The sequence below is a fragment of the Zingiber officinale genome, chromosome 6A (assembly GCF_018446385.1).
Source record: "Zingiber officinale cultivar Zhangliang chromosome 6A, Zo_v1.1, whole genome shotgun sequence".
In the NCBI taxonomy this organism is placed as follows: domain Eukaryota; kingdom Viridiplantae; phylum Streptophyta; class Magnoliopsida; order Zingiberales; family Zingiberaceae; genus Zingiber; species Zingiber officinale.
Window position 1 is genome coordinate 125,951,574 of NC_055997.1, and position 128,123 is coordinate 126,079,696.

Genomic DNA, 128,123 nt, shown 5'->3' on the forward strand with positions numbered 1-128,123 from the left:
TTATTTCTTGGTTCGGCACCTCCTCACCTCACGCCACTTTTCTTTTCCTCACCTCACCGCCGCCCCCTCTCCCTCTCCTTCTCCCTCGGCGCCCTAGCCCAAGGTCCATAGGTTCATCTTCCGGCGACGACTCCAACACGAAAAAGGTTCTTCTCCGCAAGAGGAACGCGAAGACGCGAGCGGGTCGTCGAGAAGATCATCTCCACCGGAATTCTAGCGAATAGAATCGTAAGAAATTACGAACAGGAGGTAAGAAACCCCTCACCTGCAGTATAATAGCTACCGTTTGATTTTCTGTGCATCGGTTTAGTTATATGCGTATGTTTTCGACACATAGGGTGTATTTAACCCTCCTCGCAGGTTTAGGGATTTAGTGAGTACCTTTAGATGAGTCGGACACGTCTTTTCTCCTTCAGTTGGAGGTTTAGATGTTGTTGGGTGTCTAAAGGTAGTCTCCCTAATGGAGAGGGGAGTTAAAGAACACAAGGTGTTCGATTAAATAACTAGCTTAGAAAAGAATGCAACTTAGGCATTTTTATTAGCACAGTTGAATGCATTAGAAGCATCTAAATTAGTAGATTAGTTTATTCTAGCTTATATGGGACTACGGTCCAATGGGTAGGCTCCCACAGTCGCCTCTAGGTTCAGACAACCTAGCTCTAGGTTCAGATAACCTAGAAACAGCAACTTAGAACAGTTTAGCTATACTCAGTATTTTACTTTTCAGTTGGCACTGTACTGGATTAGATATCCATTGGGCTGGGCTCCCATAGTCGGTCCCTAGGTTTAGATAACCTAGTAGCTCTACTAAATTCGGGACTTGCAACCCCGGGTCTAGTTAGAGATGTGCGCATAGCACGTACAGTTGCCGGGCCCATCAGCAGCATGTTTAGTATTTTCACTTACTATATGTATATGGTTTTCAACCTTTCACAATTAGTTCGTGAATTCGGTACAGTTCTAGCAGTAGCTCAGTATTAGCGTAGCTCAGTTCTTAGTATCAGCTTAGTTTTTCCCTGTGAATATGCATGATGACTTTATGTTCAGCTTTAGATATGCCATAATTGTATGCTTATATGCCATGCCATGTTTAGGTCATTCAGTATATCCAGCATATGTTTTAAACAGCATGATTTAAAATCATATTTGCATCGTTGCATGTTTTTGTGAGGTAGATGGTTTCTTACTAAGCTTTAAGCTTACAGATTCTATTTTTTTCCTTATACTGCAGATAAAGGTAAAGGAAAGATGGACTAGTGGAGGCTGGAGGTCAATGCACTGATGAGGATGTGTGTGGATGGAACCTGGAAGAAGATCTTAGGGAACCTTAGCAAGCTTTATTTCAAACATTAGAACTTTTCAGTGTTTCTTTTTATCATCTTGCACTTTAGTATGTTAATCGTTACGAATTAGTTAACCATGCACCTTATTATGCTTAGAACACCTCTTTTATGTTGTTAGAATGTTAGTTGTTGTCATTAGAGTGTTTCTTCGTCATCTTAGTACTTGTAATGTGGTTGAGGCACGAAACAGTGCTGAAATCAGACATTTGGCACGAAATCAGTAACTCGAATCGATCAGCTGATCGATTGGGCAATCTGCTCCGCGAACAGTAGGCCTCTGGATCGATCAGCCGATCGATCCAGCCATTTCAGTCGCGAACAGAGAGCTCTGGGATCGATCACTGGATCGATTGACCAGCCTGGATCGATCAGCCGATCGATCCAAATTATCGTCCCGGGCACAGTAGCATGCTGGATCGATCCAACTTATGTCCCACATACAGTAGCCGGCTGGATCGATCACTGGATCGATCTGACTATTCCAATCGATCCGTGGATCGATTGGGAGGTCTGGTATCAGCGGGGAAGTCTTCCTTGGCCATGGGGAAGGTAAGACATGTTATGAGTAGTTAGTTACCTTCCTTAGCATGTATAGAACCAAGAAATGTCAGTGTTTTAGTAAAATTTTAATTAGCACAGCTTCCGCATCTAGTTCTGGTGACGGTCAGGGAATAGTTTAGCACAGTATAACTGTAGCGATCGGCCTTACAGCCTAGTAGTAGAAGGCGGGTCGTTACAGAGTGGTATCAGAGTAGTGTTCCATACTTCCTACACACACATCAGCATTGAACCTGCAGCTTCCAAGTAAGAATACCTCTACTCTCTTTATTGTTCTTGCTTTCTAGTTACAGTTCATGTTTATATGCCTACTGCTTGTTAGTATGTGATAGTTTTAAACATGATATCAGTAGTTATATAACTGTGATTACATTAGTTATGTTATGTTCTCTATGTCTTTAGAAATGGCACGAGGATGCTCAGCTAGAAGGGCACTAGCTACTGAGCCCCAGCAAGAGGCAGGCAGTTCAGTGCCTCCTCCAGACCTTACAGCATTAGTGGCTCAGTCTAGCTGAACAGCAACAGAAATAGCCACCTTAAAGGCTAACCAGAATACCCCCACAGTCACCCCGAATTTGACGACTCAGAGTCTTAGAGGTTCCACCACCTCAGCCTACAGCCCCAGCAGGTGAGCCAAGAAAGGAAGCCTATCCGATCCAATGGCGGCGTGAGTCAAGCCCGAGAACTTCGGGCACTAGTGAACCATGGGATGCACAAGCTGGTTCAAAACACTGGAGAGCTCTGGACTGGCCTAACACGAGAAGGTGAAGTGTGCCTCCTTACGACAGGAGACGCACGCATGTGGTGGGAAAGAATCAGAACGAAGCGCCCAGTGAACCAGATGTTATGGGCTGACTTCGAGAAAGAATTCTTCGAGGCGTTCTTTCACGTACGGGTTACAAACCACCACTACGACGAGTTCACTGAGTTTCGTCAGGGCAACCTTTCAGTTGAGGAAGCCGTGAAGAAATTCAACAGGTTGGCTCGTCTATGCCCAGAGTTAGTCAGCTCAGAGAAGGAACGAATCCGGTTGATGCTCAAGATGCTGAGGCCAGAGATAGCAGTGAACGTGGCTGGTGGCGTACATAGGCCACAAACCACAGAGGAGTTAGTGAGCAGTGCCTTGACCACAGAGCATTACCAGAATAGCATAAAGCAGCAGAAGCAAGTCTCTGTTGGAGGATCGGTGGCCGGCTAGAAGGGAGGTTGAATGGACGGCGCCCCCAATAATTCGCTTCCTACGTATTCGTTAGTGCGCAAGCGGAAATACAAATACTAATTACGAATACGAAAGCTAAAGACAAAGAAAAGAACAAGCAAACCAATACACGTCGATGTAACGTGGTTCGGAGATGATGCTCCTACTCCACGGCTGTCCGTAAGGTGGACGATCCCTATCCGTCGGTGGATTAGCCCCCGGCAACCTCCGGCTATCTCAAGTCGCTCCTTGTGGGTGGAGAAACCTCACCACAAACACACCAAGACCTCTTAGATTACACAAGCACTTGAGAACTCTTGTGACTACTAATTAGGCTTTAACCAAGTCTAATTTCGTCGCCTTGGCCGGCCATACCAAGCTCTTTCTTATAGAGCTTGGGGAAATCAGCCTTGCTGATTTGCCCGTTACCAGTCGACTGGTCCATGCACCAGTCGACTGGTGCCAGCCCAACGGCTATCTCATCGGCTCTGCTACAGTGCATCAGTCGACTGCTACATGCTCACCACCAGTCGACTGGTCCCAGTACCAGTCGACTGGTACAACCCTAAACTTAGGGTTTCCCATCCCGAGTACATTTCACTCGCACTCGGACCCTCACGACTCACTTGACTCTTCTTTGCAGCCTTGACCTCTTGCCTTCAAGCCTACTTCCTTTGGCTCTCGTCCCTCGGATGCATCCAAGCCCGCGGCTTGTCTCCAATGCCATCCTTCGCGTATGCCTCGAAGTCACTTCCCTCGGCCCTTGTCCTTTCTGCCTTGTCCACGATCCCTCATATGCATTCAAGCCCGCGGCTTGTCCTCAATGCCATCCTTCATCGGACCCGAAGCCGTCAACCTGAGTCACATGTGTCACCTGCAGTCCTGCACAACTCAAGTACACATATCAAATAACGAGGGTAAACCTAACTTAAACCCTTTGCCCAAACACCAAAACACATGGTCCCGCGGACCATTGGGATTGCTCCAACAATCTCCCCCTTTTTGGTGTTTGGCAATACGTTTAAGTTAGGGAAAACATATAGCAAATAAACATGCTAAAACAAATGGACTTACGATGCCAAGGCTACACACTTGGACTTACACCGCCGAATGGACTTACGTTGCCAAGGCTACACACTTAGCAACCGCCGAATGGACTTACGTTGCCAAGGCTACACACTTGGCAACCGCCGAATGGACTTACGTTGCCAAGGCTACACACTTGGCAACCGCCGAATGGACTTACGTTGCCAAGGCTACACACTTGGCAACCGCCGAATGGACTTACGTTGCCAAGGCTACACACTTGGTCAACCGTCGAAACAAGTATTGGGACCTATCACAAGGCTCCCCCTACACCTACGCTCCCCATTGAGCTAGGATTTTACCACGGGCTTTTTAAGAACCTATCCCAAGACTCCCCCTGCACCTAAACTCCCCAATGAGCTAGGATTTTACCACGGGCTTTTTAAGAACCTATCCCAAGGCTCCCCCTATACAAAGGCACTTAAGGTTTTCCCAATTTAAACCTTAATTCTCCCCCTTTGCCTAACATCCAAAAATTTCTCCAACAATATCCCAATTGTTGAAAACTTATCATCTAACTGACCCTAAACTCATGTATTAATCCCCCTTGGATCCCATACATCTAGGTGAGTTGACATGGTCACAAACCAATGCTGAAAACAGTTTCAGACTGGTATCAGTCGACTGCCCCAAGTGCCAGTCGACTGCCCCCCTTCGACAGAACCTTACAGAAACATTCTGTGGTCGAAAAACACTGTTACCAGTCGACTGGTACCCTTTTTCTGAAAAAATCAGCCTTTTCAGGCCAACTTCAGAAATGCACCAGTAATTCCTTAGACCTCCAAAAATTCCCAAATTTTGTGGAGAGGTCTATTGTACCAGTGTCTACTTGGGAAAAATACATTACAAAATGTATCTATCACCAATCCCAAGATTGACACAAAATCCAAAACTAGCTAAATGGTTCAATTGAACCTTGACCTAAAGTCCTAGTTTTGCCTTCCTCTTGATGTATTTGCCCATACCAACCCACAATGCATCCCTAGCATTGGTTTATATGGCATCTATACATCCAAAACCAATTATCATGCTATATGACCCCAAATGTCATATTTCTTGCATGAAACACAATCCATGTGTGCCAAATCCCTAGGTTTGAGACTCAAATCCATCTCCAAACCATTTGGCACACTCCATGGCTCCTCTAGACTCCCAAGTAGAACCCACCTGAGATCCATTGGCCATGGGTCCCAAATTGACTCTTGGAGCTCCCCCTAGAGCTCTTTACCTTAGTCACCTCCCTAGGTGACTCATCTATTGTGGCTACACCACAATGATGTCCCTTAGAAGATCTCCTTATCTTCTTGATCTTGGACACATCATCCTTGCCATAATCATATGAAACCCTAGCATATTTCTTCTCATTGGCTTTAGATGACTCTCCCTTGCCCTCATCATGTGCCACCCTAGCACATGGTCTCCTTTTGGCCTTGGAGACACTAGATTGGTATCCCAAACCCGATCTATCATTTTTCGGTTTTTGACTACCCAACACCATATTTAATCCCTTAGATCCAATAGTGAATCTCTTAAGGAATTTCTCCAAATTATCAAGGTTTGACTTCAAAGCTTGATTTTCCCTCTCTAGGTTCCTAACCCTAGAGTCAACATGTCCACCTTGGACCTTCCTAGACCTACCCTTTCTAGGCATGTGTCTCCCCTTCTTGGGATTAATGTCTTGGTTCTCCATTACCTTCTTCTTCTTAGGTAATGAGAATTTAACTTGCCTAGGTCTATCATGCATAGGCCTCTTAGGGTTATGATCGATATTTACCCTATTCCTATCATGATATCTAAAACCAAAATTTTGCATGGGTAAATAATAAGAATTATTTCTAACATGCATGGAGGAGTTTAAATTTGAATTAAACTTCAAGTTAGGATATACCTCCCTTACCCTTGAAGCTCCCCCTTGACACTTGCTTCTCTCCTTCTTCTCCCATTTCTTTAGATGCGCTAGCTTCTTAATTTCTCCCTTTTGGGGGCATTTGGTGTGGTAGTGGCCCTTCTCTCCACACGTGAAGCATATGATGTGCAATCTCCTCCTTTGGGCTTCTTCACTCCTACAACCCTTGTTAGTGTTTAAATTAACTTGAATGGGTTTAGGAGATACCTCTTTCTTACCCATAGGACATCTACTTTTGTAGTGTCCCCTTTCATTGCACCCGAAGCACACAATGTGAGCTTTTGATTTTGCTTCGGTAGAGGTGCTCACTAGGTTGACCTCCAAGACCTCTTCTTCATCCTCTTCACTTGTCTTGGACTCTTCTTCAACCCTTGAGGATGTTAACGATGCTTCTTCATCCTCCTTCTCCTCCTCGGAAGTTGAGCATGAGTTAACTTCCGGTTGCTCCTCCTCCTCTTCTTGAGCCATTAAAACCATCTCCTTGGGCTCCACATCCGATTGGTCCTTCTTCTCCTCTTGGACCACTCCATCACTTTCTTCGGATTTTTCTTCTTCTTCTTGTGTAGGCAAAAATTCCTCCCATGGAAATTTCTTCACTTTGCTCCACAATTCATGGGCGTTCTCATATTTACCTACACCACTTATCACATTAGGAGGCAATAAATCAATTAAAATTACTATTACCTTTGAGTTTGCCTCCGATCGTGAGGTTTGCTCCTCCGTCCAATGTCGTGTTCGGAGCTTCTTTCCTTTCTTGTCTCTTGGGACTTCAAATGGTTCCTCGACGACCATCATTGTGTCCCAATCCGTCTCGAGGAAGACTTCCATCTTCATCATCCAAAATGAGATGTCCCCAAGGCTTTCTCCTTCAAACTTTGGAGGGACAATAAACCCGGCCATCTTGTGCTTCCTTGGCGGCTAGTCCAACGGAGAGCGTCCTCGCTCTGATACCAATTGTTGGAGGATCGGTGGCCGGCTAGAAGGGGGGTTGAATGGACGGTGCCCCCAATAATTCGCTTCCTACGTATTCGTTAGTGCGCAAGCGGAAATACAAATACTAATTACGAATACGAAAGCTAAAGACAAAGAAAAGAACAAGCAAACCAATACACGTCGATGTAACGTGGTTCGGAGATGATGCTCCTACTCCACGGCTGTCCGTAAGGTGGACGATCCCTATCCGTCGGTGGATTAGCCCCCGGCAACCTCCGGCTATCTCAAGTCGCTCCTTGTGGGTGGAGAAACCTCACCACAAACACACCAAGACCTCTTGGATTACACAAGCACTTGAGAACTCTTGTGACTACTAATTAGGCTTTAACCAAGTCTAATTTAGTCGTCTGACCATACCAAGCTCTTTCTTATAGAGCTTGGGAAATCGACCTTTGCCGATTACCGATCGGTCCATGCACCACCGACCGTGGTGCCAACACTCCAGCGGCTATCTATCGATCGGTCCCATGACCACCGATCGATCCCAACCATTTCGGCATGTACATGCTCAACCACCGATCGTCCCAAGATGCCGACTGGTACAACCCTAAACTTAGGGTTTCCCATCCCGAGTACATTTCACTCGCACTCGGACCCTCATGACTCACTTGACTCTTCTTTGCAGCCTTGACCTCTTGCCTTCAAGCCTACTTCCTTTGGCTCTCGTCCCTCGGATGCATCCAAGCCCGCGGCTTGTCTCGAATGCCATCCTTCGCGTATGCCTCGAAGTCACTTCCCTCGGCCCTTGTCCTTGCTGCCTTGTCCACGATCCCTCAGATGCATTCAAGCCCGCGGCTTGTCCTCAATGCCATCCTTCATCGGACCCGAAGCCGTCAACCTGAGTCACATGTGTCACCTGCAGTCCTGCACAACTCAAGTACACATATCAAATAACGAGGGTAAACCTAACTTAAACCCTTTGCCCAAACACCAAAACACATGGTCCCGCGGACCATTGGGATTACTCCAACAGTCTCCTCAGAGTCCAAAGGCCAAGGAAACTCTCACACTCAAAAACAGCAAGGCCACAGCTCTAACTGGAAAGGGAACTCCAACAGCAAGCGCAAATCAGGGAGTGAACCAAAAGGAGGACCATCTGGCAAGCGACCCAGCTATCCAAAGTGTGCTACTTGTGGGAAATTCCACCCAGGGGTTTGTCGCAAGGGCACACGAGGATGCTTTGAATGTGGACAAGAAGGGCACATGGCCAAGCAGTGCCCGAACAAGACCGGTCTTCCTCAGCCACAGCAGATTCAGTATGCAGGCCAGCCAGCTCAGTTATATCAGATGCAGGCCGCTCTAGAAGGTCCACTTATCAGCCAGGGCAGATTAGAAGCCCCTCCAGCTATGGCGAATGCGAGGATCTACTCACTCACCAAAGAGGACGTAGCCAATGCCTCGACAGTTGTCACAGGTCAGATTAGCATTTTTCAGTATAGTGCTACTGTTCTATTTGATACTGGGGCAACTCATTCATATATAGCCAGGATGTTCTATGAAAAATTAGAGATACCCTCAGAGGTACTTAGTGGTCAGTTTTTGATGGCATTACCTTCAGGAGAGATCATGGCATCCACGCACTGGCTCAGAGCAGACAGAGAGCTCTTTTGTGATCTGATAGTGCTAGAGATGACCGACTATGACGTGATCTTTGGAATGGACTTTCTGATCAGATACGGTGCTACCATCGAGTGCCGTAAACAGAAGGTCATCTTCCAACCTAAAGCGGTAGTGCAATTTGAATACAGCGGGGAACCAAAGAGAAGGGCCAAGAGGTTTCTCTCAGCTATGAAAGCACAGAAGCTACTGGATTCAGGATGTACAGGATTCCTAGCACACGTAGTCAACGCCAGTCAGGACAAGAACCAACAGCTAGAAGAGGTTCGAGTCGTATGTGACTACCCAGCAGTCTTCCCTGAAGAGTTACCAGGCTTAGCACCAGACAGGGAGATTGACTTTGAGATAGAGCTCATCCTGGTACGAATCCTATCTCTAAAGCGCCTTATCGCATGGCTCTAGCAGAACTGAAGGAACTTCAGGAGCAACTACAGGAGCTGCTTGACAAGGGTTTCATACGCTCGAGTCACTCACCGTGGGGAGTGCCTGTATTGTTCGTGAAGAAGAAGGATGGAAGCATGCGATCGCATAGACTACGGATCAGACCAAGTCACGATCAAGAATGGTATCCCTTCCCGAATTGATGATCCGCTCGATCGCCTAAAGGGAGCAAAGAATGTTCTCTAAGATAGATCTCGGATCAGGTTATCATCAGGTGAAGGTTAAAGAAGGGATATACCCAAGACAAGATTCAGAACCAGATACGGACACTACGAGTTCGTAGTCATGCCCTTTCGTGTGACGCTCCACCTACATTCATGGATCTCATGAACAGAGTATTGTGGAGTATTTAGATAAGTTTGTTATTGTGTTTATCGATGACATTCTTATCTATTCAGAACTCGGGAAGAACATTGAGTACCGAAACTAGTATTGCACCCTTCAAGAGACCACTATACGCCAAGTTCACGAAATTTGAATTTTGGTTAGATCGGTGTCCTTCCCGGGTCACATCATCTCAAAGGATGGTATCATGGTAGATCCCAAAGAAGATAGAAGCGGTGAGTAATTGGAAGAGACCTAAGAACGCCAAAGAAATCAGGAGCTTTCGGGATTAGCAGGATATTACGGAAAGTTTGTAGAGGACTTCTCCAGATAGCCTCCCCACATGCTCTTACCGGAAAGAATGTAAAGTATCAAGGTGAGGATCAGGAGAATAGCCAATGAAATGAAAAGGAGATTGACCAGTGCTCCCATTTTGGCTCTACTAGACAACACCAGCTTTGACATCTATAGTGATGCCTCTAAGGTGGGAGCAGTGCTGATGCAAACGGCAAGGTGATCGCCTATGCCTCCAGACAACTCAAGGATTATGAGAAGAATTACCCTACTCATGACCTTGAGCTTGCGGCGATGGTGTTCACTCTAAAATTTGGAGACATTATTTGTATGGAGCTCAGTGTATACAGATCATCGAGTCTGAAGTACTTCTTCACTCGAAGGATCTGAACATGCACAGATGGCTTGAGCTGGTCAAAGATTACGATATAGACATCCTCTACCACCCGGGAAAGCCAATAAGGTAGCCGACGACTTAGCGGAAAATCCGCTACCTTATTATCTCTGACCATGTCACCGCCCCTACGAAGGAGATCGAGATTTCGATCTCGAACTCATCGTTGGACAGCTCTCTACTATGACCTTAGAGTCTACCTTGCTTGGTGATATTCGGCTCGAGCAGGGACCACAATTTCGTAAAATCAAGCAAGGGCTAGCAAAATCGTAAAGTAGAGAATTGAGTGTCCGAAATGGCGGGGTGTTGTATTTTGGTGATGGACTACGTGTTCCAGGGAGGAGCTAACGAGGATGATTTTAGATGAGGCTCATAGGACTCCCTATGCGATGCATCCAGGTTCCACCAAAATGTATCAAGACCTGAAGAAACGTTTTTGGTGGCCCGGGATGAAGCGAGACATCGCCAGATATGTTAGCATCTGCCTCACCTGTCAGAGGGTCAAGGCAGAACATCAGCGACCAGGAGGAGTTCTGCAGCCTACACAGATTCCAGAATAGAAGTGGGAGGATATCTCTATGGATTTTATAGTGGGACTGCCCAGAACCACAAATGGTTTTGACGCCATCTGGGTAATAGTCGACAGGTTGACTAAATCAGCTCACTTCTTAGCTATCAAGATATCCTACTCCATGGAGAAGCTAGCTCGGTTGTATCTTCAGGAGATCGTCAGGCTACATGGAGTCCCACGAACCATCATTTCAGACAGAGACAGCAGATTCACATCACACTTCTGGGAGTGTGTACAGTCAGCATTGGGCACTAAGTTAAAGTTCAGTACAGCATTCCATTCTCAGACAGATGGCCAGACGGAGCGAGTAAATCAGGTACTCGAAGATATGCTCCGAGTCTGTGCCCTAGAGTTCAAGGGAAGTTGGTGCAAATATCTGAGCTTAGCAGAATTTGCATACAACAACAGCTATCAGGCCACTATCGGCATGGCACCTTATGAGGCTCTCTATGGGCGGAGGTGTAGATCTCTAATCTGCTGGTATGAGAGTGGTGAACAGAAGGAACTAGAGCTTCAGACAGATCTAGTTGCAGATACAACAGCAGCTATACAGCTAGAGACAGCTCAGAGCCGCCAGAAGAGCTATGCTGATACGCGGCGCAGACCTTTAGAATTTTCAATTGGGGATTCAGTATTCCTCAGAGTAGCTCCCATGAAGGGAGTAATGCATTTTGGAAAGAAGGGCAAGCTAAGTCCCAGATATGTGGGACCATACCTTATCAGCAGAAGAGTGGGCAAAGTAGCATATGAGCTAGAGCTACCTCAGGAAATGTCAGCTGTCCACAATGTATTTCATGTCTCTATGCTGAAGAAGCATACCCCAGATGCCACCCAGGTGATTGAGCCCCAGTAAGTACAGATCCGCGAAGACCTCAGCTATGATAGTCGGCCTATTCAGATAATAGACCGAGCAGTTAAGAAATTGCGGAACAAGGAAGTACCATTAGTCAAAGTTATTTGGCACAGGACAGAAGCCAGCATGAGACAGAAGTACCCAGAATTATTCTAAGTTTGAGGACGAACTTTTTATAAGTATGGGGGATTGTAACGCCCGAAAATTCTCGAAACTGCATTATAAATATTCTATGATTTTTCTGGAATTTTTAGATATTTTTCCGGAATTTTTTGAGTAGCGGAAATAGCAAAAATAATTAGAAAACGGAAACGACCTAAGCGGGGATTGAACCCGAGACCTATGGCTTGGGGATAATACTAGTAACCAGTTGAACCCAGCAAGGCCGTGCTGAAAGGAAAGGGAACCAATAAAATTTATATTGGTATTGGGCGAATTAACTCCTTAATCTAAATAGGAAACTTAAGTTGGCTTGGTTTATTTCTTGGTTCGGCACCTCCTCACCTCACGCCACTTTTCTTTTCCTCACCTCACCACCGCCCCCTCTCCCTCTCCTTCTCCCTCGGCGCCCTAGCCCAAGGTCCATAGGTTCATCTTCCGGCAACGACTCCAACACGAAAAAGGTTCTTCTCCGCAAGAGGAACGCGAAGACGCGAGCGGGTCGTCGAGAAGATCATCTCCACTGGAATTCTAGCGAATAGAATCGTAAGAAATTACGAACAGGAGGTAAGAAACCCCTCACCTGCAGTATAATAGCTACCGTTTGATTTTCTGTGCATCGGTTTAGTTATATGCGTATGTTTTCGACACATAGGGTGTATTTAACCCTCCTCGCAGGTTTACGGATTTAGTGAGTACCTTTAGATGGGCCGGACACGTCTTTTCTCCTTCAGTTGGAGGTTTAGATGTTGTTGGGTGCCTAAAGGTAGTCTCCCTAATGGAGAGGGGAGTTAAAGCACACAAGGTGTTCGATTAAATAACTAGCTTAGAAAAGAATGCAACTTAGGCATTTTTATTAGCACAGTTGAATGCATTAGAAGCATCTAAATTAGTAGATCAGTTTATTCTAGCTTATATGGGACTACGGTCCAATGGGTAGGCTCCCACAGTCGCCTCTAGGTTTAGACAACCTAATTCTAGGTTCAGATAACCTAGAAACAACAAAATAAGCAGTTTAGCTATACTCAGTATTTTACTTTTCAGTTGGCACTGTACTGGATTAGATATCCATTGGGCTGGGCTCCCATAGTCGGTCCCTAGGTTTAGATAACCTAGTAGCTCTACTAAATTCGGGACTTGCAACCCCGGGTCTAGTTAGAGATGTGCGCATAGCACGTACAGTTGCCGGGCCCATCAGCAGCATGTTTAGTATTTTCACTTACTATATGTATATGGTTTTCAACCTTTCACAATTAGTTCGTGAATTCGGTACAGTTCTAGCAGTAGGTCAGTATTAGCGTAGCTCAGTTCTTAGTATCAGCTTAGTTTTTCCCTGTGAATATGCATGATGACTTTATGTTCAGCTTTAGATATGCCATGATTGTATGCTTATATGCCATGCCATGTTTAGGTCATTCAGTATATCCAGCATATGTTTTAAACAGCATGATTTAAAATTATATTTGCATCGTTGCATGTTTTTGTGAGGTAGATGGTTTCTTACTAAGCTTTAAGCTTACATATTCTATTTTTTTCCTTATACTGCAAATAAAGGTAAAGGAAAGATGGACTAGCGGAGGCTGGAGATCAATGCACTGATGAGGATGTGTGTGGATGGAACCTGGAAGAAGATCTTAGGGAACCATAGCAAGCTTTATTTCAAACATTAGAACTTTTCAGTGTTTCTTTTTATCATCTTGCACTTTAGTATGTTAATCGTTACGAATTAGTTAACCATGCACCTTATTATGCTTAGAACACCTCTTTTATGTTGTTAGAATGTTAGTTGTTGTCATTAGAGTGTTTATTCGTCATTTTAGTACTTGTAATGTGGTTGAGGCACGAAACAGTGATGAAATCAGACATTTGGCACGAAATCAGTAACTCGAATCGATCAGCTGATCGATTCGAGGGTTTCCAATCGATCAGCTGATCGATTGGGCAATCTGCTCCGCGAACAGTAGGCCTCTGGATCGATCAGCCGATCGATCCAGCCATTTCAGTCGCGAACAGAGAGCTCTGGGATCGATCACTGGATCGATTGACCAGCCTGGATCGATCAGCCGATCGATCCAAATTATCGTCCCGGGCACAGTAGCATGTTGGATCGATCACTGGATCGATCCAACTTATGTCCCGCATACAGTAGCCGGCTGGATCGATCACTGGATCGATCCGACTATTCCAATCGATCCGTGGATCAATTGGGAGGTCTGGTATCAGCGGGGAAGTGTCTAAGTCCAGTTCCTTGGCCATGGGGAAGGTAAGACATGTTATGAGTAGTTAGTTACCTTCCTTATCATGTATAGAACCAAGAAATGTCAGTGTTTTAGTAAAATTTTAATTAGCACAGCTTCCGCATCTAGTTCTGGTGACGGTCAGGGAATAGTTTAGCACAGTATAACTGTAGCGATCGGCCTTACAGCCTAGTAGTAGAAGGCAGGTCGTTACAAATGGTCCTACTCAATACACTTGGAGTGTATCAGTGTAATTTATTAGTTAAGATAAACTTGTTAGTTAGAGCCCTAGAGCCAATCATTTGATGATTGTATTATGGACTTGTTGTATCATATTCTTATATAAATAAAGGCATTTGTTTTTGGTTATTATACTTACTTGTATTGGTGCCAAATAAACTAAGTATAATAGTGTCCTTGAGTAGAAGGTTCTCACCTATATCAATCGGTTAGTTGAATCGATAGTGAGATGATATAGGGAACACTGCTCTTAATCATTCCTAGTCGAGTATTAACATTCAGGGACAATGTTAATGCAATAAGACTAGCATATAGGTCAACTCGATGACTTGATCTCACAAGTCATGGATATAGAGATATCAAGTTGACACATGAGTATACATTGGAGAATGTATACTGAATGACCCACCATGAGAAAGTATCATGGATCGTTATATGAGTGTTATATACTTTCTCATGTGGCTATTAGTATGACTAATAGTCCTTAGACCTGAAGTCACCATGGATCCCTACATAAGGAGTTATGTACTTTGGTTTCGTCAAACGTCACCCGTAACTGGGTGGACTATAAAGGCGATTACTGGGTATGTAACGAATTATGCAGAGGGATATGAGTGATGTAGATGGGATCTATCCCTCCTATATGACGGGAGCGACATCGATATTCTTGATAGAGTGAGACTACGAAGTGCATGGCCATGCCCAAATGAGTCAATATGAGATATTGAGCTCATTTGATTTAGTGAATCTACTTGGAGTTCAAGATTTAGATTGGTCAGAGGATGACACGGTCTATGTCTCACATTGATCAATCTAGATGTCTATGATAGAATGACACTTGTCATATATTGTGAGGAGTCACAATTAGTAGTCACAAGGTGATGTTGGATCTCAACATTCTTGTAACTTGGGTAGTAATGATGTGTTGCTAGATACCGCTCATTACTTATGCTCCTAAATGGGTTTAGGGGCATTGCCAACGTTACAAGAACCTATAGGGTCACACACTAAGGACAATTAGATGGAGATTACGTTCATATGATGAACCAAGAGGATTAGATTCATGTGATGAATCAAATTGGATTAAGAGTAATCCTAATTGGGCTAATTGAGTTAGACTCAAGTTGATTCATGTGTTCAATGAGTCTAATTTAGATTATGACTCATTGAATCAATTTAATTAAATGAATTAGATTCATTATATTAAATTGGCTTGAATTAAATGGTTGAATTAGATCAACCATGAGAGAGATTAAGTCAAGTTTGACTTGACTTGAGAGGAAGAGGAAGAGTCAAGTTTGACTTGACTTTATGCCACATCATTTGTGACTTGACATTAAGTGGCCAATGATGATGTGCCACATCATCATGTTTGGCACATGTGTGTGCCATTTCATGGAGGTTACAAATTCCCTCTTTAGTGGTCACTTAATGCAAAAGGGGGTTACACTTCTTGAGGTGGCCGGCCACTTTTGTTGTGAATGAAAAATTTATTTTTCATTCAAGGCTCATTAACATCATCTTCTTCCTCCTAGAGCTCTCTCTTCTTGCTCTCCCTCTTCTCCTTGGCCTAACCACCTAGGTGCTAGCACACCTATTATTTGGTCTTCTCCACCTAATTAGTTCGTGTGGATACGCATAGAGAGTTGTCTACTTTGACAACTTGAGATCAGACATCTCCTTGGACAAGCGGGACTCGCGAAGGGCACACATCAAGGGTAAAAGGTTTTCTCCTTGTAAATCTAGTTTAGAACTAAGTCTAAGAAACTCGTACTCGTAGTTTTTCGAAGGTTTTATTCTTCGCACGGATCCGGTGGGGGGGTTTCGGGGTTTCCGTGACGCGAAAAAGCGGTTTTCGCGGCCCGAAAGACCCAACAAAACTAATACTTAATTACACTACGACTACTTCAACGGTTTGTTCCTTTCCATCTTAGTCGCGAGCAACTGTTTATAATTTATAAAGAACCGACAACATGATCTTCTGTGTGTGACACCACACACCAATTTTGTTTACTATATAAATTAATTGAACAAATTACATTTAACAAATAAATGTATATATTGACCACTGTGATTCTTTATTTCTAAATAAATATTTATACAAAAGCTAGGCTTTTAGTATACACTCTAACACCATCAACCCCCCTTCCAGCCGACCGCAACGGTCCTACACTGCTGCCCATGACAACCCCGCTGTATGGATTTACTGGCAATGAGGTTATGTCGGTCGGGCAAACTAGGTTGGCCATCTCGCTAAGAGAGGAGCCGCTTTGAAGGACGCGAACCACTAACTTCATCGTGGTCGATGCCCCTTCTGCCTACAACGTGATACTGGGACGACCGGCTCTCAACGAGTTCCGAGCGGTCGTCTCAACTTTTTGTTAGAAGATCAAATTTCCCATAGAGGACAAGGTGGGAGAAGTCTGTGGAGATCAGTTGGTCGCCCCGCAATGTTATGTGGAGATGATTCGAGCTGAATCAAAGTCCGCTTGGAAGGCACCGCGCCTCGAGGTAAACACCATAACCAAAAAGCCTCTCGCCATAGTTTATGAAGAAAAGCAGGAGGTGCAGATCCAGGATGGTCGATCGGAGGCCTGTTATAGTGTATACTAAAAGCCTAGCTTTTGTATAAACATTTATTTAGAAATAAAGAATTACAATGGTCAAATACCTACATTTATTTGTTAAGTGTAGTTGGTCAATTAATTTATATTGTAAACAACATGGTGTGTGGTGTCACACACAGAAGATCATGTTGACGGTTCTTTATAAATTATAAACAGTTGCTCACGACTAAGATGGAAAGGAACAAACCATCGGAATAATCGTAGTGTAATTAAGTATTAGTTTATCTTGATTAATAAATTACACTAGTACACTCTAAGTGTATTGAGTAGGACCATTTAAGTAAGTTCTTTTTGTACTGACTTAGTAAAAGAACTAGACCTTAGTTATTATGGAAGTGTGTGCTCTTAATCCTAATATAATAACAAGCACATATATTTAATATTTATTTCTTTGATTTATCAAAGGGTGAGGTTTAGCTCGATAAATCAATATGCCCGATAAGTTGGGAAATAATATTACTTATAGTGTGTGTTGTTGATTATAGAAGGAATCTGTCTCTTAGTTATCTAGGTTGAGAATGTCCCCAAGAGGAGCTCATAAAGATTGTCATGTTAAACCCTGCAGGTGGATTTAGTCCGACATGACAATGAAGTTGAGTGGTACTACTCTTGGAGCTAGATATAAATTAAGTGAGTTGTCAGTAACTTACTTAATTAGTGGACATTCGTTATCTTAAACACAGGGAGACTAACACACTCATGATAAGAAGGAGCCCATAAAGTAATTTGGGATTGGTGCGGTAGTGCGATAATAACTCTCTAGTGGAATGAGTTATTATCGATGAACTTGAGTTGTGTGTTCAGAGCGAACACGGGATACTCAAGCTCATCGGAAGGCCAAAACCAATTTCTCCTCTAGGTCCCTATCGTAGTCTCATTATAGCCTCAAGTCCATCCAAATATAAGCCCATATTGGTGTCCAAGAAGGGGGCCGGTCCAATGCTTGGTGACCAAGCAAAGGCGCCGACCACATCCTCTTCTATAGGGACCGGCCCTATTGCTTGGTGATCAAGCTAGTAGGGGTCGGCCACAATAATTCAAATAAGGAGCGTTGTTTTGAATTTTTAAAATCTTCTCTTTGTAGAAAAGTATAAGTTTTAAAAGAGAGATTTTAATTTTTTAAAACTTTCCTTATTTGAATTATGCCACATGTTTTAATAGAGAGTTTTAAAAGTTTTAAAACTTTCCTTTTTTAACCATCCTCATGGTTTAGAAAAAAAAAGGGTAGATAAGTTTTAAAATTTAAATTTTCTATCATCATGTTAAAAAAGGAAATTTTATAAAAGAAGTTTTAAATTTTAAAACATGGTTTTAATTTTTAGAACTTTCCTTTTTTAACTCCTACTTTAGGAAAGAGAGCTTGTAAAATTTTATAAGAGTTTTTCTTCTTGTAAAATTTTATAAAAAATAATATTCCTTTCCTCTTATGGGGGTCGACCACCCTTGCTTGGTGCCCAAGCAAGGTGGCCGACCATATTAAAAAAATAAAATCATCATCAATTAATTTTGGTGATTGATTCAATCAAGAGGAAAGAAAAGGAAAAATTAAAAGGGAAAAGGAAAATTAGAGAAAGATTTTAATTTTTGTAAAAATTCTTCCCTTATTTGCCTTAGGCAACTAATATAAAAGAAGGGTGAGGGGGCTTCATGAGACACAACTCTTATTCTCTTGCTTGGAGGATCTCTTGGTGGTCGACCCTCTCTCTTCTCCTTTTCCCTTTGCTCTCTTCTCCTTGGTGGTGGTGGTGGCCGGATTTTAGAGGAAGAGGAAGAAAGCTTTTGGGCGGTGTTCATCTTGGAGGATTGTCACCCACACGACGTCCAAGACGAGGCGAGGAATACGACAGAAGATCTCGAGGCCATTAGCATACAAAAAGAAGGTATAATTAGCAATTGTTTTCCGCATCATGCTAGTTATTTCTTTTTGTAAAAATTCCAAACACAAGAGGCATTAGATCTAGTTTTTCGAATAAGTTTTTTCGAGTTTGTGTTTTCTTCTTTTTTGAATTTGTGATTCGATTGTTCTTTTTGGTTAACCTAGAGTTATTTAAGGAAATTAAATATTAGCTTTCCTTAAAAGGCTTTGTCTAGGCGATGGTGGTTGCTCCCATATCCAAGAAGGTCATGTGTCTCGCCATGTAGTCCTGGAAGCCAATTTTGGAAATTAATATTTAATGAAATTAATAACATAGGTGGATTTGAATCAATAGTGTTAAGTTCCGCTTGCAATTCAAATCTAAACCATTAAGAACAAATAAGTTAAATTTGGAATCAATGATGTTAAGTTCCGTCTGTGATTCCTAATTTAATTTCTAAAGAACACAATAGGTAATTTAAGGAAAGGTTCGACACTGGCACAAAAATTTTTTGTATAGTGGAATCGGTATGTTTTCCTTGAACTAACCAATAATTGGTATCAGAGCTAGGGTTTGCCTCTGTGTGTTTAGAAGTCAAATAGGTTATGCACATGTCATACATAATTTAGGCATGATAATAGTAGGATGTGTTAACTTTTTGGTTGCTGGCTCCAACTATTATTGCTTATAGATGTTGTGTATGATTGGACCCTTGGACATGTCAAGGCATTATTGTGTGTGTGCATGATTGTATGTAACTAATACAACAGGAGCTGTATTAGCCATTATGATTTTAGAATTTTATTTTTGATCTAGATTTCAAGTACATTCCCTCGTGGAATATAGGATCGACACATGTAAAATTCTATTTTTATCGCGGATCGGATGCTTGTGAGGCGTGGTACTTTTGAAGCACCAGAGGCGCAGCGGAATAAGAAGCAAGATGGATGCGACGTCTCGACCCGATGGCGGTGGCTAAAGGTGGCAGCAGGTAGGGTTGGAGCACACGGAGGATAGTGATGGAAAAGGCCATAATAGTTGAAAAAATAATTTTCATATTTATTGCTTTTATTTACTGTGATGTGTATGTATGCATGTGATGTATGCTAGGATAGTTTAAAATTCCTCACTTTAAATAACTAAGTGGGAGAGGGATTTATTTTAATAAATTCCACGGTCTCTATTACTGGTTTGTAAGTGATGCAAATAAACTTGCGCGTTGGCTCTGAGTGCCTTCCTCCATATCGGATGAGTTTGTTTGCGGATCATTAGATCAAACTTCCATTTAGGATGACTATAGGAAATTAATTAAGAGCGTGTGATCTTCCCCATCGGAAAGGGCACAATCTTATTAATGGACTTAGTGTCAAGTAATGGTATACACTTAGGCACGTCTAATAGTATCCTCCCCATCGGAGTCACTGCTATTATTTGTGTGATCAAAGGAAAACCAACTATTAATTTGTCAAAAAGATAAGTTGACAAGAAAATAAAATTAAAATCCCCTCTTACAAATGTCGAGTTTTTGTATACGTCCACACTATCGTGGCATACAAAATTCACGGTGTATGAGGTAATTTTATTTGTCAGGATGACAAGAAAATAAAATTACTGGGAAAAACTCCTCTTATAAATGTTTGGTTTTGTATACGTCCACACTGTCGTGGCATACAAAATTCACGGTGTTTGAGGTAATTTTATTTGTCATAAAGATTTATTGACAAGATAATTAATGGGTAAAACCCTCCTATTACAAATGTTCAAATTTATATACGTCCACACTATCGTGGCATGCAAAATTCTCGGTGTTTGAGGTGTTGGTGAATTTAAATAATATTGTTTGAGGAATCAATGTTATTTTAAATTCAAAGTTTTGACCAAAATATTTGATCAAAGATAGACGAATTATTAATTTTATTTGTCATGAAGTTAAGATGACAAGATAATAAAATTAATGGACAAAATCTCCTTTTTGAATTTGTATACGTCCACACTATCATGGCATACAAAATTCACGGGGATTTTAAAGTGTTGGTCTTGACCAAATATTTTTGTGATTCTTAGGATTTTAAATGTTTGTTAATCCCCTAGTTGTTATACTATAGAAAAGACTTAGTAGTCCCAATTATAATTATAGGACTTGGACATTAAGGTAGACTGTCCTATTAGAACTGAGAACAATATAGGTGTATTTAATTCATTAGTTATTTAAACATGTTTAGTGGTGTTATCTACCAGTACCTAGAGTGTAGATACAGATGTCACTAATCATGTTTGCAATTCATTGCAGGGTTCCAGGAAACCCAACAGCTATATGAAAAGGAAAACACCGTCTACATGGGCACTACTGCAAAAGTAGCAACTGTTGCAGTGGGAGATGTTTATCCTCTGATAAGAATAAAATATGGATTTTCAGAAATTGTCTTTACGTACTAAGTTTAGAAAGAACCTGATTTCGGTTTTTAAACTATTAAAGAATAGATATTCTGTCTATTTTGATAACAAACTTGTTATCAAGAAAAATAGGGAAGTTATCTGTTCTGGTACATTGGTTGACAATTTATATTCCAATAACTCCCACGATGCAATAAATGAAAATTAATAACACATTTTCTAACTTTAATAAGAGAAAGTAACCTTTGGAAATGAATCAATCATATTTTTGGCATCTAAGGCTAGGTTATATTAACTTTAGTAGGATTCAAAGGATAATAACCAATGAACTCTTGGGTTTATTGGTAGTGTAAATCTTTCCAACCTGCGAGTTTTACTTGGAAGGAAAAATAACCAAGAAGCTTTTAAGTCTAAGGGGTATGGAGCCAAAGATATGTTGGAATTGGTTCATTCTGATTTGTGTAGACTTTTGACTATCCAGGCAAGAGGTTGTTTCAAATATTTCATCTCTTTTATAGACGACTATTCGAGATAAGGATACATTTACTTGACGCGTCACAAGTCTAAGTGCTTTGATTAGTTCATAGAGTACTAGACTGTTGTGGAGTAACGTCAAAGTAAAAGTATCAAGACACTACGGTGAAATCGTAGTAACGAGTACCTCTTAAGAGAGTTTAGGAGTCACTTATCAGAAGTCGAGATTTAATCCCAACTAACTGCACCTGGTACACCCCAACAGAATGATGTAGTAGAAAGAAGGTATAAGACTCTTATGGAATAATTAGATCGATGATGAGTTATTCAGAAAATTACCAAATTCATTTTAAGGATATACACTGGAAATGGAAGTGAACATAGTACCTTCTAAGTCAGAACTCTCTACTCCCATAGAATTGTAGAATGGCCGTAAGCCTAGTCTGAAACATATTCGGATTTGGGTGATCTAGAACATGAGAGACACTGATAAGTTGGACATGAGTTCACTTGTTTGTGAGTTATCCTAGAAAAACGAAAAGAGGTTTATAGTCCTTAAAATCGGAAGGTTATTGTTGGCACCAATGCCCGATTTTAGAAAAGGACTATACTATGAACCACAAGCCCATGAGTAAAAATTGTTCTTAAGGAAATTAAAGGACACGTCTAATCTAGTACCAACTGTACAAGATGAAATATCACAAGAAACTGCAACACGTATCACAAATGATACACAATTGCAGAAATTGTCTCGTCGTAGTGGGAGGGTTGTTAGGCAACCTAAAAGATTCATGTTTTGGGAGAATCTTTGGACTTGATCTCTGGTGAACATGAACCTGATCCCCGGACATATGACGAAGCACTCCAAGATAAAGATGTAGCATCTTTGCAAAGTGTAATAAATATAGAATTAGAATATATGTATTCTAATAGAGTCTGGGAGCTTATAAAATCACCAAATGATGTAAAAGTCATTGGGTGAAAATAAGTCTACAATAGGAAAAGAGGGATAGACAAGAAGGTAGAAACTTTCAAAGTAAGGCTTGTTGAAAAAGGAAACTTTTTCACCGGTAGTCATGCTTAAGTCTATCCAGATTCTTTTATCTATTACTTCTCATATGGACTATGAGATTTAGCAAGTGGATGTCAAGACAGCTTTCCTTAATGAAAGTCTTGAAGAAAACATCTATATATAGCAACCAGAAGGGTTCATTGCAAAGAGCAAAGAGCAAAGAGCATCTTGTGTGTAAGCTCAATCAGTCTATGGACTGAAGTAAAGCTTCAAGGTCTTGGAACATTCGGTTTAATAAAGTAATCCAGCCCTATGGATTTATTTAATAACTGAATGAGTCTTGTGTATACAAGAAGTGTGATGGAAACGTGGTGGTATTTCTTGTACTATACATAGATAACATTTTTGGTAGTTGGAAATAATATCAAAGTGTTGTCAGAAGTAAGGGTATGGTTGTCCAAACAATTCGATATGAAGGACTTGGGAGAATGCATATATTCTTGGGATCAAAGTAATAAGGGATCGTAAGAAAAGAATATTTTACTTATCCTAAGCTTTATATATCGAAACAATTCTTGCTCATTTTAAGCATGCAAAACTCCAAGAAAGGTTTCTTACCTTTTCAGCATGGAGTAGCTTTATCTAAAGAGATGTCTCCGAAGACATCAAAGGAGGAAATGAAGGCAGTTCCTTATGCTTCGGCTGTCGGAAGCCTAATGTATTCTATGCACGAGATCAGAAATCTGTTAGCAGATATCAAAGTAACCCTGGACAAGGACATTGGACTGCTGTAAAGCATATATTGAGGTACCTTAGAGGCACTAGAGATTATATGCTAGCTTACAAGGCAGATAATTTGGTCCCTGTGGGTTGCACGGATTTTGACTTCTAATCGGATAGGGACAATAGTAAGTCGACCTCTGGGTTTTGTGTTTACTTTAGGAGGTGAAGTCATAACTATGGAAGAGTGATAAGGAAAGGTGTTTTTTCGGACTCCACCATAGAAGCTGAGTAAGTGGCAGCCTCTGAGACAGTCATAGAAGCTGTATGGCTCAGATACTTCATGATGAACTTAGACATGTTTTCTGGGTTGCCCAAAAAATTATTACAATTTATTGTAATAATAGTGGTGCAGTAGCAAACTCGAAGAAACCATAAGTCCATAAGTCAAGTAAACACAATAGAGTGCAAGTACCACCCAATACGAGAAATCATATAAACAAGGAGAAGTTGTTGCCGCCTAGATTGCATCAGGTGATGACCTGTAGATCCTTTCACTAATGTCCTTAAGGCAAGTGCTTTTGATGGGCATGTTGAAGGGTTGGGAATCAGATGTATGGCAACATTTATGGCAGCATACTCTTTTAGTATAAGTGAGAGATTGTTAGAGTGTATACTAAAAGCCTAGCTTTTGTATAAACATTTATTTAGAAATAAAGAATCACAATGGTCAAATACCTACATTTATTTGTTAAGTGTAGTTGTTCAATTAATTTATATTGTAAACAACATGGTGTGTGGTGTCACACACAGAAGATCATGTTAACGGTTCTTTATAAATTATAAACAGTTGCTCACGACTAAGATGGAAAGGAACAAACCATCGGAATAGCACTACAAGAATTTTTGCATTCAACAACACCCAATAGACAACGCTTTTTAATAAAAACGTTGTCGTTCTTTGTTTTACAACGCTTTTAGTGAAAAGCGTTGTCTATGGTATTTACTTTTTACTAAAGACAACGGTTTTTAATGAAGTGTTGTCTTTAGTGTTGTTGTTTATGGTCAAAGACAACATTTTTTTAAAAAACGTTTTTTAAAGTGTTGTGTATGTTTCCCCTAAACTCACTTAAAATAAATTCGCAGCCCTCGCTTTGCTAAACTCTAAACCCTCAACGCGCGCGCGCCTTCTCCTCACCACTCCTCTCCACGAGTTCTCCTCTCCACTCCTCTCCACGAGTGCCTTCTCCTCTCCTTCTCCTCTCCACGAGTGCCTTCTCCTCTCCTTCTCCTCTCCACGAGCGCCTTCTCCTCTCCTTGCCGCGTGATCTCCTCTGAACCCTAATCTCGACCCAAACTCCTCACGCAAAACTCCTCACGCCGGCCCAACTCCTCCAAGTCGAGATCCCTAATCTCGCATTTCCCCATCTCCTCAATCAAAGTCAGCTTACCCTTCCTAATCTTCTCACGGCTCCTCAACTCCTCTGAACCCTTCGATCTTAGTTCCTTCCTCGCAGAGCAGATTCGAGAGTAGGAGGAACGGAAGAAAGAAAGGTAAAATTTCTTCCATCCCTCTAGAATAAGATTTTGTTTATTTTTGATTATTTTCTGAACTAGCCATTTTGCCGGATTCATACTGCATCAATTTTCCCCCTCCCCTGATTCCTATGATCTGTTTCTCCATTGACTGATGCTTTAATTTCTAATTCAGTACCCACCTCTGCATGGGATATATATATATATATATATATATATATATATATATATATATATATATATATATATATATATATATATATATATATATAAAACTAGAGTGTCATTGAGCTTTCAGTAAGATCGCAGATTGTAACGTTGTTGGTCTGTATTCAGAAAGTTATATGCATTAACTTTTCTGTCCGTGATATTCTTCAGGTTTGCTAACAGTATGCGAAGTGCTTGCTTATCAGAGCATGTGTTGATCTTTTTTAGCAGAGCATTTTTATGTTTACCTGGTAAAAAGGTGAAGCAGCATCACATGAATGAAGGCACAGTCCTAGACTTGATTTTGAAACCTGTGCATGACACTTCACTGGTTTTGCAGTTATATATATGTAGCTGGAGCAAGAGGGGGAATTAGTTCAAGCCATTTTTTTCCCCCTGGAAGGAGAGCCCGGGTGATGCATTAAAGCAGATCAAAAGTTCGTCCGAGTTAATTTTATTACTCTTACTCACTTGCAAAAGGTCCACTGAAAACTTTAGCTTAGATGCCAGATACAAGCTGAACGGTGAGTGTTTTTGTTACTTTCTGAGAATTGTCTGTATCTTATCTCGAAAGCAGGGGCTGCTGAACACTACTTTCTACCACCATTTCCAAAGAACATTAAGCATCGTGGCCTTGATGATTCAAGCTGCAAATCAATTTTTAAGTTTAATTATGAAGATCTCATCGTAATCGGCTTCTTTGGATCTTAATATTCTCGTTCAGCCCATCAAGTGTACACATCCTATGTTTCAATTTGTAGACATTATGATTTCATTGACTCATGCCCATCAAGTGTTTGATTAAATGTCTCTTCCATTATATAGATTTTAGTTGATACATTTTCTTTAGTTTAATTCCATGTAATGCTTGTTAGTTTAGTGATTTATGTTCCTATGATGTTTGTTCTTTATTTGAAACTTAGTTTACTTATAAAAGTACATCATATAGGACCATCCAGAATTGAATTAGTGGAGATTTTTCTAAATATTTGTATCAAGGGTCTACACTCTAGTACCATAAGAGCTAATGGACTACTTGATACCGGTAAAATAATTATGGATTTTGTTTCCATAGTTAATATGCGGTTAAATATACTTAGTGATGTTAAATGCAGCATTTTTTTTATCAATTAATATTGAGAGTGAAATTTTAACACGGATTTCTCTGATTGCTATTGCAAATGCATAACATCCATTTTTAACTTATAAAATTTTAAAGGAAATTTGTTTGATTATACATAATTGAATGAAAGTCCTATGCTTCTTTGGTAGTATGTATTGAAGTTGGTTAGCTGTATGATATTAGAGAAAAGGCATTTTTAATCCACGATATAATTCTATGATTATTTATACCTCTGGCCTGTTCATCAAGTCCTTGAGAATCTCAGGTGTTCTGATATCACTAGCAATTAATACATAAATATTTTCATTAATTAGAATATCTTTTAAGGTAGATGCAGATTAGATGAGCCGATTTAATCGATATCGGTTGATAAGTAATGGTTCTATTTTTTTAGGATGAAATCCGATGGGATTAGATATTGGTAGCCTAGCCAGGTGAAGATCTGATGATTGTTGAATCAAATTTTTGTAGCAAATTAAAATTGCAATTAAGGTTAATTAATCTATATCAATGCAATTTTGGTTGCTGCATAGGAATCAATGCAATTTTGGCCCTTCATACATTGGATCGTAATCGGTATAATCCTATGTATTTGCCTAGTTAATTTCCATTGGAATCTTAGTGTTATTGAACCTTACAAGGATGCTATTTACTTGTTGGATTCCCTAAGTTGCCGCATTCGCGATGATGATTCAAAATACGTAATGGAAATGTGAGTTCAGATTTCTTTTAGTAAATATTTATTATAATAAAAATCTTATTTAACAAATATTCTTAACGTATGAAGGGCCTTAAAATTGTTTAATTCAACCAAGGGAAGGAAAGGTAGGAAAAATGTTAAGTGGGAAGTAGTTAAGGTATGTGTACTTTTGTTTAACATATATTGTAATGTGTATAATTTTCATTAACAATTTGACTCTAATTACTATATATAGGCTCCTCAATCTCCTCTCCTGCAAAATAATGTGGTTTTTTTGTAATGCGATTTATGAGAGAAATTATTGAAGAAGTTGAGACTATTGAGAGAGATTCGCTGCAATCAATAGTAACATTATTTAGCTTATCTCAAATTATTTGACATAAACTATTTAAAATTGTAAAGTGATCAGTGTTGATTATTTTTTCCATTAACATAAATTGTGTATGCTCACAGTTCACAAAAATAGGGTACTCTCGTGAACAAATTGATGAGGTTCGGTCCGAGTTGGCGGAGTGCATACAAGATCATATTTATGAATAGGTATGGAATGATAGTTGCCATAATTCTATTTAGATTTAAGTTCATGGAATGGTGGTTTTTTTTGGTAATGGAATCATAGTTAATGCCAATTTTTTTGATGCAGTGCATAGTTACCAGATCGACCTTGAGCAGTTGACCCCAAAGAAAAGTTGTCACTGAAGTTTAAAAACTTGTGAAAATTTTTAGTGAATGATGATGTTTTGGAAAAATTGTCACTTAGGTGAAAGGATGTTTTCTGGATTAATATGCAAGTACAAAGCACTGTATTATATGTTATTCTGTAAAGTTCTGTCAGTGTAAATTATCTAGTTTCTTTATCTAGCTTTTGTTCCACTATTGGGTTTGTTTTTCTAATAATTACTCGTGCAGAAAAATACTGTGAAAGAAGCTATCGATCTTATAATCAGGTAAAGTAGAAAAAGTTAACTACTTCATTATGATTTCTTCTTAGTTTTTGTATATTTGATTTGTCTTCTTTGAACCAGCTTCAAGTCAAAAGCCGGATCCTCTAGATAGCTGTTAAAAATAAGGTATTATTTGGTTTGTCAGTGATCTTAATATTTGGTAATATTTGGTCTTTGATGCTCACGACAGAGTTCCAACGCTGCATGATTACCTTGTTCAAGCAGATTGCTCGCTGCCTCAGTAGCTCGCATTTTCAGGTTTGTTTCATCATTGATATTCCTTCTTTTTAGTGTTCTATATTAAAAGGAAATACTAACTGTCGATGAGATTGTTATCCTCTTGCTTGAACATGAACCAAAGTATATAAATTTGACCTTTTGATCTGAAAGTATAAAAAGTTAATTGGATACTAGTTTTTTATTTTTTTTTTGCAGTTGCATTTGTTGTATTTTCATATGTTTCTCAGTGAACTTCTAAACAATTCTTTTTTCATTAATTTATTAAGGCTTATTATAAGTTTCAGTTCCTTAGTTAACTTTCTCTATTATTGAAACAAAGTTGAGTTATGGAATTCTTACATGAAATAAAAAATATCAAACTTGGCAGTATGTAATGAAGTTATGCTCAATAAAAGAATTAGTTTATATTGGTTTGGTAAATCATGTTAAAATTTTTAAAGAAGTCATCCCTTAATGCAGTTACTTGTGATTTTTCTTGTTGATAGATGTAATTTATATTTTTAGCCCATTGTACATCCAGTCAAAATGTCTCAAAATCTCAAAATCGTTCAATCATATCATTTTGCTACATTTTAGACAAAATAATAATGTGTGATGTCATTCTCTATCTCTCCCTCTCTGGCTTTGGAATGTTTATGATTTAGCTAATAAACCGTTAGACTATGGTTTTTCCCTGATGCTCACAGATTGCAACAGCATGTGCTCTCACAGCCTTTAAGTTGCGTCATCCAATAAAGATGTACCTTGATCGTAGCACGGATATGGTAATGGTAGGAGGAAGGCATCCAATGAAAATAACCTATTCTGTGGGTTTTAAATCCGATGGAAAGATTACGGCCTTGTACTTGAATTTGTTGGTAAATGCAGGCATATCAGAGGATTATAGTCCACTTATTTCACATGCCATTATAACTTGTCTAAAAAAATACAACTGGGGTGCTCTCGCTTTTGATATTAAACTATGCAAGATGAATCTTACAAGTAAATCATCGATGCGAGCACCAGGGCAGGTACAGGGATCTTACATTGCTGAAGCTATTATTGACCGTGTAGCATCTTTCCTGTCCTTGGATGTCGATGTTGTGAGAAAAAGAAATTTGCATACATATGAAAGCCTGAAGTTTTTTTATGGAAGTAGCAGTGGAGAAGCTCCGGAATATACTTTACCTGCTATAGTTGATGAGTTGTTTACATCTGCAAGCTACTTCAATCGTCTTGAAATGGTATTGCATTTCAATAGTTGCAACAAATGGAAAAAACGAGGGATTTCTTGGGTACCAATTGTATATGAAGTGGAACCAATGCCAACACCAGGGAAAGTATCCATTCTAAATGATGGTTCAATTGTTGTTGAAGTCGGAGGAATTGAAATAGGCTAGGGACTGTGGACAAAGGTGAAGCAAATGGCTGCATTCGGTCTTGAACAGCTATGGGATGAAGAGAAAAAATATCTTTTGGATAGGGTTAGAATCATTCAAGCAGATACTCTGAGTTTGGTTCAGGGAGGTTTAACTGCTGGAAGCACCAAATCTGAAGCAAGCTGCGAAGCAGTTCGTCTAGCATGCTCTATTCTAGTCAGCAGATTAAAGCCTCTTAAGCAAAGTTTGGAAGAGCAAATGGGATCAATTTCATGGGACACCCTTATTACCCAGGTGTGTAATTACGTCATTAATCAAATGTACTACTGTTTATTTATTGGCAAGAAGCTAAGCTTATTTCTGTAGTCTGTATGTGTTAGCTAGCTTATGCAAGTGAAGGACAGGATAGCTTATATGCATTCACTTTTAGGGATTTCCTGGGCTTTTTTATATTTTGGAAATCAAAGCAGTTACTTCCTTTCATCCATTATGAACTAGTTACCTTACAATATACAGGCAAATTTGCAATATGTGAACTTATCAGCGAGTACATTTTGGGTTGCTGACGATACTTCATCATATCTAAATTATGGGGCTGCTATAAGCGAGGTAACCTCCTTTGTAGATCATTCATATGATTGGCTTGTAATCACATTGCTAGTCTGTTTTCTTGATTTTGAAAATTGTGTGCATTCTAGGTAGAAATTGATGTTCTCACTGGAGCTACTACGATATTGAGAGCAGACCTTACATATGACTGCGGACAGAGCTTGAGTCCTGCCGTGGATCTAGGACAGGTTTTTTTTTTTTTCATCTGTCCTATTGATTTTATAATCCTAAATCACAATCAGCCGTATGTTCATATACTTATATCTGAGTGTTTCTGCAGGTTGAAGGGTCTTTTGTTCAAGGAATTGGATTTTTTGTCCTATTGATTTTGTTCAATATATAAAGAAAACTTGTCAGTTACGATATAAACACACTTACGGTATGAATTACATGTATATATAACATTGACATATTATTTAGTACGAGATTTACATGTATGAAAGTTTTCATACAAAATTTCTTGATTGCCTACAACCCCAGGTGTGATGATGACAAGTTGAAGAAGATGGCTCTAAGAGTGATAGCTGAAAGCCTTTCAGAAGAAGAGATTGCTGGACTTAAAGAAGCAATTCCATGCGATGGACACCAACAACAGTGGTTAGTCAATGATGAGGTTTTGTAAAACTTGTGTGTTTGAAAAATTATTGTCATGAAGTTAAGGATAACTTGTATGATACAAATTTAATTTGTGGATCAATATGTATACATTTTGTTTGTATAATATAAAGTTTTATTTATTTGTTAAATAGTCTTATTATAAAAATGATTGTGGTTGTGGATATTCAATTATATGTAAATTTTGAGTATTTTTTATAATTTTTGCTATTTAATTAAGAAAAACACTATTTTTTATAAATTTAAAAAGACAACGTTTTTAAGTAATAAAAGACAACGCTTAAAAAACAATGTCTTTGAGACCAACCACAACGCTTTTAAAGCGTTGTCTTTGATATGTGCATTTTTACAACAGCATCTATAACAACGCTTTTTAAAAACGAAAAGACAACGCTTAAAAAGCGTTGTCTTTGTGACCAACCACAACGCTTTTAAAGCGTTGTCTTTGATATGACTTTCTACAACACCATCTACAACATCACTTTTTAAGTACATACGACAACGCCAAAAAAGCGTTGTTGTTTAGCTTTTTTCTTGTAGTGTAGTCGTAGTGTAATTAAGTATTAGTTTATCTTTAATAAATTACACTGGTACACTCTAAGTGTATTGAGTAGGACCATTTAGGTAAGTTCTTTTTGTACTGACTTAGTAAAAGAACTAGACCTTAGTTATTATGGAAGTATGTGCTCTTAATTCTAATATAATAACTGTTAGAGTGTATACTATAAACCTAGCTTTTGGTATAAACATTTATCTAAAAATAAGAATCATATTGGTCAAATGTCTACATTTATGATAAATGTAGTTGTTCAATTAATTTATATTGTAGATAACATGGTGTGTAGTGTCACACACAGAGGATCATGTTTCAGCACCTTATAAATTATAAACAGTAGCTCACGACCAAGATGGAAAGGAACAAACCATTGGAAGGTCGTAGTATAATTAGATATTAGTTTATCTTAACTATATAATTACACTAGTACACTTAGAGTGTATTGAGTAGGAACATTAGAGGTCGTTTCTTTTTATACTGACTTTATAAATAAATAAAGACCTCAGTTATTATGGAAGTGTGTGCTCTTAATCCTAATATAATAACAAGCGCATATATTTGATATTTATTTCTTTAATTTATCAATGGGTGAGATTTAGTTCGATAAATCAATAAGCCTGATAAGTTTGGAAATGATATCACTTATAATGTGTGTTGTTGATTATAGAAGGAAACTGTGTCCTAGTGATCTAGGTTGATAATGTCCCCAAGAGGAACTTATAAGGATTGTCATGTTAAACCCTGCAGGTGGACTTAGTCCGACATGACGATAAGGTTGAGTGGTACTACTCTTGGACTAAGATATTAATTAAGTGAGTTGTCAGTAACTCATTTAATTAGTGGACATTCGACATCTTAAACACAGGGAGACTAACACACTCATAATAAGAAGGAGCCCAAAATATAATTTGGGATTGGTGCGGTAGTTCAATAATAGTTCTTTGGTGGAATTAAGTTGTGTGTTCAGGGCGAACACGGGAAGCTTATTTTCATCGGGAGACCAAAATCAATTCCTCCTCTCGGTCCCTATCGTAGCCTCTTGTATATAGAGATTTATACCCACCTGTACCCACCTTTCTACTCACCTAAAGGTGGTCGGCCAAGCTAGCTTGGAGCCCAAGCTAGGGTTGGCCAAAGCTATTGGTGGAGCCAATTATAGGTGGCCGGCCAAAGCTTGGGTCCCAAGCTTAGGTGGCCGGCCACTAGAATATTAAAAAAGTTTTTTATTAAAATTATTTCTTATGTGGATATCATGTTTTTAAAAGAGAGTTTAAAATTTAAATCTTTCCTTTTATAGCTTTCTACAAAAGATTAAGAAAAGATTTGAAATCTTTCCTTATTTATAGATTGAAAGGAGATTTTAATTTTGAGAAAACTTTCCTTTTTAACCATGATCATAATTTAAAAGAGAGTTTTAAAAATTAAATATTCTCTTAGTTTCTACAAAAGATTAAGAAAAGATTTTATATCTTTCCTTATTTGTAGATTGAAAGGAGATTTTAATTTTTAGAGATAACTTTCCTTTTTGGAAATTATCCACATGTTTAAAAGAAAGATTTTAATTTATAAAATTCCCTTTTTATAATCCACCATGAAGGGAAAAATTATTGGAGAAATTTTTATAAATTTTCGAAAACAAATTAGGAAGTTTTAATTTTTGTTTTAATTAAAACTCTCCTTGTTTTGGGGAAATAAGTGGTCGGCCATATAATAATGAAAAGGAAAATTGTTTTTAATTAAATAAAATTTTCCTTTTCATGGTAAAAGAATTAAGGAAGTTTTTAATTAAATTTCCTTATTTGCCAAGACCAAGGATTATAAAAGAGGGGGTAGAGGTGCCTTCATTGTGAACGACTCTATTATTTTTCTCCTCTCTTTTTCTCCTTGGGTGTGGCCGGCCCCTCCTCTTTCTCTCTTCTCCATCTTGTGGCCGAACCTCATCTCTTCCTTGGAGTCCTTGTGGTGGCCGGATCTTGCTTGGAGAAGAAGGAGAGAAAAGGAGGCGATATTTCTAGCATCCCTTGGAGCTTGGTGGTGGTCGAACCTCTTCATCTTTGGAGGAGCTCTTGGTGGCCGAAGCCTAGAAGGAAGAAGAAGGTGTTTGGTGGTTCTCATCTCGGAAGATCGTTGCCCACACAATGTCCGAGGTTAGAAAAGGAATACGGTAGAAGATTAAGAGGTTATTTTTGCTTACAAAGAAAGGTATAACTAGTAATTGTTTTCCGCATCATACTAGTTTTCTTTGTATAGTTATTTATGGAAATACCAAATACAAGAGACATATGATTCTAGAGTTTTTGAAATAGTTTTTTCGAGTTTGTGTTTTCTTCTTTTTTGAATTTGTGATTCGATTGTTCTTTTTGGTTAACCTAGAGTTATTTAAGGAAATAAATATTAGCTTTCCTTAAAAGGCTTTGCCTAGGCGGTGGTGGTTGCTCCCATATCCAAGAAGGCCATGTGCCTCGCCATGCAGTCCTGGAAGCCAATTTTGGAAATTAATATTTATGGAATTAATAACTTAGGTAGATTTGAATCAATAGTGTTAAGTTCCGCTTGCAATTCGAATCTAAACCATTAAGAACAGATAAGTTAAATTTGGAATCAATGATGTTAAGTTCCGTCTGCGATTCCTAATTTAACTTCTAAAGAACACAATAGGTTATTTAAGGAAAGGTTCGACACTTGTACAAAAAAATTTTGTACAGTGGAACCGGTACGATTTTCTTAGGACTAACCAACAATCAAGTACATATATTTAATATTTATTTCTTTGATTTATAAAAGGGTGAGGTTTAGCTCGATAAATCAATATGTCCGATAAGTTGGGAAATAATATTACTTATAATGTGTGTTGTTGATTATAGAAGGAATATTTCTCTTAGTTATCTAGGTTGAGAATGTCCCCAAGAGGAGCTCATAAAGATTATCATGTTAAACCCTGCAGGTGGACTTAGTCCGACATGACAATGAAGTTGAGTGGTACTACTCTTGGAGCTAGATATAAATTAAGTGAGTTGTCAGTAACTTACTTAATTAGTGGACATTCGTTATCTTAAATACAGGGAGACTAACACACTCATGATAAGAAGGAGCCCATAATGTAATTTGGGATTGATGCGGTAGTGCGTACTCTATAGTGGAATGAGTTATTATCGATGAACTTGAGTTGTGTGTTCGGGACGAACACGGGATACTCAAGCTCATTGGAAGGCCAAAACTAATTTCTCCTCTAGGTCCCTATTGTAGCCTCATTATAGCCTTAAGTATAAGCCCATATTAGTGTCCAAGAAGGGGGTCGATCCAATGCTTAGTGACCAAGCAAGGGGCGCCAGCCACATCCTCTTCTATAGGGGTCGACCCTATTGCTTGGTGATCAAGCTAGTAGGGGCCGGCCACAATAATTCAAATAAGGAGCGTTGTTTTGAATTTTTAAAATATTCTCTTTGTAGAAAAGTATAAGTTTTAAAAGAGAGATTTTATTTTTTTAAAACTTTCCTTATTTGAATTATGCCACATGTTTTAATAGAGAGTTTTAAAAATTTTAAAACTTTCCTTTTTTAACCATCCTCATGGTTTAGAAAAAAAAGGGTAGATAAGTTTTAAAATTTAAATTTTCTATCATCATGTTAAAAAAGAAAATTTTATAAGAGAAGTTTTAAATTTTAAAACATAGTTTTTATTTTTAGAACTTTCCTTTTTTAACTCCTACTTTAGGAAAGAGAGCTTGTAAAATTTTATAAGAGTTTTTCTTCTTGTAAAATTTTATAAAAAATAATATTCCTTTCCTCTTATGGGGGTCGACTACTCTTGCTTGGTGCCCAAGCAAGGTGGTCGGCCATATTAAAAAAATAAAATCATCATCAATTAATTTTGGTGATTGATTCAATCAAGAGGAAAGAAAAGGAAAATTTAAAAGGAAAAAGGAAAATTAGAGAAAGATTTTAATTTTTGTAAAAATTCTTCCCTTATTTGCCTTGGGCAACTAATATAAAAGAAGGGTGAGGGGGCTTCATGAGATACAACTCTTATTCTCTTGCTTGGAGGATCTCTTGGTGGTCGGCCCTCTCTCTTCTCCTTTTCCCTTTGCTCTCTTCTCCTTGGTGGTGGTGGTGGTCGGATTTTAGAGGAAGAGGAAGAAAGCTTTTGGGTGGTGTTCATCTTGGAGGATCATCGCCCACACGACGTCCAAGACGAGGCGAGGAATACGGCAGAAGATCTCGAGGTCATTAGCATACAAAAAGAAGGTATAATTAGCAATTATTTTCCGCATCATGCTAGTTATTTCTTTTTATAAGAATTCCAAACACAAGAGGCATTAGATCTAGTTTTTCGAATAAGTTTTTTGAGTTTATGTTTTCTTCTTTTTCGAATTTGTGATTCGATTGTTCTTTTTGGTTAACCTAGAGTTATTTAAGGAAATTAAATATTAGCTTTCCTTAAAAGGTTTTGTCTAGGCGGTGGTGGTTGCTCCCATATCCAAGAAGGTCATGTGCCTCGCCATGTAGTCCTGGAAGCCAATTTTGGAAATTAATATTTAATGGAATTAATAACATAGGTGGATTTGAATCAATAGTGTTAAGTTCCGCTTACGATTCAAATCTAAACCATTAAGAACAGATAAGTTAAATTTGGAATCAATGATGTTAAGTTCCGTCTGCGATTCCTAATTTAACTTCTAAAGAACACAATAGGTTATTTAAGGAAAGGTTCGACACTTGCACAAAAAAATTTTGTACAGTGGAACCGCTACGTTTTCCTAGGACTAACCAACAAGGCCACCGCTTTCATTGCATCAGACCTGGAAGCGGGCCCGAAGGAGGATCTGATCAAGTGCCTGCAGCGCAACCACGACGTCTTCGCGTGGTCAGCGCACAAGCTACCAAGCATCTCGCCGATCGTCGCGCAGCACGAGCTCCATGTCCGGCCGGACGCTCGGCCCGTCAAGTAGAGGAAGCGGGACTTCAGTGCGGAGCAAAACATCATAATCCGGGCGGAAGTTGAAAAACTCCTGGAGGCCGACCACGTACGGGAGGTGTAGTTCCCAAGCTGGCTCGCGAATGTGGTGTTGGTCTCTAAGCCGGGCAATAAGTGGAGGGTCTGCATCGACTTCCAGGATCTGAATAAGGTGTGCCCAAAAGACTTTTACCCTCTGCCCCGAATTGACCAGATGGTAGACTCGACCGCTGGATGCGAGTTGATAAGCATGTTGGATGCCTATCAGGGTTACCACCAAGTGCCGCTCGCCCAGGAAGACCAGGAGAAAGTGAGCTTCATTACGGCGGACGACACCTATTGCTACAACGTAATGTCGTTCAGACTGAAGAACGTCGATGCCACATACCAGGGACTCATGAACAAGGTGTTCCAAAAGCAAATCAGGCGAAATTTGGAGGTATATGTTGATGACATACTTATTAAATCAATCCGAGCGGCCAACCTTTGTGCAGATATAGAGGAAACCTTTCAGACGCTGAGGACATACGGAGTCAAGCTCAATCCCCAGAAGTGTCTGTTCGAAGAAAAGAGCGGTCGCTTTCTGGGGTACATTGTTACCGAGCGGGGCATAGAGGTGAATCCCAGCAAAGTGAAAGCGCTGCAAGACATGCCGCCTCCCCGAAACTTGAGAGAGGTGCAACACCTTACCGGTCGGATAACGGCTTTATTGCAGGTTCACTAGAAGTCCGCGCCATCCTGAAGGCCATCTGAAGATAGCAGCGAGAGCCACGTCCCCAACATCTGTCAACTCGACCCTCGGACAAGATCAATGTCGTTGTCAATGATCAGTGCAGAGGACACTCAACCTATGCTGACTGGAGATCCTAAGAACTAGGTTCAAAAGAACAACTAATCTACATTGGCTAGACATAGTGTGAGGATAGCCCAATGAAACAGTGACTAGACCAGGGTAGGTCGATAGACTTTTAATAATCAAGAAGAATAGATGACAACTCTTGAGGGATCACCCATGTGAGAAAGAAGTGGGTTACTTCGAAGAGAATTGGAGGCACAATTCTTAGAGCTTCTCACAGAACCAGACATGTTCATGGCCAAGAACAAACACACTCATAAGAACTGAGTTGTACCAAGGAGAGTCTTGGGTGAGATTTGTCATTGTTTGCACAGACGACAGTATAGTTCAAGAGCATGGTGTCTACTATCAGCCAGTAAGCAACCAAATCTTCACAAGAGAAGGTTCAAAGGATAAAACCTACATATCATATACTTGACTCAACTGTTGAATGTTATCACATACCATATCTCCATCCATATAGGGGATTGTTGAATATGTGTGAATGGAGAAGAGGTGGAAAAGGATAGAAGCTCCATTGTGAATGAGAATTTAGTCCCATATTGGGAGTTTCATGGTATGTTGGTTGGTTTATATTGATTCACATGCATTGAGGATGTGAACAAATGCATGGGGAAAGACTCTTTCTCATGCGTGAGTGTGCAAGGGGGTGCAAATCAAGGGTCCGGATTGCACTAAATCATATTGACTTGTGTGCGGGCACGACCTGCGTGCGTCAAATGTCGGACCGGTAGAGGCAAAATTTGCCCAAGTGGAACAACCAACATTTTGCCACATAAACCTTTTGCTACATTTTGTCACATAAACCTTTTGCTGCTGTAACGGATGCATTAAATTCGAGATTAATGTAGAATCAAAAAGATCAAGTGATAATGAGTGAAACGGTGGGTGTTTCACTGCTCGGTGAGTAATGGTCATTAATCAACCATTAACGTTATCGTTGATCTGAACTCCTATATAAGGAGATTGTGATCACAGGCAGAGGACACACAACAACACAAGCAAAAACTCTCCACGTTCATTCCCTCCTCCTCTATCGTGTAACTCTTGCCCGGCAGAGTGCTTGTGATAGCAATCGGGTGCCACTCAGTTCGCCGTGACCACCAATGCTTAGTGGGAATCACGGTCAACCGTTGTATCTTGGAAAATAGACGACCCTAGTGAGCCTCGAAGTATAGCCAGAGGTGGGCGAATTTGTTTCAAGGAAACTGCAACTCTGGTAAGCTCGGCCCTTTTTCCTCGCTCGGGAGGTTGTTCGCCCGTTCGGGCTCCTCTGCTCCTTCAGTCGCTCGGCATATCTGCTTCTCCCAATCGCCACTTGCCCGGTCCGCCTCTCCGCTCGCCCGCTCGGCAACTTTGCCCAGCCGACTCAACTTAACCAACCGACACTTCTCGCTCGGGTTGCATTTCTGCTTCGCCCGACCAACATCAGCTCGCTCGACTTATCTACTTCACGCTTCACCCGATCGGTCACTTCGCTCGGCCATCCACTCGCTTGTAAGCTCGCTCGGATAAACTGCCTGACCAACCTGCAACTCGATTGACCTTAATCTCGCTCGGGCTTCTCGGGCATACACCCTCTCGAACAAACTCTTTGTTCGGTAGAGCTATCACTCGGTCACCTACACTACCTGATCTACCACTCGGCCTCTACGGGCGCTCGGCAACACAGATCTCAACTGATATGCTAGCTCGGAGACTCAGTTTGATCTATCATTCTTCGGCACATTACAAAAACTAGCTCCTGCTGACAGCTTGAGATTATCCGCTCAGGTCATCTCAACTGTAAGTTGAATTTAATTCAATGTAGTTTAAATTCAGCTAATACCCCGTAAATCTCCGACAGTAGATTGTTAGTTCCAACAGAAGTTTGGATGAAAATTTCATCGTGGGCTGCTCAAGTTGTTTACTTTCGGTGGAGGAGAAGTGCAAGAGAAGTTATTACTTTTGTTGGTATTAATCTTAGAACTAATTATGATATGATTAATAAGGAAATTTTTATATCATAATATTATTAATAAAAAGTAAAGTTTATGATTGTTATATTTACTTTAGATTCATGCTAAATGAATAAGTATAATAATATAATATTTTAAGGTAGTAGGTTATAGTCTATAATATATCAACTGGTTAAATTGATAATGGGAGGTTGTAGATATATATAGAACATTATTCTTAATTATTCCTAATCAAGTGTTAATATATAAGAACAATATTAATGTGTTGAGCATTTAGGTAAATTGATAACTTAATTTCACAAGTCATGTATATAAGATATCAAGTTGACACATGGATATATATTAGAGAATATATACTGAATTTACTCGCTATGAGAATGTTTTATGGATCGTTATATAAGTGTTATAAATATTCACATAGTGACTATTAGTATGAATAGTCCTTAGACTTGAAGTCATTACGGTTCCCTACCTAAGGAGTTGTGTACTTTGGTATTGACAAACGTCACTTGTAACAAGATGGACTATAAAGTCGATCACTGGTATGCAATAAGTTATGCAGAGGGATGTGAGTGATGTAGAAAAAATTTATCTTTTCCATATGACGAATATGATATCTATGAGTCATTTGATTAAATAGGACTACTAAAATGCATGATCTCATTTTTCAAATAAGTCAATATGAGATATTAAACTTATTTGATTAAGTGAGTCTACTTGGAGGTCAAGAAACATAAATATTGACAAGAGAATGACACGATTTATGTATCATGGATCAATCTAAATATCAAGGATCGATATAGAAGGACCAAGTTATATAAGAAAGTAGACACAGAAAGGTTAAGTCGGATCTTGATATTTTCGTCACTTGGGTAGCAATGATATATTGCTAGATGTTACTCATTACTTACGTATCTAAAATATTATTTTAGAGAATTGTTAACGTTACAAGAACTTATTGTATCACATATAATTAACATGTTGATTTGGAGTTAAGTTTATTTTAATTTGACTAAAATACTATGGATCTTAATTAAGATTAGTTGGGGTCCAAATGAATCTGGATTAGACTCAAATGAATCCGGATTAGATTTATTGGATTAATGGGTTAGACTCATTGGGTTATTAGATTAATAGTTAATCTAAATATACTAAAATCTAACCTATTAAGAAGATTAATGAAGATTAATTCATCATTAATGGAAGAAGACCAAAAGACAAACACTTGGTATTCATTGGATGAATATAAAAAAACCTTTTGAGTGAAATTTTCGTGTGAGACACTTGATCTTCTTCTTCTTCCCTTGGCCGAGGACCCTTATTATTGCTAGCAAAACGAAGGTTGTTCTTCTTAGAAGACTGAGTTCGTAAGACGAATGAAAGACGTGTTCGTGTGAATATCGAAGAGACATGACCATTCTAGTCGCGCTAAGATATACTGAATCAAAGTTGCTGCTAGGATTATACTGTTCACGCAACAAAGATAACAACTCGATCAAATTTTGTATACTATATTTGTATGAATCTCTAGAAGGATCATTTTTTTACTATGTATAATTATGCTTTTATGTAAAAGATCCTTACAACTTTTACTTTTTAAAAATCTTTTTTTTTTTTTAAAGTAGTTGAGGAAGAAGGAATTATATATAATTATTACACTTCTAGCTTCACACTACATGTGTTTCAACATAAAAGGGATGACATAGTATCATCAGATATTATCCTTAAATTACTTGTGGATTATGCTGGGATACGACACATTAAAAATATATTGTAATTTAAGAAATTATTCAGCAACTAAGGCATCAACTTAGTTTCCTTCTTTGAATGTGTTTCATACTTAAGCTAGTAGATAAATGATAATCTATTTTCAAAATTAAATTCCTTCTACTTTTTAGTCAACTTGACGATGACTATAAATTAATCATATCATTTATTTCTATTTATAATCTGAAGACGAATTATGATAGGCACATATGAACATGATCACTTTTATTACCGTTTTTTTTATTTATCTTTCTTGAGTATTCAAGTAATTATTTGAAAGAGATATCAATGGTAACCATATATTGATTATCAATTTTGAATTTCATATTAAAAAAATATAAAATAATCTTTTCACTCTTATTAGTAAATGTTTCAAATTTAGGAAAAAGTTGTAAGTGCAATGTTTCAAATAATTTACCAAAATTAATGTCTCATTGTTTCATGAACCTTATGCAATGAAAAAAAAATAATTTACTAAGGTTCACCCAATAACAATGAGTATGATATAACTAAAGCAAACGTGAAACTTGTTTAAGAGAACACTAACCGACATTTTTTTTCTCTGAAGGGTTGTAAGTGATTTTATCTTCAATATATTTGTATAAAATTTTTATGAACTAAAATAATATTAAAATAAAATAAACTTGATCTTAAATTCATAATAAAATAAATGAAAAAATAAATTAAAGAGCACATAGATGGAGCAACAGGTCTAAACTTAAATTAAACAACACAAACTAATGATACAAACAACAAAAATTGTAGAAAGATAAGGAAGGATATGAGGATCCAATAAAAAATTAGAAAATAAATAACAATAAAAAGTTAAATTACCGAATAATATTCAAACACTAATTAATCACCGAACTTAAAATTTTGGTCATTAATTAGTACCAAAAGCAACCAAAATAAGATTCGATTGCTAAATTAGCTACCAAATATACTACCGCCTCTGCAACCATCCCACATTCCTATCCTTCGAATCATCTGATGTACCTTTCGATCCTCCCGTTGACGGCCCATATGGAGGGTTGCCCATGTGGACAAGTAGGCACATTTTGTTTACTGATGACTGATAACTTAACAAATTAAAGAAGAAGACGTCTCCTTTTTTTAATTAGTAACTTCGATTTTAAACTTATGTTTGATGATTGCTATTTTTATAGGTTGACTTTAAATTTGTGGTTCGATTCATGGAATTACATTATCATCGCTAGCGGACATGGGCATAATCTTATATCTATTTCCTCCTATTTCAGATCTAATTTATTGTTTCTCTCATTTCTTTAACAACTTTTGATAGAATTATTCAGTTTTACTTATATTCTGTCTTTATTTTTTATTTTTTGTTTTGGCCTATCTAATTAAGTTTTTTATAGCTATTAATCATGGTATCAATATGATGATTACATTATCTCTCTGTTTAAATATGAATATTGTTTATTAGAAAATTCAATCGAATCCATTAGTTCAATATGTTCATTTTAATTAATTTAGATTTTAATTTAATACTCACCTTCTTATTGTCACATAATATAAAATATTATATTTTATATTAGTGAAAAAATATCGAGTAAAAATTATAAGGATATTAGATATATTTTTAAAAAAAATTAAAATAACATTATATTGTATTATTTATTTTAAAAATATATTTATTTTAATATTGGTATAGTATTTTTTTTATAATATAAAAGTAAACTTATTTTATTTTATCAAACATACTGTTTATCAATTTGATAAAATTAATTTAATTTTATTAAAATCATTTTAAAATAGTTTTAATCATAATTAATATAAGTTGATATAATGTTACGATGGTATAGTAATTATAATATAGTTACTATAAGTGAAGTTATTTTGATTCCATAAAAATAATTTTGATCAATTTAAAAATTTTAATTTAATTAAATTTATTTTATATTTGTGATGATAATAATAATAATAATATATAAATTTTTACTTAAATATTTATATTTGATTTAAATAAGTTATTAATATGGAGATTGGGTAACAAAAGATTATTCTATTCTTTCTAAACGTCGTGGTTCATATTTAAGTTATGAGAAATATTATAGTAAAAAAGTAATTATGCTTATATCAAACGTCTTGTCCCTCATTATAAAAAAATATAGAATCGTCACATCAATAATCCCTTAAATTCGATCTCATGGATATGGAGGGAGGTAAATGCAGGTATATAGCTGAAAGCGCATGACCAGGATGCTAACCCCAAACAATGACACCCTGAGAATCGAATCCTGGATCTCTCGACCATGAAATCATGCACCCCAACTGTACTACGCCCTGGAGACAAAATCTTATCCCTCATTATAAGCTTATACATATGCTTCTAAAGTCACCCTATTAGCTACTGTACTAAATGCATTTCCCCAAAGATATTCTAAAGTTCCTCCAAACTATAGTACGAAATCATCCCTAAAAATTTCGATTAATGCATGCATAATGCAAAACATGATTACTCTTGAAGCCACAAGTATAACATCTGATATAGAAATCTAATCTTGAGTGAAAAAATATCATGACATCAATTTTTTCAATAAAATCTTTTCAATAAAATTATCACGTAATAAATCAACAAAATCTAAAATAATTTTGCATGTGTCGTCTTCTGATTACGTTAAAGCAGATAAATCATAAAATTAATTTATATTCAACTCTCAAAATAATCAGGGGTGTGAGAATTTTGTTTTTTATAACATATACACACTAAAAATTAATCTTTTATTTTATTATAGTAAAATTATCGCCTTTTAAAGTAACGAATACCTCCCGTGGGAACTTAGTTATGAGAAATATGATGACAAAAAGATAAATACATTCGCTCTCAACATCTTCTCAAGATCAACACGAAAAAAAAAAATCATGGACGGTCTATAATCAGAAGCATGCCAGTAGACTCTGTATTCTGATTAAAATCCTCATTAGTTTGGTCCAAGATCATCAGCACGTGCTTCGCAGCCGCCATCAATGAGACCAAGAACATTCCCCGTAACATCATCCACTCCAGCGATCCATGTCGAAGCCCAAATTTATCATCGTACGCTCGATTCCGATGTCCAAGTCCTCATTATTATAATTTGAATTGAATTAAAAGTTTCTATTTTTTTTTGTTTTTGTTCTGTTCCGTGCAGTCGGAGCCGCAATAATACTGCAATATCAAGCAGTCATGAATCGGATTGGGAAAAGCCAAAAAAAGAAGAGAAAGAAAAAGAAAGATCCAGACCTTGATTGCAATCCAGCCATCGAAACTCCCACCTCCTCTTTAACAATTTATTCTGTTTAATTCCGAGTCTTTTATTACCCTTTTTTGTTCGCTCCGGTACCTGTTTCTAATTCATTATTTACTCTTTTTTTTCAACGATCCATTTTAGTCCTTTATTTTTTTTCGCTAAAGTCGACACAAACATGGATTTTGTTTGACTCCGACATTGGGAGATTATTAGGGTTCCGATTTGGGCGTGGGTTTGAATATCTTTAATTTTTGTCGACTTTACTCTTCGTTTCGGCGTGGCTGATCTCCTTTCCCTTCCCGAATGTTTTTGGAAGTCGCCAATCCTTTTGGATGAGCCTATGATCTAGATTCTGCTGGAGGAGGACTTGCCGAGATTGCAAGTAGAAAAGGTAGGATTTTGATAAGGGTTTACTCGATTTTGGGTCTTGTATTTAGGATCTCGCTTTTTGTACTTTTGCGAGGAGAATACAAAGGAGTACCAGTGGATTCATAAAGGATTTAGGGTTTTCACTTGCAATTTTCACTGCTAAGTATTCGTGTTTTCTCTTTGTCGCCGTCAGTTAGCTTGGGCGTAAGGAGGTTTGTAGTGAGAGAAAGACGAGCTTGCTTGAATCGTGAATCCTTTCATCATACATAGGAAGGATGTATCAATCTCGAGGATCTTCGAAGCAATCTTGTAGGCTCATTGCGGTTTTATGCGGGAAGTTCGCCGACAGGCAGGAGGTGAAGTGTCAGCGTCTCTACCCGTTTCCTGAACTTCTTTCGTCAGGGCGAATTGAGGTTTGTACTTCTGTTCAATTTCATGAAAGCTTGTTTTAGTGCTTTTTTTTTCTTACTTTTTTTTTGTTAGTGATTAACTTGTATAATGCAGGTCCATACACTTTTTAATCCGACACCAGATAGTTTTCGTGATGCTCAGAAATCATTGGAGCCAAATATCCTGTTCTTCCAGGGGCAGCAACTTGAAAATGAGGAAGAAATTGGGCATCTTGTTTGGGCAGACCTTGATGTTTCAGAGCCTGAGATGTTCGCTTCTCTCATCGCTCCTCCACCCACAATAGTGAGTAGTTCTTATAGCATCAGAACTTATGCTAATTTTATCTACACGTTTAACTTAATTGTTTAAGGAGCCATTTGTTAGGTTCCTGCCTGGACTGAATACTGCTTCAGTCTTCACCTTTAAGGTTGCTACCTTAGACCTTCTCTATCCCTTGTTTAGTTCTTCCAATGCTCCTACTTCTTCCCCTTCTTGCACCTTCTTCCTTCTATCCTTCTTCTTGTGCTTCATTTCTATTTTCTCTTTCATTTGCTGCCTCCTTTCTTTTGTTTGTATATAGCTGTCTAGCCAAATGGAGAGAGGAGCAAACCTACAAGCTGCTTTGTGTCGTTGTCACTGCTGCTCTTTGCCGGTGGATCTTCATCTGTTGCATATTCAATCCCACATCAAACATGATGCAACATTGGGGAGCATCTAGGGCTGCATCTAATTGCATATGGTGTATCAGGATGGGCCATATCCTAACAATGTTTCAGAATGGGACATGATTGGATATGGTGACACATACCTAGATCTAAATCATTGACTATTATCCAACCTGAACTTGAAAGTTTTTTGTATACATCTCTTACAAATTTCTAACTACTAGTGCAATCGATGCATAAACGAAACAAGTGCAATTCATAGGGATTATACTAGTTATTTTCTCATTATTTCTTGGATCATATTGGGAGGGCATTGGTTTTGTTGTCTCCTTATGTTGTATGCTCCTGCTCCTTGATGAGGTTGATTACCTATAAATAAAAATATGTAAGGTTATGTGAATGTTTTTAAATATGAAATCATGTTCAATTTCTATCACTGGACATACATCTTCATTGCTAAACTTTGGTGTTATTGTACAGAAATTTTGTGGCATTGCTAATTGTATGCGTCTGGGTCCTCTAGTGGAACAAGAAATTTTCATTGTGCTGGCTGGCATGGCTTGATACTTTAAATCATGATTAGTACCCCTTATATTCTGATGCATCCTATTCAACGTCTGGCATTCCTTTGAGCATCCATTATTTTGCCTCTACCCTGCACATGCACACTGATTTTGTTTAGGCTGCACAAGTCTTATGGGTGCATAATATATGATTATCATTGTTCTAAACATCGGCCTAGGCGGCTGTCTAGGTGCTAGGCGCCAACCAACCTCATTGAAAACATATTAGTCGGCCAGCCTAGGTGGCCTTGACGCCTAGGCAGGATTAGGTGACCCTAGGCATCGACTAATCGGCCAAATTGTCTAGGTGCTGTAGAAATAGTCCAAGGTTTTCATATTTTTTTTAGTTTGGGCTTTTAAATTTAAAGCCCAATTAAAAAAACAAATTGAAATGTAATCTTTTTTTTGTGTCGGGCTTAAGTTTTGTAAGCCCTAAACTTTGGTCCAACAAGAAAATTGATTTGTTAGTTTGCCCTAGCGGCTAACACTAAACTTCATCTTTATCTTACTGTTTCTGTTTAAGCATCTTGTTCTGTTATTTATTTTGGCTGATAATATTGGAGATTGAGACAAAAAATAAATTTTAAAGTGATTTATGAATTCAATTAAAGTTGGAGCAGAGTCTTTTACTTGTTAAATATCGAAGGTTCAATAAATTTGTGAGAAAAATGATGGATAAGATGAATCAGATGATTAAATCACATAGCTTCAAAGTTGTTAATTTTATTCTTAAATCACTTTTTGGGTTATTACAATTAACTGATGAAGTGATTAACAATAGGTAACAATGTCAAGCAATTCATTTTCGACGGCATCCGTCACTCAACCCGAATATGAGATTCTTAAGAGAAAAGTCAACGGACATCAGATGAGAGTTCAGGCTTTTGAATGATCCTAAGAACCTCGACAAAGTTAAATGCAAGTTGTGTGGGAAAATAATGTTAGGTGGAGTTTATAGGATCAAGGAGCACATTGGAAATATGTCTGGGAATGTATCTGGTTGTCAAAAAAACATCTCAAGAAGATTGCAATAAGTGCAAACGGACTAATTTAGAAAGAAGGAACAGAAAGAAGAACAAAAGAATAGAAGAAGAGAGTTGTAGAGCAGATGTGAATATTCCTCTAGATGAAGAAGAAGGTAATAGAATTGAAGGGATAGATGGACTTAAAAAACTTTTTTCATTTGACCCCATGGATAGATATGCATCGATGATTTCTCCACAAAATATAGGTTCAAGTGGAAGTAAAGTGCTTTGCCAAAAAAATATAAATGGGGCTCTTTTCAAAGAGATAGCTCAACAAATTCAATAATATGTTGGGAGATGAGTTTATGAAAATGGAATCCCATGTAATGTTGTTGATAATGATAGCTTCAAGCAACTAATGGAAACAATGGGTCAATTTGGACCAATATTAAAGTGATTTATGAATTCAATTAAAGTTGGAGCAGGGTCTTTTATTTGTTAAATATCAAAGGTTCAATAAATTTGTGAAAAATGGTGGATAAGATGAATCAGATGATTAAATCACATAGCTTCAAAGTTGCTAATTTTATTATTAAATATCTTTTTGGGTTATTACAATTAACTGATGAAGTGATTAACAATAGGTAACAATGTCAAGCAATTCATTTTCGACGACATCCGTCACTCAACCCGAATATGAGATTCTTAAGAGAAAAGTCAACAGACATCGGATGAGAGTTCGGGGTTTTGAATGATCCTAAGAACCTCGACAAAGTTAAATGCAAGTTGTGTGGGAAAATAATGTCAGGTGGAGTTTATAGGATCAAGGAGCACATTGGAAATATGCCTGGGAATGTATCTTGTTGTCAAAAAAACATCTCAAGAAGATTGCAATAAGTGCAAACAGACTAATTTAGAAAGAAGGAACAGAAAGAATAACAAAAGAATTAAAGAAGAGAGTTGTAGAGTAGAGGTGAATATTCCTCTAGATGAAGAAGAAGGTAATAGAATTGAAGGGATAGATGGACTTAAAAAACTTTTTTCATTTGGCCCCATGGATAGATATGCATCGATGATTTCTCCACAAAATATAGGTTCAAGTGGGAGTAAAGTGTTTTGCCAAAAAATATAAATGAGGCTCTTTTCAAAGAGATAATTCAACAAGTTCAATAATATGTTGGGAGATGAGTTTATGAAAATGGAATCCCATGTAATGTTGTTGATAATGATAGCTTCAAGCAACTAATGGAAACAATGGGTCAATTTGGACCAATATTCAAGTCTCCAACTCAATATCAAATTAGGGAGCTACTTGTGAAGTCGAAGTTGAAAGAACAAAGCAACTACTGAAGAAACATGAAAAAAGAATGGGCAAAGAATGGATGCTCGATCATGATAGATGCATGGAGTGATAGAAAAAGAAGAAGCATCCTAGATTTGTGTGCTTAATTGCAAGGAGGGTACTATATTTTTTAGAGTCTAAGGAGTCTTCAAATGAGGCACATGAACTTATTTTTGAGTATGTTGACAAATGTGTTGAACAAGTAGGTGATCAGAATATTGTTTAGATTGTAACAACAATGCCACCAATTATATGACTGTAGCTAAATTGATGAGAGAAAAGTGGCATGGGATTTTTTGGAGTTCTTGTGCAACTCACACTGCTAATCTCATGCTTGAAAGTATTGACAAGTTCCACAATATAAAAAGGTTATTGAGCAAGCTAAATTTTTTACCATTTTCATTTATGCTTACCATAAGACTTTGTCATTGATGAGAAGTTTCATGAAGAAGAGAGACATAGTACGATCAGAAGTTATCAGGTTTGCATCAAATTTTATCACATTACAGAGTTTGATTGAAAAAAGAATCTAGTTTAATGGCCATGTTTACAGGTGATACGTGGCAGAAATGTAAATGGTCAAAAACAAAGGAAAATTGACTTACTCCATGAGCTTTTGGAATGGTGTGGCACTTTGTTTGAAAATATTTGCTTCTTTGGTAATAATTCTTCGATTGGTAGATGGAGATAGAAAGTCATTGGGTTTCTATATGGGGAGCTTCTTCAAGTTAAAGAAGAAATCAAGGTGGCTTTGAACAACGTGGAATCAAATTATCAGCCTATCATAGTGATTATTGAGTCAAAAATGAAGGATAGACTTGATACATCATTGCATACCACTGTCTTTTTTTTTGTTGAATATCTATTTTTACTATAAAGATAGTTCTATTGCTCTTTATGAGGAGGTCGTGATGAGGACTTTTGAATGCCTAGAAATTTTGCATGCCGATGAGTTTGTTCTACAAGATACAATTATTAAAAGAAATATGCAAAATATAGAGACAAGATTGGGTTATTTGGGTAAACATTGGCAGCAAAAGCATGTATAAAAATGATGATACATTTGATCCATGTGCATGGTAGAGTACCTATGGTGCTCACACACCCAACTTACTAAGAGTGACTTTAAGGATACTTTCATTAACTACAAGTTCATCTGAGTGTGAAAGAAATTGGAGTGCATTTGAAGGAATAAGCTTAAATTTTAAGTTTTTAATTAAAGTACTAATTTTTAAAGTTTATATTCATGTTACCAACTACAATGTTTGCGTTCGCTTTTTTTATTAAGATTCATACAAAGAAAAGAAATAGGCTGGATGTCAACAGGTTGAATAATCTAGTATTTGTCCAATTTAATGCTAGATTGTTGAAAAAAAAAATAGAGAGAAAGAAAGGAATGTTGATGTTCTTCTTGCAAAAGATGCTTCAAATGCATAAGGTTGGATTATGGATAGTGGGGTAGATGATGAAGTTAAATCAGGTTCTGGGATCACTTGGCAAATGGTTGATGAAGAAAATCTACAACCCCGAAGAAGCTCTAGAGTGAGAGAACTTCACGAGAATGATTTTGCATTCGAAGAAGAAGAGGACGATCACAATGATGATATTAAGTTTGTGTCCGATTAAGAATAAGTTGTTGAAAATTATGAAGGAGAAGTAGAATAAATTTGTAATATTTTATTAGTTGTGTAATTTTGAACTCATTTTAAATTTGATATTACTGTATTGGAGTTATAGAATGTAATTTATTATGTAATTTATGTTGATTCCTTGAAACCCGCCTAGCAGCGCCTAGTCCCCGCCTCGATGGCCTAGGCGCTAGGTGCTGGTCTGATGTCCGTCTAGTGCCTAACGAATTTTAGAACCTTGATGATTATCATTTGCAGATAAAGAAACTAAGTTGGGTTTTGGAGATCCATTATCTGAGCATATATTATATTATATTATTTCTTCATGATGTTCATTTTGTTGAAGATAAGATCTGCTTATTCTAGTCCATCTTTTTCCTTGCAATAGATACCATAGTTATTTTACACCACATGTACTTGTCATTAATTTTTTATATTAAATTTATCCTCCATGTTTCATTTTTTCTATTTGCAATTATGGATACAGGTTTATCTGGAGGTTCCTAATGGGGAAAAGATAGCACAAACACTACATTCTAAGGTGGAGGGAATTCCATAGCTTTACAATTGCATGCCTATGTTAAGAATTTTGCAATGCTATAACTTATGTTTTTATGTTATTTTACTTTCACTCATCAAGATTGGATCTCATGGCATCTTCATGCAGATAAATTATTGATCATGCAATCTTGTTTCTCAGGGGATTCCATACGTGATGTACTGGAAGAATGAGTTCTCGTCTTATGCAGCTTCTCATTTTCACCAGTCACTACTGTCAGTAGTGCAGAGGTACTATTCTGTGCTTCCAGCTTTCTATTTCACTTTGAGTGATTAAAGTCCTTTTGACTGTAAGGAGATAAACTTATTGAAGTCTTGTGCTTGGGTTTTTCTTATGCAGTTCATGTTGCCATGCGTGGGATGCTTTTCAACTTGCCCATGCATCTTTTCGCCTCTATTGTGAAAGCAACAATTTTGTTTTGCATGCTAATGATCAACATTGTAACAATAAATTTGAACCACATTTACTGGGTGACGCTCCTAAAATAAATGCTATAATTCCTGAAAGTGTTCCAGAGGATGGAAATGATATATCTCTCGATACCCTTCCTGTGACAAAAATTTATGATGATGATGTGGATGTGAGGTTTCTTATTTGTGGAGCACCTTGCACATCGGTGAGCTGGTAACTTAACTCTTGAAGTAGTGCTTGCTGCTTGTTCAACTATTTACATGACCACACTATTTTTCAGGAATGTCTATTGAATTCTTTCGAAGATGGACTTAACGCCCTCTTGAACATTGAAGTAAGCATCATGAATTAATGCTTGCCTGTTATTTCTGCCTTTCTTGTTTATATGTTCATATTTTTTGAAGGTGGAGAGCATAACTATATATTACTTATATGAATTTGTGTAAGAGTATGGTTATATATTGTAGTTGACTGTTAGCTAAACAATCACCCACTATATTATACCATTGCTGCCAACATGAATAGCCTGATATACATTTTTTTTCAGTTGAGTGAGTTCTCAAGTAAATTTCTGTTCTTCAAGCAATAGTGCTTTGATATCCATTTCATATGTTTTATATGTTAATGGAAAAGTAAACAAAGGTTCCTACAAGGACTAAAAAATCCAGTAGATGACCATTAGGGAGGGTCTTGGCTAGCCGAATGAGGAAAATGCCATTGAGAAAGAAGGTTGGCAGTAGTTTCTGCATCTGACTTACACATGTGGCATTCAAATTCACACCATGTATAATGAGGAAGTTTGGTGCAGAGTCTCTTGCATAATAGCTTATTGCCTTATTCTATATTTATTTTCTTCGTTTGATATGAGAATCAACCAAAGAACTAATTGTCAAACTGCCTTGTGTTTTTAACGCTGTGCAAGAATTCGTGCATAGAAGATACATGAAATCTACCACAATAGTATCAGCTATCACCAAGTTATGAGGTCCTGGAATTATAATATTCATTCCAGGAGTTTAGCACTCAAGTCAGTTTGATTCTTTATGCGCTGGAGGTGTAGGTAATCAGAATGCTCAAAAGTAGCTGATTTTTGCTTGACAGTAAGCATTGAGCACACATTTGCTTGTGGGTGAGTGGAGATGACAACAATAAAAATATAGGGTGATTTACTGGACCATTTACAGAACAAGTAAACTTCAGGATCTATTTTCCACTCTTAAAGTGTCTGCCATTTGGTCAATGATTCAACATTTGGAGGGAAAGTTTTCTAGTTCTTCAAGATTTTAGTATTTTCAAAAATATTTTGTTTCATTTTATTCAAGTTAACATAGTCGACCACAAATATTTGGAGCTCCAGTCATAACTGTCCTTAAAATAAATGTTCTTAATATTCAAGATGCCTTTCTTTGAGTTGAGTTAGTACAGAGAACAAATGGATGTGAATTCTAGATCTTAAGTGGAATTGTCTTGCAGACATAAAGAAGTTTCTGAAATACTACAATTGAGTTCAGAATGGTTCTAAGTGTTATTCCTACTAGCCTTACATCATATTTTAGAATCACAAGTTCACTACTACAACTTTATCTGACTTCCTTTTATTTTTTGACTTAGATACGTGGGAGTAAACTTCACAACCGAATCAGGTATTCGTTGTACTTGCTCCAATTCTCTGGATTTAATTTATATGCGTTTTCTTGGTACCGAATCCTGACCTTAATGAGCATTAAGGTTTCTCCATTTGCAATTGTTTGTTAAAAACTTTACTTATCCAAGCGATTCACTTCTAGTTTGAAGAGTCATGCATGCAAATTAGAATGGTTTGCAGGATCCATGATTGTCAAATTTGGTCGATCTGGATATCGATTGTCCTAGTTGGATCTGCTAAAGCATATCAAATTTCCAGTGATATGCTGCTGGTCATGTCTTCAAGAGCTACTAGAAAAGTGAAGATAAGATCCAAACTCACAATAATCTCACTAAAAGAATGAAAAGTTTGAGAAAAATCTAGATGAATCAACAATTTTTCTCAATCAATTCTTGTTCTCATTTCAACCAAATGATTCTCTCTGCAAGGAGGAGAAAAATTGGTATGGAGGAATGGGGCTTTGACTCAGGTCAGAATTAATGAGTTCATTACAAGCCTATAAGGACTCCTTCTCAGCCATTCTTGTTGGAGCTTCTGGATTGCATGAGAGAAGCTGCTGGAATGCGTGAGAGAAGCCCTTTACTGGTGTCTTCGTCTTGGAGAGGAGAGCCAACTTCGTTAGAAGTGCCACTGCCTGTAGAACCTTGTCCCTATACAAAGGATAACCTCCTTTCTCATGGCAATATCCACCACTATATCATAACTTATAATACCACAAAAGAATATACAAGACTGCAACAAGTAATAACAATGTAAATTTTATTAAATATCTCAAACATATGTAGACACAATGTCTGACACATAATGATAAACCTAACTAGACTCATGTTGGCCAACATAACTGGGCTCATACTAATAGATGAAAAAAATATGCAAAAGTAAAATGCATAAAAGAAATAATCTGTGTGCTTATCATTAGAAATTCATATCTTATATCCGACCCATGTGAGATAAATTATTCTGCATAGAAATGGTTATGTTCCTGGTGCAGTACCGAGCTTGCTTTGTGGTGTTTCCCCATTGTTTAAGTCTTTTGGTAATTATGCTTCATATATAAGATGTTTATCATTGCTGCTGACTGGTGGATTATCCTAATGTTTCTGACAGTGCTGCACCTCCTCCACTGCAAGCTGGCTCACTCTCCCGTGGTGTTGTTACCATGCGATGCGATCTTGTTACTAGTAGTTCAGCACACATTTCACTCCTTGTGTCAGGCAGTGCACAAACATGTTTTGATGATCAGGTAAAACCTTACATCGCTGTTCATCTTGTGATTTGGTTAAATTACTGTCCTTAAGTGTTTTCTACTTATCTGCAGCTACTAGAAAACCACATTAAAAGTGAGCTTATTGAGAAGAATCAGCTAGTTCATTCTCTTCCAGATTTTCACAAAAGCAAGTTGTCTCCAACAGAGCCTATGACTTCTATGTCTGTTGCTTGTGGAGCTTCTGTTTTTGAAGTTTGGATGAAAATTCCATCGTGGGCTGCTCAGGTTAATTACTTTCTGATGTAGGACAAGATATTACTTTTACTTTTAAAAATCTCTTTTGAAGTAGTTGAGGAAAAAGGAATTATATATATAATTATCATACTTCTATCTTCACACTACATGTGCTTCAGCATAAAAGGGATCGGATGACATAGTATCATCAGATATTACCTTTAAATTCCTTGTAGATTATGCCGGGATATGTCACATTAGAAATAGATTGCGATTTAGGAACTTATTCAGCAACTAATGCATCAATTTAGTTTACTTCTTTGAATGTGTTTCATACTTAAGGTAGTAGATAAATGATAATATATTTTCAAAAAATTGGTTAATGTATGTTCTTATTTTGCTACCTTTAATCAAACTACTATATCTATTGTCATGCTTAAGTATTGTTTTTCCCTTTTTTCCCCTTACCTTTCTTGACTATTCAACTAATTAGTTCAAAGATATACAGACGTTTCTGGCAATTGAAAACAGATGCAGTATCCCTAAAGTTTGTTCTGAAAGTGCAAAATGTAAATTATCCATTACATTACACCCTCTAAATATGCAATTGTGAATTTGTTGTTAGCTGTAAGCATTGTTTTTAAAGGCGCTAGATGCAACCCGACTAAGAGGTTGTGGACCTTGGTGTGAGTCTTAAGCACATGCCTGCTTATGGAGGCTAAAATAGTGCTTTCAACTAAGAAATTTTAAATTCTTCAAATTCAAGGAAACAAAACCAAGTACAATTTGTTTCAAATGGAAAAGTGGGGAGGAACGACATGGGTTATGAGAAATCAATAAATCATTGTTGATAAAACAATTGATGTTTACAGAAGTAGCCTGGGGTGTGACATATGTCACTGCCCATGCTTTTGTGGTAAGCATGGTGTTTTTTTCCTTTTCAAAGGATTAATTGTTATGATTATGATCACCAAAAAACTTTTGAAAACTATTTTTTTATGTGTTAACTTGCGAAGTATTGACCTAAACAACAGTCTTGCAAACCTTTATTATTGCTAAGTCAATGATGTGCATTGAATTATATAAATAGATGTGGTACCACTCCAATTTTGAAAGATGAGTTCTATTAAAACATAACTGCTAACTTTGCACTGAATTAAATTGCATGCAACATTATCATTAGTTAATTTCTTCCCGTTGGCTCCCGGCGCAACGGTAAAGTTGTTGCTTTGTGACCAAAAGGTCATGAGTTCGAATCCCGGAAATAGCCTCTTACAAAAAGCAGGGTAAGGCTGCGTACAATGGATCCTTCCCCTGGACCTGCATAGCGGGAGTTTTGTGCACCGGACTGTCTTTTTTTTTTTTTTTTTTTGGCTCTAAGGTTAAACTTTTACACTTTACTGAATGCTCATAATTATGTTAAATTATGTCATTTACTCGCAAGAATTGATTGGCTTTCATAAAAAGAAAATTATTCTATTGGCAAATGGCATAAGTTTAATTGATCACTTATATGATAAAAAGAATAGCTCACCACATCGTGTTATGTAGCTTTTGGTATTGATAGGAAACAATTTGGCATTAACAGATCATGGAAACATTTTTGGAATTAGGTGGGAGATATATACCATGTTTATTGCTTGATTACATTTAACTTCTTTGCACCTATTTAGGCTATAGTTCTGTTAATATGATTAAATTATTATTATTATTATTATTTTTAGAGATCGTTGATTAAATAAGCACAATTCGGTGCATGAACCTCTCGCCAATGCGAGGTTTCAGAGAAGGGTCTATTATATGCAGTCTTACCTTACATTGTAAGAGGGTGTTTCCATAACTCGAATTATTGTAAGAGGGTGTTTTCATAACTCAAACTTATGACCTCTAGGTCATATGACAACTTTACCATTGTGCTAAGGCTCCCCTTCTTCGTTAAATGGATTGCTTATGTTAAGTAATTTCTTAACAACTAGTTAAACTATAATTTAATGATACAATCAAATTTAAATTTTTTATTTTGATGAGGATCACATATATTTCCGCACACACCTACATATTGCATATGCACTTAGTAGTAAGTAACCATATACCAACTCCCAACTCCATTAACACTTCATTAGTAGAAAGCAAATCAATTTAAATTTTTGCTGCCTATATATTCAAAGTCTTATATTATAACTTGAGGTGCTTATTGAATGACTGAGTCTTGCATGGACCAGGCATAATTGACTTACACTTTCCCCTTGTCGAGGTCCAAACCCAGCCCAAAATTAAATCTAATTGTTTGTCCAAGCCTGATCCTAATATCACATAATTTCTCCACACCTGTTCATTGAATTTATCAACCACTAAATATCCTAAATTTCAACACATTAATGGTGTAATAAGTTGGCTATAAAAGAAAAGATAATATGAAGAAAAGAGTATGTCTTTATTCCAACAATGCATAGTTTATTTATGGTACTTTATTTATAGATAATATTTTCAATTGGTTATATAAGATACTTTTCTGTTCCATAGTAAATCTGCAAAAATACTAATTCAAGTAAACTTAGTTATAAATTAAAATTATATATTATTAATTAAAATGTGAGGTCTAGCTCATCCAAAGTAATTGTGCGGACCTTAAATGCTGTCCAGACCTATTAATTGAGCTTTTTATTATTGTCCAAGTCCAAACCAAATGACAATGGGCCTGTGTCTGCCATTGGGCTTTTGTTGAACGATCAGTTCTTAATCCAATTATAGACATCCAGGTAAAAGTATCATATTTAGATATCTTAACTGAAAATCATCAACACTATTATGCATACAGCTCTTGAATTCTAAATTATCTTGAACATGTTACCTGATGGAAACAAATTATTTGATGTTATATCTTCTACTTTTTATCCTTTCTAGTCATGTGATTGATATCAAGGAAATGAACAGAGATAAATTGGCAATCAAAAACATGCACACCAAAGGGTAAACAACATAGCATGGTAAAACAAGAGCACTGGGTGTTTATTACCAGGCACATTTTTGTTGCGCCTTTGACCTTTTAAAAAAGCCATGCACTGCAGTGCCTTTCTTTCACCTAGATATGCTTTATTTTATCTACTATAGGCATGCAGGGCGTGGCGAGTGGCAACCAGGTCCGATCTTGATAACTTTGGCTGTTAATCTCTATTTTGCTGGAAACTTATGCTTATTGTATAGTTATTAATGACATTACCTTCTTCTAATTGCCCTCTTTGCTGGAAGCCATAATTTGATATAAGAATGATTCAGATCTGAAAAAGATGCAATACAGGTTTTGAAGCAGCTGGCTTCGGATGTATCCCACCGTAGCTTGGTTACACTTGGCATTGCAAGTATACAAGGTGTTGCAGTTGCATCATTTGAAAAAGAAGATGCTGATCGCCTTCTCTTCTTTTGGCGGCAACAGAGAAAAGAGTGCCACATCTTTGAATGCTTTCTTCCTCTGCCTGCTCTTTCATCTTCCGCAAGGAAACAAAGGTCCAGACCTTCAGAAACTGAACAGGATGGTTCAGATGCCTGTAACCGTATTGTAGAAACCGATGGGTCAATCTTTCTGAAACATGATGGCGATGCCTTGAAACAAGTTGGCTCATGTGAAGGGATTCCTAGCACTTATAAAAGATTTAAGATTGCTACAATGAAGCCCATTCCACACTCGCACCAACATCAAATGTTGCCTTTTTCAGGAGTTGACAAGGATATGAATGATGGAAGCCAGGCAAAAGTTAACCTGCAAAATGTACTTTCCATAAAGCATAATACTATTCGCACTCCTTTGGTGCACAGAAAATCTGTATCAAATTCTTTTCGTAAGCAACAAAATATACCTCTAAATCCTTTACCATTGAAGAAACATGGATGTAATAGATCACCAATTCAAGATTGTTCTGAAGTGAGCTTCTGCACCTTCTGTGGTCTTTGAATAAAGTAGTTTTTTTTTTGTTTTTTTTACTAACCTTGTTTTCATGGGTATGTAACTAGGAGGAATTCCTTGAAGATGTCATGCAATTTCTACTCCACAGAGGACATAGTCGACTTGTTCCTCAAGGAGGACTTTCTGAGTTTCCTGATGTTGTACTCAATGCCAAACGTCTAGATCTGTTCAACTTGTATAAAGAGGTTATGTATATTTTTATATCTTTTGGAAGCACTGTATAATATTTTGATGCTAATTATAAATATATTTTTGATCTGGAATTCAAATTTTGCTGCATATACGTGTTGCCATGTAGGTAGTTTCAAGGGGAGGCTTTTATGTTGGGAATGGCATAAACTGGAAAGGACAGGTTTTCTCAAAGATGCGAAACTATACAATTTCGAATAAAATGACTGTGAGTTCTTTATTTTCATATGATTTCGCAGGCATCATTTCTAGTCTATAACCTAATGCATTAGAACTCGTGTTTTTAACACGGTTTTTGTCTGGAAAAATATCTTAACATGAGATTCCAGTATCTTTGTCTATTAGGGAAAATTTTTATTTCCTAAATATAGGTCGTTCAGTATTCCAGTATCAAGAATGGTTGTTTATGGGTGTATTTCCTATGTAACTCGTTGGCCTGTATGCCATGAATAAAAAGATCAGTGAAAACTGAGTTTAAATGCTTCATATGATCCAGGGCGCCGGAAATACATTAAAAAGACATTATGAAACATATCTCTTGGAATATGAGCTAGCACATGATGATGTGGACGGCGAGTGTTGCTTGTTGTGTCACAGGTAAGCTTTGCTAACTTCCTTTCTCAACTCCATGGCGTGCTCCAAAACTCAGACATTTTGCATTCTATTTCTTCTGCAGTAGCACTCCTGGTGACTGGGTGAATTGTGGATTATGTGGGGAGTGGGCACATTTTGGCTGTGACAGACGACTGGGTCTTGCTACTTTTAAGGTTCTTCTTGCTCTTTGATCCTCGCATAACTAGTCCAACTATTAGTGGCTGACATTGGTAGTAAAAGGTGGAATCCGCCATCCTAGCGGCTTCACACGATCGGCCCCACGACTATATGTGAGGAGGTAAATCGGGAAGCTGTAGTTGGCCAATGCGGAGGAGGGTTTTTTTTCCTTGACTTTGCCGAGATTTGAATCCTTGTCCTATGGTAGCAACTCTGCTCCGCACTAGCCAACTCAACCTTGTCCCGGGGGCACTGATATCGATATTATGCATCAATATTAGAAGCCCTTGATTTTCTTGTGATCGATTGCAATTATTTTGAAACCTTTGCTCAAAATTTGTCACCAACAGAACAGTAATACAAGTCTAATTTGCACATTTCTCGACAGGATTATGCGAAGACAGATGGCTTGGAGTACATTTGCCCCAACTGCAGTCTCACAAACACTAAGAAGAAATCTCAGAAGCTCGTGAATGGAGGCTCCAGCACTGCTGTTCTTTCCGAGCATACATGATCATTTCTTTCCTCTTGGCATTTTGCACGAGGAGCTTTGCAAGGGCTTACACTTCCTCAGAGTGCTAATTCCTTGTGTTGTTTACTAGGCTTAGGTCAGACATCTAGGACGAATGCAGAGGGACAAACACTATAGTTATTGTTATTATTATTTTGGTTTATTTTAAAAAAATCTACATATTTTTTCTTCTTCTTTATTTCTTTTTATTATATAATAATTTAGCTGTTATTTCAGATAAGATCGATGCACCAAATATGGTTAATGTTTTAAATTCTCTTTTAAGGCAGCAGAAATCTGGGAAGCAAGTTAGCTCTTGGAAATTATTTTGCACCAAACAAACTGTTCGATCTTATCTTAAAAGAAAATTTGCGGTTGCTCTGTGAAGTTGGATTGGCAACCTCTGCCTCTCAGTACTTGAAGTCGTGAAGTTAGCTAGATATTGAGTGTTGCGTAAAGTTAGCTAGGTATGAAAGTTTATTCTGCACCAAAAAAATCTGTGAAGTTAGCTAGATATCGAGTGTTCCATATTAGTCAAAGACGAAAACGTCGTCTTAAAAGGGATAAATTATGAGATTATTTTGTCTTAGCACATAATCCTTTACATGGAGGTTAGATATTCAGTGCGATGTTTTTACACAAATTGTCTCTAACATCTATTGTATTAAATATTTATACACGCATGATGCTGTCAGAAAATTACGAAGAAGAGCAGATGGGGATGTGACTTTTGGATTAATTATGTGTAAATTTTACTCCGCTCTACAATAAAAGATAATAAAAGAAAGGTTAGTGCTGAGTTAGGATAGAAGTTTTCAGCGTTGGTCTTTTGACGTTCAAGTCAGTGATTAAAAGAAGAAAATAGAGCAATAGTAAACACAAGTCGTAAATAGTGAATATATGTACTTCCGTCGGTGCATGAATCCTCCTTTATATAGGATTACGTATGCACTCCACAAGGTGTGGGCATATTCTCCAAACTGTCCTATGAAAGAACATGTCAGAAAAATATCTCTGATGAGACAATAGATATTTTCGTCGTATGATCCGCTTGTTGATCATGCCTTATTGTTAGCGGTATTATCTTCTAAAGGAATATTAAGAGATATGAGAGGGGTTCCACTGTTTGACCGAGTGGGGGAGCCGCTCGATCGGGGATCCCTGCCTGATCGACCTCAGTCGATCTTCTCTATAATCCCTTAGCTCAGTTGATTGTTTTCGCCAAGCCAGATCAGTGCTTCGGTCGTCTTAGCATTCCTCCGATCCGTAATGAACGACAGATCAGATACTTCATGCCCACTCGGTAGTTGACATCGTTTTCCGTTCGACCCTTTTTGTGGGACCGTTGACCACCGTTGATTATTTTAACTTTGACTTCCACATTAACTGTTGTCTCTATCTTTGACCCACACTTGATGATCTCCTTTATCACCACATCAATATATATACAGATGTTAACTATGTCAATATATGAGTTATGTGTTCAGTATTGATGAGAGGAACAAACTTGACTGATGATCATTGATTTCAATTGCTTCAATTCCTACGCTATTGGTTTGTTGGGCGACTTCAGTTGTCGATGGTGGTGCTAGATCAACAGTGGCGTACTATAGTCGTTCGATTTAGTAATTCTAGATTATAGTTGGCCTAAAATATTCATTAAAAAATACGAAGGGCATCTTCTTGTTCAAATAATTAAAAGAGTGTTATTTTTATTTATTATCAAAATATCACCTTTTAATTATCTTTATCGGGATGTTGTCATATTTATTATAATATAGAAACTTCTATTATATATATATATATATATATATATATATATATATATATATATATAGATTAATACCAGTTTAACATTATAGTGTACAATTATAAATTGCAACACCTATCATAGGTATTTTAAAAATTGATTGAGATAAGTTGGAATGCTATTTTAATAATAAATAAAAAAGTATCCTTCTTACGATTACAATTGAAAAGAAAGGGCGTCAATTTGTTTTTTTATTAATTTATTTAAATGGCACAGTAAAAAAACCAATCGGATTTTTTTTAAAAAAAATATATATTTTAATTTACTGGGTTAGATTTTAATTTTAAAATATATAAATCGATTACTATATTTAAACAGTCAATGATCAACAATTATACATCTCGATTGATAATTCAATTGTTAAGCATTGAATAAATCAATTTTATATTGATTCTGTTTAATTTTAATAGTAAAATTTAATCTATTCGGTGAAACGTTATATCCGAGATATAATTATCTAATTATGGTTGCCGGGTAAAATATGCCGACGAAGACCTAATTATCTAATTATGGCTGCTCTCATACACGCGCGTAAGTTTTCGATATATGCATTATACATTTTAGATGTACCAAAATACAAAACTGATGATCGGAAGCAAACCACGTGATGTGTTAAATTTGCAGATAGGGTACAAAGGCAGCCTGTTCTTTTCACCGATCGCGTCTCCCTTCCCCGATCGAACCTCGCATCGCCTCTCCTTCGTCTCCCCTCTCTGCTGATCACGCTCTCCCTCTTCTCTGCCTGGAGTCGCTCGGTCTCGAGTCAGGTGGGTGCCTTAGAACATCCCTAGGGCTAGGAACGATGCAGCAGCAGAGGCTCAAACAGCAGCAGGCTCTGATGCAACAGGCCCTCCTTCTACAGCAGCAGCAACAGCAGCAGCAGCAGCAATCCCTCTATCCCCATCCCGGTCTCTTGGCTCCCCCTCAGGTTTCCATTCCGTTTCTTCGCTTCAGATCGTTTTCTCAGATCGATCTTTATTTTTTTTCTCTTGACTTCCAAAATTTCTTCTTTGCTATATAAACTGTCTCTTTTGGGTATGTTCGCTATTTTCTGGTAGCTGTTACTTGCCGAATATCTTTACTCTAGGGATGACTGCTAGGGTTTTTGTTATTTTTTTTTCAGCTAGGGATTCCTTCAGTTCAATTCAACGGGGTCTTTGTTGCATGTTCGTATTTTATATATCATTTTGTTTTTGGTCTTTAGAATTTCTTGAGTACCGTCCTACCTCTATGCTTGGTATTTTCTGCTTTCCTTTGACATTTAGATTTCTTTGAGATAATCACACGCGGGCTTTGGTCATCATAAATTTAATGGATTTTTATCTTGTAATTTCTTAAACATAAGTTTTCTTTATAAATTCGAAATGTTGTTCCTGCCAAAATAGCAGCACTAGCAACAGGATGCTAACTGTTGGAAAATAATACTAGTTACTCTTTCATCGTCCACCAGTTTCTATACTTGAAGTATTCTTTTATATGCATATGTACATTTTTTTTCAAAAAAATAAATAAATTCGTCTTATAGAGTGTAATGGTTTGTGCAAATCTTTGACGTGACTAGGGCTTTGTAAGTTTTAGGCTGTTTTTCACTTTATTTTTGGGGGTGCTATTTTTTTTTGTCCTTTTTTCTGTTTATTTACTTTTCTATTTTGCAGATAGAGCCAATCCTAAGTGGAAATCTTCCTCCTGGATTTGATCCAAGCACATGTCGCAGTGTGTGAGTCCTGTTAGGATTTTTTTTTTTTTCTTTTTTCTATAATTTTAGTGCATATGCTACCTTTCTGTATAGTACACCTATTTTCTAGGTTGGGCATGAGCGGGGTATCTTCTTTTTGTTCTTCATTATTTATTTATTTTTGTCTCTACAAGTTGTTATGCAGTTTACTAATTTACATAATTCTCTTGGCGTTGGCCTTCTCTGTACATTGATCTTGTATTCTTGTTGATGTTGAGATTGGTTTGCCATTGAGTTTGTTTCTTGAAATTGTTAAATGAACTGAATAATTTTTGTTTACCATGTATTTACAACTATTTTAGTTCCTTTTTTTTTTAAAAAATTTTGTTAGTTAAATTATGGAGTCCCTGAATCTTGACAACTGATGATTCTAAGGATGTTGGTTGCCGAGAAAGATTTTGGATTTTCTTTATGATTCTGTACCTGATTCTTCTTCCTTATCTCTTATTTCTTTATGAATAATACAGGTTTGTAGGTAATGTTCATCTTCAAGTTACAGAACCTCTTCTTCAAGAGGTTTTTCAAAGCGCTGGTCTAGTTGAAGGATGTAAGCTCATTAGAAAAGAAAAGGTTTGTTATTCCTTCTATTTCATCATGTATTCTTCCTTGAGAATTGTATTTTGTCTATTTTTTTGTTGGAAAATTTGGCATTTCCATTCATTTTTACAGATATCCAACACTTTGTTTCATGTTTAAACAAGGCATTTGCATATTTATTGTGATATCCAATTATACATTAACTTTAACTGGTCCAAGTATAGAAAAACTGATCTATGTTTAAGGCTTTTTTTTCAATTTTTCTTAGATATTTGATTTCCTTGGGTCATGTGGTATGGAGTGGAACAGAATGGAATGGGGATGTCTCATTTCACTCATGTTTTAGTGTTCCTTTAATGGAAGGAATTCAGGAAAAAAACTAAGACATAGCAATCTTATAATGGGTATTTCCGTGGGTCATAACATACTTCTTCTTATATGTTTTAGTGTTCCTGGGGATGTCTCATTTCCATGGGTCATAAGATACTTTTCTATTTGTTTTAAGTTCACTTGAATACTTTGCTAAATTTTCATAGTGATTCCACAAATCATTTTGGCAAATCATGCTTATTGGTTGTTAGACATGTTACACTCATAATTTTTCATGCGGGCAGCAGGCCAACCATTCAAGAAATGCATTTTGATCAAGTTGACAATCAGAAATAGGGGCATTGAGTTTAATGTCTGATGATAACTCCTATCACATGCCTAGGCTAGGTCTAGCCTATATGACACTTGGGGAATGAACCAAGTTATTTTCTAAACATCATCTTATACAATTAAGTAGTAAAAAATGTTTTTAGAATATTTTTGGGTAAAATTTAAGTTTGTTGTTTAATTTTAATCTGCATCAACCATCAGTAATAGGCACAATGATATGTTTGGTAGTAAGTTGTGGTCCCTATATTATGTATTTTATTTTTATTATTATTATTATTATTATTATTATTATTTTTGTATTATGGTAATAGTTGCTGACATTTAATTCCTTGTTTCTTTAGATCGATTCTTGACTCGGATATGTTCATTGCCTTTTTTCCCTTTTTTTTGGTCTTTGCAGTCATCATTTGGTTTTGTTGATTACTTTGATCGCCGATCAGCTGCACTTGCAATTGTAATGCTGAATGGAAGACAGCTGTATGTTTGATAATACAATTTTGATATCTAGTATATGTATTTAATCAGTGTTTTCATAGTTACATCATTCATATTTACAGATTTGGTCAATCTATCAAGGTTAATTGGGCATATGCTAGTGGGCAAAGGGAGGATACATCTGGTTGAGTATTTTTGTTTATTTCATCTATTAAATTTATGTTGCAATTCAGATTCACACGTATCAAATTGTTTGGTGAGTATTTTACATTTTGGCATATGTTTAGGGCACTTCAATATCTTCGTTGGTGATCTTAGCCCTGAGGTTACAGATGCTACTTTGTATGCATGCTTTTCCGTGTATCCAAGCTGCTCGTAAGTATTCACAAAGTGTCTATTTTTGTTGGTATTCTGTGTTCTTTTATGATTTACTATTTACATTTCCTGAATGTTTACAAAAGTTGTTTTTACTTCTTTTATATTACATTGAATTGTTTTTTTGTTGTAGAGATGCAAGAGTCATGTGGGACCAAAAAACTGGGCGGTCAAGGGGTTTTGGTTTTGTATCTTTCCGGAATCAACAGGTATGTGTATCAATTGATATATTATTTAAGAGTTATGTAATTTGCTGACTCTTCCTCTTTTTCTTCAACTAAAATTGTCAGGATGCTCAAAGTGCCATAAATGATTTAACTGGTGAGTTATATTTATGCCTATTTTTATTACCTGTTTTAATGGACTACCAATCAACTTGCTCAGGCTGTTTGCGCAATGTTTTTATTGCATACACTGAACTTAATGTGAAAATATTGTTAAGGTGTCTAAAAAAGCCAAAATAAGAAAAAAGTGCTCTAATCTAACTTGAGATGCTTATATGCCTTCTTAAGTTGTAAATTTAAAGTTCTGAAGTTGACACAAATAATTCTAATTTGACAATTGACATTATGCAGGCAAGTGGATTGGCAGTCGCCAAATTCGTTGTAACTGGGCTACCAAGGGAGCTAATGCTGGTGAAGATAAAACAAGTTCTGATTCAAAGAGTGTGGTGGAATTAACAACTGGATCTGTAGGTGAGTAGCACTTTGAACTGTTATGCGGTAGTGAGAACTATTTTTATTATTTATATGGAATAATTTAACTTGTGCAATAAATATGTTGATCTCTTGGCTTAAATCAATCTTTGTTTAGAATTTTATTTCCTTATAATTAAACACTATTGTATACAATCGGACTATTGTATATCTCATATGCTGTATATGCAAGTGCATGGCGGCGTCATCATCATCATCATCTAGCTGTGTTTATCTCAACTATTTGTTGCCAGCTATATGAATGCTATCCTTTAATTTAGCATTATACTAGAAAATCAATTAAGTCATTTTTTAGTACATTAACTTGTATTTTATTTAGCCTCTCTTGACCCCTTGGTCTTCTATTTTAATTGATCTATTTCCTCTAACTATAATCTTTCAACTTATCTACGATCTCATTATATTTTTCATATTGTATTTATCTATTAGAGATTAATTGTTTCTAGGCACTAATATATATATATATATATATATATATATATATATATATATATATATATATATATATATATATTACCTTTTTCGCTAACTCCACACATCCATTAACTTCTTTTTTTAATTTTTTTTTTAATATGTTGCTTCCTAATAGCCCGCCACCTATCATGGATTGTTGCACAGCCTTTAAAATGTCCCTTTTTAACTAAGTACAATAATAAGTCTCCAAAAATTCCTCTCCATTTTGATCCCTCATTATTTATCATATCAACGATGTCTTCATTGAAATCCCTGTGTGTTGAAGAATAGTTCGAAGGTATCTAAAATTAGGAATGCCATATCCATCCACTGCAAATATTCTCTTTTCAAATTACAGAAACTACTTTACATATGTTCATTTTTTTCTACCTGTCTTAAAACTCATTTCTAAATTTTTTTCTTCCACACATCACTTCAAATTTAATATAATTAATCTTTCATTAATTAACATAATTACTTCACAACATGGGTTTGCACCAGGATTTTGTCACAGGATGCGATTCCCCTTGATGCACCTTGTTGCTGAAGATTGTTTCAAATTTCACGGCTTAAGATCTAGTAGTTATTTAAGTTTATTGCAAATAGACACTCTGTATTGCTTTAATTTTTGTCTACTCATCTAGTGAATTAATTTCGTGTATAAATTTTCTAGAACCTTCAGCATACTTTTGCTATTCCTCCTCATTATAAATATATAGATTTATATTGTTTCTTTTTGAAAATTTTACAATTTGTTTGTAACATAAAGTTGCATAAGCTCCTCAAATAGTTTAATATTTCCCTATATCGTATTGAAAGAGAATAACTAGAAAGTGGGATTGAGAATGTGAGCCATTTGTTATATTGGTCATTACTTTTGATTGAACTAGATTAAAGCTCATTACCATTTTAGTTGGCTTAACATTTTTATTTAGCTAGATCTATCATGTACTTTTTTTTGGATTTTCAAATCTAACGATTTTGATCATTTCAAATTTATGACAACATTTTGATCTTCGTATTAAATCTGTCATCTGTTGGATTCTCACCCAGGCAGTGGTTTAAGCTGTTGACTTGGTGCTGATGTGGCCAACTGCCAGATCATTGCCCAATCTACACACCTGCCAATTAAAAGAAAACTTAAAAGTTGTGATTAGTTGAAAAAGAAAGGAGCATCTGTTCCTCAAGCTCCCTCACTGTTGTAGACCACATTGCCCTTGAGCCACCAGCATCACTGCCATGCTTTGCTCCTTGGAGCTTCCTTCCTGATCACACCTTATCAACTTTGCTGCCACCAACTCGTCGTTCTCAGCTGCACCCAGTACACCTCGCTGGAGCTTCCATTCCAGTGAGATTCTTTAGTTTCATCCCTTCCATGATCTCTTAGTAGTCGAACATCAGAACTTGAAATGACTTCATGTCCAAGGAAAGGTCCTTCGTGATTTGCAAATGTGTGGTTATCGGAACACTGTAGAGTATGCAGGTGAGATTGTCTGTAGTTGAGTGTGGGCACGACTTGGTGGAACCTCTCATGAAGATGGAGTTGAGCCTGACTGAGCTGTGATTGTCTGCACTGCTGTTGTTGGGGTCCCTCAAGAAGCTGTTGCTGTAGGTCGAGACGGCAAACTCCACAGATGATGGCAATGAGGCAATTGTTGGAGAGGTCAAGGGAGGAGGGCTTTAGAGCTGCAAGGCTTGTCTGGATTTCATAGTTGATTTGGTGTTTGACAAATCTAGTGAGTTGAACCTCTTTAACTTGCCAAGTTCTCCATGGCAGTTTTGGCAACTTTGAGCCCAAGCAGAACGAGCAGTTCCTATGCTCGTTGAAATTTCATGGTGAATTGTTCTTCAGCATAGAATCCTCTTTATGCTCACCTTCAGGCACATAACCAGCTGGATTGTGCCTGTAAAGTTGTAGACATGGTGATGTAGTTGAACACAATCTCCTGAGCTTCAGAGGCAAACCTGTTCAAATATAGAAATAAGTTAACTTTGGTAGCACCTCGTTGTAGATGTCATTGTCAAGTGTTTGGCAAATGATGTCTCAATTGGCTAGTGGTTTTAATTGAGTGGATGATTCAATGTTTTGCCTTGTTACTGTTATATCAACACAAGGATGGCTGGATGGGAGTCAAAAGAATGATAAATTCGTTGTAAATGTTGTGATCATCACGAAAAGCTTTTTTTTTTTTTTCACATTGATAGATTTCAAAATCCATACAAGATGCATGATCAATTTAATATTTAACCCTTTCATTTATTACTGCTAAAATTCTCTTATTTTGTAGAAGAAGTCCATGATAATACAAATGAGGATGGTCCAGAGAATAACCCACAGTATACCACTGTCTATGTTGGTAATCTTTCTTATGAGGCAAGTCTCTCTTTGCATTTGCATTTGATCATGCCTTATCTGTCTTGTTTAGCAGATTTACATCATGTCATGCTTACTGAATTTGGCAGGTTAGTCAACTAGATCTCCATCACCTTTTCCATTCTCTTGGTGCTGGAGTGATTGAAGAAGTTCGCGTACAACGTGATAAGGGGTTTGGTTTTGTGAGATACAGTAGCCATTCTGAGGCTGCATTGGCTATCCAAACAGGAAATGGCCGAATGCTCGGTGGGAAGCCAATCAAGGTTGATACTACTGGCTTTGACTAGTGTAACTGTTATTGTATATTTCTAAACAGGACCACCATTGGAGGCCATTCGTGTGTATATTTTGTTGCATCATTTTTAGATAGAGACCACTATTCTTATCAAATTTCTTTATTTATGTTTTAGTGCTCTTGGGGTAGCAAGCCCACTCCTCCTGGAACAACCTCCACGCCACTTCCTCCACCTGCTGCTGTGACATTCCCTGGAATCTCTGCGACTGATCTCTTAGGTTATGAGCGCTCATTGGCATTGGGCAAGATCGGTGCCAGCCAACAGGCAATGATGCATGCCCAAGCTCAGCATGCTCTCAAGCAAGCTGCCATGGGGATGGGTGCTGGCGCTAGTCAAGCTATTTATGATGGTGGCTACCAAAATGTGAATGCAGCTCATCAGCTCATGTATTACTAAGCTATCAAATCACATTCAGACTCAACGATTCATCATCCAACTTTTATATTGTGTGCTTCTACTATCTTGTTTATACTTAATTTTCAGCTATGTTTTAATTTGGTTGTGACGCTCTTCTACCTTTAAATTGTATTCATGTAATTGATAACTATTTAGGGTTTGCTAATACTTGAGGAACTTTATGCTACATCTCTTCTGTGATAGTTTGTGCTACTTGTGCCCGAATTGTTTTTTCCCCTCAAAGTGATGTCAACTCGTACCTTTTAGATCGTGAACTGATTTGTAGAATAGTTTATTGTCTTTTTGTTTTAAATTAAAAACTACTTTGTAAATCATCTCGTGCCTTGATAATGATACACTAGTATTTAAATTTGGGTCCTTCGATGTCTGGAACACTCAGATCATCATTGTTTTTATTTTCGTTAGTTTATATTTGAAAATTGATTTTCTGTTACAAACTACCCTCTCTTCTTAATGCAAGATAATTATTCACGTTCTGTGGCAAAAGGCGAGAAACCTCATGCGGTTCGGTATCGTTATCTTCCTAATTAAAAAAAATTAATAATCTCAGTTAATCTCACGTGACGATCAGTTCAGAAAACTAACATCTTTTGATCACATCTCTTATTTGGAGGAAATTTTTTTATAAATACATAGTAGTAGAGATTCTAATTACAAATACTTAGGTGACAATTGAATATGACCCAACGAAGACGTTTGAATATGACCCAAGGAGGACGTTGTCTTCCCAACTATGCTGCAAAAGGTTGGAACCGCCAACCTAGCGGCCCCCTCAACCCGGCCCCACAAGTATGAGAGGGAGTAAAGCCCTCTCGACTCATGCTGCAAGAATCCATGTCATAACCAGTTGATCCCGCCCGTGGGGGCACGTTGTCTTCCCAACTAGCACCTATAGGGGGTGAGTAACTATCTGTACCCGTTGAAAATCAATGCTAGACCTATATGTGACAACACTACCTGAGCTATCTGGGCTGGGGGCAAGTTAATCATTCAGGAAAAATGGACGGATATTATCTAATTTATCCTTCCATTTTGGAGATGAATCGATGATTGCATATGGTCATTTGCAATGGAAAAAATGGTCTGCGGAGTTCCCATTGGTCGGGCGTTCCGTTAGATTCGGACGGCATATACGAGACGAGACGAGACCCGCTGCAGGTCCCCGTTTTGTGCCACGAAGCCGAAGAATATCTGGTGGAGTTCATGCAAATTCAATGTTTGGATGACTGGTAACCCGCGCATTTCTGCTTCCCCCACCTCGGACATCGCCTTCTTTAAATCCGGCCTCCTCCCCCGTGTTTGATTCACCAAGTGGAAGGACAAGCCAGCGACGACTCTGATGATGGAGATCACCTCACATTCTTCCATTCCCTTTTGCCTCCTCGTCTCTCTGCTCTTCTGCCTCTGCTCATCGGCGGCGGCCGCCAACGTCACCTACGATGGAAGAGCAATCATCATCGACGGCCAAAGGAAGCTTCTCATCTCTGGCTCGATTCACTATCCGCGCAGCACTGCTCAAGTAAGCCATCGCCTCTTTCTCTCTCTATCTCTTCCGCACCCACAGCCACATGATTTTTCTCTGTTTTTTTTGGTGATGATCCAGATGTGGCCTGACCTCGTGAAGAAAGCCAAAGAAGGTGGACTCGATGCCATCGACACTTACATCTTTTGGGATTCCCATGAGCCACGTAAAAGAGAGGTCTGATAATCCTTACTTTTGCTGCAATATCGAAATTAATCTGACAAGACTGATCATTCCCTCCCTCGATGACATTACTCCTGCGCGTGCATGCAGTATAATTTCGAGGGCGATCTCGACTTCATCAACTTCATCAAGATTGTCCAAGCCGCAGGACTCTACGTTGTTCTCAGGATAGGGCCATATGTCTGCGCCGAGTGGAATTACGGGTAACCAATATCTGAATTCCGAACACAATATATCTGATCTCGCCATTCTGGAATTCATTTCTTTGCTCCTCCCTGTCTCTTTTTCAGAGGCTTCCCTTTGTGGCTACATCAGATTCCAGGAATTCAACTAAGAACTAATAATGACATCTACAAGGTACGTAGCTTTTCCAACTTATCCAAATAAAGTGCTCTCAAAGTAGGCGGCGTTGTTCTTGTTTGTTCAACACTCATAACCAGAAAGGCTCACATTTCAACCTCATAATTGCAGGCTGAAATGCAAACCTTTACGACTCTGATAGTCGACATGGTCAAGAAGGAAAATCTATTAGCATCTCAAGGTGGACCCATCATTCTTACTCAGGTAATTATAGTCAGACTGTTTAGTTTCTGTTCATCTGTTTCCTTTGGCTTTCCTCTGCAATTAAATTGATAGAATACACATCAAAATTCCTATTTGTCAGATCGAGAACGAGTACGGGAACTTCATTGACAAGTATGGAGATGCAGGTAAACAATACCTCCAATGGTGTGTGAATATGGCAGTATCACTCGATGTCGGTGTCCCATGGATCATGTGCCAACAAGCAGATGCTCCACCTCCTACCGTAAAGTCGACTAACTTAAATCAATTTATTTTAATGGCCGTGTTACTTTTTAGCAAGTTCTTGTAGATTGAATTCGATCAAGATCACACCAAAAACAACAAATTAACAAGATTGAGACAACACAACAAAAAATGAAGTAGAGAATAAATGCTAATATGTTGCAACCAAATTAGCAAGATTGAGACAGCACAACAAACATATTTTTACCAAGCTCCTTTGGGATCTTTTTCTACTTCTTGTTGGCAGATAAATACATGCAATGGATTCTACTGTCACAAGTTCGTGCCAAATCGCGAAGGTAGTCCCAAGATGTGGACAGAAAATTGGACAGGATGGTGAGTATGGTTCTCCACCTAATTACATAATTTACTTAACCACCTCCATGACAATTTTTATGTGGACGTCTAGGTTCCAAGCTTGGGGAGATGGTCAACCACATAGACCTGCTGAGGATGTAGCTTATGCAGTGGCTTACTTCTTTGCTTCTGGAGGCACTTATCAAAATTATTACATGGTGAAGAAAATAATCTTAGTTCATAAACTGCTACAAAAATGATTAACATGACTGTTGCATATGCATTAGTAGCTCATACCTTGTGCTAATGCTAATTAATCTATTTACTTGTTTCAGTATCACGGAGGAACAAACTTTGCTCGAACTTCAGGAGGTCCTTTTCTAGTAACATCATATGATTATGATGCTCCTTTGGATGAATATGGTAGGTACTACAAGAACCTACTCTTGATAGAAACAATAGTTAAAAAGACAAACCTATTCATATGAAACAGATTAATGCTTTAAAGATCCTTTCATCGATGGAAAAACTAAGACTTTTTCCTCATAAAAATGAAGGGAACATAAAGCAACCCAAATGGGGACACTTGAAGCAACTACATAGTGCCATCAAACTGATGGAGAAGGCTCTAACATATGGTGACCTGAATACTACAAACATAGGGAACGGAGTAGCGGTTTGTCATACTAATACCTTTCCTCTAGCTACCGATGTGCACGATCACGAAAGTTACAATGTATTGTTGCCTTTTCAGGTGATGAAATACTCGGCAGAAGGATCTACTTCTGGCTGCTTCTTGGTGAATGTTAATGGGTCAAACGATGTGACTGTGACATACAATGGCAATGCATATTTTGTGCCCGGTAGGTCCATCAGTGTCCTCCCTGATTGTGTTCAGGAAGCTTACAACACTGCCAAGGTATAATGTTCTACATCTTTTCGAAGGATGAAACATTATAATCATAAGAAATCGACCATAAGTTTCCAAATTATCTTATGCTTGCAGGTAACAACACAAACCACTTTGATGATTAACAAGCCTGCAAGCTCCAAGTTTAGTTGGCAGTGGCATCCCGAGAAGATCAAAGACACCCTTAAAGGAAAGGGCTCATTCTCTAATAACTCGCTCTTGGAGCAGATAATGACAACCGGTGATACGAGTGACTACTTGTGGTACATGACTAGGTACTATTGCATAATCTCATGAATTGCAAAACAGTAAGTACTAGTTAAGTCTATTTTGTTTGTTGTTTTATGGTTATGCTACAAGGTCAAGTACTTTCAAACCATGGTTTTGATCAATGATCTAATGTAGGCCTCAACATCTAAATTTATTACAGTGTAACTCTCAATCAATCCGATCCACTGTGGAATGACACGATGAACCTGCGAGTTCAAACCAAAGGCCATATTCTTCACGCTTATGTTAACAAGCACCTTATAGGTAATCTTTCATTCCCTATCAATGTCTTATCACTTGCACAAAACAAAACTAGGTTTTGGTTCAAATAGTTCAAATACAAAGGAAGTGAAAGAATTTCCTATGGACTTTGTCTTCTCATATATCTTCTTGGACTCGTTATGTACAATTTAGAGTTTAAAATATTGCAAATTATCTAACAAAACTTGTCGAAACAGGATCACAATACGCTACAAAAGGAAATTACAAGTTTGACTTTCGGCAGGCAACTAAATTCCAAGTTGGACATAATGTCATCACATTGCTCAGTGCTACTGATGGCCTTGCGGTTTGTAATCAATTTAAAGCTTTTATCAAACTTTATATGCCATATTAAGATTTGATAATAGAACTTGACCGACAATATCATTCTTGTGGGAATGTTCAGAACTATGGAGCATTTTTCGATATGCAAAGGGCAGGAATTGATGGTGGTCCAGTCCAAATCATTGGCAATGGAAACAATCCCCTGGACTTATCGAATAACACCTGGTCATACAAGGTAACTTTAAGCACTTAGTTCAGCTATTCCTGTCAAATGTTTTGGTCATTAGATCTTAGTGAAGATCTTATGACGGCACAATTTGTTTAAGGTGGGACTAAATGGAGAAAGGAGTCAAATTTACTCACCGTCGTCACACCACGGTGCTAAGTGGAAATCTAATACACTTCCAACCAATGCGCCGATGACTTGGTATAAGGTAACTAAGTTTGAGACTACATGTACATACAAACTACCAAATATTTTTAGCTGGATTGAACACACATAACTAACCGAAAAAAAAACACACACATTTTAGACTACATTTGAGGTTCCAGCAGGCGATGGCGGTCTGGTGTTGGATTTGGAAGGAATGACAAAAGGGCAAGCATGGGTGAATGGCAAGAACATTGGCCGTTACTGGGTAAGTTTCATTGCCGGCAATAATGGGTGTGGACCTTGCGATCGTCGACAACCATATAATTCCGACAATTGTAGAACTGGTTGCGGAAAGCCTTCACAGAGATGGTAAGCTTCTCATACCATAAATCATGAAGTGCCCTGTTGTCTGATACTCTTAGTATTGCAATGCCATTGACCAAAATTGAATAACACAAGGACAATTCTGATCTGGTCTTGCTATAGGTACCATGTTCCAAGATCATACACTACGCAAGGCCCGAATACTCTGGTCCTGTTTGAAGAAGTTGGTGGAGATGTTGCTCAAGTAAATCTTCAGACAGTGGCTGTTGGAACTGTCTGTTCTAATGTTCTCGAGGGAAGCACCCTTGAACTATCTTGCCAAGGAGAAGGAAGCTTCACTGATATCCAATTCGCGAGCTTCGGAAACCCTCAAGGATCATGCGGTTCATTTACAAAAGGCTCTTGCGATGCTCCTAATGCATTAGATGTCGTTAAGAAGGTAAACTAAGTTCAAAAACAAGAATGCACATCAAATTTATTTTAAACAAGTAGCTTGGCTGGCTTATCTTGTTTTTCTTATTTCAGGCATGCATTGGGCAATCTCAATGTTCGATCGACGTGGCCGAAAGTGTATTCAGTTCGAGCGGATGCAGCGAACCAAGGAAGAGTTTGGCAGTGCAGGCAGTTTGTTGATCAGCTCATGCTGTGTTAGCTCAGCCTTCAGCCTTCCTTTCAACAAAAATAATAATGTTCTGACACACACAATAACTTTGAATGTACTCCAGAATTCGTTAATGAAATATTTTATTCATCCTGATTGAACAATCAAATATGATAAGATACTAAGCATTTAACAGATTCAGAAAACTGGATGATATAAATGAGAACTTCCTATCAAACAGAGGAATCCAGTTGGCCAAACTCTGGAATAAAAGAAGTACATAACGAAGCCATGCCTCATTAAATGTGTTTTTCAGCTTGAACCATCGACCGACCTTGTTGGGCCTTCCCGTTGACTTTGTTCACTCTATAAGAATTAAGGCACTTTATTGGTAGTCGATGGAGAAGGTGGTAGCTGAACTGCCAGTGTGCCAAGAATATCCAATCACATTTATAACCAATAAAAGGGTGGTTTCATAGAATTTGTGAAATGTCTAAATCCCTGATCTTTGATCAGAAATCCTCCAGATGTATGGGCAATCGTTACTGCAATCAATGGGATTTCCCCCATTGATCTTCATGGTTGGAGAATTGAAGGTGGTTCCAACTTCCAACTACAATCTCTTAGGGTTGGCGTGCACATTAACTGCTCCTCACCCACCTCAATATCCTTTTGAATCGATATCCAAATCCCCTCGCCACTCAGCCACACAGCTATAGATAGATGGACGCAGCAGCTCTTAGCTCGATCGTACAGAGAATCTGTTGATTAAGCTGATTGCTTAGCTAGAAGAGAGCGATAATGGAGATGAGCAACAGAGGAACAGGGGAGCAGGCGTTGCTCTCCACGGAGATCGTGAACCGCGGGGTGGAGGCGTCGGGGCCCGACGCGGGCTCGCCGACGTTCTCGGTCAGGGTGCGGCGTCGCTTGCCGGACTTCCTGCAGTCGGTGAACATTAAGTACGTGAAGCTCGGCTACCACTACCTTGTCAGTCACGCCCTGTACCTGGCCACCCTCCCGCTCCTCCTCCTCGTCTTCGGCGCCGAGTTCGTGAGCTTGACCACCGCGGAGCTGTGGCGGAGGCTGTGGGGCGAGACCAGCTTCGACCTCGTCAGCGTTCTCACGTTCGTCGCGGTGCTGGCCTTCACCGCCGCCGTCTACGTCTTGTCCAAGCGCCGGCCCGTCTACCTCATCGACTTCGCCTGCTACCGTCCTTCCGACGACCTCAAGGTGTCGAAGGCGGAATTCATCGAGCTGGCGCGGAAGTCGGGGAAGTTCGACGAGGAGAGCCTTTCCTTCCAGTCCCGGATCCTGAAGAGCTCCGGCATCGGCGACGAGAGCTACGTGCCCAAGTGCGTGTTTTCTCCCAAGGATACGAGCTGCGCCACCATGAAGGACGGCCGCGAGGAGGCGTCCACGGCGATGTTCGCGGCGCTGGACGAGCTGTTCGACAAGTGCGGGGTGAGTCCCAAGGAGGTGGGCGTGCTGGTGGTGAACTGCAGCTTATTCAACCCCACGCCGTCCCTGTCGGCCATGATCGTGAACCGCTACAAGATGCGGGGCAGCATCCTGAGCTACAACCTGGGAGGGATGGGGTGCAGCGCCGGGGTGATCGCGCTTGACCTCGCCCGCGACATGCTGCAGGCCAACTCCAGCACCTACGCCGTGGTGGTCAGCACCGAGGCGGTCTCCTTCACTTGGTACGCCGGACGCCGCCGCTCCATGCTCATCCCCAACTGCTTCTTTCGCATGGGCTGCTCCGCCGTGCTGCTCTCCAACCGCCGCCGCGATTTCCGCCGGGCCCACTACAGGCTCGAGCACATTGTCAGGACGCACAAAGGCGCCGACGACCGCAGTTTCAGGTCAATATCTATATATACTCTTGTTAATGACTTCGAATCATCATTGAAAATTCGCCTATTCGATCCTGATTTCGATTACAAATCGATTGCAGGAGTGTGTATCAGGAGGAGGACGAGCAAGGAATGAAGGGTTTATCCATTAGCCGTGAGCTGATGGAGGTGGGCGGACACGCGTTGAAGGCCAACATCACCACCCTCGGCCCCCTCTCGCTCCCCTTCTCCGAGCAGCTCCTCTTCTTCGCCGCCCTGATACGCCGCCACCTGTCACCCAATTCCGCCGCCCTCGCGAAGCCCTACATCCCCGACTACAAGCTGGCGTTCGAGCACTTCTGCGTGCACGCGGCGAGCAAGGCGGTGCTGGACGCGCTGCAGAAAAACCTGGAGCTGGAGGACCGCCACATGGAGGCCTCCCGCGCCGCCCTCCACCGTTTCGGCAACACCTCCAGCAGCAGCATCTGGTACCAGCTGGCCTACCTGGAGGCCCAGGGCCGCGTCCGCGCCGGAGACCGCGTCTGGCAAATCGCCTTCGGCTCCGGCTTCAAGTGCAACAGCGCCGTCTGGAAGGCCCTGCGCCGCGTCCGCCGCCCCACCCGCAGTCCCTGGCTCGACTGCCTCCACCGCTACCCCGCCGTCCTCGGCGCTTAGCTATAAATAGCTACTATACGACATGGTCTAGTAATAGATAATTATCTCTAAACTATAAACAACAGAGAAAAACAAACATGATATTAAATTATGATAGCTTCAATTGTATCTACATCTACAAATGTCATTTGTATTGTAAAGTAGTATTAATACCTATTAAGGTTGGCATTCCTATTTTTATTGATATTGAAGTCCACGGAAGTAAACACACAATAACATGATCACATTATTTGTGAAGTATAGAAAAAATAAAGAATATGCAAAAGGTTTCACTGCCACTCCCATACCCATCCACGTTCACCCCTTTTCTTTTCTTTTTCCCCTTTCATTTTCTTCTTCTTCCTTTTTCTCCTCCTCTTCTTTCTCTTCTCCCACAGCGACAAATGATCGAACTCTCCCCCTTCTTCTTCTCAAGCACAGCAGCCCTCGTTTCCTCCTCCCTCACCCCTTCTCCTCCAGCAAAGGACAGAGCACTGTTTTCTTCGGCCACTATCCCTTACTTCCCCTTTCTTGCTGTCTTGCTTCTCGCCAGCACCATCGGAGCTCCTCAGAGTCTGTCGGAGTTCACTGGACCACCAGAAAAGAGGTGAAAACAAAGTCCTAGTTGTTGCCCTCTTTTCTAGCCAACCACAGCAGCCACCGGAGTTAGCTGTGGCCTTCGCCGGAGCTCGCCAAGACAACCAGTGAAAAAGGGAAAAGGTTTTTCCTTGCCCCTTCACTATCTCAGCAGCCTTCTTTGTTATCAACCTTCCCTAATTGCCATAGTTACCTTTTGTTTCTCCAACAGCAACCCTAGCTGCTGTCCTTTTCTTAGTAGTACCGCCGGAGTTCACCGGAGCTCGCTGGAGCTAACTGAAACAACCAGCGACAAAGGGAAAACAACTTTAGTTGCTGCCCTCTTTTTCCAGCAACCACAATAATCCATAGAAGGTATATTTTATATAATTTATGCTAATCGAATTGTGGTTAAGATGGGTAAATAATTAGATAATAATGGAGGTGTCTTTTAGGAATGTGAAGTGGTACGAGAAAGCGAGATAAAATGATCCTTCGACTTCGAGTTGTAGATAAAAATTTAGATGTTCATGTTATGGTTCTTATTAGATAGTATTTTGACTATTTGAGTTATGTTGTATTATATTTGTAGACACGAGCTCGAGTGGAGCACGATGACCTGCCGACATTCGAAGATTTTGTTGTACATAAAGTGGGTACATCTCTCTTTGACTCATATTTATCCTTGTGTATGAATAAAATACTATTGAAATTATATATATTCGTATAATTGTTTTCAAAAGGGAATTAAAATGATATTACAATTAGCGAAATGGGTTAAAATAATAAAAATCATGGAGGGCAAATAATTGATATTATTTCTTGTTCACATATGGATTTATACTGGGATTTATATGGAAAGGGTGGTTTTTAAAATTAAAGAAATATTCTGAATTACTCTTTTGTTGATACTTGCCTTTTTGACTTGACCTTCTATACTCCATGCTTTTGATATTTCATCTGTTGATGCTTGTAGCTTTTTATATGTGGACCATAAGATGATAAATTAAAAGATTTGATACAAAAATGTTAACTTAATTGACCATTTGATATGAAAAGAGAATAATTATGATAAATGGATAAAATGAAATCCTTAAAGTGAAATAAGAAAGATGGTAAATGAAGAACATTAAAAAGTGAAGACCATGAGCTTAGCTTTGTATCAGAGTTTTATACTAGAGTACTGGACCACCCACATGTTATTGTGGTGGTGCAGCGGCCAGCGGTCTAGAGTACCTGACTATACACCCAAGGCGTGGCGGCGTGATGTAGCCCTCAGTCAGTATTTATTATGTCTTCCACCGGTGAGGGCTGACAGCTCGTACGTCAGATGACGTATGCGATAGTTTTATACTCTGAGGAAGCTTTTAGCCTATCCATATGATATTACACTCTGATGATATGGGCTCCAGTGATTCACTTTTTAGTTGATTTATCAGATTTAGACTATGGATATACATGTCGATATTACCATGATAACTTGTATACCGATTGATTAAATAATAAGATTGAAAATTGATCTTAATTGATGATAATATATGAAGATGAATTTTAATTCTAACAAATAATGTTAGATGATCATAATTATACACTTATGTATATTATCTGAGAACTCAAAGAAGAAATAACAGTTGAAATAATAAATGATACTTCTTTGATTTCTTGAACAAGATTAAATTCATGCACATCTTTCTTGAGTATCCACTTAGCCATTTGGCTAACTTTCTACATTCCTTGGCCTCTAATTTTGCAGGCATAGGGACCCTTTTGATATTATAGTTGATTTTGGACTTCCATAGAGTTGCTCAGAGATCTCAACGTGTTGATTTTCTGGTTTGGCTTACTTTTGTTTGTTGTATTTACATTCTGAAATTTTATTCCAGATGTCGTTGATCTGTATAGTCTTGTAGTCTACGAAAAACTAAGACATATATATAAATTTGATACATTTCTTGGTTATTCTGTTTTGATAGTTCCTAGGATCTCTTATATTATATTGTCACCGAGTGGGGTACCGGGAACTATACCCCCGGGGTGTGACAATTTTATTGGTATCAGAGCGAGGTTGCGTTTGTTGTTTGTGGGTTTTGGCTTTATTTCGAGATTTTTGTTTTCGGTTTATATAGTTCTCGAGCAAAGGAATTTTTATACAAGTCGAGTTGTATCTCTGAGCTATAGGATTTAAGGGTCATTCTTCGTTTTAATTATCTTGATTATAATTGATTATTGAAAATTTTCATCTTATTTTATAGGCAATGCCACGAGCCCGTGGTCGTGGTTGGGGCAGTAGCCGTGCTCGTAGTTGCAGCCATGGTTGCGATAGTGGTAGTGGGCGAGGTCGTGGTCGTGCATGTCAGCGTGCCTCTACTACTCAGAGGATCGATCATGATTTGGATGAGGCCCCTATCTCCCCATCTGAGTTAATACCGGGAGCTTAGGTTGGTCCCAATATTAGAGTCGGTGGTCAGACTGAGGGCCATCCTCATCTTGTTGCAGCTTATGTAGCCGTACCAAGCATTCCTTCAGCGTCCATTATCATGGAAAAAGATTGTATTCCTTTGCTTGCTAGTTCAGCAAAGGATCATTTTACGCTGCTCCATGGAGGCACTAATCCTTGGGTGACGCGTACATGGTTGGAGGATATTGAGGACACTTTTTGGGTACATGTCCTATTCAGACACAGAGAAGGTAGAGCTAGCCGCTTATCATTTTCGAGGGTAAGCATCCACATGGTGGAAGATGCAAAAGACAGTCTTTGAGGATTAGATTATCTCTTGGCAGTCTTTTCGAGAGGCGTTCGAGAAACAGTATTTTCCTGCAGCATTTTGTATTCCTCGATGCCAGAAATTCATGAGTCTTAAGCAAGGTGATCGAAGCATGCTAGACTATAGTGCAGAGTTTATCAAACTTGTTGAGTTTTGCCCACATATGGTAGCTCAGGACTCAGATTGTATGTTTCATTTTACACATGGGCTAGCAGCATATATTCGGATCAGGATGTCTGGATTTCATGTTACTACTTATCGGGAGACACTTGATCGAGCCATATTTATTAATATGGCTCAGCAGCAGTCTCCTAAGAAAGAGAAGCCAGCCGACGGACCTCACAGAGCTCACACTCTAGACAGCAGAGTCGAGTTCGTCGATCTCGTGGCCAGGATACGACTAGAGAGTCTTCACGGTCATAAAAGGTGACCAAAGTATCACAGGGATATAGTCGCCCAGTTCCATCACACCGGGGCCAGATATTTGTGAAGTGTTTTCAATGTGGTGCACCAAATCACCTAGCATCAGAATGTCCACTTGATAAGAGTATATGCTTCTACTGTAAACTGCCAGGACATATGCAGAAAGATTACACTTTGAAGGCACAACATCAAGCAGGAGGATCACAGTCTCAGCAGGCTCGACCTATCTCACGACCTCCACAGTCTCGGCAGCAGAAAGGCCCACAGAGATCTCAGCAGCCTCAGCAACGGAATCCTCCACCTGCACAGTCTGCTCAACAACCGTAACTTTACCATTTGCAGTCCCAGGTGGAGAGTGAGTATCATTCAGTACCTCCACTTCAGCAGTATTTGCCAACTCTATCTCAGCAGTATATACCAGCTCCAACTTAGCAGTATTTGGTAGCTCCACCCCAGCAGTACCTGCTACCTCCACCCTAGCAGTACCTGCTACCTCCACCCCAACAGTACTTATTGCCCCCACCCCAACAGTATTAGCCACCATTATCTTATCTGCCTTCGACCCAGTCATACCAACCTTCGCAGGAGCATAATCATCCCTCTTCTTCTATCCAGAGGGTTCAACCATCGGATCTTGAGCGGGACACGTATATGCTTTGACTCGTGAGGAGGCATAGCGAGCTGGAGGATCTGTTATCCGAGGTATTATTTTGGTTTATAGTATTCCTGCGGATATATTGATAGATACGGGTAGCTCGCTTTCCTTTATTTCTCCTAAATTTGTATGTAAAATTGGGAGGATCCCAACTCTTTGACCTTATGGATTAGCAATATTGACACAATCAGGTGGAGTATTGATATCAGATCAGGAGGTCAAGAGTTGCCCTTTAAATTTCGATAGTCATATCCTTACTGTGGATCTACAAGTGCTAGAGATGACTGAATTCGATATTATTTTTGGTATGGATTGACTTTCAGAGCATCATACCACTGTCGATTGTCGAGCCAAAGTGGTAACTTTTCAATCTTTAGATCAATCATTATGGGAATTTATTGGGATTAATGATCGAGGGATATCTATTATCTCAGCTCTCCAGGCTCAGCAGTTGTTGGCTCGGGGATGCAAGGGGTATCTCTTGTCTTTAGTGAGTTCCAATGTGGATAATTCTGTCCAGCTTTCTGATGTCCACATAATACGTGAATACCCCGACGTATTTCCTGAAGAACTTCCTGGCTTGCCACCTCAGCGACAGGTAGAGTTTGCCATTGAGTTGCTTCCTGGCACAACTTCAATATCGAAAGCTCCATATCGGATGACACCAAAAAGAACTGGAGGAACTAAAGATACAACTTCAAGAGTTGTTAGACAAGGGTTTTATCCATTCTAGTGTTTCTCCTTGGGGTGCTCCGGTGCTCTTTGTTAAGAAGAAAGATGGATCCTTGAGGCTCTGTATTGATTATAGGCAGTTAAACTCTATAACTATCAAGAACAAGTATCCTCTACCTAGAATAGATGATTTGTTTGATCAGTTTAAAAGTACCTGTGTATACTCAAGAATTGATTTAAGATCAGGCTATCACCAGTTACGAGTTAGAGATACAGATATTCAGAAACCTGCCTTCCATACTCGGTATGGACATTATGAGTTTTTGGTAATACCGTTTGGGCTTACCAATGCTCCTGCAGCGTTTATGGATCTAATGAACCGGGTATTCTTAGAATATTTAGACCGGTTTGTTATTGTCTTTATTGATGACATGCTGGTATATTCACGATCAGAAGAGGAGCACGAACAACATCTCAGAATAGTTCTAGGAACTTTACAGAAGGAACGCTTATATGCGAAGTTCAGTAAATGTGCTTTTTGGCTTACTTCCGTGGGATTTCTAGGGCATGTAATCTCTAGCAAAGGGATTTCAGTAGACTCCCAGAAGATTGAAGTAGTTGATCGATGCGAACAACCAAAGTCAGTGCAGGAGATTCGTAGTTTTCTCAGATTAGCTGGGTACTATCGGAGATTTGTGGAAGGATTTTCTAGTATTGCTGCACCTTTGACTCGATTGACTAGGAAAGGAGTTAAGTTTACTTGGTATGAGGCTTGTGAAGCAAGCTTCCAAGAGCTCAAGCAGAGATTGGTGAGTGCTCTAGTATTAGTTATTCCCTCTGGAGATGATGGATTTATTCTTTACACAGATGCATCTATTCAAGGATTAGGGGCAGTTTTGATGCAGTATGATAGAGTAGTAGCTTACGTTTCTCGTTAGCTGAAAGATCATGAGAAAAATTATCCTGTATATGATTTAGAATTAACAGCCATCATTTTTGCCCTTAAGATTTGGAGACATTATTTCTATGGTATTACCTTTGAGATATTCACTGATCACAAGAATTTGAAATATCTTTTCACGCAGAAAGAGTTAAACCTTCGACAGAGAAGGTGGATGGAGTTTCTGAAAGACTATGATTGCACTATCAACTACCACCCTGGAAAAGCTAATGTAGTAGCAGATGCATTGAGCAGGAAGTCTAGAGGAGTATTAGCAACTCACAGGGTGGTAGTTACGAATCTAGTCAGACAGTTTTCAGAGTTAGATTTAATTGAAGTAGGGCAAAGACAACATGGTATGCTAGTCTCCTTGATCGCACAGTCCCCATTGGTGGAGCGGATTAAGAAAAGTCAAATGGAAGACCAGTATCTCAGATCTATAGCTAGTGAGTTGGAGTTAGGCCCCAAGCTAGAATTCGCACGTGATATGGATGGATCTCTTCGGTTCTGAAGCAGATTATGTGTTCCGGAGGTACATCTTGTTATGGAGGATCTCCTTCGAGAAGCCCACCGATCGAGATTTGCAGTTCATCCTGGTGGTACACGGATGTATCGAGACTTAAAGCGATCATATTGGTGGAAAGGTATGAAAAGAGATATTGCAGATTTTGTAGCTCGGTGTCTAGTTTGCCAGCAAATTAAGGCAAAACACCATAGACCAGCCGGGTTACTTCAGAAGATTGCAGTGTCAGAATGAAAATGGGAGCATGTCACTATGGATTTTGTCACGGGGTTGCCAAGGACCTAGAGGAGACATGATTCAATCTAGGTGATCGTCGATCGGTTAACCAAATCAGCACATTTCTTACTGATTCGTAAGACAAAATCTTTAGATCGCCTAGCAGAGTTATATTGCAGAGAGATTACTAAACTCCATGGTATTCCCCTCAGTATTATTTCTGATTGAGATCCACGCTTTACTTCGAGATTTTGGCAAAGTTTCCAAAAGGCGTTAGGTATCGAGCTGCGCTTTAGCACCGCTTTTCATCCTCAGACTGATGGACAGTCGGAGCGCACTATCCAGACTCAAGAGGATCTATTGCGTGCTTGTATGCTAGATTTTGGGGGTAGTTGGGAAGACCATCTACATTTGGTAGAGTTTGCTTATAATAACAATTACCACTCTGTTATTCAAATGACACCGTTTGAGGCACTCTATGGCAGAGCATGTAGATCTCCTATTTTATGGGATGAGGTTGGTGAACGCCAACTCTTGGGCTCTCAGAGTGTTCAGCAAGATGCTGAGCTAGTACGAAAGATAGAGACTGTTGATTGCTCAGAGTCGCCAAAAGAGTTATGCAGATAAAAGACGAAGAATGTTAGAATTCACAGTAGGTGATCACGTATTTCTTTGTGTTTCACCCATAAAAGGAGTTAAGAAATTTGGGTTAAAAGGGAAGTTAACATCAAGATTTATCGGACCTTTCCAGATTCTTGAGCTGATTGGTGTTGTTGCATATCGACTTGCGTTACCCCCAGCTTTAGCAGAAGTACATAATGTCTTTTATGTTTCTATGCTGCGGAAGTATGTTCTGGATCTGACACATGTTTTGAAGGATCTTATAGTTCCCCTACAGTCTGATGCGATATACAAAGAGTTCCCTATTCGTATTCTGGATCGCAAGGAACATCAATTGCGAAACAAATGCATTCACCTCGTAAAGGTTGGGTGGCAACACCACTCTGATCACGAAGCAACCTAGGAACGTGAGGATGGTATGCGCACTCAATATCCTCATTTTACCTCAGGTATCGACGCACCACAATTACTTAAATTTGAGAACCAAATTTCTTTTAGTGGAGGAGAATGTTAAGTATAGAAAAAACAAAAAAATATGCAAAAGGTTTCATTGCCACTCCCATACTCATCCACATGCACCCCTTTTCTTTTCTTTTCCTCCTTTCTTCTCCTTCTTCTTCTTCTTCTTCTTCTTCTTCCTTTTTCTCCTCCTCCTCTTTCTCTTCTCCCGCGGCGACAAACGATCAAACTCTCCCCCTTCTTCTTCTCAAGCACAGTAACCCTCGTTTCCTCCTCCCGCACTCCTTCTCCTCCTCCAGCAAAGGGGCAGAGCACTGTTTTCTCCGGGCACTATCCCTTGCTTTCCCTTTCTTGCTGTCCTGCTTATCGGCAGCATCGGCGGAGCTCCTCGGAGTCTGTCAGAGTTCGCTAGACCACCAGAAAAGAGGGGAAAACAAAGCCCTAGTTGTTGCCCTCTTTTCTAGCCAACCACAGCAGCCATCAGAGATAGCTATGGCCTTCGTCGGAGCTCGCCGAGACAACCGGTGAAAAAGGGAAAAGGTTTTTCCTTACCCCTTCACTATCCTAGCAACCTTCTTTGTTTTCAACATTCCCTAACTGCCATAGTTACCTTTTGTTTCTCCAACAGCAACCCTAGCTGTTGTCCTTTTCTTGACAGTACCGCTGGAGTTTGCCGGAGCTAGCTGAAACAACTAGCGACAAAGGGAAAATAACCCTAGTTGTTACCCTCTTTTTCCAGCAACCACAGTAATCCATAGAAGGTATATTTTATATAATTTATGTAAATTGAATTATGGTTAAGATGAGTAAATAATTAGATAATAATGAAGGTGTCTTTTAGGAATGTGAGGTGGTATGAGAAAGCGAGATAAAATGATCCTTCGACTTCGAGTTGTAGATAAAAATTTAGATGTTTATGTCATGGTTCTTATTAGATAGTATTTTTGACTATTTGAGTTATGTTGTATTATATTTGTAGACACGATCTCGAGTGGAGCACGGTGACCTGCCGACACTCGAAGATTTTGCTGTACATAAAGTGGATACATCTCTCTTTGACTCATATTTATCCTTGTGCATGAAAAAAATACTATTGAAATTATATATATTCGTATAATTATTTTCAAAAGGGAATTAAAATGATATTACAATTAGCGAAATGGGTTAAAATAATAAAAATCACGGAGGGCAAATAATTGATATTATTTCTTGTTCTCATATGGATTTATACTGAGATTTATATGGGAAGGGTGATTTTTAAAATTAAAGAAATTTTCTGAATTACGCTTATGTTGATACCTGTCTTTTTGACTTGACCTTCTATACTCCATGCTTTGGATATTCCATCTGTTGATGCTTGTAGTTTTTTATATGTGAACCCTAGGATGATAAATTAAAAGATTTGATACGAAAATGTTAACTTAATTGACCATTTGATATGAAAAGAGAATAATTATGATAAATAGCTAAAATGGAATCCTTAAAGTGAAATAAGAAAGATGGTAAATGAAGAACATTAAAAAGTGAAGACCATGAGCCTAGTTTGTACAGCGCTTTATACTAGAGTACTGGACCATCCACATGTTATTGTGATAGCGCAGCGGCTCGCGGTCCATAGTACCTGACCGTACACTCGAGGCGTGGCGGCGTGATGTAGCCCTCGGTCAGTGTTTATTATATCTTCCACCGGTGAGGGCTGACAACCCGTACGTCAGATGACGTATGTGACAGATTTATACTCTGAGGAGGCTTTTAGCCTATGCATATGATATTACACTCTGATGATATGGACTCCAGTTATTCACTTTTTAGTTGATTTATCATATTTAGACTATGGATATACATGTCGATATTATCATGATAACTTGTATACCGATTGATTAAATAATAAGATTGAAAATTGATCTTAATTGATGATAATATATGAAGATGAATTTTAATTCTAACAAATAAATGTTATATGATCATACTATACACTTATGTATAGAACTCAAAGAAGAAATAAAAGTTGAAATAATAAATGATACTTCTTTGATTTCTTGAACAAGATTAAATTCATGCATATCTTTCTTGATATCTACTTAGCCATTTGGCTAACTTTCTACATTTCGTGATCTCTAGTTTTGTAGGCACAAGGACCCTTTTGATATTGTAATTGATTTTGAACTTCCATAGAGTTGCTCAAAGATTCCAATGTGCTGATTTTCTGATTTGTCTTACTTTTATTTCGTTGTATTTACATTCTGAAATTTTATTCCAGATGTCGTTGATCTGTATAGTCTTATAATCTACGAAAAACTAAGACATATATATAAATTTGATACATTCTTAATTATTCTATTTTGATAGTTCCTAAGATTTCTTATATTATATTGTCACCGAGTGAATACCGGAAACTAGACCCCGGGGCGTGACATTATTTCAAGGGGTAAACAATGAATATGCAGCGGAACATGTGAAGTAAACGATACATTTGATCTATTGCTGAGATTTCCACTTGCGAGCCCTCTCGAAGCCATTCATTCCGTACTGGTAATCGTGGAAGGCCTGCTGGATCTCTGCGTGGGTGTTCATCACGAATGGGCCGTGCTGCACCACGGTCTCCTTCAGCGGCTGCCCTCCGATCAAGGCAAACCTTAGCGGCCGCTCCGATCGGTTCCACACGCTCAGGCCGTCGCCGTCGCCGAGCACAAGCACGTGGTGGCTCGCCGCAGGGGCTGCGCTTGGGTCGCCGAAGAGGCCCTCGCCGTCGACGATGTAGACGAAGGCGTTCCACGACTCGGGGATGCGCTGGTGGATTTCCGCGCCGGGCTGCAAAGTGAAGTCGAGAAACATCGTCGGCGTTTGGGTGTATACGGGCGAGCGCACGCCGAAGGATTCGCCGGCGATGATGCGGACGTCGACGCCGTCCTTCTCCACCCTGCTTATTTCCTGGCTTTGCAATTCCTGGTATCTCGGCTCCATCCTGGGTAGCGGGAGCGGTAAACCCTAGTTATTCACTTGGGATCTATGATTCTTTATCCGAAAGATAACGAAAGGTCATTTTTTTTTTTATCTTGCTCAATTTCGATCGGTTCCGTTCAGAGAAAGGGGGAAACTTACATTTTGTCTTTGGAAGAGAGATTGATCCATAACTGCAATCCTTGGTTTTCGCCGTCGGCAGCCGGCATCTCTGAGTGCACGATCCCTCTTCCAGCAGTCATCCACTAGAGTTCAGTTCGGAGAAGACAAGCATTAGTTGGAACTCTGTAAACCCTAAATTCTTACTCTGTTTCAGAAATCACCTGCAGATCTCCTGCCCTGATTGTGCCTTCGTGACCAGCGAAATCTTGGTGAGTGAAAGCTCCCTGCATGATGCAAGCCATAGGAAATCGGAATCACCGAGGCAATCAGCGATAAACAAATTAGGGGAAAATCTTATGTGAATTGCTGCTACCTTCAGCATGTACGTCACTGTCTCAAAACCTGACAAAACGAAATTGAGGAGAAGATTTTTAGATGTATCGATCGGAGAGAACTCCTTGGGGCAATGAACAAGAGCAGAGTTTCACGAACCTCTGTGGGGATGATCCGGGAATCCAGCAGGAGCGGAAACTGCGAAAGAGAAATCTCTGAGAACCAGCAATTAAGAACTAAAACTGGGCAAAATCGAAAGAATCGTTCACAAATTTCAAACCTGTGAACTCGTCCAGCATCAAAAAAGGATCCAAGTTCCTCAATTCCGGCCTGGAGATCCACAAAATTTAAAAACCCACACACACACAAAACAGCAACACGTAAATCGCAGAAGCAAACAAATAGGCGGATGTGGGATCGATCGCTGACCTTCCAATGCTTCTCCGGACGGAAGCACCATCGCCGTCTTCTTGCGACTTGGCGAGGACCTTCTTCACCACCAGCCTGGGCTTCTCAAAGCTCGGGGCGCCGTGATCTGCCATGGAACTGAGATCGTGGAAGAACAAAAGACAAGGAGGCAGAAGGCAAAAGACGCTGATGAGGATGATGAAGGGCTTGATTGAGGCAGATCTGGAGTGGGGATTGAAATTTATACCAGCGCAGGGCCGCCTTGTCATGTTCTTAATGCGCGTGCGTTTGGCAGGTAAACCATTCATTTTATAGAACGGGCGTTGACGGCGGCACGCCGCCTTATTCGTTCTCCTTCCAAATTCAACCAGATTGAACGGCAATACGTGAAGGATGATGCATTGCGTTTGTATTATGTCAGCCTTACGGGAGAATGACGGAAGCCCTCGATTCATGCCACCTCGGATTAACGACATGACTTGTATCGGATAATTTTAATTTCTATATTTTTCATTAAAGGAAATAATGAAAGGCAAAAAACTAGATGAATATTTTTTCACCACATTTTACTAAACCCCGTGAGAAATTTCAATATTACTCATTTTACATACTCAATTTTATTAATTAAAAAACATCTATTACATTTCCATTATATCCTTTCTTCTTTCCATATTTAATTCTTTTTAAAAGAAATTTAACCTGTTTAAAAATTCTGTTTTTATTTTACACAGTTAAAATTTAAATTTGAAATATGAATATATTAAAGAGACTTTGAGAAGTATATTAATTTTAATTTAAAATGATTTAAAGTTTTTTAAATTTATCAATAAGTTTTTAGGAACTCATTGATAATGTTCATTAGTGAGTATTATTATTATATGCCTTATAATTAATTTGTGATAAATTTTATCAAACTTTAAAACTTCATTTCTCTCCATCTACACTATTGAATTTAGATATGAAATTATATATACATTAAACATCATTCAGTTTTGGACGAATAAATAAAAGTATTTTTTTTTATTTTTACCAATAATTAATTATCAAAAGTATAAGTTCAAAATATATGTAAATAATATAATACTAACAAATAGTTAGAACAATAAAATAATTTGTTATTTGGGAAGAGTCTCAATTAATTTGAGGGGTGATTATGATAAAATTAGGTGTCCTTTGCCGATCGAACGGACCAGATTACATCTCATGACATTATGCCATTTTTAAGATGTGTGCAGTATCCTCGTGATGTGCAAGACATCCTTGAGATGTAATCTGGTCCTCGTGTCCCCCTGCCGATCAAACGGACCAGATTACATCTCATGACATTATGATATATCTTTATCCTTGAGATGTAATCTGATCCGTCCGATCGGCAAGGAGATACGAGGACAGAGAAATTTGGGGACACAGGATTTGAACTCAGTTGCAGTTCAAATCCCCTGTCCCCAAATTTCTCTGTTCCCGTGTCCCCTACCGATCGAACAGACCAGATTACATCTCATGACATTATGATATCTTTAAGATGTGTGCAGTATCCTCGTGATGTGCAAGATATCATTAAGATGTAATCTGATCCATCCGATCGGCAAAGAGACACGAGGACAGAAAAATTTAGGGACAGAGGATTTGAACTCGTGTAGTTGGGCATTTTATAATTTCTGGTGCGTATTTAGAGAGTGTGGGGTTCTTTTTAAAAAATAATTTTGTACATTATTTAGTAAAAAATAATAATTTCCTCTTTCGGCCTCCTCCGTGGTCGATATTTTACCTTTCTCCTGCGCATTTTATGTTTTGGTAGGATCGGGGGAGAGGATCGGCATCGAGATCAAGGCCAAGGTCAGATCCATGGCGGAGACGCCGCCTCCTTTCCAGGAAGCATCCCGCTGCGACGTCTGCAACTGTAGTTTCAACACCTTCCGCCGTCGGGTACCTTCTTCTCCTCCTCCTCCTTTCGACATAGCCACCATCGGGAGAAAAATTTCTCCTGATATATATTTAATCGATCACTTGTCTATTTTCCTAATCTCAAAATATAGCAATTGATCTAAGTAGTGGAGTTTAGCTCATACTGACACATTGTTTTTTCGGTTCGGAATCTTGATTTTATCTGTATTGGAACTTAATAACGACTCACGAAACCATCGTAATATTGTTTCCCCTTTAATAAAGAGGAAACCTTCCTCTTCTTCTGAATTAGTTGTTCTCGTATAACTTTTTTTTTTGTTTAACTTTAACTATTATTTTTTAATCACTTTTTATCGATCAATGGACCACAATAGCGCCAAGTTTCTATCATGTAGTTATCCCAATGTGTTCTGACTATCTAAGTTAAACAAGGTAGTCTGTATTGAAAAAATACTGTTAGCTGGAAAAATTCACTATCTAAGTTTTCCCTTCCATTTCAGCTCAGCCATATTACTTGATTCTTATTCTATTTCATATTTTTATTTCCTTTTTCATCTTTCCTTAGTGTTAATGTTTCATGTTCTTGTCTGTATCATATCTATTTCAGTATAGACATATTCCTTTTATTTTGTATTCCAAGTTGACTATTGACGGCTTTAAGTAATAACAAGTAATTTAAACCTGCCATTACTTGACATGGAATCAGGGCCACCTCGAGGAATTTTAGATCATCCTTCTTCCTATTCCTGAATTCTCTCACCTGACATCTTCCTTGGGTTATTCTGAGGATTCATCTTTGCCTGATGCTCAAGTAGGGGGATCTTCTACCTGAGATCCTTCCTCATCCCCACTCACCTAACTGCTGAACCAAGAGAATCCCCCATCTAATGTTCTTTCCGTCGTCATTATAGCCCACCTCCTAAACTAAGAGAAGCCATTTACACTCATGATTTTCTCTGATCTTTGCTGATGCCTATCACCTAATGCCCAAAATAAGGTAAATATATCACCTAAAATCTTCGCTGACCTCCATTGCTGCCTAACACTCTGCATTACATCTCAACTAGTATCATTGCTGAGATCCACCAATGACTAACTTCCCTAGTGTATGTGCTTAGATACACCTGCGAGTCATTGACCTTCTAGTTGACTCCTTTATCTCAACCTGTGGGATCATAAGAACTCAATTTGGTTCTCAAATCATTTGAAATGGCAGACAAGGTTTTACTGATAGTCATCAAACTTGATGGTATAAACTACAACCAAGAGCCCTATCTGATGTTTTTTTCTGATAGGAAGAGTGATATGGAAATATGTCATTGATGAATGATAATCCACAACAAAAACAATGACCTGGATTGTTAACACAACTCTTCCATAATCATGCAGTTCAATAAGTCTGAATTCGTAAAGGAAATCTGGGATTTTCTTACTAAAAGGTACAGTCAAATATGGATACTTATTGTTGCTATAAAGTAATAAATTATTGTTGGCCTCAAAGAGAGTAGGAGCTTTACATGGCGCTATATCACATGGTAACCATTGCACTAACATTCTAGAAGCACTTTACACTACTGTGAATCTCTAACCCAGAATAGGTATCTTGCATATGATTTATAGTTATATTGAATATGTTTCTTTATAACACTTAGTTCGTACTCTGGATTTTCTTACATACAGTTTAACTGTGTTATGTTTGTCTCAAAGATTAAACGGCAACTCATTTGGTTCTTTTCATGGGCAGCATCATTGTCGACGTTGCGGCAGGACATTATGTCATGAACATTCTTCAAACTACATGGTACTTTCTATTATTGCTTTCTTTGTAATCAAGATCAAATTGCTAAGATGCTAATCAAATTCTCAGATCTTACCACAATTTGGCATATCTTCTGATGTCAGAGTGTGCTCTGACTGTTTCAACGACTCTTCTAGGTAAAGCTTCAACCTTTTCTTTTTATTATTCTCATTTAGCATCAATTCTTTATCATGTTTAATTTAATCTGTCACACCTAAATCATCATGGATCATTAATTTTATGGAAGACAAACAATAGCAATGGGAGATCTCAGATAACAAAACACATGATATATGTGATCGAGCATCAATGAGTGTTGCCGGATGATCTTCGTGTTGGTTGATGCCGTGGAATGTGGAAGAACAGAATACTCCTTTCCTGCTCAACTGTTGTCATTTCTCTTCTGATTGGCCCTTCATGCATGTGTGAATTGTTGGAGTCATCTCGTCCTTTGAAATCTAGTTTTAGATTGGGTCCATGATTCCAATGTTAAGTTTTGATTGTTCGACTGAAACCTTCTTAAATTTTAAACCTTGATCTTGGAAGCTAGCTACCTTTGTGTTCCAGGAATTAGTTTAGTTAACATCTGCATGAAACTTGGATTTGCTGAATTGGCAAACTCTTGTTTTGGTATTGACATTGACCATAGAGCTACTTGGCGTTCTTATAGCTTTTATCTCTTCAATGGGAACTTGTATAATGTGTTTCAATGATGCTTTCCCTTATTTGAAGGATGATTTGTTCATTTATTCTTGGTAATAAGAGTATCAATGATTTGTTTTTCATGTTGGTGAATGTTTGGAACTTGACTCAGTTCTGAGATCTGACTGTGTTCTTGTGTGACAAATGTGTATACCCTTATGATAAGAAACACTAATAAGCTCTAGAAAGAGGACTTTAAAGCAGTCAATTGTTTTTCACCTTAAGAGCTTGCAACATTCTTAGTATTTTTCATCACATTCAAATGAGTTCTTGGAAATTAGATTTACCTTTCACCTACCAACCTTGTAAATTTCCTTAAAATGATGCATTTGAGTTCTTTGTTTTAGGTTTCAGAAAGATAATAAACAGACTTCTCCGAATACCTCCAATGGCGCAGAGAACTCATTTTCAAGATTAACACTTAACGAGAATGCTGTTTTATTGGCTAAAACATCAGAAGAATCTGCAGCAGGTGTTCTGGAGTGCAAGTGTGGGATGCCTTTGTGTATATGTGTAGCTCCAACACCAGAACCAGTTCCTATACAGGTATATGCTGATAGAATTTTGGCTTAAGCTAGGTTTTTTGCTATGATTTTTAGATGCTCATGCACATGCATAGATGCAGAATACTACTATCTCAAATACCAAACCAAAGAAGGCTAGCAGCCAGAAATCTACAGAATCCATTTCAATGAAGCACGCTTCTACTTCTTCCAGGAATCCAAGGTTGCCTATCTGTTAGTTCCACTTAGACTTTGTTAGTTTTGAGACACTTAGCATAATGTAGCTTGAAATTAAATTCAGAATTGTTTTTTTCTCATCCTCGTTTGATAGTTTTCTTTGTCTAGTTTCTACTAATAAATTATTGCTTTGTCTAAGTTTGATTATTTTCCTTACAGTAGTCAGTTTTTTTTTATCTTGGGGTAACTTATTTGATTTTAGACACAGGAAGCTCCTGTTTTAGATTATGACATGCATTATTATTTATTGCAGCCCGATTTTTAACCATAGTCAAGCAAGCAACCTTACAATAGATAAGGCTAGTGCAAATTACGAAGTCAGTGGAGAGGTAAAAGTCTTTCATGGAACCTGAATGCTTGTTTCTTGCTCCTGGATCTCATATCACTGGATTATGGGGGTTATTTCTTCATTCCAGGGGTTAAGAGAAGCAATTAAGAATAGTGATGCTACTGCTGTCAAAGAACTTCTTAGTAAGGTATATAAGATGACTGTGAGAATGTAAAATGCTTTAGCCAAACCTAACTTTTCCTTTCTGGAGCAGGGTGTGGATCCAAATTATTGTGACAAGCAAGGCTTAACGTTGCTACATCTTGTAAGTCAATTCCCCTCGACAAATTTAAAATTTCTGAATTTTGATTTTTTAGGTGACCAGTTTAGCACTGTCTACCATTTATCCTTTTAAAACTTACTCTCATCTTTGTTACAATTTTTAAAATTGATGCATGTTCTTCTGTGGCTTGATATTTGTAAACTAGATTCAAAAGTTCTGGCTGGATACATGGTTTTTTAAATTATGCTTCTTTGAAGAATGTATCAACTAATATTCAACTCTATAAAAAGTAAATCTCTCTTGCTGGCTTGCCTAGAGCCATGGCAAATAAGTGGAATGTACATGCTTACCTGAAGTATACATTAGTTGTTAGCTATCATTCTTGATGACAAAATTTCTTAATGCAATCTTCAATAGGTGCCAATTCAACTTGCTTAAACAAGTAATATTTGTCAAGAAAAGCGATCCTTGAATGTTTGTGTGTGATTAAAAAATGTAAGAGATAGACATGTATGCTGGAATATTCTCTTCATTGTAGGCTGCAGTTTTTAACCAGACTGAAATAGCTTTCATCCTCATGGATCATGGAGCAAGCACAGAATCCAAAAATGCACAAGGTGATTGTTAGTTTCATGATTACTTGTGCAGTGACGCATAGTTATACAGTTTCAGCTTTCCTTTTATAATGGCTTGCAAATGCTTAGCATACTTAAACCTTTCTTTTTTTATTACTAATAAGATAATTGCATATACTGGTCTTCTTTTGGCGCTAGTGAGTTTTGACCAATTAATCTGTCCTCAAATGTCAGTCATATTCAATACATTCTCCCACTGTGCCAGTTATGTTTGTAGAATAAGCATAGCTTCAAAAAGAAAAAAGAAACAAAACATTCATATCTCAAGTAAAAATGAAGCCAAACCTCCCTGTTCTTTGTAACCCAGTTTCCTAGTACTATTCTCACAGCTACGTGGTAATTCTTGGCTCTATCTTGGTTTTTGAAACATTGAACTCTATCAAGCTTGCAGAAAAAATGGAAAATAGTTATGCTGTGTAATAATGGGGATTGAATGCTCCGTACCAATGGCATTTATTTGCTTTCAAATAAATTTGAAGGTAGATGATATTATCCAACGTTTGAAGTTGATTTAAACGATGCGCATCAGCAAGGAGCATGAGTAGATATTTACGCATTTTCCACAAGGAAACTCTGCTACTACCTCACTCTGCGTATTCTTTTTTATCAGGCGAAACACCTGTGGATTGTGCTCCCACCATGTTGCAGTACAAAATGCGCAAGAAAATGGAGGAACTTGTGTCCATCGGATAATCAAGAAATCGTGTTTGAAATTAAGACTTCTGATGTTAACTATGCTCATTTCATTCCCTGCTTCTGTTTTATGAGAAGACAATCAAGCATGATTAAAAAGCAGTGTGTCGGTATGACAGATACTTCTGTTGTAGAGAGTGCGTTTTTTCTCACTCTACTTGAAACAATAAGTAATAATTCAACTACTTTGTGTATTCATTGCCCTTTGCTCTTAGATCTTCTAGATTAGGACATGTGAATGAAGTGGTTTCTTTTACTGTACTTGGTAGCCATCGACCTAAGAAAGAAAGTCACATGGATTGTCCTTTGTCTGAACCTCCCACCTAACAGTTCGACAATCAAGAGTATCATCACTATCACTTGAAGGAGATCAATCCTGCCATCTTCATTTAAAGACATTTATATTTCAATCAACAATGTCACCCACTGTTCTGGAGCAATTGACACACAAGTAGAAACCCTAATTTTGCAAAAGTAAAAGAATCGGTTTGGATCAATTTAACAAATACAAATGAATGGACTATAATCTAGCTTGCTAGAAGTTGGAGGTGGATGTCCCAACATATCCGAACCCTATAATAATGAATGCAAAAGCTTGAAGGTAGATATATACATAGTAATAGTTTTCTCCAAATGCAATATTGTAGGATGCACAAAACAGGAGGTAGACTGCAAACCCAAGCTGCGAGAAACTCACCCTGAGTTCCAAAACATAATGAGAGACATCATTAGCATCGGCTAAAAATTATCAAAAATCAAAAAGAAATAATAAACTCGGGGTGTGCTTTACTTGTCTTGGAGAGATGATCTGGTTGGTTGTGAGAAACTGATTTCAAGTTTTCCATTGAGTGTTTCACCTAGTTTCTCGGTAACAACCCACTCGTTGAAATTGGCCGTCTCAAGAAGACCAATTATGGCTGCTTTCATTCGGTGCATGGACATTACATTCTCAAACAAAATCCAGAATGGCATTATGTGGAGAGAGCTGCCACCAAAACAATTTCCAGATGTTGAGAATAAAAAATACAAAAAACCCCGAGTACCACCCTGAGGTGCTTAAGCCTGGTGCATCTAATACCTGGGATTTCTGATGGCATTGAGAAAGGTAATTGTTGTAGGAATGTAGAACACCCCCCAAATGGGGATGCTCACTTCTGGAACTAAGACTGTTGTTGGTATCACAATGCAATAGAAAGAAAAGGTGACGATTGGGGCCACAACCCTTCTAACAAAGAAGAAGCTGTAGATCAAGTGAATTTTCTTCCAAATGGATACCTCCTGTTCCAGTAGGAGAGGAAAACACACCAAACTGAAATCAGTCTAACTATGTTATCAAAGAATTTTTGGTATAAAGCTCTTTCATACCATTGCAATTAAGATTTCCCATGCCATTTTTCTAAATAAGTTGGCAGCCCCACAAGTCCAACGGTGCTGTTGATTGCAGTAGGCCTTAAATGTACTTGGAAGCTCACTTCTGACCTGCACTTGTACAAAACAAAAAACATGAAGTTTTAGTAGATGCCATTATGTGAATGGTACTATCCTAGGTTTAGTGCAAACTTGATTTACCTTGATGTTGCCGACATACAAAAATTGCCAACCTCTGAGGCTTGCGCGAACAGCCAAGTCCATGTCCTCTACCGTTGTTCGATCTTTCCAACCCCCAGCTTCATTGATGGCAGATATTCGCCAAACTCCAGCTGTCCCTGAAAATGCTCACTGTGCTGAATGAAAAATAGTACCTACCCTAAATATATTGTTTGATATATACATCCAATATTAAAGATATATTGAAATAGTGGATTTTTATACTTTTTGAATCAATTTGTCCATTTGTGTTTATAAATTGTTCTCACATTATGAATTTACACAAATAATTAGCAAGTTCTTAACTGCAGGTAGGGGTTTAGATTGTAAATCAGGTGATATTTTTTGACTTTACTCTGTGCTTTTAATACATTTCATCTAGAAACATAATGATATTGAAAATAATATGTAACTATGTAGCAGTAAAAGGATATAGAATCACGTTCATAAATTCATTTTTTGTTTCTAGAGGAAAATGTAATTTGCACTAAGATATAATGATTTGTGACTTGTTACAGTTAAATGGTACTTCATGCATTTGAAGACAATAGCAGTAAACTAGTAATCTTTATGTATGTAACTGAACTAGATTTTAAGCAATTCATAATCAACAAATATTGCTCCTCAGTGGTTCTCGGTTGTAGAACTAATGTTTTTCCCTTACCATTAAACCCGAAGAAGGCATGCGAAGATGATCCCGACTCTTGCTCCACTTTGAAGTGGTAATCAAGTGATATCTTCTGTATCCTGGTCATCAGGCACTTGTTATAGTTCACTGCAAAATGCCCGGCAAATGCTGTGTCAGCGACCTCCTGTCAATTCGACAATTACAAAAATCAGGATGAAAAAAGGCATGCACCACTTTAAGCTAAATTATCTGAGGACCGGTACAATTTCAATAGTTATGTCTGTGAAGTTCATATCATTGAGCAATCTTCTTCACTTTTAAGTCATTCTCTAGTGTTTAGTTAATATAGGATACTTGCTGCACTGGTGCCACGGAAATTGATGCATAAGATATCTGAGCTACCCGATGGCTTACAGGAGTTCTAGTGCAATGAAAACCCTACCTTAAAATAAGATTATCACAGAAAAACAGCAAGAGTAGTTAAGCAGATAGAATATATAGATCGCCAATTTAAGGGTCTTATCAACTTTGTTTTGAGTGCTCTAAATAAAAAATATAAAATGAAAAGAGTTCCAGTTTGATGATTGATGATCAAATTACATTTATCTTCTGTAAAGTAACATCAACCTAGTTCTTCAGAAAAGGAAGTTAAAGATAAAACATTCTCTTTAAAGCTAGATTAACTGAAAAGACCAAGAAATAGCTGGGAATAACTTACCGAATTCCCAGCGTGCCTGAACCAGGGCAATTTTTTCATTATACACGAGAAATGGAATTGTTTTGATGAGAAAGTCTGATTCTGGTTGGAAATCAGCGTCAAAGATGGCAACAAAATCACATTGCTCCACATATGGATGTTCCATGCCTTTTCTCAAGGCTCCAGCTTTATATCCCTTCCTGTTTTCTCTAACCTCATAGGCTACGTTGACTCCTTTGTTTGTCCAAGCCCTGCATTCTAGCTCCACCAAGTTCTACAGAAAAATCGACAAAGGATAAGACAAAGACACTACTTTTTGTTTGATTCCGTAATTCCATTTTATAGTCAAGTGAGATTTTACTTCTTTATGACTAAGACAAAAATTAGACAAAACAAGTCATTCACTTAGGAATAGAAATTGCATTTTTTTTTTATTGGATAAAAACGTAATGCTGCACAGTGCCGGATGTTTTGGCTCCTTAATAAATGCTCTCCTTCAAGGATTCCACAGTAAATTCGACTTATATGTTTAATGAAAAGTCAAACCTGCTTAAGGGGAGTGGAAGGACAGGGATACCATAAAAAAAATATTTTATTATCTTAACTTGATTTTCTTATGTTTAAGAGTATCCACATTGGTTGAAAATATTTCTCCTAAGTATTTATGGTCTCCATTTCTACATCACTCTTCAAATATCTTACTATTCAAATATCACAAATCTCACAATAAAATATCTCACCAACCAAATATTTATAGGTTTCACCCATCAAATATCTCACTTTCAAATATCCCCAACTTCACAATCAAATATTTCACCAACTAAGTATTTATGAGTCACACGACCATTTTATTAACTTATATCTAATTTTGCATTTAAATAAAATTAATATATATTTTAATATATTTCGTCTATCATTTAATATAATTATTTTAGTATTAATATTTTATTTAAATGGAAACAATACAACATCGGACGCACACATTTTTTAAAAAAAACTAATATACGAGTTCAAATATTTCACAAATTCAAAATTGAATAACTAAATATTTTATAGATGATAAATTAGTTATTTACTCATCACGATGGCATGTTTCCCAGACGTGTTTAACCAAATCATGATGAAGCTGATAATGCACCTAAATATCACATAATTCGGAATTTCTTCGAATGTATTTAACAAATTCACTAGTTGAGCTATGATTCACTGTGACAGTATCTTGTTTTTCGCGATCCCAAATCGATATTGCATGACCTTCGTCCTCCACAATCATGTTATATAAAATAATGCACATATACATGATTTCTTTGCATTTATCCATAAACCAATGTAGCCCTAGACCTCTTATAATTGTCCAACGAGCTTGGAGACGTCAAATGCTCGCTCGACATCTTTTCTTACAGCCTCTTATCTTTCTTTAAATTTCATTCTTTTCGGATCCTGAGGGCAGAAAAAACTCTTGACGAAAGTGGCCTATTCAGGATATATACCATATGTTAGGTAGTATCTTCTTGGATATTGTGTACCGTTCATAATATAGTTAACTTCCAATGCATTTACTTTCAAGACATCATTAAAAATAGGTGATTCATTAAACACATTGATGTCATTGCGAGATTCAACAACTCTAAAAAATGAATGCCATATCCACAAATCGACAAATGTGATCGCCTCAAGCACAATTGTTGGATAGCCATGATCGCCTCATGTGTACTGTTCCTTCCACTCGACTAGACAATTTTTCTAGGCCCAATGCATGCAATCAAGACTTCCTAACACCCCAGGGAACCATGCTTTTGTTCATGCATTTCAAGCAAACGAGTGATGTAAGTTGCATTGGGTTTTCTTAAGTAGTCACTTCCATATATTTGTATCACACATTGGTAACAGTTGGACAAGCATTCGAGGCAGTTGTTTCACCCATTCACAGGTACTCGCCAAATTAGTCGACGGAACCTCCATAAACCAGTTGATGGATAGCCACCGTGCATTTCTGAAGCGACAACAAACCTTTTCTCCTCGCTGCATCTTCCTTCTATTTAAAATATCCACTAGGATGATTTCCCAAATCAGTGGCTATGTGCAAAAATAACTCTTTTCTCATTCGGAATCATCGTCGGAACATGTGATCGGTATACATTGGCTCAACAGAGAAATAATCATTGACAAGTTGAGTGTGTCCAGCTACACGTTCTTTGTTAATTGCCCTTTCTTCTTTGTGTACTCCCATAATAATCTTGTATAAATTCAGTCACTCTAAATTGATTGCACACTACCATTATGAATAACGCTTCACCGAGATCTGATATTGTAGGGCTCGTTGTGTCTTCGTGAATATTAGGACAAACTCAAGAACTTTTCTCACTAGAATTTTCGTCGATATTTGGAGAATTGAACAAATCTCTATAATGATCGGAATTTTTTTATCCATTTCTCTATAAATTTTTTGGTATGCAATGAGTGTGGAATTGATGAAAATAAATGCAATGAACGATGTATATATAGGCGGAAAACGAACGTTGCCCAACGTTCAGAAAAAATAAATGTTGATTACGTTCGGTTTTGATTTTTTTTTCCCAAGCTTCGATTTTGCTTTTCCAACTTCGATTTTGATACATTTTTTTTGGTCCCCAAAAAGGTCCAAAAACATTAATTAAATTAAAAAATAAATAAATGGTAGCCTACCTTTTGGTGGGCCCTACAAAAGAGAAATCACCTGGCACAAGTTTGTGCTAGGTGATTTCTTATCATCCCAAAAATATCCCCTCTTTTGACCGCCGCGCGGGGTGGGGGGTGTATTTGGAGATTGGAGTTGCTCTAATGAATAGTCAAATGATAACGTGAACCCTAAAACTATCCAAAAACTTTAGGTATTATATGACATGTCTCATATTTTTCAATAATTAGGCATGGATGTCATGTCTACAGCGAAGAAGCATAAAGTGAAATGGACATTTCAACAACTCATGAAGCTATTAACCACTCAGCTGACTTAAAGAATAACAGTTGCGTCGTTAAAAGTTCTGGCAGGTATTTCTTTAAGGATTGTTGCATTAAAGAAACCCTGTAAGAAAGCTTTTGACTAACTCTCAGAAGAAAAGAACAGTTACATTCCGTCTGGAAATGATGTGCCTTTCTCATGAAAAGTTGTCAAAAATCTTTAAAAATTCAAACACCTATGCTTCTTTGTTCAGATAGCTTTAAAAAAGAAAAAAATAGTCCGGTGCACAAAGCTCCCGTCACGTGAGATCCCAGGGAAGAATCCATTATACGCAGTCTTATCCTACATTTTACAAGAGACTGTTTTCAGGATTCAAACCGGCGACCTTTTGTTCAGATAGATTAACTTTATAAATTTCAAATTCCAGTAAAACAACTCTAAGCAAAATCAATGTAGCATCCATTGATTTACTACCAGACAAACTAAAATTAGGGACGCACAAACAAATTATCTAAGATTCATGATATATTAGTTTGGTAAGGCTGAGAAACAGTCCAAGATCACTACTTGAATTGATCAAAATCCTAGTCATATGCCCTGGTGTGGCTTGCTCAGCCAGACAATGTCAAAGCTATTCTGAAACAAAAAGTAAAGTACCACCCACCATCGCTTACTCTTCTTGTCTAAAGATTTGGGACCTGCCCATGAATGTTTGGTATATTCTGATGCCGATGGCAAACAATTTCACATGATTGGTAGATTTCTTCGTCTAACATAGACTTGATAAAGTTGCATCTAGCCTTAAGAATAAAACTAAAGCATGATCTCGAATGGTGAGCGCCGTGTGGCTGGATCGGGTGAGGATTGATTACCTTAATCTCAGGGTCCGTGGAGTCATCAAGAACTTGGATTATGATCCTATCTGGTGGCCACGTTAGGGCACAAGCTGCTCCGATTGACATCTTGTACACCTTCAACATCACTTCTATAGATCAGAAAAGAAAAGGAGCTGAATCTGATAGAATCTGGCTATTACCAAGCAAGTTGAGGACAAACCCTACTACCTCTTTCTCATTGAACATGGGTATTTGGACTAGCACGATGGGGAAAGCTGCGCTGCTCATCTCCTCATCATTTGTGGCAATGGGCTCCCACCGGTAGCGTTTCTCCGGCGTGCGGCAGAGAAGCTTTGCCCCGAGGCTGACGGCGCTCATGAACACCGCTTCCATCATGAGCATCACCGACATGGCCAAGCACAGAGCCACTGCGGCTCGCAGGACCGGCGCGATCGCCTTCGCCCGCAACTCGACCCAAACGGCGCAGATCTCCTCCGCCCACAAGCTTCCCGAGGAATCAAACGGGGATGCAACGACCGCGGAGACGGATGAGCGAATGGACGGAGCCAGCTTGAGTGCTTTGTCAATGGCCGAGCTTAAGTGGAGATGGGGTATGGGGAGGGCGGAGGAGGGGGCGGGGAGCGCCAGAAGAGCGACCATTACCAGCATCGTCATGGACTCCATGAATCTAGATCATCTCCAGCGATCAGCCTTCGAGCATCAATCGAGATGTGCTTGTTTATGCAGCTTCTGTAGAGCTGTGCTTCAACGTTGGAGCTTGCTTGCCAGACGCTGTCGCTTATGCTGGGCCCGCCACGGGAGGAAGAAATAATCTCGGTTCCAGCTTTCACGATCCGGCATTGGATTGGAGAGTCTTTCCTGTCGCCTGTCTGTCTGTCTGTACCGTGTCTATTGAGGGACCAAAATAATTCTTTCCTTTTGCAACATGAGAACAATGTTTAATTTTTTTTTTTTTAAAAATAATGTAAGTGATTGCAACTGTATTTGATTATTAAAAGTGATATTTGAGATTATCCAAATCTTTAGGGTTGATGAAGATAAGTTTCAAGCGGGCAACTTTAATTGATTGTTAGCTTCGGTTATTGTCGGTGTAATAATTCTTTGAGTGATTGAGTTCGACTATGTTATTTGTCTTGATGTATGATAATGTTATTGATTTGTGTGCTTCGAATTTATAAGAATTTAATAGGTTGGATATGGTATGAGATTGTGACTCAATAACGTCAAATTGTGGTGATTAAAATTTGGCACGACCAAATTGATTTGGTTTGGCTCAATGGCTCAGTGAAAAAAAAAAAAATACTCATCCACGTGCTTCCGTTCTGAGACCTTATGGAAGAGACGTGAATTAAATGGTCTCCTAGTGAAAGGAATTTATTTCTAAAAGTAATGAATTTTAAAGGATTTAAATCTTATTTTTTATGATATAAATATATCTGAGTAGTATCAACTTGACTACATCCATAGGGCAATGTCGCAACTAGTAAGGTTATGATTCAATGGTTTAGTATGGTAAAAGGTGGCTTACTCACTCCAAGTCTCTCTCATCATCAGCTCTACAATGAGATGAAAAGAGTAAATTGTGATAACTGAGTGGCCTCTTTAGGCGGGAGAAATTTTATTCTCTAAGAGATTATTCTCCTGGGAATTCGATCTCTGTTTTCATATGACAATCTATCATCTAAGTACCAACTCGGTTATGACTGTAGAAGTTGGCAATAAGTACTAGGATAGTTGGTTCAATAACTTAGTGCAACAAAAGGTGATAACTCTCACCTCGGGGCTCCTTCATAATTGCCTCATGTGATCTAGAAGGGAGATAAATCATGGAAGTTTCGTCCAACATAGTGACTATTTGCATAGGGGTCAGGTGACTTGCGATACATTTCACACAGGCTAGAAATCGATCTCATGACATATTATAGTACAATATGCAAGTACCAATTATGCTAGTCCGTGGGGTGTCTTGATGCCTTAGTTCTAAAAAGAAAAAAAAATCTTCACCCTAGCAGGCCCTTAAGGACATGACTCACACTATTAGAAAGCAGTAAATCATGTATCGATAAGGTCCTCATATGAGAGGGTATTTTCATAGCTTTTGTCAAGATTTGACCTTTGCACAATTTTATAAATTTACTACATATGCACTAACTCGACTACACCATTGGGACTGATATGAGGTGGAGTCGAAGATATTTGACAAAGGTACAGATCATCACATATAAAAGACCGAGAGTGGTGGACAATAAAAAGTTCTGATAAATGGAATGCCTAAGAGTAGGAACCATGAAATGAAAGATTGTGTGAATTGTAATATTTGGTTCACGTTTTTGAACAACACTATCATTGGATGAATTGGATAAGCTAGGTAAGAGCGGTTAGGAATTGTGATACATCAATAATAAACTAAAGGATACATCTACAATAAGATCTAGCTATCATCAATCTCTAAAGCAATATTAAAATCAAAACAATTAACTAGCGAAGAGCTAATTTGAATATGTTGCAAGACTATTGCTTCTTACTTATTATCGAAGATCCTGTAAGCGCAGCAGATGTTTTCCACATGATTGAGCCGACAACCCAAGGCCCTTCTCAATGGGGGAGAAGAAGCAAGAGGAAGAGAGCAAGATTCAGCATGCCCTAATTGAACCAATCTCTTCCTTTATATATTTGGTCAACCTATATGGGGACTATCTACCATAAAGCCTATTCATCATTACTAATCCATCAATGTTAATGAAGCGGGTAATTGGACCTACACATTGAATCCACGTCTATTTAATTCAAACCCATTTTATATGCAATCAAGCATTAGATCACTTAATATTGGGATTTAATTTTATTAATGACAATTAATTGTGTACGTGTGTTAATTATGTGTAAGCCACCTTATGGAGATTAAGCTCACCCATGTAGACTTAACTAGATTTAGTTCACCCATGTGGACTCAATCATATAATTTTCCACTTGACCTATACTTGATTTCTTATATACCACACATGCCAAACTTTATGGGTTGAATATCCCTTTAAACAATCCGACCCATTAAATCAATTAATATAGGACTAAAAAAGTCATAGCTACTATAACTATAACAAGACCCAACAGTAATTGCAGTACTAATATCATTAATGACATAGATAAAATATGGATGTGTAGTACAAGAATGACACAAAATGTGATCTATAAGTGTTCATTCTCAACAAGTTCTCTTTATGACCCAAACCGGGTACAAATCATATTTACCAAAACCTTATTCTAAATCGTAGTAGTAAATCATGATTTAATCTTAAGACTCCAAATGGAGTTCACATCACATTTACAACAATCAAATGTAAAAACTACAACAGTAAATATGATATCCATATGCTAGAGAAAGTCAAAATCATGCATACATATAGAAAATCTGTAGTATATATAATGAGCCAAAATATGTGTTCATGAATATAGAGCATCATGCAAAATATAGATTCATACATAATTGATACTTCATCAAAAGGAAGAACCTCATGTTTAGCACATATTGATGAAACAACTTGGGTGACAAGCTCTTGGTGAGTGGATTCGCTAACATGGAATCTGTTCTTATATGCTCTATCATTATTTGACTATTCTGAACTCTTTTTTTTTAATTGTCAAAAACTTTATGTCAATGTGTCTAGACTTCAATGAACTACGGTTGCTCTTGTAATATAATTCTATAACTTTATTATCATAGTTGATCTTTAATGACTTGTCAATACCCCCAATGATTTGTAAACCTGTGATAAGGTTCCACATCTATATCCCGTGGTTGGAAGCTTCATAACAGGCTATAAACTCTGCCTCCATAGTAGAAGTAGCTATTAGCATCTGTTTAACATTTTTCCATGATATAACCCCTCTTACCTGTTGGATGCTACTCGGAATTCCGTTCTGTTTCCCTTGTATAAAAATTTGTACGAGCACAAAACTTTCCTAGCAACCCATGTGTTCTTAAACTTGGATTGCAAACGAAACTTAACATTATTAATCCAAGTTCAAACCATGTGTTCTTCATAAGTTAAACTTGGATTGCAAACGAAACTTAACATTATTAATCCAAGTTCAACCCATGTGTTTATCTGAAGTTAAACCATAATACAGAAGTTGATTAAATATTTATTTCAAGGATTGACTTTCAGGTCGTTAGCGAGGCACTCGACCTTCTTGATTATGAGATCATTCACCACTTCCTAGACAAAGTCTTTCAAAGAAATTGAATATTTAAACTCCTCATAGTAAACCCTAGGTTTAACTAAAGAGACCTCAATCAAAGCACAAGATCGAAACACAAAATTGGAACACAAAATCGCTAGCATTTTGTGTTGGTATTTCAGGATCCATACAAAAAAATAATAATTCACCGCGGAAATAATTAACTAGTTATACCTTTCTTTGTAGCTTAAAGACCTCTTGATCTTCTATTGTATTCCTCTTCTTCTCTTGGACGTCGTGTGGGCGACGATCTACCAAGATGAAATCCACCCAAACCTTCTTCTTTCTTCCAAGACTTCGGCCACCAAGGGATGCCACAATAGGGAGTCTTCTTCTTCTTCTTCTCCTCCAAGCAAACCGGCCACAAGAAGATGGAGCTTGATGTGCCGCTGGCCTCAAGAGAAGTAAACAAAGGGAGAAGAGAGAAGGGAGAAGGGCCGGCCAACCAAGGATCAAGAGAGGAGACCTAGGTTCTTTATTTTTTTAAGGCACCATCTACCTCTCTTTTATAATCCTTGGTGAATGTAAAAAGGGAAAGATTTTTGACAAAAAAAATTAAAATATTCCTTTTTAATTTCTAATGTGGATGGCTACAAAAGGAAAGTTTTAAACATAATTAAAACTTCCTTTTAAATCTAATCATGGTCGGCCATAGCTTGGGCAACAAAAAAGGAAAAACTTTAAAATTAAAATCTCTCTTTTAAATCTCTTTTGTGGATAGCTATAAAAGGAAATATTTTAAAATTAAAATTTCTCTTTTAAATCCCTTTGTGGATGACTATAAAAGGAAAGTTTTAAAAATTAAAATATCTCTTTAAATCCCTTGTAGATGACTATAAAAGGAAAGATTTTGACAATTAAAATCTCTCTTTTAAATCCCTTGGAGGATGACTATAAAAGAAAAGATTTTAAAAAAATTAAAACTCTCTTTTAATTCTTTAGTGGCTGGCCCCTTGCTTGGTCACCAAGCAAGGCTTGGTCGACCACATCTTGGACACCAAGATGGGCTTGACCGACCCCTTGCTTGGGCACCAAGCAAGGATGTGGTCGACCACTAGTTTGGGTAAGAAGCTGGGCTTTGGGTGGATAAAAAGGCTTTTAATAAGAGGCTACAACAGTGACCTAGAGGAGGAATTGGTTTTGGCCTCCCGATGAGCTTGAGCTTCTTGTGTTCGACCCGAACACCAACTCAAGTTCATCAATAATAACTCATACCACTAAAGAGTTATTATTGAATTACCCCACCAATCCCATATTACATTATGAGCTCCTTCTTATCATGAGTGCATTAATCTTCCCGTGTTTAAGATATCGAATGTCCATTAATTAAATGAGTTACTGACAACTCACTTAATTAATATCTAGCTCCAAGAGTAGTACCACTCAACTTTATTATCATGTCAGACTAAGTCCACCTACAAGATTTACATGACAAATCTTATGAGCTCCTCAAGGGGACATCATCAACCTAGATACCTAAGACACAATTTCCTTCTATAATCAACAATACACCATATAAATAATATTATTTCCCAACTTATCGGACCTATTGATTTAACGAAATAAATCTCACCCATTGATAAATTAAAGAAATAAATACTAAGTATATGTGCTTGTTATTATATCGGGATTAAGAGTACGCACATCTATAATAATAGAGGTTATGTTTTTTTATGCAGTAAGTATAAAAAGAAACAACCTCAAATGGTCCTGCTCAATACACACATAGTGTACTAGTGTAATTTTATAGTCAAGATAAACTAATATCAAATTACACTACAAGCATTCCAATGGTTTATCCCAATCTATCTTGATTGTGAGGTACTATTTATAATTTATAAGGAATTGATAACATGATCTTCTGTGTGACACCACACACCATGTTATCTATAATATAAATTAAATAGACAACTGTATTTTACTAAATACAGATATTTGACCAATGTGATTCTCATTTCAAAATAAATGTTCATACAAAAAGCTAGGCTTTTAGTATACATCCTAACATTACCATCATGAAGACATAACTTGAGGTATACCTCCTGCAATTTAAGCATCTAGCAAAATCAGAGTCTGAATATCCAATGATCTCTAATGACCTGATCTCTGATATGTGAGAATATAATCCTTCATTTTTACAAATACCACATAACTCTCTTTACAACTTTCCAACTCTCTAGTCCAGGGTTACTTAAATATCTACTCAGCATCCCCACAATGTACACAAGATTCAGACGCGTACATACTTGAACATACATCAAACTCCCTACTGTTGATGCATAGGAGAATTACTGCATGTCCTTAATCCTAAGTTCATGACGTGGATATTGTTACAAGCTAAGTCTATCACCCTTTACCACTGAAGTTTCACCAGGAGCACAATTCTACATGTTATACCGAATGAGCACCTTTTTTATATAGGTCTTTTGTGATAGTTTAAGTGTGTACCTCAAATGATCATGTACAATTTGTATGTCTAAGACAAATGATGCATCACCAAGATCCTTTATTTCAAATTCACCAGATAAAAATGACTTGATTTTTAGCAGTAGACTCTTATTATTGTTTGCCAAAAATATATCATCCGCATATAGAATAAGTATAATAAACTTGCTCCAACTGAACTTGATATACAAACATTGATCAACTAGATTCTCCTTAAAATCGTATGAAAAAATCAGTTGATCAAACTTCTAGTACCATTGACGAGATGTCTCACTACAACAAAAATGTTAAACGACAACACCACAAAGACAATGGTTTTAGATGAAACTGTTGTAAATTTGATAAAAGACAACGATTTTAGAGAAAATCGTTATCTTTGAGCTCCCATAAAATACAAAAGATAACAGTTTTGTGAAAATTATTGTCGTTGAGCAACTTTTTTTTAAATCAACAACGTATTTTGCAATGGTTATCTAAAACTGTTCTCTTTAAGCACTTTTTTAGGGGCTACGACAATAATTTTCATAAAATTGTTGTCTTTGACTGTATTCGTTTCGTCATTTTCCCTCTCACAGTTTTACTTTCCCCCCTCTCCGTAAATCTTTTCGGCGCTTTGTTTTCCCCTTCGCGTTCCCGAATCTTAAGCCAATTTTCTTTCTCTCTCCTCATACAATCTCTTCACGCCATCCTGTCGACCGTGTGACAAGAAGGGGTGCCACCTCCGCTGGATCTTCCTCCACGATGGTGTGCTCTCTTCTCCATGACGGTGTAATTTTCCTTCTTGATTGTGGTGATTTAGAGACGAGATTAAGCTGAAGAGAAGAGGAGGTCTCGTCGCTGCTCCGCTCCTCCTAACGTCTCCACTCAAGCCAAAGGCCTCGAAGGCTTTCAAAGAGGATCTTGAGAACCAAGATCTGAACCAATCAACACCCTCTTGTCTCCCCCGCCTAACAAAGACGCGAAACGTCGCGAAAAAGATGATCAAGTCGAGCTCCGGGAAAAAGGTAAAAGAGGAGAGGGAGGAACCGAAGTTGGAGAAGCTACCACCTCGTCTGAAGAGCACGATGCCAACCAGGAATTTGTTCTCCAGGAAGGACCTATTGAGCCACATCTTTGAGTTCTACCACAAGCTCAAGAGAATGGCAGTCGGAAGTAAGACTCCTATCGGAGAAGAGGCCGAGAAGGAGGTCAACTATGTAGCTGAAAGCCCTCAACAAGATAACAAGCTTCTAATCCCAAAGTAATCACACACTGAAACTCTAATTTCCTTTTCTTTATCATTTTTCTCCTCATCATCATAAAAAATTCTACAACAAACTGAAGATTGTGATCGATAAATCAACATTTCTGAAGGACATCAGAGCAAATCCTCCGACACCACAGTGTTTCCCTTCCCCTCACGGCGTAAAGAACGCAAAGACTATTGCTAACGGACGATCCCCTCTCAACAGCAAGCCAGTGAGCGATTACACACTCTCTGAAATTAGTAGAACGTGATCGAGAATGTCATTGGATATTTTTGATCCTAATGATTCTTGATTACGCTTGATCAGGAAAAAGCAGTTCATCAAGAAGGTTGCAGCAATGTGTCTGTTGCTGGTGATTCTGGAGAGACTACAACAGATTTGTTCTGGTTTCTGAAACCTTATTCTTATCTGGAGTAGATTCTTGTTCTTTCATGGCAGAAGCATGCTGCACAGCTCCACGCCCAGCTACTCATCGCCGGATCGCTCTTCCACTCCCCCACTTGTTTACTGAAATGCCTCACAGAAGTCTCCTCCACCCCGCACTCCTACGCTCTCAGCTTCTTCTCCTGAATTCCGTATCCCTCCGCCTTTTAGTGGAACACCATCATCCGGGCCTATTCTTCCCATCATTTCCCCCAAGAGTCCCTCAATTTGTTCTGTAAAATGCGTCAGAAGAGCACGGCGCCCGACGCCTACACATTTCAGTTCATGTTCAAGTCTTGTGTCCTTGCAGGCTCGACCTTGGAAGGGTAAATGGTGCATGCTCTGTTCGTTAAGCATTTTCTTGACTGCGACGCGTTTGTAGTGAATTCTTTGGTGTATATGTATGTACAACTTGACTGCATTGACGATGCCATGATAGTGTTTAGATCGATCGACATGAAAGATGTTGTATCTTGGACGATAATAATGGGGGGACTTGTGAAATCTTGGTTTGTGGATGATGCTTGGAAGTTGTTCAATGAAATGCCTGTGAGAAATGTGGTTTCTTGGACGAGTTTGATAGCTATATGCCTCTTGTGTTGGATATTTCCAAAAATAACTATACAAAGAAAACTAGTATGATGTGGAAAACAATTACTAGTTATATCTTTCTTTGTAAGCAAATAATGTCTTGATCTTCTACCGTATTTCTCTTCTAATCTCGGACGTTGTGTGGGCAACGATCTTCCGAGATGAGAACCACCCAAGCCACCTTCTTCTCCAAGTAAGATTCGGCCACCACAATAACTCCATGAAAGGATGAGGTTCGACCACCATCAAGCTCCAAGGGATGCTTCCTTTCTCTCCTTCTTCTCCAAGCTAGAATTCGGCCACCTTCAAGCTCCATGAGATGATGATGTTCGGCCAATGAAGAAGAAAGAAAAGGAAGAAGAGAAAACTTCTAGGGCCGGCCACACCAAGGAGGAAAAGAGAGGAAGAAATAGAATAGAGTTGTTCTCATGAAGGCACCTCTACCCCCTCTTTTATAATCCTTGGCCTTAGCTGATTTATTGTTATGGATGAGGAAAAACTCAAGCAGGCTGGATAATGATATTACTTCTATGCATAATGATTGTTAAATAAATCTGGAAGCCTAAATTAGGTCCTTAGAAACTTTTTTGATTTTGTGGCTAAACAAACGCATATTTCTCCAAAAAATGATAGTAGGTAGGCAGCACCAACTAAGAAGTTTTTGTTTGTTTATTTATTTGATTTAGTAAAGTATATTGATTACACACAAATAGTCAGCTTTGATATGACAAACATGGGAACCATTCAAGTCATGAATTTGAAATAGTCAAATTATAAGCTTCACCTCTGTTGTATTAATTGTTGTTGTTGTACCACGCTAGTGTATGGATGATGGTAGGGAAAAACTCAAGCAGGCTGGATAATGATATTACTTCTATGCATAATGATTGTTAAATAAATCTGGAAGCCTAAATTAGGTCCTTAGAAATTTTCTTTTATGTGGTTCTTCTCATTTCTTCTTGTATTACTTCTATTTTGAGCTATGCACTAAGACTTTGTTTAAGTTGAGATGAAAGATAAATTGCATTGTTATAAAGCCCTATTGTGTCTTCTTGTATTCTTCTTCATAAATTGCATCTTCTTGTATTACTTCTCATTCTTATATTGCTTTTATGTGTTGCTGCTAACAGATTTGTTATAAAGACCTATTATGTATGTCGTGTTAAAAGATTATTACTTCACTCCCATAATGCAATAATTCAATTGAAATGTCTTTTGTGTCGGTTAAAGGATTGTCTTTGAATAGTCAAACCATATAATTAGGTGGTATTTCTTCTAATGACATCTTCCTGTGTAGTTTATTTATGCTTTCTTCTAACTTCTTGTAAGTAAATTTTAATATACTGACCAATATGGAAAGAGATTTGAACAATGATTGATACCATATTGTGATGATGAGTTTTTACTCCTGGTTGCTTGCCATACACCACATCTTTTTTTCCTTAGTGTTGGACACAAATGCTGCTAGCTGCATTAGTTTTCCTCTCTTACACAATGTGGGATACCAGATGCCAAAGACTTCTTACAGAACTAGTCATGGACAAGTATGTAATGCTTGTTTACTTAACCAAACCAATGTTCTCCATGTTATGTTGCCTACAAGGTATTGGCTATCTTGATGAGTTACCATTCTTGTTTATTTCTTATGCCATGATTGATTATTTCTTCCAATTCCTCTAAAATTGTCAAGGTATTGATTTTTAGTTCTAAGAATAATTTAACAATTTTGTTACTGATTATATGTCTATTAAATGCTACTACATTTTGATATTTTCCTTCCTAAGTACTTAGAAAATGATACTATACTAATTTTGGATGAGAAGAGAAGAAACCTCCTCGTTTTTTCTGGTTACAGTTCATGCAGTTACTACAATTCTCTTTTCTCTTATATTTTATATTTTTCTTTGATAAGTTTTGTTTAATTTTTTTCTCTTTCTGACTTTGTTTGCATTAAATCAATTGTTTGAGTTTTAAGTATCGATTAATTGACATTTCTCTTGCAGGTACGTAACTCAGGGGCAATTCATGAGGATTTGGATTTTTGATGCAAGGAGTGAGCTTTGTTTAGTTTCTAGATTGTCTTGCTAATGAAAAGAAGTCATTTGGCAAATCGGAAAACATGTGATTTATGGTTTGATACTACTAAGTTTGATGAGTGTACAACTCTTTTTATATATTTTAGCTAGCATATTTTGGATTTCGATTGCACAGCTATTATTTTTTCATTTTGATGTGTGTAGTTAATTTTTGAAATTTGAAGATAACATTTTCATGGATTGACTATAGTAAATATTTAGTTTGGTATTGGTGGTTTGTTTATATTAAATAAAGATTGGTTGTTTGTTATTATCTTGTTATAACATGAACAATTAAAGACAACGGCTAGAAACATTGTAAAATAGTATGTAACTTCAACGAATTTTTTTTTTTTGTGAAAAGTGATAAAAGATAACTGTTTTATCCGTTGTAAAACATATTAAAATTATATACCATAATGGTTTATAACTATTGCCAAAATTAAAAAGAACGGTTACTATTATCTACCACAATGATTTATATCTGTTGTAAACAGAGTCTACCACAACAGTTTATATTTGTTGTCGTATAGGGTAAAATTTTTTTGAGCATATAAACAACAATGGATTAAAATTGTTGTCAAATGTCTACAAAGACAACGGATTCAAAACTATTGTCGTAGGACAATGCATTTTATAACACTGCTAGTTACAACAATTTTTTGACCCTACGACAATGAATAATATCCGTTGTCATTTGCCATTTTTGTTGTAGTGTTTGCTTTAAATCATAAATGAATTTCCTTAGTTTATATACTAGGTGCTTTGAATCTCCCGACTCAATGTTCTTGGTTGCACCATGTATATAATTTCCTTAATGTTTCCATTGAGAAATGCAATTTTAATATCTATTTGGTATAACTCTAGGTTATAATGAGATACAAGTGTCATAATTACTCGGTTGCACACAAAGAAGAAAAGGAAAGAAGTCCCCAGACTAGGTCTTGAATTAGTAGTGTGGGAGAAGAAAAAAATATTAAGACTCGATTGGTGTTGCACCAATTCAGAGTAGTTTGCAATAAAAAATTTATCCAAAGAGGTAATTATACTAGTTTTTATTATATCAAAAAAGCCAAAAAAAATAAAAGAGAAAGGAAAGAAATCAAGAAAAATCATCGCCTGATTGGTGGTTGCACCAATTCAAAGTGGTACCTACTCTGATACCACTTGTATCGGAAAGATGCTAGGAGGGGAGGGGGGGTGAATAGCAATCGTCGAAAATTATGATTAAACAAAAGTTACGCAGTGGAAATAACAATGTAAGGACACCGAGAAACCAAACGCTAACACAAGACATTTTTACTTTGTTCGGAACCTTCGATGACTCCTATTCCAAGGCCCACATTCGTCGAGTGCTTTCATTGAGCAATCACTATCAGTTCACAAAAGTGTTACAAAAGTTTAGTACAATAACTGAAAATAATAAAGTTACTGACAAACAGAAAGGAAAACGAAGTCTATCGTTCCTCTAGTTTCAAAGCAGTTTTTCGGTGTCGTCGGAGCCTTTTAGGAGCAATACTTGAATATGAAAGTAGTAGCAGTTGTTGTGTTTTAGCTCCTGGTCGAAGACCTTTATATAGATCAATTCTAGGTGTTGGAACCCCTTCGAGCGCTTGGACCATGTGGCTCGGCCAATCGACGCACTCCACATCAACTTGTGGATAATTTTTCAAGCCCGGGCACTGGACCGACTCTAGGTGCTCGGACCGCCCGGGTGCCCATGACACCCCGCCTGGGCACGACTACTTCGAGCTCCCGGACTAGCTCCGGGTGCCTGGAGTCTGGGCGCCCGGATCCATTTTGGGCGCTCAGACTCCCCTTTTCTTTAGAAGCTTCTTCCCTACAGAAAAAAATTAGTCCAGACAACAGAAAATATATTTACCCTGTAAAATAAAATTAGTACAATATAATAAAATATGAGTAGTAATTAGATCCTATCTTACCGAGACTAGGATCTAGTCAAGGTCTCAACTTAGGTTTCCTAAATAGACCTAAGCTGGACTGACGCTTACAGTTCCCTCAACAGGGAACGTGTTTTCACTGGATCTCTCCTCCAGTTGCTTACATTCACTTACCACTTGTAATCGCTTGACTTGCCTTTGACCCACTAGGTCTTCCCGCCATTTGTCAGGTCCGCATATCCAACTGGACTTCCTGCCAGATATTGGGTCATGTGGGCCTATCTAGACTTTGCACCAATTATCAGGTCTCACGGACCTAGCTGGATTTCAGCCTGATGTCAGGTTCTTCAGACTAGTCAACTCTTGCACACTTAGTAGAAAGGTTAGACAAACACTACATCTAACTTTAACTTATTTGTCATACATCAAAAATTAGATTATTAGTGCAACCTGCACCAACAACATATATGTGCTATATTAAAGACAACATAACTCTATACGGGCGAAAACCCGGACAAGATGGGGCAAAGCTGTTTAGGGCTAGCGATCTAGGTTGGATGAACTATAGGATATAACATCCATTGGGCAAAGGACACCAATCTTTATGACCGACCGAAATTGAAAACTCATTCGAGTTTATTTTCACATGGATTTAAACCTTAAGAGAGGGTCCACTACAATACCTATTGCTTATTCAAGTAAAGGTGCCTAGGATCGATCAAGATTAGACATGTTCAATATAAAATCTATCCGCGAGTGAAAATCACTCGAGTGCAAGTACGATCCAATTTTGCATACCTTGAACTTAATATTTTCCTGGACGAGTCTTAAAAGTCCGTTCGAGCTTAGTACTAGTTGTGCTCCTTAAGAGATTTACACAAAAAACTAGGTTCACCTCGATGAAAGTATCGACGCTTTGAGATGACTGTCTGTCAAATCAGTTATTGCTGCAAGTTTTTTATTGATGACACATGTGTATATGCCCTTATAAGTGTACAACCTTACGTCTACCTGCTGCTTTATCTAACCATCCGACGGTTTACATTTGACCCTGTCTTTTCACTATTATGTTCCGACGGTTTAGCACTAAAAATGTTTTCGAAGAATCCTTATAAGAACTTTGTGAAAAAGAAAAAAACCGTAAGGCTTTAACCTTTTCCTCTTCTTCATCGTCACTTCTTCTTCGACTTTTTGCTCATCCCCTCTTTCAATAATTTTTTTCTTTCAAAAATGGCTAAAAGTAATGAGTGGTATGCACAATATTCTTCCAGCTTCAGCATCAATGATGTCTATGACCTCACCATCAACTACGACCTCCCTACCTACATAATTGTTCCTACTGAAGAAGATCATCCTCATCTTCCCCCCAACAAAGAGTGTGGTTGTCTTTAGGGAACATATCATAGCTGGGCTTCATTTCCCCCTTCCTCCTTTCTTTGTCGATGTTAGCCATTATTTTGGTATCCCACTGTACCAACTTATCCCTCAATCCTTTCGCATCTTGAGTGGTATTGTCGTTGTTTTTAGTTTGTTCAACATCCCTCTATCTCCTTGTCTATTTCACCATTATTTTCTCTCTCAACAAGTAGTGAACGGGCTATTTAAATTTCAAGCTCGCTCTAAGGCTATTTTATTTAATAGGCCCAGGAAAAATGGAGAAACAAATATTTCTTCTTTTGTCTTTCAACTCCTCCACCTTTCCCATAAACTGGCAACAAAATCTCCCACCGATCCCTGAATTGGGTAATATCCATGAGAACCTGACCCTTCGTCAAGCTCTAGAAAAACTCAGAGGCATGAAGTTTAGCTTACCTGAGTTAACCATAGAAGATTTGCTATATGTTTTTGGACTCATTTCAGTTAATCTCGAGCTAAGCACTACCTTTGGTAAGAAAAGATCCTTGTCTTTACTTAGTCATTTGGTGCCCCCTAACCAATTATTATAAAGATTTCTAATTGCTTACTTATTTTAACAGCGGAGGTCATTACTCTAGCTTTACTCTTTAAAAACACTTGGCTAACAAAAGAAGCTTTAAATCAAATAGGCGAAAACCTACCGAAGGAGCGTCGGCTTGAACATGCCTCCACCTCTGTTGGTCTACTCCCTTTTGCAAAACATTCCCGAGATTCTTCTTCCAGCTCCTCAGAATCGGATATTCCTCTAATCATTAAATGAAAAAAGGCCCCAAGCAGAGGTTGTTGGTGTAGGGTGCATCAGAATCGAACCTGAATTTTGATGTTGTCAAAGGTTCAAGTTAAGTCTTGTTGTGATCTAACAAGTTGACTAAGTATGTAGGCTGTTTACTCAACCAGTGAAAGCCCTAGTTGCGGCTAGGCAGGAAAAGTCTTAGCAGATCGTGGAAGTCAGACAAGAATCCCAAGTGAGTTAAGAGGACCCAACACTTGGTAGGGAAGCTCGATTGGTCTAGAGGACCGAAGATCGAGAAGAAGTCTTGGTGAGCTGATCCGATGCTAAGCGGCAAAGTTCAAACATATCTAGAGGACCAATGTTTGGTAGGTAGGTTGACGTAAGCAACTGGAGAGGAGCGACAGTGAGGTCATGTTCCAGAAAGGAACAAACCCTAGGTCGCTGATCCAACTGAAGAAACCGAAAAAATTTCCAAGTTGAGATCAAGATAATATTACTACCAAATACTACTCATGCATCATATAATTGTTCTAACCTTTGTCTTGCAGGGATATATATTGTTTAACTCTATTTTGTAAGAAATGGCCAGATCAGTCGACTGGACCAGAAGATCGATCGACTGAATCATGAAGACATGGTAGAGATCAGATTGAGCCGAAGCAAAGAAGGAAGTCAGGCTAATCGATCAATCAAACCCGGTGATCGATCGACCGAACGATTACCTCATTAATGAAGCATTAAGTGTGAATCTTGGCAAACAGGGAAAGTTCACTATTCGGTCGATCGAATAAGGTGATTGGTCGACTGAACCATTAATGTTCATAAATGTATGAAGATTGGATCTTGGCAAAGAAGGAAGGGTGTGCATTCAGTCAACTGATAAAGAGTTCAGTCGATTGAACGGATCAGTCGATCGAATGGTTTATCAGTCGACCGATCAAGGCTTATATAAGTAGAGCTCGAGATCAGAGACAAGGCATTCATTTTCAAGTCAATGTCGTGAAAAGCGCCTGTTCGTTCTGCTACTCCGTGCTTCACCTTCATAAGCAAGCTGCTCCATCTAAAAGTACTGACCGAGCTTCATCTTCTACCTAGTGTCGGTATAACTTTTGTTTAAGCTTGCATTGTTTTAATTTCCAAAAAATAGTAGTGTGTTGCTATCTTACATTTTTCATATTGTACGCATTGCTTTTTTCTAAATTTTTTGAAAAGAATAGTTTTAGTTGATTGTCCAACAGTATGATTAAGGATCACGGGTCTTGGAGTAGGAGCCGACCTAGGCTCCAAACCAAGTAACCAAAACTATTTCTTTATCTTCCACTGCACTACTCTTGTTTTAACGCTTCAAAAGAAAAATTTTAAAAAACGATATTCACTCCCCTCCTCTATCGCATCTTTGGATCCTTCAATTTATATTAGAGTAAGGTTGCTCTGAAATTACTTAATCGTTTTTCGAGCAAATTTTAAAACTTTCTTTTTCTTTTTCTTAAAGAGATTTTTTCTTTCAGTTATTTCTTTATCCCGCACTACTAATTCCAAGATGTGAGTTTTTGAAATTTTCTTCTTTTAATTCTTTGATTGCAAGAATGTCTAACTCCTACCAAGAAGGGTACAGTGTCGTCCGCCCTCCACTGTTTAAAGGAGAGATCAGCTATTGGAAGAATAGAATGAAGTGATACTTCAAGTCCGATATTGAACTTTGGTTCACTATACTCAAATGATACACTCCTCCGATGGTTGATGGAAAACCAATAGAACTAGAAGATTGGACTCCCCCGATGATCAAGAAGGTGCAACTAAACTACAAGACAATAAACACCATTCAGTACGGCCTGACCATAGAAGAACTAAATCAAGTCATCCCTATTAAAACATAAAAGAAATGTGGGACCATCTGGTAAAGCTCCACGAAGAAACCGATGAATCTAAAGTAAATAAGAGAGATCTATTTTTAAATAATTTATTAATATTAAAATGCTTCCTAGAGAGATGGTCATGCAACTACACGCTCGATAAAAAGACATCCTCAATGGCCTACATCTGATTAGACACAACCTAGAAAATCACAACATAATAAGATACGCACTAAATGCTTTCTCGAAAAACACTTTGTGGGTATCAATAGTAGATGCATACAAAGTTTCAAGGGATCTTTCCATTTTTAAATTAGACGATTTTTTTTGTGAATTAAAATTACATGAACAATCTAACTTGGGTCAAGTTGAGAAAGGTATTGCCCTGTATGTAGGATTAAGCAAAGATATCAAGACCAGAATCAAGAAGGAACCCGAAAGTGAGTCTGACTCAGACTCAACCAATAAAGAAGAGCTAGTCAACATGGTACAAAAACTACTAATAAGAAGGAAGTTCAAAGGGAGCACCAAGAAAACTCCAATCAACTAGACGCAAAACAAATCAAAAATGATTTGTTATGGATGCAATAAGAAGGGGCATTTTAAACACGAATGCCCAAACCAAAAGAAGGAAAAACCAAAATCAACAAGAAGGAAGAAGGCCCTCCAAACGACGTGAGATGAGTCATCTTCCGAGGAGTCTAATGCAGAAGAACTGAAGCACTCGAGTCATCTTGCTCTTATGGCAAGAATCGAAAATTCTGAGTTTAAGGAAGAGTACAAGTCTGAGACCGACACCGAGTCCGAGAGAAGCTATTGATATGTATCCAGTTCCGAAGGTCCCAAAATGGTAACCTTTTATTCCAAGTCAAAGTTAATTAAAGTAGTAAAATGTTTGTTTAAAAAATTGACAAAATCTGAAAAATAAAATAACTTGTTACTTAAGGAAATTGACCACCTTTAGGAGCGAGTTAACATAAGTAACTCGACTAACCAAGTTCAACTCGGAACTTTAGCTCAATTTGCAAAACTTGAGGAAGAAAATTTCAACTTGAAAGGTCAAGTCGAGCAATTCAAGAAATGTTGAAAAACTTTGAACTGGGATCTAAGTGTCTAAATATGGTACTTGGGTCGCAACGAGCCGTGTACAATAAATCGGGACTTGGCAATAACCCAAACAAAACCAACAAACCATATATGTCTTTAATTAGTCAAAATGTTAGAAAACAAATCCAAGCATGAGTTCCTAAAAAATGCTTAACCAAATTAAATCAATATTTGATCCCTAAAAGTTAAATTACTACTTAGATAGACCATATTTAAGCTATGACTCAGGGGAGCAAATAGAAAAATTATTCAACCAACTTGATTAATCAACTATGCATGCTTAGGATTAGGTTTACTTTTCTATTTATTTTAGAATGGTTAGTTAAAAATATTTACCAAACCCTAATAACATAGCATCATAATGGATTGGGATGATAGTAAGCCAAGAAAACTTTGTCGAAGGCATGTCTAGGCTGAATCTTGTGTATTCTACCTGGTGTACTAGACTTAGTGAATCTGGCTTTAGCTACCCCAGTCAAACATGGGCTAGTTAGATCAAAACCTAGTATTAAGTTTTTTAGACAAGACTATTTTAGAAAGTATTCAGTATATTATCCATCGTTGATACACAAGAAGATCACATACCCCGCCACTTACTAAAAACTTATCCTTAGGAAGCTTGCTTGATTAATCCAAAGCTAAGTTTGAATCTAACATGGGCGAAACAACATTTTTAATAAATTCTTAATTAAATTGAATCAAATTTAACTTAACCTAATTAAAACATTAATTCTAAGTTAATCAAAATTAATTAACACTTTAATTTTCAATTAAATAAAATTTAATCAACATTAATTCTGAGATAATTAAAATTATTAAAACTTAACTTAAATTAAAATTATTGAAACTTACCTTAAAACTTAAATTTAAAAGTTAAATTATTAATTAAAATTATTAAAACTTAAATTAAAATTATTAAAACGTAACTTAAAAACTTAAATTCAAATTATTAAAACTTGCCTTAAAAACTTAAGATTAAAATTATTAAAACTTAACTTAAAACTTAAATTAAAAATTATTAACTTAAAAAGTTAAATTAAAATTAGTAACTTAAAAAAGTAAAATTATTATTTAGGATTATTAAAACTTAACGTAAAAAATTAAATTAAAATTATTGAAACTTACCTTAAAACTTAAATTAAAAATTATTAACTTAAAAAAATAAAATTATTATTTAAGATTATTAAAACTTAACGTACAAAATTAAATTAAAATTATTGAAACTTACCTTAAAACTTAAATTAAAAATTATTAACTTAAAAAAAAAATAAAATTATTATTTAAGATTATTAAAACTTAACGTAAAAAATTAAATTAAAATTATTAAAACTTACCTTAAAGCTTAAATTAAAAATTATTAACTTAAAAACTGAAAATTAAAATTATTGAAACTTACCTTAAAAACTGAAAATTAAAATAATTGAAACTTAAATTAAAATTTCTAAAACTTAACTTAAAATTAATTAAAACTTAACTTATTAAAAATTAAATTATCTTAAAACTGAAATTATAAATTAAAATAAAATTATTAAAACTTAACTTAAAACTTAAATAAAAAATTATTAAAATTTAACTTAAGACTTAAATTAAAAATTATTAACCTTATTAACTTAAAAAAATAAATTAAAATTATTTAAATAATAATAATAATAAACTTAACTTAAATTAAAACTAAACTTAATTTAAAATTATCAATTAAATTAAAATTATTAAAACTTCAATCTAACTTAAAATTATTTAAAAATAAACTTAAATTTACGCTTAACCAAAATTGAAACTTGAAATTAATTAAGACTTAACTTAATACTTAACTAAAACTAAAATGACTAAACTCAATTTAGACTCAAATAATTTAAACATTAAAACGATTCATTTACCAAACTTTGATTTAACTCCTATGTTTTGTGTATGAATCTAAAGCTCTAAATAAATAGATTTTAGACAATGACTGCTATAGACATATGACTGGGGACCAGCATAAATTCATTAGTATCGAGTTCAAAAACCTAGGATCAGTTACTTTTGGAAATAATAGCAAATTAAAAGTAATTGGTACAAGAAAAATTTAATTTCAGTCAAACATATCAATTAAAAAAGTATTACTTGTTGAACATTTTCATTATAATTTACTTAGTATAAGTCAATTATGTGACTCAGGATTTAAAGTAAAATTCTTTTGAACCAAGCACTTGGGATTTCAATTTGTGCTAAGTAAAATTTACTTAGTTCAAACTAGTTAGAACCAAACACACAAATTGATCAACCTGAATCAACGGCTGCTATCTTGTGGTAGTTAACTAAGTATGAAGGTTGGACATTTCATCATAAGGATATTTTTTTTTTGTTTTTCACTCATGTTTGGACTTTTAGATACTTACCAATTTTAGGGGAGATTCAATATCATTTTTGAAATTTTTTCATGACTAGAATAATTCAAACTTAATCTTTCAACAATATTTAACTTTACCAAATTTAACTTTACAAAATTTTCAAACTTACTTTCAAATTTTTATCTTCAAAAATATTTTCAAAATTTATCATTTCCAAATTATCAAATATTTTCAAAATTTATTTTTTTTATCTTTTCAAAATTCTCAGAATTTTCAAACTTTTCAAACTTTATCTTTACAAATTTTCAAAAGGTATCCTCACAATATTTTTAGATCATTTTAAAATATTTAGATATGTTTTCAAAGGTCTACTTTTTAAATCTAACTGTCTTGGATTCTTGTTTAAATTTTTTTAACCAATCATTATTTTTAACCAATATTTAGTACCGACTGAACTTTATCTTCTACCTAGTGTCGGTATAACTTTTGTTTTAGCTTGCATTGTTTTAATTTCCAAAAGATAGTAATGTGTTACTATCTTACATTCTTCATATTGTATGCATTGTTTCTTTCAGAAGATTTCAGAAAAAAGAGTTTTAATGGATTACCTAACGGTGCAATTAAGGATCGCACGTCTTGGAGTAGGAGTCGTCCTAGGCTCCGAACCAAGTAGCCAAAACGAGTGCTTTACTTCCGCTGCACTACTCTTATTTTAACGCTTCAAAAGAAAAGTTTTAAGAAGCGATATTCCCCCCCCCCCCCCCCCCCCCCCTCTATCCCATCTTTCGATCCTTCAGAGGCTTTAGGCTCGGATATGCCTAAGCAAGCTATCACCAAATGGCCTCCCCTTGTTTTGACCAAGATTTCTTTTGCTCTAGGCAAAAAGTATGAGTCTCAAAAATATAGTCGCTCTCGTTTTACAATTACTATGATGAGGCCAGGCGTTCCTATACCTATGTCTCATGTGATCCCCCTAATTATTAGGCTCATCGAGAAAACGCCAACCCCTTACTTACTCAACTAATTCCACCACTAGCCTTAAGCATTTCTTCAACTACTCCTCACTCTCAGCGAACTCCTAGAAGGAGATCGGTCGTCCGTGCGTCTGAAGGATCAATACTCGAGCAAAGTCCTGGGCCGGCTGGGCAAACATCAAAATATGTATCTGTCCAACCGACTTTCGTTCATTCGCAGCCGCTCGAGATCCCTCTCGCTCTTCCTTCAAGGCCTACGTCTTCAACTAGTTATCCATGTCTTTTCAAGCAACCCTATGGGTTGCCATCCCAACAAGGATTAGACACTACTTCTCCCTTACCTTATGGGATACTTAAGTTGAAGGGTCCATTAGCCGAGTCATGGGTGCAACCACATAGACAAGCACAAAGGACTATAATTTCAGAGTGTGCTGACGAACACAACCGAAATACTACTGCAGTAAGTCCATGACTAAGTTTTTTTAAAATTACTTTTGTGAACTATAACTCTATTGTTATTCTATTCTGTTCTATGCTTCAGGATTACATTTGAGCCAATTGATTATAGATTTGGAGAGGGCCAATAAAGTTTTGAAGGATCACGTGGAAGAACTAGAGGTTATTTCTACTGTTACCGGTAATGAGACGACTAACTTGTAGGAAAAAATAGAGGAGCAAGCTTAGCTCATTTCTGGTATGGAAAAGACTTTACAAGAATGCCATGAATTAATGAAGTCTCAATAGATGGACAAGCAGAATTTAAAGCTCTTGCTGCAAGGCAGCAAATCCAAGCTCCAGGTAGAAAGAGCAAAGAAAGATAAAGTCATTTCAGATCTAACTTACAATACTACTTTACAAGAAGAGCTCAGGCTTTCACATGCATCCAGATCCCCTGAACTAATCCAAGAACTATCTACTAAGAACTTCTTGCTACTGAAGCAATAGGAAGAATTGAATACTCGAGAAGCCCAGCTAGAATTCATGTGGGTTGAATTAAACGCAGCAAAGGTTGAAGCAGACGCTGCTTGGACTAAGTTATCCGCCTATCAGGCTAGGGAGAATGAACACATAGAGGTAGGGAGGAGAGCTTATCTCGACTCTATTGATTTTAAAAGAAAATTAGCTAAGAGATTTTTAGGAAGGCTCAATCACACAGCAGGAGGGGTTATTCAACAACTGTAGGAAGGCGGCCATCTACCGATAGAACCCCCTCCCCAATCTATAGACCAACATCGGTTTCTCAGAGGACTTCCCCTAGATTTCGTAAGCAAATTTGACTAATATTATGCATGCTATGTTCCTTAATATGTGACTGTATGTATTGATTAAAAGAGCCAAAATTAACCGCTACGATGTGTATAAAATAGTGTTAGATGACACATGATCATCTTGCATATCTTTAGAACCACCCATATTTCTTGTACAATAGAGTTTGTGCATGCTCCTTATATAACATATGTACCAGTATACGTTGAGTGGATGAATCCAACAGGATGCTTATAATCCTCGTAGTAGGTTCATAATATGCTCTCCTAAAGTAATCCGAACTGAATAATAGACCCGTCGAGATAATGAAGCCGAGCGGAATAATCAGGTGGACATTTATAATCTCCATATATTTGCAAGATGCCCTTTGCAATAATTTTCCATAATGTATATCCGAACTGAATAATAAACCTGTTGAGACAATGAAGCCGAGTGGAATAATTAGGTCGGACATTACAACTTTCATATATTTACATGATGTCCTTCACAATAATTTTCTATAATGTATATCTGAACTGAATAATAGATTAGTCGAGACAATGAAGTCGAGCGGAATAATCAGGTTGAACATTTATAACCTTCATATATTTACGAGATGTCCTTAGCAATAATTTTCCATAATGTATATCTGAACTAAATAATAGACCGGTTGAGATAATGAAGCCGAGTGGAATAATCAGGTCGGACATTTATAACCTTCATATTTTTGCGAGATGTCCTTCACAATAATATCCCATAATGTATATCTGAATTGAATAATAAACCGATCGAGATAATGAAGCCGAGCTGAATAATCAGGCTAGACATTTATATTCCTTGATGTTAGAATTCCACTAAAGTGCATACTCGCCTATAACCTGTCCAAAGGCTCAGGGGCTTAAAACAGACCCGATTGCTCGAGGGCTAAAAATTTATATGTGTGAGGATATGCCTACTGCTTGAGTTTAAAGTCGTCACTCGATTGTATATGTAATGTACAAGAGTTTATAGTTGTCGCTCGACTGTAATATGTTTGGATTTAAAATTGCCGCTCGACTATAATATTCTTATTCAAGGATTTATAGTCGCCGCTCAATTGTATATATGTTTGGTACAAGATCGATTGCTCGGGGGCTAAAAATTTATAGACGCGAGAGCATTCTCACTTATAACCTGACTTATGGCTCAGGGGTCTAGGACAGACCCGATTGCTCGGGGGCTAAAAAATTTATAACCGCGAGAGCATGCTTGCTTATAACCTGACTTATGGCTCGGGAGTCTGGGACATGCCTGATTGCTCTGGGGCTTAAAACATACCCGATTGCTTAGGGGTTAAAAATTTATAAGCGAGAGGATATGCCTACTGCTTGAGTTTAAAGTTGTCGCTTGACTATATATATACTGCTCAAGGGTTTATAATCATCGCTCGACTGTAATATGTTTGAGTTTAAAATCATCGCTTGACTGTAATATTTATTATTCAAGGATTTATAGTCATCGCTTGACTATATATGTTGGTACAAGCCTGATTGCTCGGGGGCTAAAAATCTATAGGCGCGAGAGCGTGCTCGCTTATAACCTGACTTATGGCTCGAGAGTCTGGGGCAGACCCGATTGCTCGGGGGCTAAAAATTTATCGGCGTGAGAGCATGCTCGCTTATAACCTAGGTTATGGCTCGGGATCTAGGACCCGATTGCTCGGGGGCTAAATAGATTTTTCGAATGAATTCAGCTACATTCTCATTAAGTGTAAAAGGTTAACATAATACACAAGTAAATTACAGACGTACTTTTTAAGACCTATAAGGTTGTAGATGGTTGGCACTCCAAGGTCGTTCTAAGTTTCTCTCCTCTGCATCTTGGAGATAATAAGAGTCCGAGGCGAGCTTTTGCACCATCTTATTGTTAGAATTAGCCCTAGTACTAATTATGAGATGATTGTAAAGGGCACATTATTGTATCATATATCATTATTAATAAAAGACAAAGTTTGTTATTATATTTATTTCAGTTCAGTGCCAATTGAATAAGTATAATAATGTCCTTGAGTAGTAGGTTATTATTTACAATATATCAATTGGTTGAATTGATAGTGAGATATTGTAGAGAACACTACTCTTAACTATTCCTAGTCAAGTATTAATATACAAAGGATAATATTAATGCGTTGAGACTAGCATGTAGGTCAATGGATGACTTGATCTCACAAGTCATGGATATGAGATATCAAGTTGACACATGGGTATATATTAGAGAATATATACTGAATGACCCGCCATGAGAATGTTTCATGGATCGTTATATGAGTGTCATAAACATTCTCATGTGACTATTGGTATGAATAGTCCTTTGACCTGAAGTCACTACGGTTCCCTATATAAGGATTTATGTACTTTGGTATCGGCAAACGTCACCTATAACAAGGTGGACAATAAAGTCGATCACTGGGTATGCAATGAATTATGCAGAGGGATGTGAGTGATGTAGATGAGATCTATCCCTTCTATATGACGGAAGCGATATCTGTGGGCCCCTTGATTAGTAGGACACAAGAAAGCATGGTCATACGCAAATGAGTCAATATGAGATATTGAACTTATTTTATTGAGTGTGTCTACTTAGAGATCAAGAAACACAAAGGTTGAT

The 128,123-nt window shown here is 37.7% G+C and overlaps 8 protein-coding genes, 1 long non-coding RNA gene and 1 other non-coding gene across 16 annotated transcripts; 7 read left to right on the forward strand and 3 right to left on the reverse strand.

Moving 5' to 3' along the window:
* Window positions 1–29,082: 29,082 nt before the first annotated feature.
* On the forward strand, window positions 29,083–30,357 carry LOC121995296 (indole-3-acetaldehyde oxidase). The gene is made up of 4 exons (XM_042549073.1): window positions 29,083–29,699; window positions 29,922–30,014; window positions 30,104–30,202; window positions 30,295–30,357. The coding sequence occupies exons 1-4, from the start codon at window positions 29,451–29,453 to the stop codon at window positions 30,355–30,357; spliced, it is 504 nt and encodes a 167-aa protein (XP_042405007.1). The 5' UTR covers window positions 29,083–29,450.
* Window positions 30,358–41,143: 10,786 nt separating this feature from the next.
* On the reverse strand, window positions 41,144–41,276 carry LOC121998999. The gene has a single exon (XR_006116771.1). It is a non-coding gene; the product is annotated as a small nucleolar RNA snoR74 (small nucleolar RNA).
* Window positions 41,277–43,646: 2,370 nt separating this feature from the next.
* Window positions 43,647–59,575, forward strand: LOC121997946 (AT-rich interactive domain-containing protein 4-like). 4 transcript variants are annotated; one of them, XM_042552631.1, is made up of 17 exons: window positions 43,647–43,780; window positions 43,875–44,364; window positions 44,440–44,755; window positions 44,847–45,035; window positions 50,383–50,436; window positions 50,596–50,684; window positions 50,794–51,070; window positions 51,146–51,199; window positions 52,477–52,508; window positions 53,618–53,753; window positions 53,829–54,002; window positions 57,250–57,870; window positions 57,960–58,097; window positions 58,211–58,309; window positions 58,598–58,698; window positions 58,778–58,868; window positions 59,261–59,575. In XM_042552631.1, exons 3-17 carry the CDS (start codon window positions 44,618–44,620, stop codon window positions 59,384–59,386), a joined length of 2,319 nt encoding a protein of 772 aa, XP_042408565.1. In that variant the 5' UTR covers window positions 43,647–43,780; window positions 43,875–44,364; window positions 44,440–44,617; the 3' UTR covers window positions 59,387–59,575. The 4 variants fall into 4 exon arrangements, with proteins under 4 accessions (XP_042408565.1, XP_042408564.1, XP_042408562.1 ...); XM_042552630.1 differs by having other exon boundaries at window positions 44,540–44,755; XM_042552628.1 differs by having other exon boundaries at window positions 43,648–43,780; window positions 44,536–44,755.
* Window positions 59,576–61,773: 2,198 nt separating this feature from the next.
* On the forward strand, window positions 61,774–69,357 carry LOC121997947 (oligouridylate-binding protein 1B-like). 2 transcript variants are annotated; one of them, XM_042552633.1, is made up of 12 exons: window positions 61,774–62,121; window positions 62,849–62,910; window positions 63,396–63,498; window positions 64,526–64,602; window positions 64,683–64,744; window positions 64,848–64,935; window positions 65,069–65,144; window positions 65,226–65,256; window positions 65,511–65,630; window positions 68,396–68,478; window positions 68,568–68,741; window positions 68,889–69,357. In XM_042552633.1, exons 1-12 carry the CDS (start codon window positions 61,996–61,998, stop codon window positions 69,168–69,170), a joined length of 1,284 nt encoding a protein of 427 aa, XP_042408567.1. In that variant the 5' UTR covers window positions 61,774–61,995; the 3' UTR covers window positions 69,171–69,357. The 2 variants fall into 2 exon arrangements, with proteins under 2 accessions (XP_042408567.1, XP_042408566.1); XM_042552632.1 differs by having other exon boundaries at window positions 61,776–62,121; window positions 68,393–68,478.
* A 915-nt stretch (window positions 69,358–70,272) lies between these two features.
* LOC121997948 (beta-galactosidase 15-like) lies at window positions 70,273–75,253 on the forward strand. The gene is made up of 19 exons (XM_042552634.1): window positions 70,273–70,710; window positions 70,795–70,890; window positions 70,987–71,099; window positions 71,187–71,253; window positions 71,368–71,460; window positions 71,561–71,704; window positions 71,951–72,039; window positions 72,113–72,218; window positions 72,336–72,423; window positions 72,558–72,676; window positions 72,755–72,919; window positions 73,007–73,185; window positions 73,341–73,444; window positions 73,639–73,748; window positions 73,848–73,961; window positions 74,053–74,160; window positions 74,260–74,468; window positions 74,586–74,862; window positions 74,949–75,253. The coding sequence occupies exons 1-19, from the start codon at window positions 70,531–70,533 to the stop codon at window positions 75,054–75,056; spliced, it is 2,469 nt and encodes an 822-aa protein (XP_042408568.1). The 5' UTR covers window positions 70,273–70,530; the 3' UTR covers window positions 75,057–75,253.
* A 134-nt stretch (window positions 75,254–75,387) lies between these two features.
* On the forward strand, window positions 75,388–77,715 carry LOC121997951 (3-ketoacyl-CoA synthase 10-like). The gene is made up of 2 exons (XM_042552637.1): window positions 75,388–76,886; window positions 76,979–77,715. Exons 1-2 carry the CDS (start codon window positions 75,826–75,828, stop codon window positions 77,529–77,531), a joined length of 1,614 nt encoding a protein of 537 aa, XP_042408571.1. The 5' UTR covers window positions 75,388–75,825; the 3' UTR covers window positions 77,532–77,715.
* Window positions 77,716–87,668: 9,953 nt separating this feature from the next.
* On the reverse strand, window positions 87,669–89,655 carry LOC121997952 (pirin-like protein). The gene is made up of 7 exons (XM_042552638.1): window positions 89,186–89,655; window positions 89,037–89,086; window positions 88,916–88,954; window positions 88,797–88,825; window positions 88,645–88,707; window positions 88,463–88,566; window positions 87,669–88,325 (listed from the first exon to the last, which is right to left on the reverse strand). Exons 1-7 carry the CDS (start codon window positions 89,638–89,640, stop codon window positions 87,839–87,841), a joined length of 1,227 nt encoding a protein of 408 aa, XP_042408572.1. The 5' UTR covers window positions 89,641–89,655; the 3' UTR covers window positions 87,669–87,838.
* Window positions 88,201–89,742, forward strand: LOC121997954. Its single transcript, XR_006116402.1, has 3 exons — window positions 88,201–88,341; window positions 88,445–89,459; window positions 89,586–89,742. It is a non-coding gene; the product is annotated as an uncharacterized LOC121997954 (long non-coding RNA).
* Window positions 89,743–90,900: 1,158 nt separating this feature from the next.
* LOC121997953 (hepatocyte growth factor-regulated tyrosine kinase substrate-like) lies at window positions 90,901–96,386 on the forward strand. Of its 2 annotated transcripts, none has more exons than XM_042552640.1 (10): window positions 90,901–91,090; window positions 92,814–92,870; window positions 92,937–93,004; window positions 93,917–94,115; window positions 94,189–94,295; window positions 94,563–94,638; window positions 94,726–94,785; window positions 94,852–94,902; window positions 95,399–95,477; window positions 96,106–96,386. In XM_042552640.1, exons 1-10 carry the CDS (start codon window positions 91,010–91,012, stop codon window positions 96,186–96,188), a joined length of 861 nt encoding a protein of 286 aa, XP_042408574.1. In that variant the 5' UTR covers window positions 90,901–91,009; the 3' UTR covers window positions 96,189–96,386. The 2 variants fall into 2 exon arrangements, with proteins under 2 accessions (XP_042408574.1, XP_042408575.1); XM_042552641.1 differs by having other exon boundaries at window positions 94,195–94,295.
* A 162-nt stretch (window positions 96,387–96,548) lies between these two features.
* LOC121997949 (probable glucomannan 4-beta-mannosyltransferase 4) lies at window positions 96,549–103,710 on the reverse strand. Of its 2 annotated transcripts, none has more exons than XM_042552635.1 (9): window positions 103,106–103,710; window positions 102,914–103,012; window positions 99,122–99,374; window positions 98,440–98,550; window positions 97,758–97,894; window positions 97,554–97,667; window positions 97,267–97,466; window positions 96,979–97,173; window positions 96,549–96,886 (listed from the first exon to the last, which is right to left on the reverse strand). In XM_042552635.1, exons 1-9 carry the CDS (start codon window positions 103,559–103,561, stop codon window positions 96,724–96,726), a joined length of 1,728 nt encoding a protein of 575 aa, XP_042408569.1. In that variant the 5' UTR covers window positions 103,562–103,710; the 3' UTR covers window positions 96,549–96,723. The 2 variants fall into 2 exon arrangements, with proteins under 2 accessions (XP_042408569.1, XP_042408570.1); XM_042552636.1 differs by having other exon boundaries at window positions 102,914–103,026; window positions 103,106–103,241.
* Between the last annotated feature and the right edge of the window lie 24,413 nt (window positions 103,711–128,123).

Bases quoted from the DNA above. Each gene is read 5' to 3' on its own strand.
- LOC121995296 (XM_042549073.1), top strand. From the start codon at position 29,451: ATGGCTGCATTCGGTCTTGAACAGCTATGGGATGAAGAGAAAAAATAT. The intron at 29,700-29,921 runs GTGTGTAATTAC...TACAATATACAG, and splicing joins GGGACACCCTTATTACCCAG to GCAAATTTGCAATATGTGAA. The intron at 30,203-30,294 runs GTTTTTTTTTTT...GTGTTTCTGCAG, and splicing joins CTGCCGTGGATCTAGGACAG to GTTGAAGGGTCTTTTGTTCA.
- LOC121997946 (XM_042552631.1), top strand. From the start codon at position 44,618: ATGTATCAATCTCGAGGATCTTCGAAGCAATCTTGTAGGCTCATTGCG. The intron at 44,756-44,846 runs GTTTGTACTTCT...TGTATAATGCAG, and splicing joins TTTCGTCAGGGCGAATTGAG to GTCCATACACTTTTTAATCC. The intron at 50,685-50,793 runs GTACTATTCTGT...TTTCTTATGCAG, and splicing joins CTACTGTCAGTAGTGCAGAG to TTCATGTTGCCATGCGTGGG.
- LOC121997947 (XM_042552632.1), top strand. From the start codon at position 61,996: ATGCAGCAGCAGAGGCTCAAACAGCAGCAGGCTCTGATGCAACAGGCC. The intron at 63,499-64,525 runs GTTTGTTATTCC...TGGTCTTTGCAG, and splicing joins AGCTCATTAGAAAAGAAAAG to TCATCATTTGGTTTTGTTGA. The intron at 68,742-68,888 runs GTTGATACTACT...TTTATGTTTTAG, and splicing joins TCGGTGGGAAGCCAATCAAG to TGCTCTTGGGGTAGCAAGCC.
- LOC121997948 (XM_042552634.1), top strand. From the start codon at position 70,531: ATGATGGAGATCACCTCACATTCTTCCATTCCCTTTTGCCTCCTCGTC. The intron at 73,445-73,638 runs GTAATCTTTCAT...TTGTCGAAACAG, and splicing joins TGTTAACAAGCACCTTATAG to GATCACAATACGCTACAAAA. The intron at 74,161-74,259 runs GTAACTAAGTTT...CACACATTTTAG, and splicing joins CGCCGATGACTTGGTATAAG to ACTACATTTGAGGTTCCAGC.
- LOC121997951 (XM_042552637.1), top strand. From the start codon at position 75,826: ATGGAGATGAGCAACAGAGGAACAGGGGAGCAGGCGTTGCTCTCCACG. The intron at 76,887-76,978 runs GTCAATATCTAT...AATCGATTGCAG, and splicing joins GCCGACGACCGCAGTTTCAG to GAGTGTGTATCAGGAGGAGG.
- LOC121997952 (XM_042552638.1), bottom strand. From the start codon at position 89,640: ATGTCGTTAATCCGAGGTGGCATGAATCGAGGGCTTCCGTCATTCTCC. The intron at 89,087-89,185 runs GTCAGCGATCGA...GTGGATCTCCAG, and splicing joins GTCCGGAGAAGCATTGGAAG to GCCGGAATTGAGGAACTTGG. The intron at 88,567-88,644 runs GTGATTTCTGAA...ACTGAACTCTAG, and splicing joins TCAGGGCAGGAGATCTGCAG to TGGATGACTGCTGGAAGAGG.
- LOC121997953 (XM_042552640.1), top strand. From the start codon at position 91,010: ATGGCGGAGACGCCGCCTCCTTTCCAGGAAGCATCCCGCTGCGACGTC. The intron at 94,116-94,188 runs GTATATGCTGAT...GCACATGCATAG, and splicing joins CAGAACCAGTTCCTATACAG to ATGCAGAATACTACTATCTC. The intron at 94,903-95,398 runs GTAAGTCAATTC...TCTTCATTGTAG, and splicing joins GCTTAACGTTGCTACATCTT to GCTGCAGTTTTTAACCAGAC.
- LOC121997949 (XM_042552635.1), bottom strand. From the start codon at position 103,561: ATGGAGTCCATGACGATGCTGGTAATGGTCGCTCTTCTGGCGCTCCCC. The intron at 97,668-97,757 runs GTAAATCAAGTT...GTACAAGTGCAG, and splicing joins TGTATGTCGGCAACATCAAG to GTCAGAAGTGAGCTTCCAAG. The intron at 96,887-96,978 runs GTAAAGCACACC...TTTGGAACTCAG, and splicing joins AGATCATCTCTCCAAGACAA to GGTGAGTTTCTCGCAGCTTG.